This window comes from Symphodus melops, assembly GCF_947650265.1.
Source record: "Symphodus melops genome assembly, chromosome: 1".
In the NCBI taxonomy this organism is placed as follows: domain Eukaryota; kingdom Metazoa; phylum Chordata; class Actinopteri; order Labriformes; family Labridae; genus Symphodus; species Symphodus melops.
The window spans coordinates 41,617,148-41,761,326 of NC_136691.1; the positions used below are offsets into that span (position 1 = coordinate 41,617,148).

General features: G+C 39.3%; 6 protein-coding genes and 1 long non-coding RNA gene across 12 annotated transcripts in view; 3 read left to right on the top strand and 4 right to left on the bottom strand.

The window, feature by feature from the left end:
* The window catches only part of lzts1 (leucine zipper, putative tumor suppressor 1), an 18,153-nt gene extending 10,247 nt beyond the window's left edge, over window positions 1–7,906 (bottom strand). For 2 of the 3 annotated variants that reach the window (XR_013780004.1, XM_079354435.1), the window contains exon 1: window positions 7,665–7,906. The gene's annotated coding sequence lies outside the window, so the exon portion shown is untranslated. Of the gene's footprint in view, window positions 1–1,228; window positions 1,426–7,664 lie in introns of those variants that run through there. The other variant, XM_079354436.1, reaches the window with a different exon arrangement.
* Window positions 7,907–29,259: 21,353 nt separating this feature from the next.
* Window positions 29,260–73,042, bottom strand: LOC306838166 (GDNF family receptor alpha-2-like). 2 transcript variants are annotated; one of them, XM_079366181.1, is made up of 8 exons: window positions 72,399–73,042; window positions 70,896–71,252; window positions 60,643–60,729; window positions 50,429–50,807; window positions 40,022–40,134; window positions 38,999–39,139; window positions 35,992–36,134; window positions 29,260–31,249 (listed from the first exon to the last, which is right to left on the bottom strand). In XM_079366181.1, the coding sequence occupies exons 1-8, from the start codon at window positions 72,448–72,450 to the stop codon at window positions 31,112–31,114; spliced, it is 1,410 nt and encodes a 469-aa protein (XP_079222307.1). In that variant the 5' UTR covers window positions 72,451–73,042; the 3' UTR covers window positions 29,260–31,111. The 2 variants fall into 2 exon arrangements, with proteins under 2 accessions (XP_079222307.1, XP_079222308.1); XM_079366182.1 differs by having other exon boundaries at window positions 29,261–31,216.
* Window positions 73,043–76,837: 3,795 nt separating this feature from the next.
* On the bottom strand, window positions 76,838–85,144 carry bco2l (beta-carotene 15, 15-dioxygenase 2, like; the record flags this gene model as incomplete). The annotated part of the gene is made up of 12 exons (XM_079355958.1): window positions 76,838–77,093; window positions 77,310–77,420; window positions 77,589–77,771; window positions 78,550–78,687; window positions 79,109–79,279; window positions 79,666–79,826; window positions 81,003–81,146; window positions 81,234–81,336; window positions 81,487–81,602; window positions 82,073–82,284; window positions 83,238–83,415; window positions 85,111–85,144. 12 exons carry the CDS (start codon window positions 85,142–85,144, stop codon window positions 76,977–76,979), a joined length of 1,668 nt encoding a protein of 555 aa, XP_079212084.1. The 3' UTR covers window positions 76,838–76,976.
* Window positions 85,145–87,725: 2,581 nt separating this feature from the next.
* ela3l (elastase 3 like) lies at window positions 87,726–92,538 on the top strand. 3 transcript variants are annotated; one of them, XM_079366491.1, is made up of 9 exons: window positions 88,776–88,834; window positions 89,627–89,683; window positions 89,919–90,007; window positions 90,215–90,312; window positions 90,609–90,737; window positions 91,155–91,291; window positions 91,642–91,787; window positions 92,108–92,260; window positions 92,340–92,538. In XM_079366491.1, the coding sequence occupies exons 1-9, from the start codon at window positions 88,804–88,806 to the stop codon at window positions 92,355–92,357; spliced, it is 858 nt and encodes a 285-aa protein (XP_079222617.1). In that variant the 5' UTR covers window positions 88,776–88,803; the 3' UTR covers window positions 92,358–92,538. The 3 variants fall into 3 exon arrangements, with proteins under 3 accessions (XP_079222618.1, XP_079222617.1, XP_079222616.1); XM_079366492.1 differs by lacking the exons at window positions 88,776–88,834; window positions 92,340–92,538 and adding an exon at window positions 87,726–87,743 and having other exon boundaries at window positions 92,108–92,309; XM_079366490.1 differs by lacking the exon at window positions 92,340–92,538 and having other exon boundaries at window positions 92,108–92,309.
* A 2,560-nt stretch (window positions 92,539–95,098) lies between these two features.
* On the top strand, window positions 95,099–99,456 carry LOC306834414. Its single transcript, XR_013780489.1, has 2 exons — window positions 95,099–95,424; window positions 98,041–99,456. It is a non-coding gene; the product is annotated as an uncharacterized lncRNA (long non-coding RNA).
* A 10,926-nt stretch (window positions 99,457–110,382) lies between these two features.
* Window positions 110,383–113,745, bottom strand: LOC306829504 (arrestin domain-containing protein 3-like). Its single transcript, XM_079352561.1, has 6 exons — window positions 113,370–113,745; window positions 113,207–113,276; window positions 112,456–112,603; window positions 112,211–112,313; window positions 111,835–112,100; window positions 110,383–111,622 (listed from the first exon to the last, which is right to left on the bottom strand). Exons 1-6 carry the CDS (start codon window positions 113,635–113,637, stop codon window positions 111,521–111,523), a joined length of 957 nt encoding a protein of 318 aa, XP_079208687.1. The 5' UTR covers window positions 113,638–113,745; the 3' UTR covers window positions 110,383–111,520.
* Window positions 113,746–128,879: 15,134 nt separating this feature from the next.
* ssbp2a (single stranded DNA binding protein 2a) overlaps window positions 128,880–144,179 on the top strand; it is a 49,516-nt gene continuing 34,216 nt past the window's right edge. Inside the window, exon 1 of the mRNA XM_079354457.1 lies at window positions 128,880–129,030. Coding sequence (XP_079210583.1) covers window positions 128,975–129,030 — 56 coding nt within the window. The 5' untranslated portion in view covers window positions 128,880–128,974. The remainder of the gene's footprint in view (window positions 129,031–144,179) is intronic.

The following is a 144,179-nucleotide window of genomic DNA, read 5'->3' on the forward strand; positions in this document are numbered from 1 at the left end:
TGCAAAATAAACAAAGCGTAAAAGTAGCCCATCTTGGCTCCCTGCCTGGCTTTGTGTGTGTCGATTTATGGCTCAACCGTTGAATTTGACAAATAACCCTTTTGGTGCCCTCCCTCTAAACAAACCTGGCAATAAGGCTACTTACTGCCCACTCTACACTTGTCTGGAGCTGCCATTTAAATAACACTATACAGTCGTTTTGAACATGGTGGCATACACAGATATATGATGTTGTGTGTACATCGTATAAAAAACTTGCAAAACGGTGTAATTGGGTTGAAGAATATGACAAAAATTGGATTATCCAAATGGATCTTGAAGGAGTTCCATTATTTTCACTGATAATACAAGAACATTTATTTACAGAGATACCAGTAATGCTCTCTATTCATTTTCTTTACCTCATTTTATGGACAACTAGACCCCAGATGTTGCTATCCATGATCTCTTACCCACAGGGGAAATGTCCCATCAGCAGTGACTTAGGAGCAAACGCATCCATACAGACTGATCAGGCCTGTGGCTCCCCTAACCACCTGGTCCTCCGCCTTTAAGCACTTTATAACGGCCACACCAACAAAGCATTGGACTAATGGGCCATGCTAAGTCACATATTAGTGAACATTACATTGAGCTTCAACCTTATCCATAAATATTGGTAGCTCTGTGTTTTTTGCATGAAAAGCAGTGACATTTTCTTGAATTGAAGGCGGATCAAGACTGTCACTTTTCATCCAAAACAATGATAAGCACTATGAGATGAGTCCAACATAGATTTTTCAAGATGAGGAGTATAATAGGAGCATCAGCAGCAAGTGAGACAGAGTAGCATGCACACAGAAAAAAAGTTGAGTGGTTGATGTGGCAGAATACAAAACTGATGGTTATTATCAACACAGGAATTGACAATTGCTATGAAATATTTCAAACTAAAAAAAGAATCACACAGGGGGTTTTGTAACATAGTTTAAGGTTTGATTTTCTCTTTTGCTCACAATGAAATTCAAAAATATTATACAAAGTAAAAGGTTGAATTTGTACATGCAGTAGTACAAAGCACAGCAGTCCCTGATGTGAACAGTGCTCTGACATGACTGGGACTCCCTCTATTATACAATGCCTAAATGTCCACAGAAAACTCTAATTTGCAGCCTTCACTTTCATTGTCAGATATCAGCATCATCCACTGACAGGGGACTGAAGTGATGTAACAAAAGCTTTTACTTACTGCCAGGTGAAACTAAGCATCCATCTCTAGCACGTCCTCTGCAGAATTACAATTCCTGTCCTGGAGAAAGTAAGCAGGCAGTCATGTGTGTACGTCGGTCTGTGTGTACGCGCCTTGAATGCAGACCTCTCACTATCAGCCCGGCCAGGAGGGTCTGCTAACTGTTCTGTGGAGGGGGTGGGTCCTTTTACTTTCTATTCAGCCTGGACCCAGCTTTGCATTATAACTGACATGTAAATTCAACTCAATGTGTGTGTGTGTGTGTGTTTGTTTCAGGAGCTCCCCGCCTCCCCCAGGGGAGCTGGTGTACAACATGTGCTCCCATAGAACTGGCGTGTGCCGCTCAAGTGATTAACTCACAGCCTTGACAAAAGATCTGTTACACCCCCTCTGTGTACCCCCACCTCTCCCCACCGACACCCACTGACACCTTCCATTTGTGCATCGATTCACTGTGTAATAACCTTTCTCCCCCCCCTCCCAACTCCCCTCCCCTCCCTCTGTCCACCCGTCCCACTCAGTGCCCCGCACCCACCCTGAACAAACAACACTTCATCTAAAAAGAGAAAAAAAAGACGCTTGCCCTCTCTTTGGGCTCTTTGTCTGTTGAAGTGTGCCGCTCTTTGTGTGGACCCTTGATGTATCCTTCCAAAACAGCCCAGGACCATATTTGAGTGTTAAATAAATGACTAGTCCTCACAATGAGAGGGCTGGAGAGCCTCAGTTTTATAGTGATTTAACACCATCCTGCCTTTATGCTGTTTGTTCAGAGGTACACTCTCTCCCACACAAACACACACACACACACACCTTTACACACTCACACAAATAACACACACTCACACAGCAGTATTGTTGGAGTGCGAGTCTCTCTGAAGCAGTAGAGCGTTCAGCATCCCACCGAGTACACACTGTTGACAAAACACCTTGTGGATGAAATACAATCACACACCGAGACAGGAAAATATACAAGGTGCTGTGTTCCGAATGAGCAAACAACAACAGGAAAGATACGGCCCCTTAGCTGAGCTGCAGACAAAACAAGTGTAAATCTTTCAGCCGTTTTTGTCAGAAGTAGGTACTCTTTGTTAATGTGAAATAAACAGACAGCTTTACTGCATACAGTATAAACAGAACACAAATGATTCATCACACAAGAATCAACAAAGTCTGATCATCAAAATCTGTTTGTTAAGATTGAGCTTCTAAGAACTGTGGGAAGCAATGTTAATGTAACCTGTGAGGTTACGACATGTGCAGGCAGTTTTACATCATATTACATCATACTGTCTTAAACTCTACCATTATCAAATGTTTTCACAAGGTCTTTTTACCCACTAAAGAAATTATTTATAGTATCTCTATAGATCTGCCATGATCTTTTTTCAGTAGCAGCGGTAACTCATCCTCTCAGCTGACTTCAATTGTTTTTTGACAAGTCCCATTCAGCTCCTCAAGCCTCAACACTTTTACTTTTACTTTTATTTGGAGGGGAATACATTTCACTTATTTGATGCAAGTATTAAAGTCTTTCAAACATCTTTTTACTGCAAATTCTTTTTCCAGCACACATGTTCTGACCTTGCAGCTTTTGACGTTTGTGTGTGCACAGATGGGGGTTGGTGTGTATGGGGTGGGTTTTTGTCCTAGCATCCGAGCCCCAGCTGACCTGTCTGACACAAAGCCCCAGCCTGCACAAGACCAGCTGACAATACACCCCTTCAAAACCCTATCAAATACACACACACAAGCAGATACACACACCGAGAGAGCGTAGCCAATCTATTAGCACAGCCAGTGGAAAGCAGCAGTGTGCTATAAAGGTCCAGGATTTATACCTGTCTCACAATGACCATGAAACTCTCCTCTGTTCACACTGTACCTCCACACTGCCACTGTGCCAGATGGCATCGCTTTAATTCTCACTGTCTGTATGGTAATTTCTAACAGATGCATGTGTAATCTATCTAGTTCAGTGTGTCTGTTTTTTTAGGTCAGACTTAGACAGCTTATTGTTCTTTGTTTTTATGTTGCCTTAAGCACACACCACATTTTCTACCCTGCAACACTAAATGCTGAAGCACTTTTTTTTTTTTAATCTCTGGCATACTTTTAAAATGTTTAAGGATTATTCCAGTGTTTTTGAAAGTTTTCCCACATTATGGATCATAATTGAATTACTGCCATATGATCATAATATTGGACTTACAAGCAGAAAAGACTGAAACATCCTGACTAACACTAAAATTCCCTCTAGGCTCTGTAACTGCTCGTGTATTTTAAACGTCAAACTTCAGTCTAAACCCAAAGTCTCAAAAGCCAAGTTAACCTTAATGACATCACCATGGTATTACCTGTAATGACTGAAATGGCATTGCTCCCACCCATTTAAAGAAATCATTTTTTCCAACAATTACTTCTTCAAAATGTAAAACACGGTTTCCATGTCTCACTGGCATTTAATTCATTTGACTAATGTCAGTGTAGGATCTTTCATATTTATAACTGATTGGAGGCAGGAAATCTCAGCTGAAATCTAGTCTCTTTTTTCCAAGGTTAGGATATCATTGTGATCTCATGGAGATGAAAGCACAGTTTGTTTCCTGTGTGAGGTGGTCAAATGCCGGCAGGCCTGTCTGACATCAAATACATACAGCTGCATGGAGCTGATCACTGAATAGCAACCTTTCCAAAACGCTTTTAATTTGATCTTTTTCACCATAATCCACATTTGCTTATCAACAGGAGTTGCAAAATATCAGAGTGTAACTACACTGGCACAACTTCCTAGTGAAATTTCTCTATCTGTTAGTTAGATAGTGAGTAACATGTCTGTCTGTCTGTCTGTCTGTCTGTCTGTCTGTCTGTCTGTCTGTCTGCTTGCCTGCCTGCCTGCCTGCCTGCCTGCCTGCCTGCCTGCCTGCCTGCCTGCCTGCCTGCCTGCCTGCCTGTCTGTCTATCTGTCTGTCTGTGTGTGACTAATATATGTTGGATAACTGCAATCAGTCTGTAATTATTCACACAAACTAACAGATGATTTAAACGCTATGAATAAGGCTTTCCAATTATCCCTGCCATGACATGGTGCAAATTAAAGTCACAAATTAAAGACAAGAGAAGAAGAAAAAATGCTCATGTGACATGGCATGCCTCGGCAGAGAGTACATTTTTCAGAGAATGATAGGCTGACGGGTTGAATTATTGAGTAATACTCTGTAATACTCAGTCTTAGTCTCTGTCATCCTCAGTGGGACACAACACACACACACACACACACACACACACACACACACACACACACACACTTGTCATGATGTGTCTCACTCACTGGGACTGAGTTGCTGGGATGAGTAATGTGGCCTCCAGCAGAACATCAACTGGGAATGAAGTGTGTGGGACAAACAGCCATCTATCTTTCACTTTCAATGCAAAATCATCTATCTACTGACCAGCACACACACACACACACACACACACACACACACACACACACACACACACACACACACACACACACACACACACACACACACACACACACAAACTCAATGGCATCCAATAGTAACTAATTGGGTAATCCTTTTAGTACATTGTAAAGGAGATTGAGCATGAATTGGGCTTGAATGGTGAAGGGCAGAATACCAGACACTCATTACAGCCCCAGAGTGAGGAGATGGAATACCAGGCACGGAGAGGGAGGCAAGTGTGTGTGTGTGTGTGTGTGTGTGTGAGGGTGAGATTTCTATTCTGTGCAGCAAACATTGCATTATACATTGATGACTGTTGTATTGTCCAGACAGAAGTGAATGTCTCTTCTGTTGAAAGTTTGAGTAATTTGAATGCGTTTAAAACCTAAAGACTGCATTTGAATCATGTGTGTTAAACATTTGCTACTTGTTAATTCAATCTCAGTATCCTTTATTGGCAGCTACGTGGCAGCATCTTTAGCTAGAGGCTGGCATTTAGTGAAGAACCCCCTGTTGAAATTAGATTGGGTTCAAATGGTTTTATGTGCATCCAAATGAGCCATTAGGTCAACCTAGCAATCAACCTCATGCGTTTTAATAGATAAGAAGGTTGTCTGCACTGCTAACATAGTTTAAATGACTGGCCAACTAGTGTAATCCAGATATTAGCATAACCTTGGCAGCTGGAGTATAAAGGAAAATGTTTTTTTAATGGAGTCTAAGTGGGAGCCTTTAGAGCTGCTACAAAGATGGGAATTGACGCTCATGAATTTAAGGAGTCCTAAAATTAAATACCAGATATTGCCTTTTCCTTGTTGTTATTGAACTGCAGCAGTTAAAAACATTAATTACTGTCCAAGTGCTTTTCTTTGAAGCTTAAAACTTCAGCAAACTTCAGCACTGGCCTGGAATCAGTCCAGACATTTTTTCAAAAAGGGATGTACAGTGTGTGTCTTCAGTTGCATATAGTAGCTCACTGGCTCGCTTCTTAGTCATGAAATATTTAGATCGGAGGCTTTTATCTCACTCTATAAACAGACAGAGGAAATGCATTGTAACAAGTTGAAGTATTTTTAGACATCTTATATTACTGCCTCTCCAATACCCACAAATATTTCTCTTTTCCATTAGCCATTGCTTGTTTTGAACAGGAATTGCCATTAACACAGGATATGAAAGCATCATAAATATGAAATTTGAATTGATCGTCATAAAAGCTTTGCTTGTTTTTATTATTCGTAAAATAATTGAGCTTTCAGGGAGGCGGTTTGTTGTCAAGATGTTGTTGTTGTTGTTCTGTTGGTTGCTTTGGAATAAAAGAGGCTGCAGATCATAAAGTCAAAATCTGGAGAAAAATCTTGAATTTAGCAGTGTCAGTGAACTACAAATTGAACACAAACTCATTTTAGACAGTCACTCATAATCCTTCCACACCATTGCCGAAGACTGTCCTCCATATTTCTGTTTTATACGGTATCATGGTGGGATGACATTCATATGTAGGTGGAGAAGAATGAGGCCTTTCCTGGCAAGGGGGCCCATTGACCCTGCAAGCTGAAGACTTAGCGATAAGGCTGTCATTCTGGAGCATAACCATCCTCCCATCCTCGTAATCTGCTGTGCCTGTGTGTATGTGTGGACAGTGTAATGTGGGAGTAAGAGAAGATACAATGAGCTCACTTTCAGGGGCCTGTATCATTCTGAAAGCAGCTGAAAATCTGTTCTGCAGGCGATACCTGTGCTCTGCTCCAAAAACCCAGACTTTGTAATGCTGGATTGTTCATTGTAGGGAAAACTCTTTCAATGCCATAACTTCACAGCTTATACTTACCTGCTCTTTTTGTAACTAAAGTCATACACAATTGCATTACTGAAAAGTTGAAATGCAATGTCACCATGAGCCGAGACTCTCCGAGATGTTGGGATGCTTCTCTTCTCTGACACAGTCTTCATTCATGCAAGGAAACTGCATTTGGCTATCTGGGACAGTTATTTTAGGAAACATTTTCTTTAGCAGGTCATGACAGCTCCAATGGTTTGTCACACGCAAACGGTTGAACAAAGCTGATGCAACCACACAAGAAGCAAATTAAAGAATATATCAACTGATGTATCAAGTCAAATATTTACACCCACAAAAACAGATAACTGCATTTTTACTGAGAAAAAAGCCCCACAATACTGCACCTTTCTCTCCCCTTGTATTTTCTCTGTACAATAAGTTACAGTGCAAAGCAAAGCTGAACCTGCCTGTGCAGGTATTCTTTATTTACCCATACACCATGTCACCTGCATAATGGACAACAATTCCTTATCCCAACAGGTCTCAACACATCTTCCACAGGTGTGAGACTGCTACAACTAGGAAGTTTTGCAAAGGGGCAAATTATTTCCCACACAATGCTGTTATTTACACTGCAGAATTATGGGAGTGTTCAAGAGCAAAGAATGGTAGAGTGGAAGTATATATAACATACTTAACTCATGCTTCAAACACTTCCAATAACCAACTCTCCATTCTGCGCATTTAGTTGAATTGCTGTGTATCGTCTATCTTTATTTTCTTCCCTAGTTTCAAAACAATACTTAATCCAGTAATAATCTATTTGGAAAGAAAAGAAAAGAAAACAGTTGAAAGCAAAAGTTTCATTTGAAGCTGGCAATTCCTCAAGCACAGAAATGCTCTTACTTAAAAATCTAGTTTGAATAAAACTTGGACTGTTCAGAATGTTTTACTAAGTAAACAGACATAATTCAGTCCTTTCTTACTTAGTAAAAAAAAATACAACACAGGACAGCTCAATATAACAAATCACTTTCCAATCTTTGGCATCCACCAGTGCCACCCATGACATACTCCTGCACAAAGTTGTAACTATGTGACTGCAGAGTCTGGGCCATCATTTGTCCCCGTCACATTAAGTCAAACAACTATTGTGTTGCTGTAAATCTGGCAGGAGGTGACTTACCTCCGTTAAAGTCTGCCTGCGTGCCCCCACAGTCCCAGTCAATGCTTCTCCATGTCCCAAAGCTGAGAGGATCACTGTAGACAAACCACTTAGCTGTCACTGCTAGAGTTGTCTCTGTTCTCCTGTCACCCCTCTTCAACACCTGGTACTGTTGCAATCAGTCCATCCCATATACTATACACTGAGCAATGTCCCAGTCCTCCATAAACACGCTCTTCCTCACTCTCCTCCCTCTCTTTACAGTGTTGCCTCCCATCTGAACTCCCTCCCACTGACTCTTTTCTTCACTCTGAACATCCAACACTCCCTCCTTCCAACCTCTGCTGCATGCCTCCTCCACCTCTTACATAGATTTTGTTGTACTTTTGTACTGTTTTTTTTTTAGTCTTTTCACCCTTTAATCCCTTGTTTCTTACATGCAGCTCTCTTTACCTGTCTATTTTCACCTTCAACCTTTCTTCTTGCTGTCTTTTTCTCTTTTCCTGGCATGACTCCAGCGGCTTTGCTATTCACTTCATAGCCTCTGTAAGCAGCACATCATCCTTGCCCACACTTCCACTGTAAGCCTCGCATAATATATCCGTAAGTGCTTTAAATAGCTATGTGTTCAAGAGTGGGTGGTTTCAAAACATTCTTTTATCATGTCGCCATTTGTGCAACAAATTTCATGTGGAACCTTTATGTATGCATGTGTTTGCACTTGCATGAAAAGGTAGTAAGTGCTTGCTGTATTGATGACGGATGCACCCGGTTACCCACCATGCTCTCTTGCTGTAGATTTAACCTGCCTGCCTGCTCTTACTGACTCCACTGGCTCACTCACACATACATAGGAGCCAGGGGCAGATCTGCTGTGTTTTGGTTTATTTATGTAACAGATGAGCTGAATAAATGATCAGGCTATAACCCCACAGCTTATTATTGGCAGCACACCAATCTCTCCCCCCTAGCACTCTGTTGTGCTTTTCTGTGTCCATCAATTTTCTGTGTGCCTGTCTGTGTGTCTCTGTAGTTCTTGTTGTCTTCTTTCTTTCTCTCCACTTTTACAGCTTACCTTGCTTTTGCTTCTAAACTCTCTGCAGCTACCGCGTCAAAATTACACATGAAACTTGCAGCGTCGTTTGCAGTTAGACAAAATTATGTATTTGAAGTTACTTCTCTGTGAGAAAAGATATCCATATTCTTCTTTGCTGTCTCGGTTTGTTTATTGAAGATTTAATAACATGCAAATCTTCTTCAGTGTTCCTGTTCTGCTAATTTGTCCTGACATGATATTTGTCTTGTAATGAGCAGCCAGAAACACAGTCGGGGTGATCGTCTCTACACTCAGTGGGTGCCAGAGACGTATCTCTGTGTGTAATTTGGATTTTTGGCACTTCTATTCTACCATTGTGAACATTTTGATACTTCATAACATCATTTCCCCATTATTTATGCTGCTATAGCTGACCACGTCCAGGTTTTAAATGTGTGGTAATTGCAATGTGTTGATATCTGCTGTCATGACAAAGTACACCATGCAGTCACCATCTCTGCTCAAAATTTGGAAGCTGAAAGCTGACTGATCTCATTCACACAAAAGCATCTGCTTGTGTGTGTGTGAGTGAATGTGTGGGCAGGAGTGTGTACCTGGGACTGTGTGTATGCATGAACATAATTTCATCTTTATCTTTAAAGCCGGTGTGCTTCAAAAGTGTCTGTTTATATACATCGGTACACAGGTATCACTGATGGTGTGCAGGGGTGTCAGAAACATTTATTATTCATGTACCTCAGCACCATGTTTGTGCGCAGGGCTATATCATTCTCTGTATTTACACTCAATGTCATATAAGTCTTCTAAAAAGTCTCTAAAGATTGCATCACAGAAAAAAAACCAATTAGGAGATGTTTGTGAATGGAGCTGTGCGATGAGTTATGTGAGTTTTATGTGTACTTCTTTTAGTACTTGAAGGAGCAGCTCAGGCCATCAGACTGGGAACAGGCTGCAGCAGCAATTGATTGGATTTGATGTCAAATTTGCTCTTCCAGAACGTGAATCCTTTTCTTGGCCGGGCCCCATGTCCCTGCTTATCTTCACTAACCCCCACAGACACACACACACACACACACACACACCTACACACACACACACACACACACACACACACACACACACACACACACACACACACACACACACACACACACACACACAAATAAACACATGGAGAGGGATCAATACTTTGTTGAATAAAAAGACCAGCATAATTATGTTGACCCAGCTGGCCCAAGAAACTGACCCTTGGCAATGTCCAGAAGGCTTGGGCTGGACAAAGCTGGGTAATTCAACACATGTACACACACACACACACACACACACACACACACACACACACACACACACACACACACACAGTTCCTTCATGCACACATTAATACAACATTTACACCCATGAATAAAGTAATGTATGCAGGTGCATTAAGACCCCTAAGAATTTTGTAACACAAACGTACACGTACACGCACACACACTTACATATTTGAATAAAGCTGTGCTATAACATGGAGACAGACAAAAACATACCCAAAGACTCAAGATACAGACAACCTATACTTACACGCTCCTAAACAAACATATATGTGAAAAAACCCCTTGAAACATGTAGTCAAGTATGCAGGCATTTATTTTCTTTCGATTTTGTGAATCTGCACTTTTAAATTTAGAAAAACACACACTTACACTCACACACCTACACACACACACACACACACACACACAGTCCAATTTCCAAATCCAATTTATTATGTAAGCCTGCACTGCTTGCACATATGCCTTTTGTTGGTCGACTGCTGGATGTAGGCAGCTGAACGTGGCTCTGATATGAAACCACATTACACTAGGGATTAAATAGATATCTGTTAAGTCACAATAGCATCACACAAAGAGCAAACATGTACAGAAGCAGTTTGATTTTGATAAATAAGAAATTTTACATATTGAAACTCCAGCCAAATTTTTTTTTGTCCAAATTGTCTGTCTAAGTTTAGGTTGGATCTTTTAGGACTGGATTTTTGTAGTTGAAGTACGGAGCCCCTGCAGTCCCAAAAAGTAAACAAAAAAAGATATAATAGCAGTAAGTTGTTTTGTGTAGAAAAAATGTATGTTCCTGTGCGCACAAGATAGATTATATCTTGTGCAAAAGATATAACAATGTGTCCCAAGAATAAAACTATCGAGTACCACAACACACACTTATTTATTTTTATTTTTTGTGGAAACAAGTTACTGTTTTTGAAAACACTTTTTGGGACTTCAGGGACACAGTAGAAGGGAAGAATAAGTGCAGGTATTAAAATATTCCTTAGCAAATGATTACAGGGTTGATTACTGACAGTTTAAGATTTTAAGCCCTTTATTTGCGCTGCACCACTTAAAAAACATGAATCGATGGGAAGATATTTCCAAGAGAAAAATAACACCATCTCCCAAGATAAAACTCAAGTCCTTTGGGAGAGTACTTCATAATGGTAATCGGCAGTAATAAATGAAAGCCAAACCTCTACACCACAGGAAACTGCTTCACGTTTGGGTCGTAAACAGGTAGCAGTGACATTGACTCTCCAGTTTAATTACCATGAACTACTCCCCAGTGCTTCTTCTATCTCTCTAATAGCATTTCCACTGCTGTCTGAAATGGTTTGTGGGTACTACAGAAGGTCCTCAATCATTTAAACTGTCTGTTTGGGGAACATTCATACCTCCTAAGCTTGGATCACTCAGGCCCTCTGAAAAAAATTAAATATGCACTTGTCTGATGTCTGTAGGTGCTGCTGCACTAACAAGCTGAATGGCCTTCGGTAATCCTCGAGCCTTGGTCTTTTTCTTTCTTCCTGAAAGTGCTTCTGTCTCCTTTTTTCAGCTTCTGTCAAGGCTGACAGCTCCACTGTGTATATCAACATGTTCACCTGGGGCAGAGCAGAAGGGCAGATGGAGATAATATTGACAGAAGCTGTAGCCAGACGCAGATAAATAATGTCGCCCGGGAAAAAGACAGAAGAAGAAGGGGGAATGTTCGAGAAATGTAAGGCAGAGAAAAAGGGTTGAATTTGAGTAAGAAAAGAGGCCAAAGCGAGGGCTGAGTGCACAGAGCTCAGGCTTTATTGATTCTGTTGGCTTTTTCTGTCACCACCTCAGAGGACACAGTTGGTTCGTGATGTATGGCTGCTTCATCCTATGCTGCTATAGCGAGGGACATGGGAGAGTTCGGGCACTACAAGGACCTCATCTTACGCTGCTGCTGCTGGTACGGCACGGGCAGGACAGACCTTTCCCCCTGCTTACATCACAATTCCCCTGAGGGCTGGTGTAGACCACGATAAACAAAAGAAATGTTTGCCTGCTTATTGACCTCACAGAGTGTGACTTTGTGCTGAACTTCACCAGACAACAGACAACATAAACTTGTCATCAATTAATCAAATCCAAACACAGATTTGAATCCTCCCCTGGCATGAATACATTCATTTTGTTCGGACTGTTGCAAGAGCTGAGGTGAGGATATGCACACATACACTCAAGCGTACACACAGATGCTCAAACTTCAAAGCAGTGATGGCTTTCTCTCTCTCTCTGTGCAAGGCAATTTGCTCTCCCCAAGATCTCTCTCACCGGCAGCATATAAATAAGGCTGACACTGAGCGGTCAGGGCGCACAGTAACAGCCTGCCTGTCAGGTTACATGAGGGCAATGAAGTTGTCTAACTGTCCCACACACCTGATGAATGGCACAAGTGTAGAGTGTGATATGCATTACACTCCCAGAGACTGAAGTTGTCACTGAGACTTGCACCCAAACACAAAGAAGGGGTTATTAGTATTGATTTAATGCCCAAAGCTCAACTCCGCCAAGCCCCGGTTTGATGAATCTGGAATTCATCAGCATACTCATCCTGTTGAGGGCGTTGGGCACAGATTCAGGGCAAGCATTGTCTTTACTGATAACAAAGGGGTACAAGGATTCAGGTAAAAGTACAAGACCAAACACATCTGCTCATCAATATGTCCATGTGAAGATGTGAGAGGTCAATGACAGGACATGGATGCTTTCCCTGTTTGGAGCATCTAGCTGCTGGTTCTCCCACATTTTACCTCACAGACTAGATTTTCACATAATCCCTTTAAATCATGGGGTTAATAGAGAAACTGTTTTAACTGATTTAAGTTTTTGATGCAGGGGCGTAAGTGCACAGAAGGACTCTGCCCGAATACAGATGGTTCACAGCCAAAGTCACCCTGATCCAACCTCCCCCCCAGGTGTTACTTGCATGGTATAAATTTCATAAATTAAGTCATCCATCTCCCTCTCTGGTTAACACTTTTCTGGCTAACAACAGTTAACTGCTTTCAGAAGTCTTAAGCATCTGCTAATAAGGATTATATGGAGTGTAACTGAGCTATAAATTGTTGAAAGGTGCACTGCCGTGTAGTGTGAGCAGAATAGCAGAACACGCCTGACACTGCCTCCCTTCAGAATGTGTTTACTCCATAAAACAGAGACAGATTACTTTAGTAAGAGAGCATTTTTGACCTTTTTTCTTCACATAGATGGTGTAGTTATGTAAATTCAGATAATGGCTAACCTATAGCTGACTTTCAGGCTTTGTGCCAGCTCAACGAGTGCCTCAATTGAGTCATGAAAAAAGCGTTCTGTAAGCCAGTGGTTATTACTTTACAAAGAGGCAAGGCTGGTGAAAAATGGCCCTCACTATCATGATTAAGTCTCTGTGAACACTAGCACAGCACTAAACAAATGTGCTAATACTTGCTACACTAATTAAAACTGAGACCCTGCTGTGCTAATGCACTTGTAAAAATCCTGCTCTAGACATAATACTCGTGTGTGATTGTACTTATTTCATTCTGTTACTTTATCTGTCCTTTATTCAGTGCCACAAAGTGTTCATGAGCTGGTACCTTAAAATAACCCAACTTCACATAACCTATATTTTCTCAGCCTTTTTGTCAGTCTTGATCTTTCCTCGTCACTTAATCCATTTTAGCATGGCAAAAGTAACTAAGGTGTGTTGACAGTGTGAGGCTGAACCACAAAAATCAGATTCTTAATGAAAGAAAAGAAAAATGTGGAGCCTTCCTCAATCCTTAGCTGTTGTGTGGAGAGAAGTTGCTAATGTGCTTCACAAGGGGGCACTGTTGCCATTCACTTCATAAAACAAGGTCTTCTGACACGCTATTTTACATTTTTCTTCCTTTAAGAGGACATCATATGAAATAAAATATTGTTATTTCTTATAAGCAGGAGAGAGTAGCAACAGCTTCCTCATTCTCTCTTTGGTTAAAATCAGCTGAGTGATCCAGAGGCAGTCCCTGCATTGTACTTGCAGCACACTGGGTCCCTGTTAATTTCCTATCTCTGTGGCAAGGCAGTCATTATCTGAGGATGGGCATCTACAATGCATAATTATCCAGGGAAAAGGATTTCAAACTGTGGAGAAAATACTGCTTTCAGCACAGGGGCCTGAATAGACAAAACACTGGCGAGCAGCTAGTCACTGCTATTACGTCTTTCTATTTGTCGTTTTTTCACAGGCCCAGTTGTTATTTGGACCAACCATTAACAAAACAATTTAAAAATCGCTGCCTTCTGGCTATTTACCCCATATAATTCTATATTTATTGCTGTTTTAAATCTCATTTCCAAATGAGCTTGCTGGCTGGAGAGACTCGATAATAGGGTGTGTAATTTGAGTGGACACCAGGCAGAACAGGAGAGTGGACACACACAAACACTTGGACACCAGAGAGCACAGGTGCATGAACACAAACACACAAATACACACACATAAATAGAGAAAAGAAAAGTTGAAACAGTGCTGGAGCGCGGCATGTTTCACTCACTGTTCAGTTGATATCAGTAATTACTTTCTATTGTTTCAAAGGCAGCTTTTCGGGGGTAGGTGGGTTATTTCGAAATCGTCTCTTCCTTCATGAAACAGTCAGTTAAGTCTGACATCAAACACTGTGAGAGAGACCATATTATCAGCAGAGACACACTTACTTTCATGCACTGACTTATGACTTTGATGAATACGATGGCTACTCCACGCTGATAAGAGTCCTCTTTTACTGTCAATCATTTAATCACAAGTCGAAACTTAAATTACTCAACATAATGTCATGTCAATGTTATCTCTGCCTCTAACATAGAGATCAATACTGCGGTCAATATCTCTTCATTGTAATGGTTAAAAACTAAAGCTAGCTGTCAAAAGTTTAAACAGCTCCTGAATGAGAAGCAGTTTGACCCCACAGTGCTGAGAGAAGTTCAGCTCCCTCCCCAAACCTATGAACTGGAGTGCTCTTTTATTTCTCTGCTGACTTCCTATCTTCTTGTATGAATCCTGCAGAGACTGAATTGATGCCCAGCTGTTCTGTGCTGAAAACTCAAATAAACTCAATCATATCAAACCAAAAAGAACATTATTAATGACTTGGAGCGGCTTCACCACATGGACACAAACACACACACACACACACACACACACACACACACACACACACACACACACACACACACACACACACACACTATTCCCTCTTCCCTGTTGCAGTGGTGATTGACCCTAGCGAGCAAGTGAGGAAGAAGCCAGATTTCGAAAAATACATTACACCCTAATAAGGTTATCCTCTCTAAGCGGATAAAGGTTAAATAAAATAACAGAAATTCTCTCTGGATCAGGAATAAGCGGATGACAACACTGTGCTCTGATTTGTTTCTGGTGTGCTGGTTTAGCTCGATATAATAGGCCATACGGTCTGTAGGACATAGGTGATTGGCAGATAAGTGGGTCTGCATGGGGCCTGGTTCAAGCTAATGCATAGCCACTAACGTCAGCAGTTGGTCTCTTTTTGGTTTAAACATATTAGACCTGAGTGCTGCAGGAGGGGAGATGTAGACCTGCTACTAGATACTGTCCTTCAAGTCTATCTATAATATCTAAAATTATATGATTGTAATCTTAACTTTTTTATGTGGGAAAGTAAAAATTGAGAGAAGACAGTGAGAATAAATATCATGATACATTTTAAGCTCTGACACACCCAACCTGTCCCTGTCACTTGAATAGTTCCGGATTTCCCACATCTCTGCCTCCCCACTGTTTCAATCCCTTTCCCAAAAATGTTTCATTATTCCTGTTCCAGAGGATTGGATGTCTTTGCTGGCTGAAGATTAAAGCAAAGATACCAATGGGGGAGACAATTCCATCCATCCATGCATTATACAGTTTGCATCAAAACATTTACAGTCTCAGTGTAAGAGTCCTGATCTTCAAAATACCAAAGCTGTAGTTTCTTTGCTTTTCTTCTTTAATTTATTCACCCACATTTCTAAAGGCTATTTAGTCACTCAAATGAATCATTTAGATCAGAAGGTCAGCAAGAAGTTAGAAATGAGTTGTTGAATGCCATGGCCTTGTATGCTAAAGGCTGCAGTGTATTAGCTCTGAAAATGTTTGGATGTTAAACAGAAGGAGTCGTAATGCTGCCGGCTAAATCTGCCTTTAAAATTTGAGAAGAAATACAAGCATAACAGCACTTCTGAACCACTTTGGCTATGAGAACAAATCATCAGCTTTGTGTTAGTCCATTATTGTCTTATTGTCTGCCCCCCCCCCCCCCCCCCCCCCCCCCCCCCCCCCCCCCCCCCCCCATTAGCTGTAAGCATCAACAAGCAGCCGTCGTCTCTTTCAGTGTACTTGACCCCCTCAATTAATCTCCCTCCTCCCTCTCCATGTAATGTTTGCCGTCCTCCTCTCTCTTCAGCTCTTCAGCTCTGCATCTCTTAATCATTTCCTTCCATCTTATGGAGTCTCCAGTGATATCTTTGTTAAAGTAGCAGCCATCATGTCGGTGATAGAGAGCGTTGATACGCTTATTATAAAGGCATGTACATTTCATGGATAAGAATCACATTAATTGACCTATTTATCCATCAATCTCCCAGCCTTTCTGCGTTAACTGGGAAGGAGTTGTTCAATTTTGCAGGAAATGCTCCTACTCATTGCCTTGCTGAAAACTATTGGATGATCAATAGTAATCTCAAACCTTACCTTTAATTGTGAGACTTCATCTAGCCGCTCGGTACAAGGACTGATACGGGGAAGAAACGGCTAGTAATTGGCTTAGTCCGAAAGTCACACATAATCTAAGCTCTTCAAAAACTTACTAGCAAGCTCAAACATCATAAAAAGTTTTTGAATACAAAGAAAATAAAGTATTAAAAATGAGATTTTCACTGTGCAAGCGGTTAACATTGCTCTATTGTTGAGAGCATAGATTCCATTAATATTCAACATATCTACCATGACATCAACCATTGGTCTGTTTGGCTGCTGACTGAAAGCTTGAGTTCAGCAATTTGGCCATCGCCATCTTTGATTTTGGAGAGAGGTGACCATAATTAGGAAAGGGTCTGTGCTGGCGAGGAAAAGAGGGGGTTGACTAACGCCAAGTTATAAGCTATGCAGTCTGTGCTGGTGGCTAATTCATTAGCTGGCTGATCAGAAAGTTGACCATCATGCTTCCTATAGCATGAGAGTCTGTCTGTGAAAGTTTCTGACGGGGGTTTTTTAATTTCTTAGAAACAATTAGCTAAGAGGCTGAAAACATGTTTTTCTCTATGGTTGAGCTTTTTAATTTTGAGCCTGATCAGCCTCAAGTTGCCCTCGCCGTTTTTGACGCTTTGCACTGGCTTCATTTTGGAGCACTGAGGTTGCTGCTCATTTAAGAAAAGGAAGTTTTTATGAGCTCATGAGTTTAATTCAATCAATTCAGCATGAACCAGAAATGTGCATTTTAATTCATTTGTCTTACTCACAAGAAAGTGCAAAGGAAAGTAATGCATCATATTGGGAAGTTTGCCTATTTTACCCCTGGGTTAAGGTTACATTATGATAATTTTGATACTATTCATATAGTCGGGTAGATATTAAGCTACAGCCAGCAGGTAGTTTGCATGGCTTGGCCCAGAGACTGGGATCAGTCAGACCACTGGCCTAGCTCTAATAACAGGTAACAACATTTTCCTGCATAGAAAGAAACAACTCTTTTGCCAAGCTAAGCTAAATAAGCTGTTCTGGCGTTTCCTAGAATGTGTGTACAATTTCTTTAATGTGTCCTAGTCCATCTGCAGACAAAAATAGAATTCCTGTGAACTCTTGCAGATTTCAGTTATATATTTGATTTTTGCTTTCACGTCCTTCTGTCCCTCTTTGCAGTTTCAAATATTTTTCTCCAATAACAGTAATCATGACTTATTATTTAGGCCCATCTTCAGACCTTTATTGTCAGTTGTAGCCATAAAGTGCAGCACTTGATATTTCTCTGTGCTGCATCAGTATTCATCTTGAAATGGCTGAAGTGGGAAAAAGAGAACATGGAAAACAGTTTCAGCCAGGTTTCTGATTTCTCACTTTTTTTCTCTTGGTCTCTGCTCCTCTTTTCATATCTATCTCCCCTTTGCTCTTTTCTTTCCAATACATACACACACACACACACACACACACACACATCCATATTGCGTATCCAAGCCTCCCCCTTCTCATCGCTATCTGAAAGGCATCACCCCTCCCCTCCTTTCATTTTTCTTCTGTTTCCTGACTCTCTTGTTATTTCTCACTGTCCACATCTCTTCCTCCCAGGACTCCCTCCTCTTTTCACTCGTTTTTCTGTTTCAGTATCTCAGCCCAGCCTGATGTGTGGTTGTAAGAGGAGGTGTGTTGACCTGACATTGGGTTTGTTCAGCACGTCGATCCACAGCTGCTGGAGGCCGTGTGGGGGTCCTCTTGGGTCGGGGTTGTTGGTTGTGGAATGCTGTTCTTCAGCTGATACACTCGTTCAGAATACAAACCTGCAGCTCACCTCTGAATGGAGGGAGAAGTTAGGGACAGAGGTGAAGGGGGGTTCAACACCACCTCTTCTTTTCTCCATTCATCCCTCCCTCCTGTCCTCGTTGTCCCCCCCCCCCCTTTCTTCTCTGCAACCCCCCCTTCTCTCGCTCAATCCTTCTCTATGCCTCAATGCATACATAAAGCAGACTCAGGGTAGTACAACGGCCCTGGGCAAAGACCTAAAAATACAAGCTTCAACACACCCTTACGTGATGTTACATACACACACACACACACACACACACACACACACACACACACACACACACACAATATATGATATCTCACTGAGATTCCCAGAGCTGCTCTTTACCTTTGCACTGAGCTTTCTGTGATATTCACCTTTACTCAGACTTTCTTTCCACTAAATAAATCTCTGTCCGCGACTTCACTGCAGTTTTTGATCCAAGCTTAATGCTATTGCTTTTATAGCTGAACTACAAATCAGACTTTAAGGTGAATGTTGTTCCCTATTCTTACTTAAGTTCATTTGGGCAAAACTTAAAACATTCCATTACTAATTGGAATTTGTAATTAAATAGATTGGGATACCAACAAATCTAATTTTCATTATTATAATGCATTCTTATCAACTCTAAACTCTTTGATTGCTGACATGCCTTCTCAGAATGAAATAAGTAATGCACAATAAGGGCCCCTTTATTCCAACACGAGGTCCAAAATTGTACGTTTTTCCCTTTATGATTGTGCAGCACATTTAAGAGTAATTAATTAATATTATTTGCAGTTGGTTTTGGATGTGACTCCAGGTCACCAGGAAATAATGAATAAAACCCACCATCGCCATCGTTGCAGCAGATTTGCTGGAGCAGCAAAATACTCTGTTTTACAGTAATTGATAGAGCACTTGTGCATAGTATTTCATATGCCGAGTAATTTTCTAATTGGTGAAGGGGTAGCAGGTTGTTGTGCAGCCCTGCAGCACCCAGAGCAAAGGGAACTACTGCTCATTAGAGAGAAAGAAAAGTGGAGGAAAGAAATCGGATGAATTTTGATATACAGTACTGTATTCAGCCAGAACTGAGCATCTGAATTTTCAATGGAAAAAAAAATATATATCTTTTTTTCTGATTACTGCTTGCTGTGCCTCTTTTTTTGCTTTATAATGGTGATATTTTACTGAGGTTGGCCTTCAAAATCCTTCCCCAGTGATTTGGTTTCATGAAGCACTCCTGCTGGAATATGTAGAGTTCACGTAAATACAAATACAAGTCTTGTAAGACACACAGTTATATGCAGTGTCTGTATGTCCATAGAGAATGCACAGAGCAGCTTCTCGTTGGTCCCTTCAAGATTGAAGCATGTATTCAATAGTTTCTTCATAATGGACATAATGGACCTTACAGAGACTTTTATGAATTCAGTCTTGTGTTTAACATGGTTGAAGTGGTCAGATTAGTAATTGAATTTGTGGAAACGTTATATCATTTTAAAAAAAAATGTCAAAAGGTTGATATATATATATATATGTATATATTTATAACTTTAAAAGAGTATAATAAATGCAACGAGAAAAGTCCCAAAAACACTATCACTATAATAAAAATCCCCAAAAACAGATTGCAAACATCAAACAAAAGGCACAATATTTGATGTGAAGCTGTTGTTTTGTTTTATTTCCAGGAGGTGTCTTGATGGGTCATCTGCCTTGAATTCAAATCTTCTCGTCGTGAGAAAAAAACAGGGCTTATTTTTTTTTTTTTAAAAGAGCGCCTGTAATCCGAAAATCCACCCATACCATTTTAAATCACCACAGGCAGCAGGAATAATGACTCTTTCGCTATGTGTGTACGTCATAAACATGTAAACGCACTGGGCCGGGAGGTGCAAGAGTAATGAGAGGCAGTCTAAACAGTCTGTCATCATCTGTGCCTTTGGAGTGACTCCTCTGCCCGGGCCCCTGCAAAGTATATTGGTAGCATTATAGCATAGCGGTCCTCAATTTATCAATAAAAGAACCAATGTGTCACTCCGGCAAACACACAGCCGGCATTTGCATCCCAGATAACGAGACCTGTCATGTGAATTTTATACTCTGTCTCCTCGCTCTGTTTGTGCCGTCCCTCTTTTCTTCCTCTCTCTTGCCTTCCATTTTTCTTCCCTTTGGAAATTTGGATGAAAGCTTCTCCTGTGGCCACTGCGCTTCTTCATGGACCACAGTCCTCTATAATTAAGATTCCATCCTAGTGCAACACAGATAAATTATTAATAATTTTGCTTTACATTATATCATTTCTTTTGCTCTTTTCAAATCTATTCTCTATTTTATTCTATTCCTGTTCTCCTCCCTGAATGCCACTGAGTGCAACTTCCCCACCAACCATCCATTGTTGCAGGCTGCCTGCAGCAGCTGCTGAATCCAACTTTGCCTCTAGTTTCCACTCCTTTTTTTATTCTTGAGGAGCCAGTGTCCATTATGTTTGCTTTCTGCCTTCTGCTTTTGCAAGAATAATAATACATTTCTGAAAGCGTAAACTAAATTTAACTCCTGATTGAATTGTTGACATTCTTCTGAGAATGAAAAACAGTATTAGAATACAGCTCTGTTGACAGACCAATCCACAGAGGTAAACAATAGCTACAGTATTGAGCCACTATCTAATCCCTGCGTGCAGAACTCCATACAGTTCTGTGTATTGTGCGTTTACAGTTTATATGCCTGCTGCCGTACAACAAAGGACAGAATACAGCTGTGAGAGAGACAGAGATCCCATCACCAAATCCAATAAGAGTAGTAGAATTTCATTACAGATGTTCAGCCTGGATATGACGGCTCCATCAATAACAACCCCACATGTGAGAGGCAGAGGGATGAGCATGACGCAGTCAAAGTCGTACAGCCATGGCAGAATCCATATCGGATTGTTTCACAGTTCCACAAGCTTGATTCCCCTCTTTCCCTCCTTACTGCTTTTTCTCTGACGCCTCTTTGTTCCTGCTCATGTCTCTCTTTTATTCTTTCTGTCCCCCTCTCTTGCCTTTACCTTCACTTTTTTTTTTTAGTCTTGACAATAGCAATGTCCAGTCTTTCTTCAATGGAGCAAGGAATTACATCTCAAGTGGTCTGGCTCAATACTGCCATCCACTTCTCTTGCCAGACAACGAAGATGTTTGCTTAAAAAGATATATGGCCCTTGTTTTGATTTCCAATTACAGGCTCCCTCTCTGTCTCCCTTCCTCCCTGAAACAATTTTCACTTGTCAAAAGGGATGTCATAAGTAACACCATTTCCTTGGCAATAACAGTCAGTGAAACAATTAAATTGAAAGAAAAGCATGATTACAGAGGATAAAGAATGTCTATTTTGTTCCTTTTAGATAGATACATAAAAGGAGAGACCACCCTAATTGGCTCTTTTCCAATCACATGGATTTTTTTTGGATTATAAACTGACATTCACTGGCAAACAAATGACACTTTTTTTTTTTTTGTAAGCATACTATAACAACGGCGTCATCTGGAGATGCTTGAGCTCAAGTGCTCAAAGGTCTTATGAAGGTCAAACTAACTTCATTGGACCCTGAATAGACCGTGAGGACAGCAGTGTCTGGATGAGCTGTCATCCCTTTAGAAAGTTCTTCTTTCGTAAGTCAGATAAAGTAATAGAAATGTCTGTAGACCTCTTACAATTTTTCCAACCATGTAACTTATTTTTTAAAGCCTCAGAAATGTTCTTTTATTGTTAGATGAAAATGTCCAAAGGATTCTAGCCTTTTCTTTCCTAAAACTGTCTGTCGTCACTAAAGCATTTTCTGTAAAGGATGCACTTATTGTTACATTCGTTATCATAAATTGCCTTAATTTCTTAGACTGAATGAATTTGTCTCGTTCATGACACGGACAAAACTGGAAGGTCACATAACTGTTGATTCATTTATTAAAGTTCTCTCATGGTGATACAATAATAAAATGTTACAATCACATTTCATGAGGCCATACAATGTGCTCATAGACTATAAGCTGTTAATGTTACCACTGTAATGTCCCCATTAGTTTCTCAACTGTGGAAATATGAAGCCTCTAGTTTACCATTAAGCTGCTGCCATGTTAGTTTTCTGGAGCCTTGGGACCATATGTAATAATAATTGTAATGGTACTTAAGTAAGCTTTAAAATAAATCTGTACTTAAGTTTTTCTTTTTTTAATTTAGCAAATTGTACTTTGCAACATTTTATCTTTTATTCCACTTCATTAATATTGGACACCTCGTTACTTAAAAATCTAAATGAATTTGTCAGTCTCTAATCATCAGTTTTGTTTATCTCGACCATGTATATTTCCGTAATAACTTAATGTAATTACATTTTGGGCTTAGCATTTTATTACATTATCTACCAGTTATTACATTTTGGGTTTTGTAAAAAAATGTTGATAGTATTTCAGGTAGTTGTTACATTTCGGGCTCTATATGCTTGAGGGTTAAAGATGGTTTAAAATTGTATAATACACAGTTGTTTATTTGATAAAATAGTGTTCAGAATAACACAATGTCCTAATTGAATATATGACTAGGTTAATCGATTTCACTGACAGATTTTGTGAGGATGTAACTGGGAACTAGATCAACCACACCTCCAGACAAGATAAAAGTTTCTGTTATTTCTTTACTCGGAGTTGCTCTGAGACAGTTCCTGAATCACTCCTAAACTAGGACTTCTTGTGAGAACATTTCATGCTAAGGTAGGAGCTCTCTGAGAGAAATTTCAGAATGCTTGTGGATACATGCCCTGTTGTTTAAGACTTACCATTTAGCATGGTAGCTCTGGTTTTCAATTGTACGAATTTTGTTCAATTTTGAACCTGGCTATTTTTCTTAGTTTATTATGCTGGACAGCTACTATACAGTAATGTGCTCACTTTCAGGTTATGTTCCAGATAAAACCCAGCACATGTAGTCCCCATCTGCTAACCAATACGTTCTCTTAATTCCAAATCCTGGGAGCCTTTTGGTTGAATGCTCAGAAGCGAGCTCAATACTTTCCTGAAATGTACTTCAGTACAAGTGTACAGTAATTATTGTGATTTTTCTTTCTACTAACCGCTTTACTGCTGAGGTTGATAAGATGCCATGGGATGCTGCAAATACAAAAGTAATAAGATCTTATAATCAAAACTTAACAATTATATTTTTAGAGTAAAATATGGTACAATATACAACGTAAAAAACATATATACAATATAATAATGTGAAAGTGATGATAATGATGATAATGATACTGAAGATGATGATGTTTAGGATGGTGTTGATCCTGATCTCATTAGAAGCTGTTGATTTTATTGATGAAATCTTTAATAAAGATAAAAATGATAAATCCAAGCCTGTGTTTTGCCTCTGTGCATTGTGTGTGCAGTACCTGTGTGTCTGGCTGAACCTCAAGCTATTTTTTTTTAGCATTTAGTGACATTGTTTTCTCCTCTCTGGATCCTTGCTCCTGTTGTTCTTACTCTCTGATTTACATTGCTTTGGACAAAAGTGTCTGTTAAATTGTAGAATTGTTTGGTAGAACCTGGTATTATACAAAAAACAATCAAATAAGAAACAAAAACAACACGATAAACTACGACACAACACGATATGTACGATATACAGTGTATGAGTCCAGCTTGCAAGGTGAGCACTTTCACCAGAGAAACTGAAAATGCAAAATGTGCCTTTTTATTCCAATATTGCCAGAAGTCAACTGGAGAGGCAGAAATATTTGTGCACAGCTATCATTTGAGTCGCATGAATGCAAGGTTTGAAGTTCACCTTTTTCAATTACCCCTCTCTGCCATGTGGAACTGCTACCACTAGGGCACTGCTATGGCCAAACTTTGTTTTATTCAGTGTGGATCTACAAAAGTATACTTCAATCGAAGCACCTGCTAGGATGTCCAAATTGCAACCCAAACGTTATAGGCAAGATATTGTCATTGAAATAACCCATGTCAAACACTGAGAAGGCATGACTCTGATTTGCTCTTTTTCATTTTCTGTGACAGTGTTATCACTTAAAGGTCACATATTATCCTTCTTTTCAACAACTTTAAATAACTCTCAGAGGTCCCCAAAACATGTTTTGCCTGAAATTCACTCTGAGCATGTATTTTGACATGCCTACAAACCCCTCTATTTCAGCCCTGCCCAGAATAGGCTGTTGATGTGTCTGTAGCTTTAAATGCAAAGTAGCTATGTCTAACCACACCACCCTGGAAGGGGATGTGGCTCAGTCAATCTGTTTTCCCATTATTATTATTACTCTGTACAATTTAAACACTTTATAATGCTAACTAAAAAGAAGACTGAAACAAGCTACTTTGACCTGGAATTGTTCTGCTTCTATCTTTATCTTCTCTGATTAATCACATTTCTCCGAAACAACAAACTCCTACGCACTGCAACCCAATGCAGAGAAAGCTGCACTCACTGCTATGTCATCTGTCTCTCTCACACCACTTTTAAGTCCCTACAACTGTAAATATAATCTTACTGCAAACCGATCAACCAGGAGGATTTATAGCAATAAAACACATTAATACCTTAAGTCAAACAAATGAAAACAATCTGGCTTACTGCTCTTAAGATTGTGTAATACACACACCACTATGAGTAATACATTTCTTTGAATGTGTTTGACTACTGCTCTTGCCTCTCTCATCTTTTTTTCCTATGTGATTTATCTTCACAGTGTATAACAGTGCTGAGGAAACATGCTGTGGCTGCACCAGCATTGACAGAACTATCATTCTCAGCTCATATCGCTGAGGTTTGGCGAGCCATTAGTGGATACTATACATATTTATCAAGAATCATCACATCTCGGCTGCGAATCTAACTTGATAAACAGGAGTTAATATCAAACATCCAGCTCTGTCAAGCGTGAAAGTGATATATTTTCAGACACATCTGTAACTATTACAAGATGCTTTACTTGGGGATCTTCTTGGGCTGTCAGAATGCCGCTTGCTGTACTTTTATTTTGCATGAAGCCACTTTAACAACTCATTACAAGGGTTTACATCACTTCCATGTGGTAATCTCATAACAAAGACCACGATACGCACTGTGAACCTGGCAGTAGCAGATGTATCTCAGACAAAACTCATTGGCACCTAACTTTGTACAGGGTAAAGAGTTGATATTGCATCAGCTTCAAACTGCTGTGGGAAAGAGAAGAAGAGAGCACCCTGCACAAAAACAGGTGGGTGAGCACAGAAAGGAATGATGGGACGGCAACAGGAGCCTTCTGTGATTGGAGCATTCCTAGCCTCAGTAAACCTTTCTTCTCTCTCTGCCATGTGCAGAGTGTTGATAAGAGACATCATCCCACTGACTCATTAATCAACTGTGAAATGTACAGCTACCTGCCGCTTTCTTATTCCCCGTACCCCAAAAAACCCCTCTGCTTTTCCTCTCCTACCCGTCTGTGCAGAGACGAAAACAAACTGGACTCCACTAGGATTTCTTTTGAAATAAAAATGCTCTGGTTGCAAAATTTCACTCCTTTCTAATCAAATCCACATGCACACAGCCTTGTGTACACATTCACTCACAGAGACAAGCGTGAAAACAAAGTCAGTTTGGAAAAAAAACCAAACAAATACTGGAAGGCAAAAAAAAGCGACAAACTACTCATAAGTTGCCTTAAGTTGAGCAGCTGAACACATTGTTCAACATCCAAGTCACCGCACTTACGCCTTTCGTTCTCTGTAGCTTGAATTATGATCAGGCACAGATCACTGTGTCATTTTGACTTTGCATCAAACATCCAAACCCAGCTGTCACTGTTCACTTTCCTGCTATATTATGCAACTTCTCAAGCTGTGCCATAGCTTCTGCAACAGTAAATATCAACCATAAAATCCCTAAAACATTTCCGATTTGTGTTGTATTTGTTTATAGATCTCCCGCATGAAGACTTACTTCCGTTCCAGTCGAATGGTAAGAGTAAGAACTGCTGAGCTTTTCTTCCAAAAACTCAGAGGTCCTACACCAGGGAGGCAAAACTGAAGGAAGGAGAAGGTAAGAATGTTGATGAGTTTATTTGCATTTCCTACTTGTCGAAAAGCTTAAATTATCTGCCAGTCTTGATCGCCTTTATGGGAAACTGACTATGTAATCACTCAGCGTGCATCATCATTTTTTCTGAATAGTAAGCAACAAACTGACCAAATCCAATCTTGATTAATAGGCAGGGCGGTATAGAATGCATTGTTCTGTTGACAGTTGCACACACAGGAACCCCCAGAGAGCTTTTAGCTGTTCATTTTCTCATTAAGCAGATTGTGAAATAAACTCGACAGGGCAGAAGTTCACTTTATTGTTGCATTTATGGAGTTCAATAGACTGCTAACAGGTAAAGGTTTGGATTCATGGCACGCTGCAGAGGCACATAGAACTCCAGACAAAGAGCGATAACCAAAGCCAAAAAACTTTTGAAGATGTCAGAAGGGTTGAACATGAAGTGTCAGCTTTTGACTTCTCTAAGTACATAACCCAGAAACATCACCAATTTCTTGTTATCATCCAGCCACAAATGCTGCAGTCAGTTTGCATTTTACCTTCTCCCAGTAATAATCCTGCTGTACACTCTACTGAGCTCTAAATTATTCAGGCACAATGTAAAATACATAAAGGTGTTAGTAACTGCAGGTAAAAGAGAGCCAGAGTGTTAAAGTGGACACAAAAATTCTAATATAAGCTGAAATACAGGGTTTTTGGTTTTTTTATATTACATATGAAAATACAAGTATATAAGTAATAACGGTCTCATGCTTCAAAGAGGTAACCAAGTCTGTGTGGGAGACTTGTGCTCTGGTTTGTGTTTGAGATGGGTCTGCACTCTATTATTGCTCTATTGTATTATGGATCGCTGAGCCTGTTCTTGCCTTAGCTCTGCTTCATCTAGGATTTATTTCTGACTCTGAAATTGTTTAATGTTGTTGTGAGTTCCTGTTTGATTCTCAAACACAGAGTCTGACTTTTACTGTTAGTTACTTTGATGTTTTTGTTGATAGATGAAAGTTTGTCAAAGCCTCAACCTTTCTTTCCATACTAAGCCAACTTAATCTCTAACTATGTATTCTTTACTTTCAGAGGAATGTAGAGCACCTTGTAAAGATTGTTGCAGTGATATTCAAAAGGATTGCAGAAAGGCCAGGAATCTGATAGAAAAAAGAGATGTTAGGACGTTTGTGAGTGTTTGTGTGTTCAAAACAGCAAGCACACATTACTGATATATTCGGAATCCTTTTATCTTTCAAATACTTTGGTGTTGTGAAGCGATGACTGATGTTAGAAATTTATGATAATTTGTTCGGCGACTGTTGGAATTTTCCCCAAACGACAACTGTTGGTATTTACCTCATAAAGTCACTATATCTTTTGACATACAAAATGATAACAAAGCTGAGTCAAAACATCAAATCAAAATGTCACTGTTCAACCTTGGAGCTCACATCAAAGGTTATACATAATGCAAGTGTTAAAGATTGTTTATCCTCAGAGGCCCAGAGCTGTAAACTTACCAGTTTTGAAACTCCTGTAATTTCTACCAGACCTGACCACGATCCACACTTAACAAGAACAAGCTGAACAGAGCTTAATTTGACATCTGCTCCTGTGACAGGCTGTAAATCCTTTCTATTCCAACTGTAACATAAGGCTGTTTGGTTCAGTAGCAAGCAGTTATGTAGCACAACACTTTTATTTGATCTTCTGCCGGAAGACATAAACATTAAGGTGGAAACACTATTTCACTGTTAGGGAAACAAATCTGTGTGCATAACCATACCAAATTACATCTTTAATTTTCAAACATGCCCAGGAAGTATGACCGCTTTATTTTTCAGATGATAGACAGTATGTTTAAGAAGAAAAGCAATTAAGTTTGGGAAAATATTGATCATATTCTATAAATATAGTAATGCAATTTAAAGGTTTTCATTGTGCTCTTGCTTTCCAGTATAATATATTGCAGAATAAATATGAAAGATATTTGATGTATAAAAGAGGAAACCAGGGTTAGCTTGATAAAATAGAGAACGTTTTCTACTACTTTTTTTTCTAGTAATGTTTCGATCTATTCGTCTGTGTGAAATGATTCCCAGCCAGAGGGTCTTTAATAGACAAGTCAAAATTCTGAATATTAAACTCTCATGCATATTTGTTTTCTGTTGCTGTCTGTGAGGAGAATTCTTCGAGCATAACTACAACATAGGGGACAAAAGCCACAGTCCATGATTCTGTGCCAAAATATGTTTTATAGCCTTCAACATTTCACTTTATAGGATACAACTGCATCTATGTGCCTTTCTATAAAGAGGGACTAAGTCTTAAAGATAACTAAGTGGCCTAACTTGTACTCTTGAAGTTCCTGCATATTTCGAGTTAATCTCAATCAGGAATTGACCAAGGAAAAGTTCCCCTTCATTTCTTACAATGGACCTTAGAAAGGAAAAACAAGATGGTCAGTGTGGACAGGAGGAAGGATTAGGGCACATATCTTTATCAATATTCATACTGGGCTTTAAACTATTAAAAGTTCAACATAAAACTCCAATATAATCCTAAAGAAGTGTGTTTTTATCCAAAGTACGCATTCACTGGCTGCTTTCTATTTCAGATATAAATAGACTTTTGTGAATGCACACTAAATATGAAGCTTATGCTGCTAATTTCTTAAGCGGGAGTTCTGACCCAAAGTTATTCGGCCCCTCCTGAAATGACAGTGGTTAAGGTTTATATTTCCTCTTTGTCAAAATATAAACAAATTAACAAAGACACGTCTATTAACAAGATTTATAGTTTGCTTAATGGCATTTTAAGTTACTTTTAGATTGAGACATGCAAGCTGTTCTCTTTTTCCAGTCTTTATCCCCTGCCACCTTCATAAGATGATGGAAATTGCATGAAGAATATTTTCCTTTAACTAGTTCGTAAATACACTTTTGGCAGCTATTTTGCAAACATTGGACAAAAATATGACTTCTTACAGGACACGTTAAAAGGAAATATTATAGTTTCTTGAATATAGAAATGGTAATGTGTATATGTGTGAGTGAAGAACATTTTTGCACTCCTGCAGTTTTGGTACTTTGAAATATTCAATGGAAAGAGGAACAGTAGTGCTTAAAGTCTAGGTCACAACAAGCCCTCTGTAAAAGCCTTGCAGTTAATTACACGATGCATCATAACCTCTGCTCTCCAAGGAGGCAACTTCCACTCTCACAATTTCAGCTTATTAGCTACTTTTCTCCTGCTTGTAAACACGGACTCACGAACATCGTAATAACTGACCAGACACAGTATGATACACGCACACACATACACACGCACGCACACACACACACACACACACACACACACACACACACACACACACACACACACACAGAAAGGTTATGGCTTTCCAAGCAGTTTAAGCTTGTTTAATGTCATCCCTGTATACATTCTTTGTGATCAAACCTTTATAGACAAATAATATAAACGCAGATAATGAAGGCCTTCCATTAGTACCAGTACAGATCCATCTTAGTATACAGTAAAGTCCATTAAAGGTACTGATGATATTTTTTGGTTTAAATGAAAGAAAACAGAGTTATATACAGTACATACAGACATAAAAATACACATGTGCAGTTTGAAGTTCATCCACAGATGTCAACGACAACATCTCATATGACCAAAGAACCATAAACTTGTAATTTCTTTAGTTCTTTTCTCCACCTGCTAACGGGAGCTTACTATAGTACCCAAATGAAAGAGCTGTATGGTAGATTGATTATGGTCACAGATACTATACCAACACTTAGAACACTGAGTAGGCTTTACAGTTTAGAGTTTACACTTGGGTTGAACAGAAAGAACGTAATCAGCCGCCCCCCCCCCCCCCCCCCCCCCCCATCTCACACACCTAAATTTGCTGTCCATTCATTCAAGAGGAGATTGAGTCGAGAACATATTTAAGACAAAAAAAAGTGTGACTGATCACAGAAATATGTCTCTTTTCACACTCTTCACATTTACCTTCCTCTCAATCCCTTTCTCTCTAAAACAATTTCAATCCTGTCAACGCTGTCTTCATTTAATTATGTTGTTCGTTCTCTCTCTCCCTCTGTCGGTGAGAAAAGTGCTGAAGTCCCTGACATGAACAGCTTTAGTCCTCCATATTTTTGGTTCTCAATCAGAGGTGAAGTTTTTTTCCAAAATGTGGTCCTCATGGCGTCTCGTAGCAAGGGTCCTTTTTTGAAGCTGTGAGTAATCACAGTTGTGGTCCACCCTAACATACACAAAATGAACAACAAATTCACATTTTACAAGTATTTTCCACCTTTTTCCATTTCCTTTGTTTTATTTTTTTTCTCTCTTTCGCAAATGCCTTCAATTTCAACTGCGCAGAGAGTCAGCCTTCTTAATATCTGTCTCAGAAATAACATCTTCTGCTTTTGGGATCGGCTTGTGGGTGGATGACCTCTTTTTTTCTTCTCCTGGCGCTTCTATAAGGCATGCTGGGCCAGGACCAGAGCCAAAGTCAGGCCGAGAAGCAGAGCCCAGACGTTGGCACACAGACAAGCGGAGTGATCGTTTGACAGGCCCCCGGTCTCGCCCAGGCCACCGTCTATCGGTTTAGGATACTGGACAGAGAGAGGGACACACAGTGGGAGAGAGAGAGAGAGAGAGAGAGAGAGAGAGAGAGAGAGAGATGTGTAAAGGTTAGACATGACTCAGTCACTCGTGCTGCTTTCTTCTGCTGGCATTTGATGAGTAAAGGAGGGAAATGAGGCAACACAGGATCATAGCTGAGAAAAACAAGAGAAATCAGGAGTCAAAAAGTCAGAATGAAAAAATTACATGTATCCATGGCAGAGACATTTTGGCAATAACATGAAGTGTTTGATCCACCAAATGTTTTGATATGTGAAGTATAATTCAAGCCCCTTCTGCTCTGTATGCTCTCTGCTTCTTAAACAAGTTGGCAACAAAGGAAAGCTTCTTGTGAGGACTTTTTCTTTTTTCTCCAACCCTTTAAGGTTGTGCCAGCAAGTCTCTAAACAGTTTTTAAAGCTATCATTACAGACTTTATTTACAAGAAAAACATGCTACCAAGCCAAAAGCACACTACAGAAGTCAGCAGCAGCTGTGGTTTCTCTCAATATTTCATAGGGCATAAATTAAATCAAGTGAAGGAGAACAAAACACTCCCAAGACCTCTTGTATGCAGTTTGACTGTGCCTTTAAACACATTACAAAGTGCATGATTATGCAGAACAAAAATCATCATATGTGTAGTTTACTTTAATGTTCCCATACTGCATACATGAGTGAGAACACGTCAGACCAGATATTAAACTCTGTGGCCTCCAGACTTTCTCTGTCATATCTAAACCACAATGGCCTTATTACATGCTTTCCCCCTAAAATAGTTAGCATTTTGAATACTTTTTCAATTTTCTCTGATTCTTGTAACACAAAGCAGAACCATTTGCCTCCAAGTTAAAGTAGTCTTGCTCAATTTGCACAGGCTCCATTTTCAGTCCAGCACAGCAATACAGAAGAACATCATAAGAAACATGAAACACTCTCTCCTCCTCCTCCTCCTCCCGCTCCACCATCCCCTCAACTCATCTTTACCAATGTAACCTTTGCAGAGATTGCACTTTGGTCCATTTCCCTGTACACAGAAAAAAAAACACCTACTAAGATGTTATCTACCAGCACCTCATCTTTCAACAGAACAAGTAAACATATAACCGAGAAACATAAGAATATAAAATGAAACAAGGAAATGATGTAAACGACAGTAACATGAAAATACTTTTTTCTTCTTGGAAAGGAAAGGGAGGGATTCAAGAGCGTGGTAGAAAAAGGACGGGGTTCAAATAGATGCAGTTATCTAGCACATAGGTGTGAGTATTTCTGCTCTAAATGGTACAACGAAATGGTTAAATGACAGATGCCGAAAAAAAATGGGGTGGGGGGTGGGGGGGGGGTGGGGGGGGGGGGGGGGGGTGGGGGGGGGGGGGGGGGGGGAGCAATGGGTAGCTTGACAATGCACCAAACACACCCACGACTAAAAGCCAATTAATTAGCAAGGGCAGTGATGTGTGGTAGCAGCCTGTTGACATGAGTCCAGATCTCTGGTTGCAGCCAATATCCACACATACAATCAGACTTGTGAGAAGGTACACACACTCACACATACAGTACACATACTCTCACACACACACACACACACACACACACACACACACACACACACACACACACATGCCCACAGTCTTGCGCACACACAGACATCGACACATGGGACAAACACACTCGCATGCAGCCTGACGGAATACAGACCATGTGAAAAAACAGAGGTAGAGAAAGGACACTGAAAAGCATTTAACAACACTGAAAATTAAAGCATATAGAATTTGTCATTTAACATGGCACTAAATATGTGGAGAGCAAACATTTTCATTATCAATCAGGTTATTGTCAAATTTACAGTGCAGTAGGGATGTCTTCCCCAAGGCTAAAGTTATCGATTAACCCTGAGCTACGTACTGTAGTTTCTGTCCATAATCAATTGTATCCAATTGAGCTGAAAATCAACACACAACAGTGTTACATGGGAACACAGGCAACACTAGTTTCCCAATGATTATGCTGTTGGATGAAAGAGGACTAACAGGGTTTGTTTTATATAACAATGGAAATGAAACTCGATATTGCAATAAAAATAAACTGTTGAAGTTCAAGAATTCTTTGCACAAGAACCTTATGTCTGAGGTCATTAAAATGCAAACCAGGATTACAATTGTCAGATACACAAAATCCATGTTCTCTGTGGGATCCACACCAACACTGGGAAAGTAGCAAACACAGCATTGTGAGCCTAAAACACACCAATACAAAATCAGCAAGTATATGTGGTAAAGCTTAATTGCAGTGAGCAGGGTCAGTGGGTGTGGTGCAACCCTTAGATATAGTGAATTTACAGGCCTTTTTTATTGGAATATAAAATTGACATTTTTTAATATTTGATTCAAATGAATATTTTAGACCTTTATTTAACCAAGGAGTTGACATTGAGACCAGAACAGCACACCAGTAACAGATTAGAATATAAATAAATACACAGAAAATGTTGATTATATCTGATCTGATTTCCCAAGAAGTCACTGGAATAATCACGTATAATACTTAAATACAATGAAGTAATTACTTAAAAATAATAATTTATAATTTATTGATTACTGCAGCTCTACTTTGGAATTTCAATTTTCTTTTTCAGTCCCTATAGAACATGTAATTATATGAGGAAATTCTCCACCTAAACAGTGCCTGACTTGTGATGACTACCAGTCTGAGTACAGGGTTCAGAGTACCAAGCTTCAGCCCACATGTTTACCCACTGAATATGGAATAAAACCCACAACCACTGGCAGTGACATTTAGAATGATTAAGCATCTAAATGAGCTGAATATGTCTAAACAGTACACAAAAGCTGTTTAACTGACATGAGCTGGTTTAGACACAGCTGTTCTTTAACTGTGCTTCATATCAGGTTATCCTAAGGGGTCATGGCTACTCATCATCCTTCGTAGACAATCTGTCAAAATGTGTGCCAGCATGTGTTGGTTTGATTCTGCAGGGCCCAAACTGACCATCATGAGATTTACAGCTTGGACAGTCAATCTGTTGCCAAGAGGACTCATACCAAAACAACACTCTCCCAATTTATCTGCCATGGAAGTTTGACAACTTTTAATTGCAAGCCGTACTTGTCTGAGAATGCAGGGCCACCCAAAATGTCCCTACCAGCTCCCTCTCTAATTATAAACTTCCTGCTTGAGTAATCACACGTCTTATTGTTTCCTAATTACCATTTTTACAATAAATTAAACACTACACTGCAGTGAGACAGACGCAGAGCAGTGCATCAATACTGACGTACACACAGAAGTGATTCCATGATCCATTCCCTCGCTCTCTTGCTCTATCTCTCCAACACCTTTCCAAAACATACACACTGTTATTGTTATCAGTGCTTCTTGTCCATTAATTCTCCTTGTTGCCACATTTTTTAAGGTTTTAATTTGCTGTCATCACAACAATGAGGGGTTCTGCATAACAGGACAATGCTGCATGTTTCGGCGGCAGTGTGGCCATTAAATGGCCGTGAAAGCCCCTGGCATTACTCAAAAATAGACATCTTAATGGAAGTCATTCATTCAGCATGCAAATTTGCATTCATAAACACTGCATGCTACTTGGACTTGTATATACCTGTCACAGAAAAATGACATAAATACTAACATCGACAGAGGCAGTATTGGTGGGCAGAAGGTTTTAACAAAGCACAATTTAATACAGCAAAGTTTAGTAACTAGGTCTCCTTCAGAGGTGAATGACATCATTAGTCTTACACCAGAAGGTGGCACAGCACATCTAAAATACATCTAAAGCACAACAATATTTGTGAAAACTAATCAAACTCAACAGCTAGATAAAAAAAAGAATAGAAAAAAAAACACACTCCTACTGGCCCAATGTGCTGGAAAATATTTCAGACATGTTCACAAGAGGCAGAGAGAAGGGGAGTGTTTCACTTACAATTTGCTTTTAGTCATTTTCACATTTAATTAGAGGAGAAAATAAAGTATATTCCTATTTTTAAAATACACACACACATGGATTTTTGCAGCATAGCAGAGTTGTATATTGTTCTGCTTCAGACAGTGAACTAGGTTGGAACCTAGTTGACTGCAGTCTTCAGAGTAGACTGCATTCAGCAGAGAACAGGCCCTGGGCCAGTATTTTAGAACCTCTAATCCAGATTAAAACCCCCACCTCCCATTTCTTTCACTATTTCATTGTAGGAGAGAGAAATATGATATTTCAACCAAATGTCATCATCTTGGGTGTAGCATAAACTGTCTTATCATAAAGCGTCTGTTCTGATGTGCCAATTGCTTTAACAAGCATAAAGATTGAATGTGATGTGACTGTGAATGGTGCAGCCTGTTTGGCTTCATTATTTCGCTTATACGTACAAAATCCTCTTTTCACAGAGGCATAGTGGGGAAGTGGTTTTGTGCGCTCTTCTTGTAATAGGTCCATTTTAACAAATTTATGCAAAGAATTTGCAGGAGCCTGCTGAACATTAATGGATATATTTGGGCTGAATCAACATGAAAAAAACCTTTCTGCATACATGTAACACAATGGTGTGACCTATATATGATAAAATAAACTCCAGGATTAATACCTATGATTCATTAAGCCAACCTGATTAACAAGCAGACTGCAAATAATAAGTCTGAATTACATTTGCACACATGATTATCATCCAAAACTGTGAAACAATCAATGCAAACCCATTACCTTTGGGATAGTGACAAAGGGAGTTTCTGAGGTGCTTGCTGACCAATCCGACTCCGTCTTTGTCGCCACTGAGGACCCCGGGACGGACACATTTTTGTTCTGCATATTGTCTATTCCATAACCGAAGGCCTGGATGGCATTTCCTGCAGGGACAGAAATATAAAGCCATTTGTTTTTTTGCTGCGATCCCAGCAAGAAGCCAGCTAGCAGACAGACAGCTCTAAGTCAGCTTCTTGGTCACCTGCCCAATCTTTGGCAACCCAGGGAAAAAGGGTGGGCGGAGGGAAGGAAGGAAGGAGTAAAAGGAGCACAGAGAGCCAGTCTCTTTGCTTCGTCAGTAAGCTTGAGAGTTGTTTGTCAAATTAATCAAAGAGAGCAATCGGTGGTTTGACTTTCGCAGGGTTAATTTTACAAAAACTTTACAAAACACCAAAGCTGTTTTAAAACCATAGCTCTGACTTATTTTTAAATTCCTGACATGTTTGTTTTTATGTGTCCAGCAAATATCTTCCAATGATGAATCCAGCTTAGACACAATGAACACATTAATCACAAACAACTTGGGTTCATGTCCTCAGCTCATTAGAAAAAACTCGTTTACAGATGCTCTCCATTTGCACAGAGCTGACCAAATAGTGGCATAATGTCTGCACTTGAGTTGATGAATGCCAAGTTGTTTTCCGGCAGTTCCACACTCAAGAAATGGAATCTTTTAAAAGAAGCAAATCAATCAGCTCAAACAGAGGACAGTCTGTGCATGCATACGAATGCTTGTGTGTAGACGCCTGCACATTCCCAGTAAACGTGTGTAATGTCTGAGTGCATGTGCGAGTCTGAAAAAATGTGATAAATCCTTGTTCAGTCAGCTTTCCAGCCAGATATGGTAAAATCGGGGCTGAGTACCTTTTCACCGCTCATCCATTTAAAACACTGGGCTTGTTTCTCTTTGTTCAACCAGAGAGAAGGCAAGGCATGTAATTGCTTGGCAACCACCTCCATTATAAGGTCAGCATGCAGGGATGACTTTGAATAGATTTGTGTCACTGATCAAATTCAAAACATTCCCAAACAAAAGATAAATAGCATCCCCCCCCCCCCCCAACACAAAACATAAATTGGACACTTGTGTTGCACACATGCATAATCATATGGACACATGCATGGTCTTTAGTCCTTCTGATGCATGGCCCCATAGATTTGTCTGTCACATCCTCTGTCCACCTAAACAGTGCTGCACACACCCACGCAATACACTACTGTACAGCAGACACACATACACTTGCACACTTTACACTTACAAAAGCAGCCTTCATGTTCCTCATGCTCTTAAACACAGGTAATATGGGCCGCTGCTGGAAAATAAAAGCCCAGAAAGGGAAAGAGCTCTCCAGTGAAGCCTAACAACTCTAATGCTAGCAGTGAAGAGCTACTGAAGTACTGCTGAGACATGTAATGTTACGCATCTGTTTGTTAGGGTCGGCTATCGCTAGCTCTACTCCAGCAGATGCTGTAAGATCGGGGAATAGTCATAAATCAAAGCAGTTGGCTTGAAGGCCTCCACGCTGGATGTTTTACTGCACCCAAATGTTCCACTGAGTGATTAAGCTCATTGCCAATAGCAATTCAATTTTTTAATGACTCTAGATACGTTTTACTATAACCCCTAGTCATAGCTTACCTGCAGGGACAGATGGAGTAGAGATACAGGAGGAGAGAACAAGAGGAGCAGGCACAGAGGGAGAATCAAGGTTCTGAAAAGATTCATCCCTTCTTTCTTGTTAGGAGAGTGTGGGTAATGCATGTTTGACTAGTTTTCAGTTAAAACAAAAACGCTTTGGTTTATCCATCAATGTAAAAAAAAAAGTATTCTGCTGACCAAAAACTGTGAAAAGAGAAAGATAGGGGTGAGATTGTAGGATTTATAGGGGCCATGGGGAGCTATGGGGAAGATGAATTGTTTAAAAGTATATGTATGCATTGTTCTGTATGGTGGGAGTGAATTTGTGTATATTCTTTGCTTTAGTGTGAGGAAGTTTATCGTTTGTTCCCCTTGACTGCAGAGTGGAGATGCTGCATTTTGTGTTATTTTTCAAGACGCCTCCTCAGCTCCCAGCTTCATCCCTCATCCTGCACACTCAGCTAAAATGGTACCCCAGCAATCTATTGAAATGGTCTGAAAGCATTACGCACACAATGGAACATGTTAAAGGCAATGGTGTCTTGTAGCACTGTTGACACTGCTCGCTCTGCCACAGCAAGGAAGGCTCTCTCTGTATTTTACTTTTCAGTGAAAAAATCCAGAGGATGTTTGAGGCAACCGCTCACTGTCATGCTGCACCTTCTGTGTTACGCATGAGATGTGTAGATGATGTCTATTATGACTTTTCTTATTATTTCATTCGTGTTAGATCTGTTCCTTCATGACATTTTTCTCCCACAAGGGATAAGCCCTTTAACTTTTTCAGATTGAATGTGGAAATGACATGCAAATGGTTTCTTTTGTATTAAAGTCTGGGCCGATATTGCCCAAAGGAGGGATGAGAAGTGATAAGAAATGACTACTTTCTGAGAAACTAAGACAATTTAAATCAGACTAAATCAGCTGGGCGAGTGTACATGGATAAATTGTATCAAACTGTGTAGCAGCCAAGTTTTCATTTGGGCATTATGGACGTTTATCCATGCACATATTTGTTCATCCGCTGATCTATATATTAAAAAAAAATCTCATCATTCAGCCCCGTTGACCACCATCATCGTCTTCTCAACAAAAACACATCCATAGTCATCTCACTGGGGAGCTCTAGGACATTAGAAAACAGGAACTGACATGAAACCATTAAAGTTGCATTCAGTCTAAGTTCATGGCTCACTGTGCTGTTACATGGCAGTATGAAGAGTAACTACCACATCACACGCCTGAACCCTTATCAATATTATATGACTGTTGGAGCTCTATCAGTTACAGGAGCATGCAGAGTATCCTTGTTGTGTCGGGATGGCTTACTTAGACAAGTGTTGTCGGTGAAGAGGTGCAGGAAGTTCAAACACTCCTCCTCTTGGTTTCCACTGCCCTTACAGGTGCACCAGGGGGAGATGGTCCAGTTAGAGAAGCTGCTGTCGACATAGTTAGGAGTCATTTCTGTCCCTGTGAGGGCATAAACACGAGCACAGGCACAACATAAGCATACACACATTAGGACAAACAGTTATGGGTCACTAATGGACAATAATGGACCACATTTATAGACAATAGTATATAAAACGGACAACAAGATGTTAGTCATAGGAATGGGTTTGCACTGTTTGAGTTAATGGCAAGGTGAAGCATTCTGTAATGCTTTATTTTAGATGTAAAGAGGCCATTATGTTATGAATATTTCGCAAAGTAGGTGCTTTAGGAAGTGTGTGTGCTGTGTGAATATAGCACTGCTCTACAAAAACATTTTACTTTTCAAATGTATCTGTGTGGCGATGCTTTCAGCTGGAGTCAGAGGCGTTAGATGCACTTTGTGCAGCATTTTCCAGAGAAATCCCGGAAGCACCGTGGCATATTATCACTTCATACTGCTCAATTTATGAAACACGGTGGGGAAGCAGGGACTGATGCTAAAACGTGGACACTTCAGTAACCATACTGGAAAAAGAGAAGGTTATTTCTTGAAAATATGCATTTCAGTTGAAGTTTTGTGAAGCTCTTGGATTGAAAAATACTCCACTGCGAGTCCAAACAAACTTGTTTAAACAACATTTACTATGAGCAAACAGGTGGCCATCAGGTGTTTTAATGAAGTAAACGAACCTGCTCACAACTCCCTAATTACTTCCAGTAGTGAACTGATGTCCAGTGTGCTTAGGGAGATTTGTGGCCAGGAGGGAAAAAGTCTCAGCTCCTACTGATAAATTGTACAGTAGAGAATGCTGATGTCACACTGTCAGACTAACTATCAGACTGTATCTCACCATAAAGCTGGAAAATTAGAAACATGTTGTGGAATGTGGTGCTAAATGGAGCCATGGCTTTACTGACCTATGAGCCTTGCATAGGAGGCCAGGCAGGCCTGATGATTGTCTTGGTTGGGACAGGTGCTCACTGTGTGTGGAGTCATCAAGCAGTTCACCGTGTAGTCAGCCAGCCTCGACCTAAACAGCAAACGTGAAGCACAGCACAAAAAGAGGTGAGAGGCATCTGACATACATACACATTCACAAATTCAAAGCACATGTCCAACATTTTGACACCATTAGTCCCTTACAGCAGCTGCCAATTGTGACCAACATCAAACTGGGAAAGTATATTCAACATCTGTTCCCGGGCCATTACAACAGGTGGCTGGAATAGCAACCAGGTCTCACTAGCCCCTCTGAGCCAACAAGCTATTTACTACATTCACAGCAAGCAACATGGAGCCAGTGGCTGTGCATTTGTGTAAAGATGAGAAAGCTATGATATGACTCTTTTGGCTGTTAATTCCATATTTAACCTGGACATCTATTTTGTTTTCCAAAGTAGCTTTCCACCACAAACCAAGGGGACCTTATAAAAATAGTAAGTTTGGTTTCGGTGTGTGTTTGTGATAAGAGCTCTAAGTCTGTGAAGGGCCCCAGGGTGGCATTGCTAATCCACTTAAGTAGTTTTATTGGGAGTAGCGTGTGCAAAGTTGCTCTGTCTGTACTGTTCACATCACAACTGCCCACTTAGTGAATCACAAACCACTGCATATTTCCCTCTCTCCCTCTCTTTAACTCTCTTTCTCTGCCAGCCATGACTCATGTTCACTGACCTAGTGTGACCACTTTTTGCAGCCTTAAGTTCAAAGGTACTCTGATGTCCCTCAGGCTGTTTAGTCCTTAGTCCATACACACATGCACGCATACGCGCAGACACATGCACGCAAGCACACGCAAACACACACACACACACACACACACACACTCGCACAAACAAAGAGACAGTTCTAGTTACGACCATGGACTGGATTTGTTATTTGGCTGGTCTGTAGTTGGTTGCTAATTCTTGGGCCACTTACTGCCTTATAAACAACAACGTATACATTGACTCATGATAGCTGCTCTGATAGCCTCCACTGTTGATCACTGTCACAGTCAGGAATTTGCAGATTTTTTTTTTAATACATGTTTTCATTATATTGAAAAGGTTACAAAAAGATTGATGGTTGGATGCAGGCCATGGTTAGCTTAGCTTAGCGTGAAGAGAGGAAACATTATGAAAAACTTGCCTCATTTAAATGTGTTTGCTAAAAACACGTGTTTTTCCCACAGTTGGTCAGTTTCAGGCTCGCTGTTTACCACTATTTCAGGTCTGTGTTTGAGCTTTGATTCAAACTAACTGCAGTAGTAGGAAAGGTGTGTGGCAACATGGTGTATGAGGCAGGTGAATAACTTCATGGATAAGAGTGGAGTGAGGCCATTGCAACAATGAGTGTGAGCAAGCTAACAATCGCTTAGCCAGCAGTGAGTAAGAAATTCTACATCACAATATAACAAACGTTATTCGTTTGAAGGTTCCCTTCATATCTGAAAAAAGCTGTGTGAGGTAAGATCTTTTGTTCTTCTTTCTACGACACATGCAACAGGATGGTTGCAAAATTTGTTGACGTATTCTATGCTTAAATCAAAGCTTCAATGTGTGTAATGCATATTTTGGCTGTAGATATTTCAGGGTGTTCATGTGTTCATGAGCTTTATAAAAAGCTAATCCTAATACAGAGTACAGTACCCCGAGATGTACTGGAGTACAAACGTAAATACCATACAATCTAAAAACAAGAGCTATTTATAAGTGCTAAGTCTTTAAATTGAACATTTTAATCATCTCCATTATTGCAGTAAATTTACTTTAGTCCATCATACTTAATCCTACATACTCTTTGGATCCACATTTTGTCACCAAATAACAGTATTTTATAGCAGGTTTTTTGCATTAAAATTCACTAATCAAAGATAATTAAATATGGAAGGGATTTGTTAACTCATTGCCTATTTATACACCTGCTGAATTAGATTATAGTTAATGAGAAACTCTGACAAATGCATCCACAGCTTTGATAAACTGATGAAGAGATTCATATTTTAAAAAAAACAACAAAGTGCTGAGGCTGCACGCCACTGCATGCAACAGCAGCCTAAACAGGTAGAATATTAATGTCACACACATTTACATACTGCCTCTTCTTAAAATGTGCATGGCAGCTATATCACTTATCATACATTCTACAGTGATGACACTTGATCCCTTATTCATCATTTTGGGCCTTTTTCATGAGATTCTGGAGTAATTGGATTCAATGTGATGCATTGTAATGAAACAGAGGCTCTACCTGCATGTTTATCTGCAAACTGTAAATCTGTTGGGTTTTCTTTTTTCAGGGAGAAAAAGGTAGGGACACTGACATCCACGAAACTCTGAAGGGTTCATGCAGCCATAACACAATGTGCAAGACACATAGTCCTTCTTTTGTTGCAGTGAGTTCTGCTTACTGTTACGCTCCATCTCAACTCTGAGAATACGAAGGGCGCAGACAAGCAGCTTTGGCTGAAGGGGGAATATGGGGTGATGGGGTTACAATCCCTCTGTCTGTCTGCCTGCCTATCTGTGTGTGTGTGTGTGCCTTTCACCACAGCATAGATGCAGTCAGTGTTGTGTGATGGGCTCAGGCCTCCAGCTGCTAACCCTACTCAGACTCACTTCATTACTCTATCTCCATCCGCCCTCCTATCAAATCACCCGGAGAGCCTCTTGATGTGACATGCTGCTAACATCACATCTACAGCCACGCTTCAGAAAACTGGACGTACGGCTGCTCTAGCGATCTCTGGACATGGAAAGACTCATGTGGATCCACACACACAGACACAGACACACACACACACACACACCCACACACCCACACGCACACAAACACAATCAAAATGACGATACACATTACAAAATGTTAAATCTCAGAGGAAAGAACCACATACACAAATCCATCCCTCTCCGCACCTGTCCTCCTCACTCAAAGCCATCCATTCCTGTTCCCTCTTCAAAGAAGCCACTTGTGCCCACAATCACAGCATGGATGATAAAAAAGACACACCAAACAGTGGGGAGAGAGAGAACAACTCTATTGTGCCTGCACAGAGCAACCTGTGGACCCACATTTGTCTATTTTCATGAGCAAAGGTTTTTTGCTAACAAAGACTGTGGATGTCAGATTTCTGTAGAAAAGGCAAAGAGCCCTAAAGATTAAGGAAAGCGAACAAGCAGTGTGTTTCTTTCAGATGCAGAGCTCTTTCAGACAATGACGGCTTAAAAACAGTAATTTAAAGTTTAGAGAGGTGTCAGGGTGTTCAGACAATGGCGTTCCAACACCGGGATGCAGCAAATTTCATGACTTCCACGGCTTTCCATTATACCTCAGCAAAGCGCCACTCGCTGCTGAAATTACAGGCTGTCTAGCTCAACAGAGTTTTATGGTCATTTCAGCCACTCAGCCCCCAGGGAAGTGGCAGGGGAGCCCCCACTGAGGTAGACTTCTTTCAACCAACCTGACACTTTAAACACAGTTATTCGGCTGAGCGCTGAGTGCCTGTCCATCCAGCTTGGCAGTAATAGAAAACTAATGGTTTTTTATATGGATTCTTATATCTATCACTTGATGCCAGTGACAAACAATGTGACTCAAATCAGATGAGTGTCAGTTTTGGAAACCATTTCCTCATGAAGGAGGAGGGCTGGGAAGAAAAACACCTATCAGGCTGCAGAGTCCTCTAATATAGCTTCCTCTCTACATTCAAAAACAACAGTCTATTGAGAGTCCTATCTGGTTTAGAGACTTCCCCTCCCTGCTCCTTCTGCAAATATGAGTTCTTCTATGGCAGATAATTTCTGTTTAATGGGAAATTACAGCGCTTAACTCTTATCAGTCATTCCCCCAGTCTTCAGCCTGGAGAGGCTTTAGAAATCATATCTCAGAAAGCAACAATAACCATGACACAATAGCTGCCAACAAAATAGAAATTACAAGAAGCAAATGAAAGAAACAAAAGATGTTTCTCCCAGCTTTGTCTCATTTTCCTCTCCTTTCTTTTGTGCTCCACTGACCTTATCTTTCCCCCCTTCTTCTCTCTCATTAAAGTCGTGATGTCACTGTCGTATGAGCTGATTGTCACGGCAGCCTCCAGTGCTCGTGTGCAAACTCTCAGTAAGGTAACTTGACCCTGGTTCAATCAATAGGACTCCACAGCGCTGTGTCCTTTTTGTCATTGTATGTAAAATGCAGAAAAGCAAACAAACATGGGCAAACTAATAGTTGACGTAAACCTTTTTAACAACGTTTTCTGCATGGTGCGGCAGAGCTCATTATGTCTAATGACTTATTATAGAAGCTGTAGAAAAGAGCACTGACCTTGTAGGTTGAGTTCTATGAATATATTTTCATTAAGAGGGTATGACATCCGTCAAAGTTGTACTTTTCTTTCCACTGAAAGAAAAGCGACTTAGGGTTGACTTGCTACCATGGCAAGCAGTCTTCTCCAGTATTCCCCCCCAAACCTGAGCCTAAGAATGTGTCCTTGTTGCTCTGTTCTGAGGTGATTGCCTGTTTCAGCCTAACTTTGGTTTTAATGGATGGAAAAATGGAAAATTGTCAGTTTCAGCTAAACTCTCACCAATTGTTACCATTTCCCCTTAAATGTGCCTTGACAAAGAACAACCGTTTATTCTAGCAGCACTGTACTCATTGGGGATTCCCGGTCAATACTCAAAAAGGGCAATGTGGACAGATGGCATTCAGTCAAAACATAAGGCAGTTTAGCTTATCTGTCACATGACACAACCTTTCGCCCTCTTACTCAGCAGAGACGTGAAACAAGCAAAAACTGTCTGGTGTCATCTCCTCTACATGATAAAGCAGAAAAGTAAAACAGAAAAAAAAAGACTTTCATTATCCAACTTTTTTCAATTTTGACACTCACTTATGAGTGATTGCATTATTGCTCAGAAAATAGTTTTGTGATTTGGTGAACCTTTATTTCCCCCCCCCCCCCATGGTTTTAGTTTCTAATCGTTCTACACCACCCCCAGCAGATGTCTTACAACCCTCTACTGAGTGTTATGTCATTGAGATGAATGCTAAATCAAGTGTGCAACACACAAAACCCAGAACTGTCAATTTGGTGCGGGATGAGTAGATTATTCAAGGTTATCTGAACTCCCTAAATACTCTCTCCGAACAAGGCAAACAGCCATCCCACAGATAGAGTGTACACACCAAACAAATGGATGAACCGCCCTTGAAAAGTGACAGAATTAGCAGTAAGCTACAGAGCAGATATTTCCAGTCATTCAATCTATCAGTTGTGTCAAAGTGTTCAGAAGAAAGAAACATACATGCTGCATCGATCAGAGAGACTCTTTAAGTACAGGGAGCAGTTCAAGTAAGAGTGATAAAAGTGAAAGCGCTCGTCCTAATTGACACATTGAAAACCACACATAGACCATGTTGTAGATAAGTTTGAGGTCTTATTGATAATGTTTGCATTAATAATAAATACTGTGCGGTTAGAGGAAGCGATGTAACGGAAGGATGAGGCCTATAGTCAGTAATGACTGCAGTTTTCCACAATACCATGTTCCCTAAGAGATTACGGTTAGGAAAGTAAATGGTCATATACTAATCCATGTATCGGAATTGAATGCACAACTCTTTCTTTCCAGCTTCTGCCCCATCCCTCTCATTACCTATCTTCCTCTCCTCCCTCTCACTCTCTCTCTCTGTCTCTCTCTCTTCCCTCTTGCCCTGTTTTTTCCGCTCTCATGTGTAGCAGGGAAGCTGAGCACGTCTCCGCCTTAGCTGAGGTCTGATTAAAAGCTGCAGGATGCAGCAAACTGTACTATGTATGAGGAAAAGGTCACCAATTGACACATGCTTTGCTTGCAAAACCAGAGCTTTACAATATCAGAAAAGACATTTCTTCTTTATTGTGTGTATTGAGAGTAAGGGGAAAAGAGTGGAGAGAAATCTGCATTTGTGCTTTTACACTGCTATCCTTGTGAAGACCCTGGAGAGTGAGGACAAACTGCAGGAATGAGGACATTTTTTATTCATTTCTCGATTCGTCAATAGGGTTTTTTGAGAGTTGACGTTTTTTCCCTGTCAAATATCAAAATAAATGTTTTAAACCTGCTTTAATCGGTCAGTATGTATTCACAATTGATTACACCATGTATTACATGTAGACATGTATAAGCATGTCCACATAGCAGGCATTTCAGCAGCATTTCTTTATTGTCAATTTCATGTCAATCTAAATGTATATGCTTCAATTTCACTCAAGACAGCTGTCTATACAAGCCAAGACATATGTGCTGCATATCTTTTCTTCTATTTCATTTCATACTCTACAAAAAGTGTTGGTACCTCGCAAAAGTTAGCAACCAGCTGTGAACACATAGGAGCATTTAAAAGTTAGAGGTAAAGAATGGTTAGTGGACAGGGAATGCATTGCACATCCTCTCTAGTACGAGAGCCAAAAGTGCATTTTTGTGTGAGACAGAGTGAGAGTGATGATAAAAGTGCCAACACATTTGGATTTCTTTGGAGTTTGTCTCTGACGGATACATGGTAATGCCATATGGGCCAGTGATTCTCCCAACACAGTTTCCCCTCAGTGGAGGCTTGAGTTGTCAGATACAGCAGAGTGGACTGTAGATTTAGGCCAGTGTGTGCGTGTATGTGTGCGTTTCTGTAGAGAAAATGCAGTATCCTCTGAGTTTTCTGCAAGGAAAGGAGGCCTGGTAAAGTATATCTCCAAAAGTGGGTCAGGTTACCTGTACAGTGATCGATTGTCTCTCAGCTTCCCACTTTTATAACCAGTGGCCAAAGAACTCAATCAAAGAGCACCCAGAGAGCTTGGAGACCATGGGATATTAATCAAAGATAGAAGTGTTGCATTGATCCTTAAAGACAATCAATATTGTACACATATACAGTATGACTCAATGCTCTCTGGGTTATAGGCTTCACTGGACTTGTGTTGCGTGGACTGACATGGAAATGGATTGGGAGTTTCTCTGCCTGCATACATGCATGCATGCACACACACACACACACACACACACACACACACACACACACACACACACACAGACACACACACACACACACACACACACACAGACACACACACACACACACACACACACACACACATTCACATGCAAACACTACACCGCCCAAAACAGCACAACCAAATATAGCCTATTGTCACTCTGTGGACTCAGTATTCCCATATGAATAGATGTTGGATCCATCGGAAGGATGGTGAGAACACAAGGTGGAGAAGCTGAAAAGAAAAAAGGAGCGGTGACAAACACACAAGCGCCTGTTTGTGTCAGTCAGTGCGAAAATATGGAAGAAAATAATGTACTAACTGCGGCAAAAGAACAACCAGGCGTAAGAAATAAGAGCTCCATTAAGTGCTTGTTCTGTGTCCATTTACAGTCCCAACATCTCCAGAGTATTTCAACAGTTTTCTCCACAGAGACCAGGCGGAGAATGAAATCTTTCTGTGCAATATGGCACCGAAGCCCAAGCCAAAATTGTACATTTCAAAAGCCTTTCAAACAATTATTTTTTGTTTGATTGAGCTCTGGGCTCCACCTGGAAAAATCTGAATGGTCTCCAAAGGCACTTTCACAGCCAGTCTGGCAACCAACGTTTAAGGTAAAGTTAGAAAATGTGTTTTTTGAAGGCCTTTTCCATACTGTAAAGCAAGGAACTGCTGGTCTCTCCAAGCTGAAAATGAATCATAAAATTTACAGGTATACTTTTGTTTTGTACACCTATTTTGACTTGGAGTTTTTTTTGCTCTATGTCATTTTCTTCTTAACTGTGGTTTGGGGGGTGTTAAGCTGATGTTTTCAATGGCCTGCAGGGTCTGCTGCAAACATCCATAGCTGTGTGACCAAACAACTGACCTCCAACCCACTGCAGTAGCTTTACAGCCCACATCGATTCTGCAACCCTCCCTTCCTCCCTCTCATTATCTAACCCTTACTCTCTTCCTCCTCCCATTGTATTATCCCCTCTAGGTCCCCCTTGTGTTAAATGAAAAAGGCCTAGAATACCTGTACTTGTGTTTTCCCTCCATTTGGACTTGGACAGGGAGTCCCAGGAAAGACAAGGCCTGTTGTTCAAGGATTGCCTCTCACTTTTATCAACACATCTCTTAGAAGAGAGAACAGGATGATGGAAAGTTTTTCTAGTGGTGTGTTAAGAGTGCTAGAATTTCTATGAATACAAAGTTTTGGTAATGCGTTTTCTAGTGTTGGTAAATTGCCTTCCTACCAGAGGTCTGTGGATTAAGTCACCATCAGCATAACGAAAAGGTATTAAGTTGAATTTGCTCATAAAATGTACTGAAAATTCATAAAAAATGAAGGATATCTTGCCTGAATATTTTCAAAGTCCTTCAGGGTCTAGGACTTTCAAGGATTCACAGATGAAGGTCATTGAGACAGACAGAGAACGCATGGAGTGTCTCTCACAGGATGATGGTGACTTTGGACACCTTTAGGTAGGATATAATGACCAATCAGAGACTATTGTCAGCTTGACACTGACCAACGACTTCTCAGTTTAATTGAAACGTTTAGAAATTCTCTTGCGTGGCAGCACTTAACCACTGCAGGAGAAAGCAGCAGCCGAAAGCCGAAGTCGAGCTCAAAGTGATTGTGTGCTGAATGGTTTGTCGGTGCAGGCCAGCATGTGTCCATAATGTATGTGTGTTTGTGCTCATCGAGCTCTTGACCTCAGTGGGGCACAACGCAGCCACAGATAATGAGCTTTAATGTTCTATTTCATCTTTCTCAATAAGGTGGTGCACAGCAGACACCTGCAGGCCCAAAGGTCAAAGAAAGCAACTCAGCTTGAAAACAGATTACACAATGCAGGCGAGCAGGTAATTATTAAGACAATCATAAATCGGAGAGGAGGTGATAGGGTTTCTCTACTTAGTGGCATGGCTATTGTATTTAGTGTCAGAGGAGAGGAATTGGGTTTTCCCCATTAACTTTCAGCCTCCGAGGCTCTATGGAAAGTGGATAAATGTGACATCAATAAACTTCTAAGAAGGAAAATGTCTGCATGTTTAGAATTTCATGTGACTGTAAATCCTTCTCATTTCTTACAGCAACAATTAAGTCAGAAAGGTTATCCAAAAGACAGCAAAAACAAATTCAACAGAGAAGTAGCACAACTTTTCCCACCCTTGTATCAATACTTTCATTGTTATTTTCACTGTGCAAAATATCCAATGTTGTGGGTATAGAATATGCTTCAAGTAATTTTCTCTAATATGTTTGTTGTTGTGGTCACAGCCAAAACGTATTAAGCGCATTCCAAACCTGCCCTATTAAAGCAATAGCCAACAATCACTGTAAGTGGTTTTCTGAAGAAGCAGCCTCTGTCTCATTTCCTTGCAATTAACTGCAAGTAAAAGAAAAAAAAACAAAAAACAGTTAAAATGCTGTCATGTTCCTCGACTATCAAAGTCAGACAGCCTCTTGCTTGTCACTGAATTGTTACAGTTGCCTAATAATCTGTCACCCTGGGAGTTGAAAAAGTTTCCCTGTCTGATAACTCATGAGTATTAATTTTAAGAGTAAAACTGCTTTGGTCAAACTCCATTACGCTCATAAATGAGCTTTTAAATGCTTCACATTATTGCTCTGACCCAAATTTCTTGCTGCAGACTAATGATCTCACAGCATACCTTCTTGTCTTCGCCAGATGTAACATAGTTCAGGGTGGTTTAAAAGATCTTGACAGCTGATTGGGCTGAAAGTACAACCGCTGTGTCTGCTCTCAGCAGCAGCACTAACACAAGGAAACATGTCACGGCTGGGTAGGTGTGAATTGAATCCGGCCGCTTGAATCCAATAGTGGCCTCATACTGGCAACGTGATCCACTAATGTTTTGTTCAGCTTAATTGAGCGTTGTCCCTTCAACTTAGACTCACATCTTCATCCTGCATCTAATAGCTGCAACTTCCCTGGAAGTCTAATTACTTTGCTCGCAAACTCACAGAATGGAAATATACAACTTAAGGATGTCACAGGGACGTAGCAGGGCAGGCTGTCAAACACGAGCTCCCTCTTTTGCACGGATTCAATTTTCTTTTATCATATTTTACAAGAATATAAGATGATGATAACTCCTTCAAAGACACAGTATTTTCAACTGCCCATCAAAGGAAGGAAACAGAAATGCACATGCATAGGCACACAAATAATTTCTGCCATATACATCCTAACCACATACACAAAAGAAAGCTTTTTACTTTTCTGTATCCCCCCCCCCCCCCCACACACACACACACACACACACACACACACCACCAGCACCACCAAATCCCTTGTGTCTACTGTACCTGCACAGGGAGTCCTGGCGACAGACCCTCCGTAGCTCCAGACAGTTGGGTTTTTCCTTATCTTTATACGAGCAATCAGGAACGATCGTCTGCCTGCGACGCTCTGCGCAGCCCTCACTCTGGCAAGGGCAGAAAAGCAGCCGGTGGCTGAACTCGGTGGGCACGCGGTCCAGGAACAACCTCAGTGCTTTGTGGCAGCGCTTCTTACTGCAGGTCTCGCCCTTGTTGGTGTCCTCCTTGCTGCAGGTAGCAATGTAGGCTGAGCGTTGCCTCTTACAGCTGCCATTGAGGTTGCAGGCTTTGGCTGCATCAAGACAAGGGTTGCAGTTTTTCTCTGTGTCGAGACAGTGGAAACCTTTTGGGGCCACAGTGAGCATCCCTGACATAGGAAACAAAGAGAGCATTTAGTGACTTTAGTGGTGCTTAAGGAGAAAGAGTTCATGTTTGAAGCACTTGTCAGTATTTTTTTTTTACCATTTTCTGTACGTTTGCAGAAAAGGGATCAAAACTGCTCTCTGAATGCACATAAGACATATAGTCTATAGTCAGCAGAAGGTTTTGTTATGATCAATTAATAAAACAATAATCCCTAAACATCTGAAAGTTGTGGAGTTTATTGCAAATATTAGATTTGAGGTCTTACAGATTCTTCAAGACCACTGTGAAGCTAGGAAAACGATGAGGAAGCAAAAACATTGAACACATTTATACCAGAGACAGAGCAAGTTTGATGAAGGTGTAGGTTGCAGGTACTGAACGTTAAAGGAGTCACTAGAGAAGGCAGTTCATGGCCTTATAAAGAAACATCTATGATGGTAATTTACACTTCCAAGTTCGTACAAATCAACAGTAAACCACTGGAGGGATGCCTGTAGCACACCTCCACTATAACTGCATTATTGATTCAGTCTGTTTCAAACCTTGAGTGAATAGGAATGAATTATGCTATGATTCCAAATTGGATGTTAATACATTATTCATTTTCAGGTAGGCCTACAGCTATCATCATCATACAAAATGTATTTGATTTAACACAAATGATACCATTTTTCATTTGTCTTGCAATTCATACAGAAGTAGTTTTATAGAAATAACATTAAGGAACAGGAACTATTAGAACATGTTGACAAGAAGCGTATTCATTTGATTTCTAATCATAGGGCAACAACCCGAAAAACTGATATAGTGGCTCAAAAAATGGTAAGTTCAAGGACTTGGCAGAAATCGCAACACTTACTTACTATGTTGGATGGTCCAAGCACAAGACAATCTTTTTTCAGGGTGATCAAACACAAAAACATTGCAATTACCCCTAAGGGTGTACATCATGTTTGTGGGAAACAGATTATGCCTTTAGAAGATAGTGCATATACCGCAGTCGTACAAAAACACGACTAGTTCTGACATAGAGCACTAATAAAGCTGGATGGTGTTCAGTTGTGACCCCCCTCTCTTGTATTCAGGGTATATTAGAGACGTTAACCTCCCTCCCCTGGAGATAATGATATTTCAGAGGTCGTAGCAGCATGGTGACACCCAGAGAGATTCATCTCTTATTCAACAGAACCAATCTCACTCTGTGTCTATCAGACAGCCCGGAGCAGGAAGAAGGAGTTTTATTTAAGAAGGGTGGGTGGTGAAGATGCTATATTTTTTCCAAGTCGTGCATTGCATGTTATCAATCTGAGATATGGGATGATGTGGAACACAACAATTGAAAAAAAGGGAAAAATAAGCAAGTTAATGATTTGGTGGTTTTAAATGATCTAAGGTAAAACACTGTCACTGGGAAAAAAACAGAAACAGAATATTATCAAAGGAAGAATAAAGCACTCTTAAACTAGGTTTAACCCACACTTTCAATTAGATATGTCAAGGTTAAATGTTTCAGGCATTTTGATAAACATGCCCTGTGTTAAGAGACTTTTAAAAGATAGGTGTTGGAAATAATGCTTTCTTCTTCAGCATTTGTCACAGAGCCAACAGGGGGTGGCTTTCTCTCTTTATTCGAATGATAAGACCATTAACTTTAATGACACTTATTAAAATAAGACTTCATTATAGCATCAAATGCAGTGAGTTTATCCTTGCTCTCTCTGAGGGGAGAGGATAAAATGTCCACAGCAGATGTCTGGCAGCATCAAAAACTTGTTAGTGTAGCAGACTGAAGAGTCAGACAGATTTGTGCTCAAATAATTTCCTTATGTAAAAGCTATAGACTTTAAATCTTGCAGACAGAGAAGGGGATAATTAACTGAGCTAGAAGCAGCTTGGTTGATCTGTGATTACAACGGGAATCCAACGAGGGATGACTTTTTGCACTGGGCATGAAGGGGCCGAAGCAGGGCCAAAGTTTTACTTAAGTGGGCCAAGCTTAGCTGAGGCGTGCCTAAAGGGGGGTAGTATGGTCCAGCTGGAAGGAGAAGTTAGCGGAGCAGGCTGTCCAGTGGTTCAGGAAAAATCACATTGATGGATTGCAACTACTAAATCTCCCCTGGCCATCTGCAGGCTCTAATGTGGGCCACTGAGGGGGTCCGGAATGAAAAGAGAATAGGGGAAGGAAGAGCTACGAAGATTTATCTGACCAAGCAAGGCTGAATCCACTTCTGAGGCTGCAGCGATTGACGAGATTTTACTACCTCTGATTGGAAAGCTGAGATTGAATCTGTTGCTCAACCCCAAAAAGATGTCCTGGGGCGAACATAAGAAACAAAGTCCATCTGATGCCTCTGACGTGCTTACACACAAACAGGATGATACGATAAGAGCAGGGATGAGGAGGAGGAGGAGGAGGAGGCAGGAAGTTAAGAAGAGGGGCTGGGAGTGGAAATGTGCAGTATTGTGTTACAGAGTTATAATTGATTTTCCAAGTGCATTACAATGAAGGTTTTGAGCAAACATATTGTGCTGTAATGAGAGGAGAAAGGGGTTGATAAGCTAATGACACAAGACATATAAAAATGGAAAAAGCTTTAGGGGGGGGGGATTGAAGACTGGAGGTTGATTACAGAAGCTGATCATGACAGAGAGAAAGAGAGGGAGATAGACAGACAAGAAAATGAGAGGATGCTGACTAACAGATTAGACAGACACTTAGAGAGACATGCTGGGGAGCTTTCAATTAATCCAGCCTATAATTCAGGAAAGATGTGAAACTCGGGCTCAGAATAATTAACCCAGTCCATCACCGTGCACTCAACAATTTTCAGCATCACAATAGTTCCACGATAGTATACACTGTTCTATTAAGCTACCCTTTCTGGATGTTGTACTATACATTACTGAGAGGCGCTGAATGACTGGAGAGAATGAAGGGTGGATGGGTTCATTGATTGACTAAATTGATGTAGTAAACACAGAACAGTAAGTGTCATTGAGTGCAAGTCTTAAGTAATGTTTTTTTTGCATGATGCATTGGTACCTGTTGGCTGCAGGATAGGAACGCAGAGAAGTTTTAAATGGGTAAAAATGACTGAGGAGTTTGAATTTGTCTTTTGTTGCTTACTCACGGTTGCTTCGTGTTCCTTAGCTTCCTAATGTTTATTTGAAGTCAACTACAGTTAAAGCACCATCAATGCTTTCCGTGATCCTTGCCGTTTGACTGTAAATAGGCTTTTAATAGGGCACACTCCACTCTATGGGCATCATAAATTAGACTCCACTGATGGTAATGTGGTGGAAATAACAATCTATTCTTTCCTCACATGCATTACAGCACACTGAGGGCAAGGAAGAAAAGGAAACATGTGAGAAAGCAGAGAGGTAAGATGTGAGATAGGGGACACCTATAAGAGGACAGATGGAGAGAAACAGAAAATTACCTTAAACCTATGCTCCAGTGGGAAATAAAAAACAGAGGATAATAAAGAAAAGCATAAAGGTGTGGAAGGTGGCCGAAGTACATATGAATGAGAGGGAGCAAATAAAACATTCACGTACTCTGTATCTGGATTTGTATGCTTTTTTTCCCAGAGTGTAAGGGATCTTCTTTCCACAGTAATTGCTCTCCGTCAGCCTAATTTGAATTCTGCATTTCATATATCATCCCATACTCAGGGGACGCTGCGCTGCAGAGGGGAGTTCAGTCCAGGTTAGAAAGAGGCTCTTGGCTCTGGGTTTGTTCTCAGTAATTAGGAAAGGTGCCAAAGTTTGGATTTAATACGACCCTGGGTGAGCATGTGAGAGCTTGTTAGGGAAGTCTTTAGTCCAGACCCTGAGGAGCATGTCAAGCATCTCTGTGTCAAAGGCCTCTTCAGTCATTAGCTCCTTACTCTGTGTTTGCAGCAGGGTCTCCAGAGGGTAGAAAGGGGAGCACTGGATCTACAACATCATCTCCCTAAGCCTTACTGAGGAACTTAGAAGCAAAGACGTCATCAGAGAGGGAGAAAGACAGAGAGCTGAAGAGTTCTTGAAATCTTTTGTTCTCAGGGATCAACCGAATTTTTACATCTGAGCAAGAAATGATCACTGGATAGAGAGGTAGCGTGCAGATGAGAGAGGGAGCGATGGGAGATGGAAATGATGTAAAAAGAAGACTAAATATTTGTATTTGAGGATAAGTCTGTGTGTGTGTGTGTGTGTGTGTGTGTGTGTGTGTGTGTGTGTGTGCGTGCATGTGCGTGTGTGTGTGTCTGTGGGAAATGCATGTCTAAAGGAATTTTAAATCATTGTAAACACACTTTTAAATAGTTGAGCTGTTTATTAGAACCTGCATTCAAGTTCCTCTGGTGAAATTCAAAGTCTGAGCGTCCTCAGAGGCCCCCTCAGTCTTAATATGCATGTTGTTTTGCTCTCTTAAGCGTCTCGGGAAATAATACAAAATGAATTCAAATAATCTGACAAGATGCGTTGTTAGGGAAAAGCTACCTAATATCATGTCAATAATCTGCTTCATTCTTCTATACCATTATGCAGGTAGGGAATAACTAAAGCAACACTGACTACTATAAAGGGTCTCTGATAAGAGAGCTTTGTGCAACAGCTCTCATTACTGACCCACAGAGAGACATGCTAATGCTGGGCTAAGGGTAAACTGATTAAAAAGTTCAAAAAGAATTTATGAAGCATATAAGCAAAGTAAAATGAACACACACATACACACACACACACACACACACAGACAGACAGACAGACAGACAGACGGACGGACGGACGGACGGACGGACGGACGGACGGACGGACAGACAGACAGACAGACAGACAGACAGACAGACAGACAGACAGACAGACAGACAGAAAAACTAAAGCCAATGTTGCAGAACAAACATTTGCTCAAATACACTTAGACCCCTGCGGAAAGAGATCTTAGTGTTTGCTTAAGTAATAGTTATTGTTTTGTGGACAATGTGAAAATGTCAAACATTTTAAAAGGATGCTGAGCACGGCTGTTGTACCGGTACCTCTCACATTCCTCCCCACCGGCTGCAGAAACAACTGCATTTAATTGGATGGAGGGCACAGTGAATGGAGAGGTGAGAGGCTCACTGCTCTGAGTTAGAAGGTCGAAACTAAAAGATGTTAAACTTAATTCCTGGAGGGGATGCAGGATTGGTGCTGCCCTCTGCTCCTTATATGTTAATTAGCTCAGTGCTGGGTCAAGAGGACAGAGTACATTTCATATGGAGCATATTAACAAACGCAGGCAATGATATCTTTGCATGCTGTGCGTAACATGGCATTCATTTGGGCTTTGATAGGCTACTGCTGCATTGTGGAAGGACTCTCTGCAACATCCTTTGTACATAATGTCCTATTGATTCAAGTGGAGGGGTTACTGTTTCATACACCAACTGTGCTTTAAGCCATCAAAAATGCATTGTACTGCATATGTAGAGTCTTCGACAGGAGTTCTGCATGCAAGTGAAAGCCAAACATCTTCTGGGGCTAGCTTTAGCTGGTGAATTGGATTAATAAATGAATTTGCAGCTTTTTCAGAATATTTTGCGAACTACTGACATAAATATCTCAGAATTTGGGCTGTACGTCAGAAACAAACGACACATTTTACTATACAGTCTTGGTGATTTGAAAGATAATTTTTTACTATTTTACTATTCCTACTATTTTATATACGATTCCAACTTTGTTTAGTCAAAGTCGATTGAAACTGGTCAAATATGTCTTTCAACTAAAGAGGTTTGATGCAGAGCCCGTATTATCAATTCCTTCCCTGATCACTCAGCACCTTATTATTCTTTTTTTGTGAGCAATTATTTATTTTGTACTTTATACACATATGCAAAGAAAAGTTTACAAGGAAAAAAAAGGCAATAACAATAAAAAAAAATAAAAGATTAAAAAAAAGCACCGAATTATTCTTAAAAATTAACAGTGACAAAAGAAGTTAGAAAAACATTTATTTTTTCAAGGCTGAATGTCCTCCTTAGCTTTCCATTGAAGCAAATACTTACTGAGATTGTGTTGCAAGTGACATTTAAGTTTGCTATGTTTAGCTCAATGAATGCAGTGCTCCTGATAATGCTTTTGTATACTATTGAATTGGACATGTTGCAGGCCAAATAGGTTTTATAGTTAATATTATTGGGCTAAGATGCTTAGGTTTTATCATGTATTAATTTCCTGCTGCACATATACACCTGTGAAATGCATTTCATTCATGCATTGTTGTCTGCTTCTGTCAATGTGAAGTACCACAAGTAAGACTCATGTGATCATATGATCATAAGGACCAAAAGTCTCTGCTTTTGTTTTTGATCATGTGTTCAGCAACTCTTAAATATGTTATCAAATCTCTACATTTCTGCTGTATTGTATTCTATGGAGTGCCATCTGTGTGTAATGCAAAACAGAGATTTCAAATTAAGCATCTATTTCTCCATGTTTCACTCAGTATTAAACACATGTATGTTACAGACATTTTTAAATGACAGGAAAGTGTGAACATTATGTGTTCAGCACATTATGCGGGTCATAGTGGGGTTTTTGTAGCTTTAAGTTTTTAAGAGAGGGACTTGATTCAAAGCCGTGCAATTGTGTTAAAAAACAGATTCAAAACATATTTCCAACATCAACTTCAGACAGGAGCTTAGTGTTTTTAGTTGTAGGCTGTGACAATATTGTGGGCCCTTAAGTTGTCAAGAACACTCCTGAAGGAGAGAGAGACCAACAACAATTTAAACTGCATTCCCACTTGCTTGTAACAGGGTGTAACACCCTCCTTCAGGCAGCGGTCGGTTTTGTCCCCTCCACATGTTTACTACTCTGCTCTCTTTCCAACTATCATCTCCCTCATGAGATGACCATACCCTCTGACCTTACACTGACAGCATGATGTAACAACCTGTTTAGTGTCACAGGAGTGAACAACAGCAATAAGCAGCCTGGTGAGCATGTGTGCAATGTCACACAATGTCAAACATATGACACTGCGAGGACACACTGATAGAGCTCCCCTCATCCATCCAACCCTCTGACAGTCAGTATATTGTAAACTATCTGCAAGTAAAATCTTTTTAATTCTGCTTTGTTATAAGCATTGTAGATACTTTTACTTGAAGTTAGTGAAGCCAAAGACATACTTCTAAGGTAAATCTAATCTAACCTGCTTCTTCAGAGAGGTACTTCAAAGTCTTTCACAAAGTTTCATTGCTTGTTGCATATTTTTTGTAATTTTATTTTTTATTTTTTTTTAGAAACTCTATTTATCCCCGAGGGGCAATTAGCGCACCAAGCGTTTGACCACAGGAGCAGTGAATTGCATACACCCTGACAGAGCAGGGGGAGCAATTCAGGGTTAAGTGTCTCGCCCAAGGACAACAGGAACTGGATTCTTTTGTGACACTAAGACCAGTCCACTATGTCACAACACAAACTACATCTGCTTTCACTCTCTCTATAGTGATAGGCCTGGCAGTGAGCAGCAGATGATCTATCCTGTGCCTCACTGCCAACATAGCAAAGAGATCAGCAGAAAAATGCCTAGCAGTGTAGATGAGGGCACTCTTGCTCTGGATGCCACTGTACTGGAAACATTGATGATATAGGTTCACAAAGTAGGAGCTGGTTTCAGTATCGTATTTCTTATTAATAAACCCAACGCATTTTAAGGACTCCACAGGGTTAAATGTGTTCATTGTCTTGTTGCCTGTGCTCATTCAGTGTATGCAAATCGTCCGTTCCTACAGCAGATGTGGAAAAGACTACATGGTTCCATTAGTAGGAGAAGTCAGTGTGAAATAGTTTTGCAGGTATCACCCAGGGCAATACAGAAACTCTCCGTCTCCATAGTTCTGTTTAATTTTACCCTCAAAGTGTGAGTAGGTACAGTAGTATAGAATTTCATTTCTATTACAACTCCTGCCCCTTATCTTCGTCCCAGACAAAAAAAGTTTCAAAATAGCAGAGATTATTTTTCAATTTCCTCTCGGAGAGTATACATTCCCCTGTCCTTATCAACTAAGCTGATATCAAACTCTCCCTGGGTCTCTGTGCAGTTTAACATTTATAGATGTGATAAGGAAATTTTTTTTTTGTGGTTAAGTAATCGAAGTGAGAAGTATTGCCATAAAACAAGCGTGTAATTACTTATCTGTTTGCCTGTGGTTTTCTCTCAGCACCACGATCAATTACTCTGTCCTCAGAAATGATAAATAATGAGGAAAGCTTGAGGCTAAACAGGTTTCATAGAGCAAATCCAATATTTCACCTCCGAGAGAATTGAGGAAACAGCTGAAGCAAACTGGATATGGTAATAAGTCCCAGTTGTATCTTAATAGGTCTATGTACTGTATTGCACTCTTTGTTTCATCACAGCTCTTGTTATCGTATGACTGTGAGCTGAACAGCATCTGCTATTTGTTATTATCCTGCTTGATAGTTTGGTGTCATAGAACTACTGATCATAAGTCAATGAACTTTAAGAATTTTGTCCACTTGCTCAACTGTTGTTGATGCAGCTTGTGTCAAAGGCTCACTTTGAACTACATTCTATCCATGTTTAAACAAACACTGATTCTTTCAAATTTCAAAGTCTGTCATTTTTACACACCTTTTTTCCCAAACACCATACAGCCTTTTAAAAATTAGGATCATGGAATATGAGAAAGGACATTTGTTTATAGTTCCTTTTACATAGTATATATAGTATTTGATAGAATTACATGTGGGGCTACATAATCAGGATACGTTGAAAGGCTTCAATGTATCCTAGTTGTGACACGTCCCACTCACTTGAAAGTTTGTCCTGGTACAAAGTCCTGACACATGAATATTAAATCAGTGAAGTTGTTTATGACTGTAAACATCTGGGCATTTCCAAACACTCAAAGAACATGTTTTAGGATTCTGCACTTTCTGAATGCTTTCTAAATGAATATGCACTTAAATCAAGGAAGGCAGTTTGCCATAATTTCCAAACCAAAAAGTAATCAAAGCCTGCACTTTTCCAGATGTATTCTGCTCTCTCTTCTTCTTTCAAAAAACAAACACGCACATGTTCAAAAATAAATGATATACTGATGATTTCAAGCTGAGGAGATTACGCAAGAAGCGTATCTTGTATCTCCTAACCAAAGCTGATACATCAGCTGCACCAAAAGGACATTTTCTGTATTCTGTGTTTGTAAATTGCTTTTGGCAAGAAAAGGCAAAACAAATGTGAAAAGAACATCCTCCGGAAATTTCTGTCAGATGTGGATGAAAGAAAAGTATTGAATTATCAGGAGACTGTTGCCTGCAGCTCTGGCAATGGATAGGTGTGACCCCTGTGTCCAATCACACCTATTGTACAACTTGCCTCTCTGCTCTGCATTAAGAAAGAAAAAAACTCTAACTGTGTCTTATAATAAGATCTGCATTGATTAGTGTAACCATGACAGTAATAACCAGTAAATTAAAAGCAGGCTATAGCTCCCCTGCTGAGTGCTTGGCTGTTTAATTAGAAGACCAAAGAGGAAATCAAACTGAAACCAAATCAATAGATGGGGAAAATGTGGGCTATTATAATGACAGTATATGGCTACCTCGCAAGTGTACAACAGCTGTCGTATGTCACTAGATCAACTGAACGACAAGCTAGCACCCAGTTATTCAGAGGCCAAGGACAGTGACTGGTGGAATGCCAGAGAAGAAAAACACTATCATCTCACATAATCTAAACCAAATGAAAAAACATTCCTCCCTCGCTGGAACACATATTTACATTTCCCTCAAATGATTAATCACCAAGTGTTCACTTGAGATCAAACCTGTGATACCTGAAGAGATGGAGGCCAAGCGGAACACGTCAGGCTGCCTATTTGGAGCAACAGGCTCATACGGAGAGGAGTCATCCATGTCTCCACCTGAAACAACAAAAAAGATGAGAAAGATTCATTATCATTCACATGGGCCTGCGCTGCACTTCACCTTTCCAGCAGATAAATTAATCTTAAAACACGTTTCTATTAATAATCACATGGAAATGTTGTGTAGAATGTATTTTATCTCTAATAACATCTGTTTTTTTTTTTTTATTGAAATTCAGTCTGTGATTTGTGTTTTGCATTGAAAAGCACATTTTTGGAAATGCGTCAGTAAGGCCTTTTTCAATTTCCCCTGTGATGGACAGAATGTGTGTTTTGGATTCAAATGCAACATTATAGTGTAATGATATCATTTCCTAGAATCAGATTGGCTGACCATGTTCAAGGAAAGTATGAACGGTTCGTTATTTTGTCCAGGAAAACTGTTCATCTTGTACAAATCATTTATTTTTTGAGAAACTGTTTGTTTCTGCTGTGGTTTAAGCAGCTGAGGGACTACAGCCCAAACAATACACATTTCCCCTGCTAACAATGAGTAGCACAAGCTGTTTGTAAATAATAAAATTTAAAAAATCAAATTAGCACTTAACGGGCTGAGTCTCTCCCATGTGCTGGATTCTCTGTAGGCCCTAATCCCTCATTTAAAATTCATAGCCATTCGGTGTGATTGAGACAAACCCTCCAGTGTGTAATAGCTTGGCATTCTGATCCCAACAGAAACCCGGTGAGGGTGTTTTGAGGAGGGCTGTGAGGTCCCGTCTGCAGCAATTGAGAAAATATGAAACCTGTTGGTACACGACTATGCGATCAAAACAACCATCAGCAGATCCAATCGGCAGATAGAGAACATTGTGTTTATCCTTCCCAAATGCTTTCATAAAGAGGATGCTAGCTGATAACATGTAGTATACTGATAACAGGTAAAGAAAGCAATTGTGGGATGTGTATCTCACATGTGTCTTTGTGTGTGTGTGTGTGTGTGTGTGTGTGTGTGTGTGTGTGTGTGTGTGTCTGTGTGTGTGTGTGTGGTTGTGTGTGTGCGCGCGTGTTTGCATGTGCGTATTTACCAGCATATAAAGCACAGAGTGTCTTATGTCTCTAGTGAACATAATCTTCAAATAAGAGTTAGAAATGAACACTGTGATAATATCTGCTATGTGTTTATACGTCACCACTGAAATCAAAGTCTTTCAATTTGAATTTATACATACATTAGAAAATGCATATGTATGTAAAGTGGCACACAATAAAATGGAAGGGCTCAGAAATGTAATAGACAAGTGAACGACGTGAATGTTCTATCATAATTTGTCCACATACTGTAGTAAAGGAAAAGTAACCACTGTGAATCTTTAGAGTCCTCCATCAATATTGACAATAATAACAAGCTGTAGCAGATCAACCAGCCATTCTCTGAGCACATATAGCTTATTGACATCTAGCACAGTTGAGGATTGTAAGCGTGTTTCAGTGAGAGAAAAGGAGGAGGAGAGTGTGGCCACAGGCACAAAGGAGAGAAAAGAAAAGACAGAGAAAATTGTCGGAAAAAACTCAAATGGGGTGACAGGAAGACTTAGAGATAATTACCTAAATCCTCCAAGTTTTAAGTGCATTTGGTTTGACTTTCTCTTTTGTATTGAACGATATGCATGCACATTCATTTGAACGTTTTTCTGTCTCTATTTTTATCCAGAAGACTTTGCATCAATCATATTCAAATGTATTTTCTACTCTGTATTCCTATCTAATGATAGTATGTGAAAGGATGGTGGAATCGAGATTTCTATAATGACAACAAATATCTTCTAGAGCTACAGTGCTTTAGAAGCATATGGAGACTTCAAGACATCAACTTAACTCCTCAAACATTCGAACATCCATGTTAGCACTAGCAAAAGGCTTTTTTGAGTGTGCAACTAAGAACGTTTTGTGCTGTGCAGCGAAACATGAACTAAGGATATCCCTTTATTTTGCCAAAAGCAAAATATCTTGTAATGAGGTTTCTAACCATTTTGTTCAGGCAGCTTCTTACAGAGAAGGGACGCTTCACTGCACGATCAGCCAGGAATCAAACAGTGTCATCCACACTTAATGTGTCCAAAGAAGAAACGCACAGTGTGTGCTGTGGTGTGCCGATGAATCAATAATGCTCAATCCAAACCTCAGCTGTTGTTAATAAAATTTAAAAACGTATTATAAATGTGCTGTGGAAATAAAATTGCAAAGCATGCTATAACACATGCCCTTAGGAGGTACAGAAAAACAACACCACAGGAGGCCTTGTACTTACACAACAAATAACGGCTCTTTGACAGTAACCATATTAACCATTATACGTTTTTAATACAGAATTCTTCCCAGCTGTTTAGTGATAAGATGTTTTTAGCCACAGAGTAACAACTTATCACTGTAATTAAGCCTTTGTTTGACTTAATTTGCACTGATAGTAGGGAGCATGACCGGCACAGCTCCTACAGACTATCAGGCCTTTCCTACAGCTCAAGCATGAGAGGAATGCTGCCGTTAAGTGGATTCAGTCCTCTTCGGGGTTTATGAAGCCGTTAGGCACCATCACTCATCCTTTTCATATGCATTATCGATGAAACTAAACTCCTGAGGTGATGGAAACTGTCCTATGGATTTTTTTGTGACATTCTTGGCAAACTATTTATGGCTGGAAGCAAAGTCAATTTAAATATCTGTCATTCACCTTGTTTTGTTTTTTAAAGGTGCCCTGTACTGATTGTGATCCTGTTTCGTATTGATTTTATATTGCTATAAAATGCTATACCTGTTTTCGCTGCAGGCAATGCTGACAGAAGACTCACCTCCAGCTTCATACAATATTTCTTCTTATTCATATGATAACAATATATTGCAACATTGCTTCATACTCTTATATTAATCACAACACATAGAAAGCTTAGCACAGACTGAGCAGCCTGGAGCACAGCCGGAGGTCTTCTACAAAGCCCTGCTGCTTGTTGCACGAACTTTGCTGCAACAATATGTGAGCGTCAGAGCTCCGAAAGTTTACAAATGAGCTGTCAGTAGAGATAAGGTTGGCAAGAACACTTTCCCTTTCCAAATACGACTAAAAACACACTTGCATTTCAAAGAAATGTATCAGAGAAAATGCTGGAATCCTATTTCATATCATTTAAAATATATGCTCTTATCTTTCCCCTGACTTCCTCCCATAATGTGCTTGTCCCAACACAGAAAAGATAAAGTAAAGAGATACCACAGTTGGATCTTTCATCAAATTGTTTAGGCGAGAAAACAAGTCAAGGCATAAATCCAGTTAACGGCTCTGCTTTTGAAGTAATATTGACATTTTAAACTCAATTTAAAACCTTACAAATAGAATATTGGATTACCTCAGTATAATAATTCAAATCACAATTCCAATCCAGCGTGGCGTGGTGGGCAAACACAGCTGAGGAAATGAGTGCTGAAATTTCCCCCCTTGCCTGCAGCTATGCAACTGAAATGTTAATATGAGTAGTTACACACTCACTAACCTAAATCAACGTTTTAGTACCTGGTGTCAGGTGCTTAATGTTGAATGTGGTGTAAATCCTACAAAAATTGAAGTATCATCTTTAGGCCATCATATTAGGGAGGAAATTAAAAATGTGGAGCCGAATATATCAGCCTCTTCTCATGGTTGTATTAAAAACAAACAAAAAAAACCAGGAAACTCTTATTTTTATAAATTAAAGTCATTATAGCTGATATTAAGTCACTTAAATATTAACTGTAAACAGGATTAGTGCTGCTTCACTGGTAACCTAGTGATGACGGCCCAAATGCTTAAGCCGACTTTATAAATTGTGTTTGACTCAGTTGTGCTTTGAGTTTCTCCATCTGGAAAAAGGAAACTTGGCGGACTTGTTTCAACAAGCAGCTATTTCAATTAATGATGCGTAGAGTGAAGCAGAGTGACAGAGAGGGAGACGGAGAGAGAGAGAGAAATAACCATGCTGTGATGACAGCCGCCAGGGCTGCTCGTTGACTTCCGTGCTGCACATTCATTGAGCTTCGCTGTGAACCTTTCTGCCAGGAGTCAGTCTTAATGCTCACATCATGACAGTATTCACTGAGCAGAATGACCCGTCACTCACTTTCCCCTCTGATAGAGAGTCTGAGAACTCACTCTGCAATAAAAGACCAATCTAAACCCTGCTACCTGCCCCTCATTTCTGCCAAACTGACACACTCTATACCGCCTCATAGTGAATGGGAGTCATCTCAGGCAGTTCACCTTACAGTGAAAAATCATTACACTGATTTATGAGGACAAACAGCACCTGTTTTGTCATCATATTTCAATGATCCTTTTCACATTTTGGGATGAAAGATGAAAGCAGAGACGGAGGTAGAGAAAGGACAAAGTGGGGGAAAGCTCTAAAAGACCTTATTGATCACATCCAGGAGCTATTGACATGTCCCTTCCTCTGATGATGAAGTAGCCACCTAGCGTGTACTGACTGGGTTTCCAGCACATGCAGGGAATGAGGGAGAGAGAAAAGAGAGCATATTCAGCATGCGAGGGCCTGATTCCCCTTTCCCCTGACACGTGGGGCAGCAAGGAAAAATGTTCTGCTTATGACAGTGGATGACTAAGGTAATGGCCGGTGACTGCTACCATTGCTCATAGTAATGATGGTTTCACACAGGAATACTGTGTACCTTTGTACCCCCACCTCCTCTTTCTGTATGGTTTCCCTCCTCTTTCTTCCTCTCCCTCTTTCTCACTTTGGTTTTCTCTTACATTTTCTCCCACTTCATCATCTGTTCACGGTCCCATCTTCACATCTCGCCATCACCTTCTGTCGTCTCCCTTGCCCTCGCCGTTTCTCCTCCTTCCCTCCTAAATCCATCATGATGTGCTCCGCATTCATTGCTCCATCTGTTTCATGTAACTTCCCGCAGTATTAGGGGCCAACTTGTGAAATTAGCATGATGTTGTGACATATTCAGAGAGTGACCTTTGCAGCACTGACATTCATGAAAATGGGGGGAATAAATCATTCCAAAAAATGAAAGGTATTCTGGTCATTTTAGGCAAAACATCCTGAAGTGGAGCAGAATAGTGTGGAGACTAGTAGGGGAAATATTGCTCTGCTAATTTAAGTACCATGAAAGGTCCTTTAAAAAGAAGATTTTCAATTCCTTATTTAGACCAATGCCGTGGTTTCAACTGAGGCTGTGAAACAATGTGCGTTGTAGGTTGTGAAACTTATCGTTTAAATTACTGGTTTTACTCCACACCTACAAGGCTTTATCCACATGAGGCCCAGAGCAGAATTGAAAGAGAACCGCAGTCACCTATACAATATCCCCTCTGTGTAGCAGCCAATGTTTCTTTCTTAGTAATTACTTCTTTTATAGATTCAAACTGCTAGACCTCATTGCCTCGCACCAACTCACGCCCATTCAAAGCAGAAACCACCCATTATCCATCAGGGCTGGCTGCATTGACACATTGAATTTAGCTGCCATTTGCCGTTAGAAAGGACAATTAACAGGTCACCATTAGCACTATTACGGACGACTCAAAGACCAGTATTAGAAAGCTCTCACAGGGCAGAAAGGAAATCTGACCCCGTATCACACCTGAGTCCTGTTCCTCAAACAGATCCACATCAGCAAATATTGTCCTCCTAAATTCATCATGGCAGTAGCTGTCACCAGCTGATAAAAATGCTTTTTTTGGCATTTAAAGAAGCAAAACTTGATGATAGCATTGAGTCATGATGATGTCACACAGACAATGGTGATTTTAGAGTCTGATGGGGCCCTCCAACCAACATGCATCATCATTATATCTGCCCTGTCTTGACAATTACTCCTCTTCTTCTTGATTTCCTGTTGTTGTTTTTTTCTACGACATAAATTCGTCGAAGTGAATAATTTGCGTCGACGTGTCATCTCCAATAACAGTCCAGGGGTGGTGGTAATGCACCAGAAAGCTGGTGGCCAAAGACACTATAGTTTAAAACGGAGGAAAGAGATTTACACAAGAACAATAGCGGTGACATGCGATAACGGCAGCGTGAGCACAAGTAACAGACATCTGTGTAAGGAGCTCTGTGTCAGGATGGCAGCAAAACATACTGTATTGTGTGAATAGTTACATTGATCGAGTAATGTAAAATAATCACTAACTGAAAACTTAATTAATCATTAGATTAGTCAATAAATCAAAAAAATAATTGCCAGATTAATCGTTTAAAATATAATCCTTTAGGACAGCTCTACTCTAAAATAAATAGGTAATTCCTGCTTTTTTTTTCTTTATTGACTTGAATTGACAAATGTCACACTCATAATGCAGGACAATGAGAGTGAGTGTTTTCAGATGGGGCCCCTTAGGGAGGCTTTTTTTTTTTTTTTTTTAACTGTTATTGGAACATTTGCTCATTTTGGGTCACTGCTAACGCTATTACATTTGTGAGGCCTCACAGGCCCTATACTGGTCTAGGGCCCCAAGCAATTGTCTGCCTTGCCTGTTGACAAGCAGCACCTCTGCGCACTGAGACACCCCGTGTTGTGAAGTGTTTTCTGAGTTTCATCAAACAATTGTTGATTTTTAAATGGCCTTTTTCGAAGATTCAGAAATGGAGTGGAGAGACCAGTTCCTTAAAGTGCCTGGACCATGTTCCAGACAAATGCTGCATCTGTTCCCTTCTAACAGACAAAGGACACCCTGTAGCCTGGACAGAACTGACCCACCTGGGATTTCATGGAGTTTGACATGGCTGAAGATTGAATGCTTAACTTTTCAGTCTTGGGATAGGCTCTTTGGTCTGTTTCAAGTAGCCTATACAACAATTTACTTACTTATGTCGGACTGACGGAGCAGTGAACTCTCACAGAAAGGAGAGGTAAGAGAAGAAGGGCATGCGCCTCTTTTTTACCCAATGGGTTACAATTTAAATATGTCAAACGTGTTAAATATGTCAACCTTTCTATTTAATTGTCGACTGGCTGCAGATGCCAGGAAATGACACAACAAACAGAAAGATTGATCTAAAAACATAAAGTCACGAGTTATCATTTCTTTAGCTTACTGGCAGCTGATGGAATGATGGATAATGGATGAATTTGCTGCTCAATGATATAAATCTCAGTAAAGCCTGAAAAGAAGCAGCATGCAGAAGCAGATTCATCCAAGGTTGTTTTGAACCTTTGAATGAACAATACTCTGAATCACTTAAGGTACAGCCTCTGAAGTCATTCATAAGTTGAGCACTTATGGTCTTTGAGTTGGCCGTGTCTCCTTGATCAAGAAAATATAGCACTTCTTGGGAGTGTGCATATTTCTGAGAACCATAGACACGTCTCTAAGAAAACAATATGCATGCTTGACCTTTGGTAGCTTAAACTGTGATCCTTACTTCATTATTTTCTCTGTTTTAAACTACGGGTTAACAGGTGCTGGGTTCCCATGAATAAGACACAAGCTGCTCTAAAAGCCTGCTGGCAGACTTTTTTTGGGTTTTTTTTTAGGGGGGGGGGTGCTTATAGGAAAATTGGTCTCCCCTGAAAGCCACAGTGTAATCACAGTCTGATTTAATATACTAACTTTTACTATAGCCATTACATTGTAATGTTAAATGTCTCTACAGTGTTCATTTAAAAAAAAGAAAACAAACATTCAAAAACAGAATTGTGTCCTATATCTCAAGAAAATAGAACAACATCATCATTGTAAAATCTAATAATAATATAGGTTGTTGATATGAATTGTGTAATGTTGTACAAACATTTACATATACATTCTTGCATTTCTCATTTGTGCCTACAGCCTAACAAGAACCATTAGATCAGATCCTATTCCAAAGGACATACCAATTGTTGATATCTTAAAATAAAAGGTATTGTGTTCCTGTTTTCAGTTTGTTATGTATGTTCTCATAACAAATTTCCACTTGAACCAGTAACTTTAATCTCTTGGGACCATATTGGAAATACAGAATTTTTGTACACATGCTAAATAAGGAAGTGTGATAACCTTGCCCTGGCGTATCTGTGTTGTCTTTGAATACAGAGCTGTTCTTGGAGAAGAGCATTTATTTTCTCCAAGTCCATCACTGGTTGACATCAGTTTCCTCATGACAGATACAATGGTTTAGCCCTGAAGCTTGCAGGCTGGATTCTTCTCCCTGGTCAGCATTGGTTATAAGATTCTCAATAACTTACAGCAGCACCCTGATTTCTATGGCTTTCCACACTTTAGGGTGGCCTAAGGCTGAAATATGTGCAAAGTGGCTAAATAAGTTTTTCCTCAAGCTACCACATTCTTCTTTTCATGTAAAATGTCTCACATCAGCTGCCCTCTTCTTTCTGTCAGTTTGACATCCTGTTCCTTTCACCAGCTCTACTCTCCTTTAATCCCTAGTTTGCTGTCTTTTTCTCTTTGCATACTTTTCAATATCCTTTACTTCAACACATTTACATGAGTGTGTTAAAAAGTTTCTTACAGACATAATCAAACATAACACCTTACATCAAAACCTTCAAAAGCCTTTTATCCATAAATGATTTTTGGTGCTGCAGAAGTGAGTTTTAGCACCATTTCAAGTAGGTCTGTTGGGATTCAGCCCCTTGTGTTGGTTTACAGAGATGGATGTTGTACATATATTGTTTCCAGTTAACAAAAGCTTGCTTGACTGCACGATGGATCGTGATTAGATTAAAGCTGCACTGTAAGAGCTTTTCGTTTGTGTAAAAGCAGGTTTTATCTCTGAGGGTGACATGGGCCAGAATGGGGCACTGCTGAGAGGCATTTATTCGAAGGGGAAACACAAGTGTGTTGTGAAGGGCATTACGGCAGACACAGGCCATCTCTGCCCATCACATATAGACAACCGTCACGATCTTTTGAAACCCAAACACTTTGACTAAACTAGATATTTGTCTGGGAAAGTAGAAAGAGCGTGAGAAAGAGGAGGAGTCGGAGATAAGAAAGATCATTGCAAGACAGGAAAGGAGCAAAAGAGAGGGAGACCGAAGGCCTGGGGAGCATCCATGTCATTACATTTCCCTTGAACTCATGTCAGGGACCCTCTGTTGCCATCAGTCTGATGAAGTGTAGCTGGTGCTATGAGCAGTCAGCCCAGCGAATCACTTCATGGATCACAACACAAAAGCCCAGAACGCTCGAAGCATGGAGACTTTTCCACCATTAGCCCATGTGTCAAACAGACGACCACATAATGTCCTCCGTGTTTACGTGGCACGGCAGCGCATGTACTCTCATGGAGAAATGTCACTCTTGGGTTAAGGCCTCCCTTAAGCCTGATCCCCAGGGCATGGCATCTCTAGCAGCTCTGATTCACTCAGTCTTGTCTTAATATGAGACACTGTGTGCATTTGACCCTCAGGGTGGACCAAGAGTGATGTCAGTCCAAGAGGCTGCATGGTGCTCTCTAAATGTTAAAACAAAAAGGTTTGACTGTTACAATAAGAGTGCTTTTTTTTTTTTTTTTTATGTCCAGTGTAAGTGGACACACAAGGGCCACTGCGCTTTAAGACTGCAACCTAATTACACAGTAATATGGAACACTTTAGGTGGAAACCAATAAGTCCACCATAACAGGTCTACATAATGTAATTCCATTATAGATCCATTACCTTTGAGAGGGTGAGGAAAGTAGGAAAGCATATATTTTTCATCAAGGGCTTCTGGGTATCACTGTAAGGGGGCATCGGGGAATTGGGCATCAACAAAGGGTGTGGTGAATATCCTTCTTGTGTTTGCCCTGGAAGTGCACTTGTACTTGAGAGTGGAGGATTCATTTTGAATAAATGTAATAATGCTGCTATAGAATGTGCTAAGTCATACAGACTCATATCCATAGAAGTGAGTAGCACAGGCATGGAAACAGAGGTTTTTCGTAGAGGTTCAAATGCACCTATTGTATGCATTACACAAAAACACTAAATATGTTCTAAACGTGTGAATCAGAGCCAATGGGGGAATACAGAAGGGAACATATTACTGAGATCAAGCTGACTAAGTGGCAAGTGAAAAAATAAACAAATTACAAATTTCTATTTTGTTTTGGAAAGAAACAGCATGTTTTCGAGGTGGTAAACAGCCAGATGGTATGCCATTTAATCTCCTGAAATAACCAAACTGTTAAATATAATGTGAATTTTGAGGCAGAGATATAAAACCACCTCTGTCCTACCTTCAGTGAGTCCCATGTGGATGGTCCAGTAGTTCTGCAGACACTGCAGCTCCTTCTTCATGCCCCTCTTACAGCGGCAGTCATACAGAGGACTATCCAGCAGCACCTCCAAAGCGGCTTGGCACTCCCTGTTGTTGTCCAGCATGGCTTCCTTCTCTTTGCCTACAAGGCACTGGCGCATCACCCGGTACCTGGAGCTGCAGTACGGGTTCTGGTTACACATGTCACTCGCCTGGATGCAATCCACCCACTCTGGCGGTGCTCCAGGCCCGGACCCAGTGCCTGGAGATCCTGGAGAACCGTTGGCCAAGGACATGGACAGAGCAGAGGGACCACCCAAAGAACTGGATGCTTCATCTATGGGACCAGCAGACAGTTGGAGAAAGTGGGAATAGAATTGTAATAAAAGTTTTTTGTGTGTGAATGCAGCTGTCATACACTGGATTTTGATCTTGTTGTTTTCCTCAAATGTGGGACTTAAACTGGTTTTATGCTATTACAAGCTCTTACATGCAGAGGCATTTTTTGTAAGACAGTCACATTCTTGTCCTGTAATCACCTACAATCATCCAAAGCATAAAAAAAAATTGTTAGTCTTCAGCTTTCAGTTGACTATTAAACCTTATTAAGGGGCGGCTTGATCATTGAAGATTGTCTAATTATCTCATATCAAAGAAGCACCGACAGGACCTGAACTACGCTTCAGTTCCATCCAGATAAGCAGAAAATTAGTTTGAAATGAGTTAACAGTGATCCACAGATCAGAGGCTCAGGTGCTGCGGTTTGACAGGAGTCAAGATTCAAACGTATTTTCACGCAAACCGAAGTCCAAACAGATAAATGACAAGAGCGACCCCTTGTGGTAATATTTAGCATTTACTTCACAGAGGTGAAACTGCATCGGTGCAAGAGAGCAACGGGTGAGGAAGAGTCAGCTGAAGAGAGAAACAAATAGTCTGTGAGCAAGCGAATTTGACACAAGTAGTGGCCTGTGATGAAACTTCTGATGATAATTGTGCCAACGATGACAATGACGATGATGTTTACAATTAATGTTCTCATAATCAGCTTCACATGTGAGTAACTAGACATGTCTTCTGACAAAGCCTATTTAAGTTTGTCCGAATGAAATCGAGATTGTGCTGCTGCAGTTGTGAGCCTTTATTGAAGTTATATTTTAACACAACCAACTCCACGGTTAATGGATCCAGATGTGATTTATATACTTCTAAGTTCGGTGTATGCACCTCGGGTTGACACTTTAGCTACATGTAATTAAATCAACGCATCCGACTGCAAAATGACGCCCTTCATCATATCGAACAAATCATTAAAGAGAATTATCGTTCGCCCTAAAACAATTCCTGCAAGAAAAAGTGTAAAAAGACAAGATCATTTCCCAGATGAATTATTAAGGATTTAAGAACTTCCCTACATGCAAGTTCGAGGGGTGATTCATTTTGCAGATCATTGCATACGCTGTTTTCATATTTCACTTCTCACCTAGGAGCAGAAGGAAGCTGTAGGCGCATGTCCACACAGTGACAGACTTCATGTTGGAACAAGCGGCAGTAGAGATGAGTTCGTGTCCAAGACTAATAATATTTCCACCTGATAAAAGGTTAATTCCCTCTCTCACGATCCGTGACCCAGGCGCAGGCTAACTGTAAAAAAAAGAAAAATCTATATCCTCATTAAAGTCGCACGTTCGAAAATATCCTCAAAATAATCCACGTTTTTTAGGCTTTAACTAATCACGAACCGGAAAAATCCCCTGATTGCGGAAAAAAAAAATCAAAAAAAAAAAAATCAAGTGCCAATCAATCACTCAAACTGTCAATCCATGAAAGCAGTTTCTCAGGGTCCGTGTGTGCTGCGTTCATACCGACAAACTACAGAGACTTGATCTCTCCGCATTATAGGGCTCAGGCAGCGCGCTCCAAATGCCCCTTGAAGATAATTTGTTCCTATAACATTCCTCAAACTGGCATGAAAACGATCTGTCGGCTACAGAAATATCTGTAACGTACTAGAAGAAGTCCTCTATAAGTGCCTCAAAACGCTGCTTGCTGGATTTTTCCTTTTCCCCACCACTGGGTCCTTCACAATCTGTGCGCTCCTGTGGAAGCAGTGAACGCTTCTTTTGCAATGACTGCATGTGTGTGTGTCGAGGCATCGCAGCACTTTATAAAGAGGAGTTTGTGTGCTCCAGCAGAGGGCGCTGTGAGCAGTGGGTGCCCTCATTGGAAAACGTTGGAGAGGCCAATAATAAATGTTACCCTAGAAGAATCAGCAGAACATTGCACCTGTGAAGTTCAGGAATATATATTATTGTGACTTTACCTAGCCTTTATAGTATGTCGTTGATCTCCTCCAGCAATGCAAAATGACTACTTGTTTAGCATACACACATTATGGAAAACAATTTCTGTGGTCAATATGCAATATCTGTCGTGCACCATGAATATCTTTGTCATAGGTGGTCTAGAGTCTTGCTAAAAAAAATAATACAACTGAAGCCAAAAGGAAATTGTGAAGCTGTTTGCACAGGAAATCCGGTAATAAAGCACATAAGGAATCCTTTATTCCGAGGGGCCCATTTCATTTGTGGCTGACATCAGCCCTTTAGTCCCACAATTCACTGAAATCTGCAAATGAGTTTTTGGGACAGAGTTCAAGGGTGGTGACTCAACAATCCTGGTTAAAATGCCACCACTTATTCACCCATACCCCAATACTGTACATCACATCTGGGTTTTCTCTGATTGAAATAAAGATAAAAACAAAGGAGCACAGTGCTTCGTATTATGCATACTCAGAGGAAATAGGCCCACATTCTGAAGAATCTTGCCATTTTTCAAAGCAGCTTCACATTAAACAAAATGACTTTGTTGCGCATCACTGCTTAAATAGTGCCTGGAATGTCATAAATCTTTGTAAATCTTGAAAACAAAGTCTCTATTTAGTGGCTGTGACAGTGACAAACTGCAAGGCCACTGGCTCATAATGATGTTTGACTGTCAGCCCAGGCTGCCATCCAAGAGGGAAAAGAGCTTGAAGTTATAATGGCAAAATCAGCCTCATTCTGCCTATATTGGCCTGGGCTTATTCTCATCTCCCCCAAGAATTTGAAGCCTCTGTCATTATGAGGGCGCTGAAAAGCCTCAGCCAACACCATGAATGTATCCTGCTTCTGTCCTGCATTAGAGCTGCAGTGGATGAAACAGCCTTTTCTCTCATAGTTTTTTAAGCAGATATGCATTTATAAAAAAGATTCTCCTTTGAGGCAACAGTTTCCAAAGCCATAACCAATTTTCTTCTTTTATTTTCGATAATAACATAGAAGACATTTAGTTATTCAAGTAATTTCTCTCTGAAGAGCAGTTGCATAAACGGTATAAAGTTTACAGTTGCTCGAACAGGAGGCTGAGGATGAAGATGTTTCGAATAACCCAATAAGACATGAAGAAAAATTAACTGCAAACACAATGAATAAAACAGCTACATTTGCATTGTTGTTTTGTTTTCAGGCATTGCATTATTTCCATCTATGATATGGATAAATCCTCTCCTCACATTTTCTTCTTGAGCCACACTGTCAGGTCCATGGTGGGAGCTTATTCTTGTTGACAGTGCACGATTCACCCCCTCTGTGGGTATTTAATTGCTCTGTTCTGACTTCATAAAGCTTCTGGGGTTTTTTTATGTACAATTAGAGCGAGAGCCCACAGAGAAGTACTATCACACACGGACGCACGTATCGCTCTATAAAAATGCTTTCATAAATAAGAATATACTTATGTGCACTGAAGAAAGGGCTTGCAGACAGTCACATGCAGATGCACATAATGTGTATGTCAGATAAGCGTGCTCACACAAGACCGTGAAGATACAGAGTGACAAATCTGGATCTGGAAGACATTGTTGTCACTATTTAGGGAAATTTCTTCTTCTAAGAAGTGTGTCTAATGTGGTGAATGTAGATGATGTCATTCTGAATTTGCAGGATACAAAATAATGATATAGATAAAAGCCAGAGTAAACACTCTATGCAGTAACTTGTGCTCGGAGAGACAGCAGCAGGAGGTGGGGGGGGGGGGGGGGGGGGGGGGGGGGGGGGTTTAGAGTGAGATCATGCTTACTCTGGGGGGGTCAAATAAGAACGTAGACAGTCTGAAACTGTCACCTTGAAAGCAGGACACCCAAACTTGCATACAAATGCTGTGGGTGTGAGTTTAATGATGTTACTGAGTGTACAGGTGCTTAAGTTTTCAGACTGACTGAAGCTTTTAGTGTGCTTAGACATCATTCAAACTCGACCCAGGTGATCCCAACTCGTCCAGCCATCAATGCGCTAACTATCTAGACTAACACACTGAATTCATTATTGATCCTCATGCTTAATGTCTCATCCAATAATACTTCAAATTAAAAGGCTGTTGGGTTGCATTGATAAGGGTTTGCTTTGCCTTGCAGTTTGCAAACACATTATTTAGCAGCTGATTTATCTCGGGTCAAAGGTTACTGTATCTCTGTTTCCTGGTCACGCTGGAGCTCGTTGCAGTATGTGCACGTGCAGATGTGCACACACGCGCCCACATACACACTCACACACACACACACGCACACACACACACACACCTAAGCACAGGGGTTGCACATGACTGATTACATTTGGAATTATGAGCTAATTAATGTGTATCTTGGGAGACCTGTGCAGCATGCTTATTAAGAGAAACAGCCTGAGTTTAGCAGAGAACATGACAAAAACACAAGTGTTGTTAATACCCAGAACTAATTTAACAGAAACAGCTCTCTATGCTCGATTCCCTCCTGTTTAAGTCACTTCAGTGTAATACGAGAAGCTGCAGATGAAGCCCGTGTGTAATGTACAACCATAAATTATTGAAGAATGGAACTTGCGTTTGCAAAAAATACATTTAAAACTTCTCCCCTTTTCCACTGTAACTTATGGCTAAAATTCAGTAATAAAATATTAAGAAAATGATGAAATATTTGGTTCATATTATAATTGAGACCTCTTAGCCTTCACAGAGCCATGTCTGTACTGGGTGCAGAGTTTGTTCAGATCAATCTGTTTGGATCAATGTGAGAAAAAAGCAGATGAAGGATACATCAGGAAAGTCAAACACTGAGACATTTGAGTGACAAGTGTAACTGTAGGCTGCTTTAAATTTTTCTTTTTAGACCACAGTTTAATACAATGAAACAACAAACTGCTCCTTTTCACAACCAGGCTCCTGTATGCCTCTGTGTGTGTGTGTGTGTGTGTGTGTGTGTGTGTGTGTGTGTGTGTGTGTTTGTGTGTGTGTGTGTGTGTGTGTCAACTTTGTTTTGGGATGTTTTGAGCTGATAAAACAGTTTTACGTTTGGGATGTGACCTCTACTAGACTCTCTGGAGGCTATCGACCAGTTAGATCCATTTGTTTTCCAGGCATTTCAGACATTGTCCATTTCTATCACATTACTTTGACAGAAATTGAATTTCCTCTGATGCATTTATATGTATCCTAAGTGCTGCTGGGTTCTCACTGGGAGTATAGCGTTTCCAGTGGTGTGATGGTGCTAAAACACAGTGGGTTTACAGAAAAATAGGGGAAATTGATTTTTATTTTTAAAGTGTGTATTGACTTTCAAGTTTCGTTTGGTTGTTTTTTGTCCCCAAATGTAAAGTAAAGTCCTTCTCAGTTTCCTCCATCTAGGCACCATCTGCATACCTTCAGGTATTCATCTGAAGCCTGTTTCATTAAAACCTTTAAAGAGGACATAAGCACACACAGAGGACAAACATAATCAGTGTGCAGATGCGGGGCTGTCTGTCTCCAAAAGATTGCCATCTATCTGACTGTAAATGCAGCACACACAGGGCAGATCTATCTTTTCTTATCAAAGGAGGATATACAAATAGCACGAATCTGCAGTTTTTGTTCTCTCCTTTGTCTTTATTTTACTTTTAACAGTTCAGGAATTTTTACAGACATTGACTTACACAGATATTTTCAATTGTGTGGATGGTTGCTGGTTCAATTTTCAGTGATTTTCCCTTGGGCAGTGACACATCTAGCCCATCTCATTAAATACTCCGTGGGTCCCATATGGGACGTTGACAGGGACCTCTGCTCTGCCCAGCTCAGTAAAAGTTTTGGCATCCAGAACCAGCAGGAATGTGCTTTTTTCCTAGAAAAACAAAAATGAAAGGAGATAAAGAAATAGACTCACATATACCATAATTATGCCAATGAATATATCCAACCATCTGTTTTTCTCTGAAAAGAAGAAGTGTGTGAAAACACAACTTTATGATACCTGATTGCAAAAGCAACCAGACTAAATTGACAAAAAACAGTCATTTGTCTTCACTATTTGTCTTCTTTTATACATTGGTTGACTTACTTCTCTGGGTGTGATGATTACAGACAACACCACTCCATCATCTTCATCAACAGCGTTGGGAGACGCCACGAAGACTGGCTCTGAGGGGAACAATCCGGGATAACGCCACACCTAGGAAGGGGGAGATTACAAAAACCATCGCTTTTATACAATGAACTCTTTCATGTCAGAAAACCATCTCCCTGTCCTCAGTGATCGGGAAAGACCAAAAGAAATAACTTTGATGTGGTTATATCCTTCCTAGTTAATAAAGAGGTTTTCTCTTCAGGAGGTAGACACCTTAAGCTCCTTGGTGTGGACATCCATCTTGAGCAGGGAGTCACTGAAGACGTGTCCGAAGCCACAGGAGTAGAAGTAGCGGTAAGGTTTGCCGTTGTACTTGTCATAGTTGATCTGAGGGAACTCAAGGCCGCCGTATTGTAGCAGCTCATCATCGTGGAGTTCCTCGTGGGTCATGTAAACCTGTAGGGTCATAGGAAGTTGAAATATTTTTTTGCTGAGTGAAGTTTTTACATTTCAGTTAAAAAATGTGCCTAGTGTATCGTTTACTGCACCTTTCTGTGCTTAAAGGGCTGGAATCAATAATGCATTACTCCCTAAAACAGGTAAATGGATACCTACATAAGAGCACTGACATTCATTTGAAAGTCGAGATAAGAACAGGCCAATTTAATATAATTTTTCTTTGAAATGTATGTACCATTCTATGCAGTTCTCTCTGCCTAAAGTGACTTGAGTATACCCACAGCAGTCACATATGGGTTTTTTTTAACTGTAACATGTACAAATCACCACTCTCAGTGAACACTTACAGTGAAGACAGTGTCAATTAGTAGTCATGACAACTTAAACATTACCCTTTGTCACCACAATGCAACATTTCAGCTTTTTTTTCCTAGGTTAAGAAAATGTTGGACAGTGTGTATGTGTGTGTCTGTTCCATGCTTAAGCTGTAAATGGCAAATGTTCCACCACATGGTGGATTCATTTTGACATCATATTTAGGCACTGAAATTACCGCTGTAAGTCATGAAATTACTATCTTGCAGAAAGCACCTTGAGTGTGTCACAACGCTGGATAATTGTGCAGTGTGTGTGGGAGTGAATTGGTTGTATTCATCATAATTATTTAGGCCTTATTATGTGCTTTATTTCACTAAAACTGGAGTTTGTGTAATGTATATTTAACATATAAACGTGTATAATGAATGAGAGCATTCTGCCCTCCATTTAATCCTACCTGTCCTGGTTTTGTCTGCTTCGCTGTGGCTTTGCAATAATGCAGAGTGACAAGGTTTTGGTCCAAAGGAGTCTTTTCATCCACATTCAGGGGCAGCACGTATCTCCGTGGGAGGTTTCTGCACAATGAGTTGTAAAACTGCCAAACAAATTTAGACAGACATTAGAAAAAATTAAGTTTGGCAATAAGACCATAACTGTTTAAAGTTAAGTAAATGAAGAAAATAAGATACAATTGAAGAGACAAAGGGCTCAAGAAGAGCCTGAGAGACAGACAGACTTCAACAGATTGCAACAGAGTTTACAGTATGTTTGTGGACATTGTTGAAGTGGTAGCAATGGAGGGATAGTTGGATGGACTTGTGGAAAAGAATGCAATTTTGCTGAATAGAAAAAAAAGCATTATGGGACACACCATTTTTGCTGATCTAGTAGCAGTGAAAGCAAGCTTCGCATTTTGAATTTCACACTGATGAGGAACTTATGAAATGTTATTGATTTGTACATTTCTGATTCTGCTTTTGCAAAGGATTTCAAGTGTACACTGTACAGTATGTCACCTTGTCCATTTCCTTCCCTGAGTCTCTGCGAAGGTTCTCCAGTGTGAAGTCTCCAATGACTTCACCATCGTCCCCACAACACATGTCCATCACCAAGCACCCATTGTCCTCATAAGCATTGATCTGATGCAGCGTGAACATGGGTGCTGCACGATACTTCACTTTACTCTCCTGTTGGATCAGTCATGTTGAAACATCAGAAAATACATTATCAAAATAATAATGTTTTTAAAAAGGCTTTTGGACAAACAAGCTGGATTTTTCTGTTTTTGTTTTTAAGGTTTGTGGACTAAAGCTGTGGTTGTAGCTGCTATTATTGTGTTATACCTTCACATTAGGAAAGTTTGATATGGTATGCTTAATGGGTGTGCTGTGTAATGAGATGAGAAAATTGAGAGTATCAGTGTATGAGAAACGACTGCTCTATCAGAGTGTGACTCCATCCAAATAAATAAAGGAAAATCTCCATCATGCGTGAAGAGATTAGCTTGCATTTTTTTTCACACTTTATTTTTGAAGTAAATCTATTGCAGTGTAGATTACTAACAATAACCCACCTTTCCTGTGTGCCTGTTGACCAGGTGGAAGACGGTTTCGTACTGAGGCTCCCAGGTCATGACTTTGTGAAAGCTCTTCCCCTGGATTCTGTACAGCATGAATTTCAACAGGTCCAGCTTGATTGGCTGCTCGATGAACACAATGTAGTTCTCCGACATGACTGGAGAGGGAAGACACAATGGAGGAGGTAATGTTTGCATCAAACTGTCACAAGTTTCAGCATATTTCTAAAAATTTTGAAGGCTTCTCAATTCACCAAAAAAACCCCTGCAAAGCCCCAGTGGAATGCTTAAAAACCAAATTAACACTAATACAATGAGTTAAAACTGATCATTGCAAGGCCAGATGGTCCCTTTGCATTATTTCTTTCATGACCTAGGTGTAAACCATATTTCTATTTTTCCTTGTGAGATGGGTGAGATGGGGTGTAAACAAAATAATAATAATAATAATAATAATAATAATAATAATAATAATAATAATAATAATAATAATAATGATCTACTGTAACTGTACAGCTGTTATTATGTGATGTTTGAATAACCAAGCAGTGTTTCATCAGTTATAAGATTTCTTGGTGCCTGGTGGCAGAGCTTCAGTGGTCTGCTGGAAATATAACGTAAACAGTAAGTAAAACAATGTGGTAGCAGCACATTTTATCTGTGCTGTAATGTGATTATTTACTTCTTAAATGTGGGTAATATCACCTTAACTTTTCTTTCTTTACTCTGCAGACACACAAACGTCAGCACTCTCGTGGCTTTCCAAAAATATATCTTATGTTGGTGTTTGTTTATTGGGGGGATAAGTTCCCTGCTTCAAAATCTGTCTTCCTGCTGTGTATCTCTAAGATCTCCCTCATAAAGCAACACCAAATCTAACTGCATAGCTATTTTCTATGTTACAACAAAATCAGCATCATTATGCAAACAATGTGTATTCTCTCCACAACGCTCTCAGAGCATGATGGAAGAGCGGAGAAGAAAGTAGGGCAAAACGTTGATTGTGTGTCTTTTTAATGGGTTTTATATATTTTATGAAGCCCTGAGTGAAGGAGAAAGTATGTGTTTCAGGATGTGAGTCAGAGGCACAGTTATAAACTGAGACAGATAATGAAAGCCAAGCAGAAAGACAAAGGAGCTGTGATTGACAAAAAGAGGGACGAGTGGAGAATTCAAATTAGTCATTAATAAAAGCACAAAAAGTGAAGTAGACTCACTTTGTCAGTTCAGGCAACAAAAAAATCCAAATCCCTCATAAATTACTTGTCAGTATATACATGCAGACCTCGCAGAGAGGCTGCAGCCTGTTTGTAAAACTGCTTTGTGTATCTTACCAAAGCTGTGATAATAGGAAGGCTTCCTGGGTTCAGCTGCACGGATGGAACAGATCACTTTGGCTCCATTCAGGCCTGCAGAGTCTTGCGCTACTACTGTTTCCTCTGCAGGCGCAGGCACACGGATGATGTTGTAGAAGAAACCTGAGGAGGCCCCAGAAATGATCAGTTTTGGTGGAGCACAGAAGGACATCAGCCATGAATAGCATGAATTGGTAGACATTTGGTTACCTCCTTTGCCGTAGGAGTTGCCCATGTTGTATGTTGCCCCTTCACGGTCGTAATGTGGGTGAGCGGTGGCTGAGTTCACAGCAATGTATTGACTCCAGTCCACCTTAAATGGACAGCATCATCATGTTTCTTGTCATCATCACTACAATCAACAGTCATCCAAAGTTCCTTGCTGTTACCAATTTGACTTTTTATTTTATTTTATCAGCATTAGAATTCAAAAGACATTTATAAGTCTTTAACAGTGACTCACCTTCTCTTTGGTCTCCAGGCTCTGAGGATCCACTCGTCTCATGTAGTTGGTTTCAGTGCTCACATAATAGTCTCCATTGTACTTGACAAAGTTAACACTGGCATTATCCGTAGCCTCTGTTCACATACATCAAAAAATGTTTTAAATGTAGTGCTTCAGCCCAACAAAAAAAAATCACCAATAACATAGGAATCAATTTCTTTCCATTTGTTCCTGCATTGTTTTTGTTAGGTTTATATTATGCTACAGATAGATTTTTACTCCATAGACAAGACAGTCCTGCAACCATTGACTTATGTATCTTTAATAATGTGATGAAACTCTGCATTACTACCTTTCACTCGGCTGAATAAGACGCAGTTCAGCTTACAGTCAAGGATACAAGTCGTGAAGAAAAAGGTTGTATAGGACTGTATTTTTCTCTGGCGATTTGTTCCTTTTTACTTTAATTCCAGTAATCAGGCACAGAGGCCTTGTTATATACACAAATGAATTCATTATTTTAATAATGCATCTGGCTGTGCTGGTTGTACATTAAGCTGATTTACACATGGGAATTTGCACTATGCAAAGAATCCAAACATACTGGGGATCTGGAAGCGTGAAAAAAAGCGTGCAAAGATGTTCTTGCAGGGATCAGGCATGGCCAAGGTCCCAAACTCTGACACCACGATACGGTTCTTCTCTGAGTTTTGAACGTATGAGTCACTTCGCAGGAACCGGCTGCTGTAGGTGACGTTTCCCTCACAGATGTGGAAGCGATGCATCATGGCCATGCCGTCAAACCAGTGGGTGTATCTGATCAAGACAGTTGTTTCAACAGAGAAAGAGATATTGTCACAAAACTCTTATTTGGTCATTTTATCTTTTAGTTGTTATTGACAAAGAAACATTTTTTTTCCATCCTGGATTCTATATAAACAGAAAAAAATATTTTAATTGCCAAGTATGTCACAACTTAAACAACACAAGCTCTGTTGTCTCTCCAGCTATTTAAAGGATGTTTTCACACCCTGAACACTTATTTTACAATAAAGTATTCTGACCTTTTTGTATTGTCTTTACATTTTTATATATCTGTATTTTTATCCTTTATATTTTGTATAATTTTTCAAATCTTTTTAGTTAGTTTACACGGTGGTTCAGAGAGAAACGTTTTTTCTTCTTTTTTTCTGATTCTTCTGTATAAGCACACAAACATTTAAATTGTGATGACTTTGACTTTGACAAGAATACAAACACAGAACTGCAGAGAACTTTCACCTGATACTGGCTGAGTAAAAGAAACATGTTTGTTTCTCTGCTATGTCACTGTTGAGTTAACTATATAGCTATTTTCACTCTATACAACTACCTAAAATTTACATCTGTTGTATGTGTATAAAAAGAACATTATTCAATTTGGCAGTGATAGCTGATGTTAAATACAGCTGGTTTAATAGAGGTGATGTATTGAATAAGTGTTGGTTCCAGTAGTTGTAAACAAGGGCTCATGAGGAAATGTATTAAATCAAGTAAGGTGTGAGATAAGGCAGTCTCAATTTATAGAAAACTTCTTTTTCAACCAATGCAGTTGCCTCCTGCTAGCTGCTTCTAATACATGTAAACAGAATATGGTATTGAACATTTTCTTGGTATACTTTAAATTGGTGATAAGTGTCAATGATGTGTTTTATAACTGCAACTGTATTTCCAGTAAAGCTCCAATTATTTAAATAAATAACATTTTGTAAAACTTTCTTCTCATTTACCTGTCGTCCCCAAATTCAAACTTCCCAGGACCATTTCTCAAAAAGCTCCCATTGATCCAGGTTGGAATAGTCCCCTTGATTGAGGTGGGGATGGGATCAGGTGTTTCTTCCACAGAACAAACCAGAGGAGCCACGCTCACCAGCCCATTAGCCTGTGGACATCTCTGCCTGCTAGATACTAGGTGAGGAGAGGTAACAACAGAGGAGAGAATCATTGAGTGTCTGTTTTTTGATTAAGGTACCCCGTATAATCTATAATCTATGGAGATAAAGCAGAAAGGGAACATTATAGATAAACATATGAAAGCACTTGGTATACGTGAGAAACTGCTGAACTTTTGCTGAACACTCTTAACACCTTGAACTCACACATCACCCCAGATATATATACAGAATAGGTGTGGTGCTGTTTATAGCTTTGGAACTTTTAACAGGTGAAAATGAGGACGTGATATAAAAGGCCACAAAATGAAATTTGATCCTGGATTTTTCATAATAATTCACCTCGGTTTTAATCAAGACAATCATTAAGAAAAGCATTACCTTTTTAAACAGATTGAATCTGAAGAGGATTGTGTGCAACCAAACATTGGGTGCACATTTTCACACCTTATATATCCTTAGTCATTTCTCGCACTCAGCAGCTGCTTTAATGAACACAAGAGTCAAATGGCACAATCTGGTGTGATTAAATGTTTTTAGTAAGAAATCATTATCACCTGTAAGGTGGAAGACATAATGTACTGTAACAGCTCCTAAAAGAGACAGCTTATGACTGTGTGGGGTCATGCACTGTGAATGACACCTGCTCTATCTGCTGTCTTATCTGTTAGCCAATAGTCAATTCCCTTTCATTACCTCATCTGCAGACAAAATGGAGATTGCAAAACATATAAGCGAGTATGTGATTAGCAGAAGGAAAGCATAGCAGTTCAATACGCTGCCTCATGCTGACTTTATAGGTTACATATCAGAGTTTTGACTGTGTGAATGGTTATTACATCCAATAATAAAGGTTGGAATTCGGTTCATTCCCATGACACCAGTGTAACAGGCAATAAAAAAAAGAATGTGCAATAGAGAGATAACCACTGTGGACTTTAACAGTCTCCAACAATGTTGACTTGCTGTATTTTGATAGTGATCACTGCAGCATCGCAAACGATGCTTGAACATGAGTTGGTTTTTTTCAGGGACAATTTCATGTTACTCCCAACTGCTGCAACTGGTGCAAAAACAGCAACACACACGAGCCCAGAGCTGCTGTGGTTAATTACTTCAGGTATTTTTTTCCAACATTCATTGTAGGTATAATCAAAATTGCATTACTATAGATTATTTGTGACATTTCTCTAATGAAGTGTTTTCTTCACGTCACCAGCAGTACATGTCAGTATTCAAGTAAATGACCTTGTAGGAATTAACTGTCATACTTCTGCACATCTTTTTAATTTCTGCTCCTTTTGTTTTTTCCTGTGCAGGGACCTGTCAGACAGTTATTTTTGTTCTTTGAGTTATCAGCTGTGAAAGACTAAAAGCTCTTAATGAGACATTGTGCATGTTCTTTCACAAGCTCTGATTCAACAGGAGACATAAGAGCAGGAACAAAAGTGACATTATAGAGCTGAGGAGCTGAGTTTGACATGCAACAAAACAGCATAATGACTAAACCTGGCTCTGTGAGCATGTGTGTTTCTCTGTTGGACACTGAAGACGTTTTTTTTTTCTTCTCATGATGTAAATATACATACAATTTTATTTGCAAATTCTTTATTCTACATATAGAAAACAACATCCTGACTTGGACTTCTTCGAAAGCTTAGTTCTACTTCTTTATTTATTTTCTTTTCTTTAATAAAGGTTTTCTACTTACTGGTGTGTGTCGATGGCTCTGTGGTCTTGGACATGGCTGCTGGTTGTTCTGTGGATGTTGCCAGACAAACGTGACTGTTTTATAGACGCACTGAGAAAAACCTTTGAACCCTTGGTCGCTGGCCAATTTAATCTCAGGCTCTAAAAAGTACTTCAAACATAGTCAACTGTGTCATTAAATCTGTCATAAAAGTAACAACAAAAAAAAGGGGGCAGTGCTATAAGGCATGTCATTGTTTTCACATAATGCTACATAGTCAATGCTGTAGATTCCTTCAAGAAACAAAACTGAACTAAAATGTATATTGTATTTTTTTTCTACAACTGTCCCAAGATAATAGATAAAGGGCAAAACACAAAAAAACGCAATTAAATAATGGGTTAATTTGATTTAATTTAATGTTTATCTCTTATTGTCATGTTGACATGTATGTAAATGACCTTTTGATGACCTCTAAGTACACGTCAGTGCATGTTTGCTGCTTTTGTCTTATCTCATTATATGTTCTGTATCTTCTTTAAGATTAAGATACTAGGGATATTAACAAGTCCTATGAGCTTAAACAAACTGTGTGAAATTGCAGCAATGGATCCTAAAAGTTCATGCTGAATGCATTTTTATAACCTTTTCTATAAATAAAATGATCGCAAAGTCCTTGAGCCAGATATAACAACATTTTCAGCAACTGCAGTGTGGAAATCTTTTGTTCACATCAAGGGATCAAAAGAAAGTTTGTAATGGACTTAACTGTTGTACATGTGTTTATAGTTATTCACACACACACACACACACACACACACACACACACACACACACACACACACACACACACACACACACACACACACACAAAGGAAGTATGTTTTTGTTTCCACAGACCACACACTTTTAGATGCTTATAAAACAGTGAATAAGGTGGAAATATTCTGGTTCAGTTACACAGTTTTGCATGCTTTACAAGAAACCCTGCACATAGGGAAAACAAGCCTCCCACTTCTATAATAGTTGTGGTGGTTCCATAAACAAGTAATTATGAATAACTCTGTTGATGGGTGTGTACCACTGATGACAAGATAATCCTCAAGAACAAAACTCAAATTGAGAAGAATTTTAATTACAATACAAACTTTATTTGTACACCACCTTTAGGTTTATGCAGTGCTTTGACATACTGTTCAAGCATTCATTTGAACAAAACATAAGAACCCAAAATCAATCAACACCAGAAAAACCAAGACAAGACAAGAACCAAAGAACAGCCATTGAAAAGTCATTAAACCCATACAACAACATACCCAACCAACATAAGTAACCTATAACAAAGACAAGAAAAGTTACAAGAACCCAGGAAAAAGACTGCAAAGAAGGTTGCAATAAATAAATACAAACTGAAGCAATAAAGAACGCTCTGTTGAGAACATAGTTAGACAAAACAGTTCACCAATTACACGAAACAAAGATGTACGAGTCAAGTGTAAAGCATTAAAGGCAGAGTAAAGCTGCACAATAAACAAGGGTAAAACATAAGAAAGTGTATCCTTATTAAAGAAATGTGTAGTTTGTATATATGTCACAGAAAAAGGCACACTAGACATCCAATTAAATGAGAAACACAACTTCCAAAGACAAATGCTAACTCAGATAAATAAAGCACTCCATTGTAGGTGGTTAAAGACACTGCAGCTCAGTTCTGTGTCTTGAGACAGGCTGCACCCAGTCCCCCTGCTTCCCGGTTGTCTCCCACTCAGCATGGAAGAAGTGAAAAACCTTGCAAGTATGTACACGATCTGTCGAAAGACCAGTTGGGTCATGATGCGCTTATGAGATTTAATTACATCCGTAGTTCCCAACCTGGGAGTTTCTCAGAGATGATGTGCCAAAAAAATGCTGGGAATCTCTGAATTGAAATAAAAGTAAACAAATACATGAAAAGGAAATGAATCAAGCACAGCAGAAAATGTAAAAGGGAAAGCGAAGGCAGGGAGAGCCCTCTGTTAGTAACATCAGAAGGAAGGAAATGATAAAAGCAAATCAGCAGCAGACAGCCGATATTTGGATTTACTTCAGCCTGGCAGCTTGAAACACACTGCCTGTGGCAAATAAGACAGCAACTGGAGAAAAACATCTGTATATTTAAAAAATCTAACAGTGTGGATGTTCATGGGCTTAGCAAAATGCAAAAAAAACAATAAACTCCTACAAACTAAGAGATCCAGCATATAGAAATTGTGCACACCAGTTGGTGGTAATGTTGGATAAAAGAATGTATGCAAAGGAAATAACATCTAAACAATACAGCCAGCTGCAGCCAATAGCACTAATCTGCTTCAATAATATTTATACTTTATTACTAGATCCTTCTTCCTTACTATACACAAGGAATGGCAGAAGCTGCTGTGTGTTTACTACCCCAAAGTGATGTAAACCCACCTCAGTGCTCCCACATGGTGTCACTCAGGGTTCAGGAGCTTCTCTGATAGCATGAAGGCAATCAGAAAACAGGCTAAAGTACAGTATACCTGTTACAAACCCCACCAAGGAAGGGCTATGATGACACAATCTGCTTTTTTTTTCAGCCATGAAACATCATGCAACATGACAGCCTGTCTGCACTCTGCATACATGTCTCTGTGGTAAGCAGTAGATTTTTGAGACCAGTAATAATTGCCCAAATTTCCTGTCTGTTCAATATGTTAAAACTAGAAATCAAGGAATCTACAGTATTTTGGAAACACATGCCTGTAATAAGTTTGAAACTGGTTTTACAAATTAATCCATTTACCTTTCAGAAACTGTGTATTAAAGGTATAGAATGAAGGTTAGACAAAACAGAAGCCAATCTACACACACACACACACACACACACACACACACACACACACACACACACACACACACACACACACACACACACACACATACACACACACACACACACACACACACACACACATGCATGCATACTGACACTAGAACAGTTTAAGCATTTTTTGTTGCCATGGTTGCCTTTCAAGTCTCTTTTCATTCAAGTATTTTCTGCAGGCTATGAACTGGAGATGGGTTGCTTGACACATCTTTATGCTTTAAAAAAAACAATGTTCCAGTGCTATTGTTGTCATTAGTTGAAGGTCTTAGTGTAAAACTTTTTTGCCCTCTTTAAGAAGCTGCAACCCATAAGAATAATTGATTTTGAAAATCTGTCACAAAGCTTGAATGTTGCCATTCTCTGTGAACAGCCACAAAGTATAGCATTGACTAGTTATTTTGTGTTAAGACTATCACCTTGGCGTCTAAACAGATAAATTGTCCCATCTAGTGGTGAACTGGGACACTAAAATTTGTTTAAAAAAAAAAATAAAGAGTTCATTCTTCTTTCTGAATTAGTCTGATGGATTTCTTTTGTTTTACTTCAACAGTACTACGTATATAAAAAGGACAATGAGAGGTCATAGATAAAGCTCCTTAATATTAAAGCTGCTACTACTGTAAAGCATAAACAAGTGTGTTCTAGGTGACTCAATTCTGGATAATCTGATGCATGTTTTCGTGAAGGACAGTACACAGAAACCATTCTGTGTTCATACACAAACTTTTCCTCACCTGACTCTACTTGTTTATTGAACCGTAACAACCAATCTTCTTTGTGCCACGTATTATTACCACAGCAGTCTCTGACAGATTTATAACGTCTGCATGCCGAGTCACCTCAGGCCTGCATACTCTGGTATTTATACACCTCAGGATCTGTTTCTATGTCTTCCAGGCCTCATAACAAATTCATTCAAGTAATTTTAAAAAACATCATGCTACACTGGATCAGTGTTTGATACCAAATACACTGCATAGAATAACACTGGAAAGAACGTTGAATGACAAACGGGTTGAGTGATGTGTTTTCAGGCCCACACTCCTGGCTCTGCAGAATTCGCTACACAACTGTCTTTCTTGTAAGATGTCAGGAAGATTGTAATGTAACTTGTCAATATTTTCTGCACCAGCGGTGCCATCTGCTTCCCATTGTCCTGGTTATTTGTCATTTGTCAAAGTAATGCCTCTGAGTTTGTGTTTCTTTGTTTTTAAAAACAGGCAAGTAGTGATCCAGATGTGATGCTTCCCATGCTGTTATGCAAGTGTTTGAAAGCAGGTTTCATAGAGGAAGATTTGTTTTGGAAGTTGGGGTGGGTGTACAACATTTGGATTACAATATAGATAGGGGAATATGGATGAGGAAATTACAGTATCTCCTGTAGGACAATGATACATATTTGTTAACATCCTAACTCCTACAAACACTCATATTGTGCAGACACTACCTGAAGGTCATGAGAAATGTTCCAGAAAGAAACACCTGTGCGATTTGTCTGCCACCCAGTTTAACTTGACCCTCATTTCCATTGGTCTGTCCTTGACTCTGGTCAAAATGACAAACCAATAGGAAAGTGTGTTGCTGCGATTAGAGCGGGTGTTGCCTGTGGTGAAACATTTAAAAGAGAGTGTGTGTCCTGCTGTCCCTCAGCAGAAGCATCCATCAACATGATCCCCATTGTGCTGGCCTCAGTGCTCATTGCTGGCGGTAAGAACATCTGGCGTTCTCTAAATCTGGGGGTAATTGTTGGAAAGTTTGTGTGAGAGTTTGTATGTGCTTGCTTGATAAAACACCATGACCTGGCAAGGTGCTACACTTCATCGTAAGAAAAAAAGAAAAAAAAAGGATTCAATTAGCGCATGATGTCAGGGGAAAAAGTACCCTTATGGCTCACCTGCGTTATGAACAATCTTCATCTTATGTTAATCTCTGACTCGTCCAGCCCTTGGGTGCGGCACCCCACCCATTGAGCCCCTAACTTCTCGTGTGGTCAACGGAGAAGATGCCACGCCCCACAGCTGGCCCTGGCAGGTATGCAAATATGTGCACATCTGTCCATGTTTTTATATTAACTGGCAAACCGCACGTGTCCAGCAGCTTCCTAATAGATTCTAGACCCAATTCTGTCATTAAATGGTTGCTTTTCAATTAAATTAGTAAACTCTGCAATCTACCTGCAAATCTACAAAAGTATTTTATGTAATCTTATTTGTATGTGCTCCTCTTGTTTGTGACTAGATCTCTCTGCAGTATGAGAGGGACGGTGAATGGAGACATACTTGTGGGGGATCTCTGATTGCTGCCAATTGGGTCATGACCGCTGCTCACTGCATCAAGTACGGGCAGCAGAGGAAAATAAATGGATAAACAGAAAAACACAACCACCCCCGCTAAAAACTTACACGTCACACACATACACACACCTGTACTGTACTAATCTTACACGACAATAATTAGTCTAATTGGGATCCTAAATAATACGTTACCACCGTTAATATAATGATTGGTCCAGTTATGACCTCCTACAAAAAAAATAGACCGAAGACCCTCTACCAGAAACCCTATATGACACATTTTACCTGAGCTTCTATTTGGTTTGATATGGACCTGATAAGTGTACTCTCCCCCACAGCTCCAAGCTGTCCTACAGGGTGTTTGTTGGCAAACATAACCTGGTGGAGGAGGAGGCTGGCTCCAAGGCTATCCTGCCTGAGAAGATGATCGTGCATGAGAAATGGAACCCCATCTTTGTGGCCTTCGGGTAAGTCCAGCACCACCTAAAAGTACAAAGTAAACAGTTGAAACATACAGTATCACAATGTCACCTGTTCTAGTTTAAAGGGGAAAAGTGAGCTAAAGCCTAAATTCTTCAATTTGTTTACTTCTGCCCAGCACATATTTTACATTCACTAGTTCTCTATCTTTATAGATCTTGCATTTCTCCACAGCCAATAAAAATACAACATAAATCATGATATATACTGTACTGGTCCTTGTTACATATGCAGCTAGACTTTTTCCACAGAGTAAAGTTAGATAAAATTGCAAAACTACCTATTCCCCGTTATCTAATTATCTAGCTTTTACTCTCTCTCCTTTCTGGCTCTGAAAGAAGGTTTTAAATTGCTTGTCAGTCTCCCCTTCAGTCTCATTCTCTCTCTTCGTGCTTGTCTTGCAGTAATGATATTGCCATGATCAAGCTGTCAGAGCCTGTGACTTTGAGTGACCAGGTGCAGTTGGCATGTATCCCTGCTGCTGGCACTCTGCTGTCCAACCTCTACCCCTGCTACATCACTGGTTGGGGCAGACTCTACAGTGAGTACGTCTTTGTAGAATGCTGAAATGTGTTGATTTCCTTTTTTTCCGTAAGATTGGCTTCTTTGAATAGTCAACATGATCCTCTCCTTTAGGGTTTTCCGCTGGTTTGTTGTGTTAGAACCAGCTGTGTGTGAGTAGGGATAACCCATGGGAACATCCTTAGTTTGGATGAAAATCTAAAGCATGAGGTTTCAGCTAAAACTTTTTTTAAAGGCGAGGATTACTCCTAAATTAAACATTTTGAGCTGGACTTTGAACTTGATGCTGGTAGGGGAATCTGTGGAGCAGATTTGATGGACTGCTTGTGTATCTGCGTGATGGTAATGGACTCTGCCTGTCTGTTTTAGCCGGGGGCCCCATAGCTGATAAGCTGCAGCAGGCTTTGATGCCTGTGGCTGACCACGCCACCTGCTCCAAGCCTGACTGGTGGGGCGTTGCTCTCAGGACCACCATGGTGTGTGCCGGTGGGGATGGAATCGTAGGTGGATGCAATGTAAGTTTTTACTTTGTGTTTGTTTGTACATGAGGTGTTTTCTCTGGAGAAAAAAAACCTTACATACTGAGATAGTCAATGCATTTAATCTTTGGAAAGAAAATCACGTTTGAAATTGAATCTAGTGGGTGCATTGAAATAAAAATGCCCAATGAGTCAGACGGTCACAGACCTGTGTTATTTAGCTACTTGTGTCACATTATACTTAGTCAAACAAAGATCATGATTGTCATTCTCAAAGTTGTACCCTGCCAGGCTACCGGTATCTCCACTAAATGAATAAAACATAATCCCTCCACCTCCTCTCTTTCTGTGTCCAGGGTGACTCTGGCGGCCCTCTGAACTGTAAGAACACAGAGGGAGCCTGGGAGGTCCATGGTATTGCCAGCTTTGTCTCTGGCCTCGGCTGCAACTTTGTGAAGAAACCAACCGTCTTCACCAGAGTGTCCGCCTTCAACGACTGGATCGACCAGGTAATGAAGTCCTCTTTAGAGTAAACATAAGTTCCTTGTTTCATTCTGTGGTTAATGGCTGAATATGTTGTGTCTTCAGGTTATGATGAACAACTAAAGAAGACGACACACCAATAAAGAATACAAAGACAACTGCATTAGTCTTTTCATGTTGTGAGTGCTTGGATAAGCTTGATTCTGGATAAGTACAGAGACATTTTTGGCCATTATAACGCTATGTTCATTCCTTCTTCACACTTCAGTGACGCTGTCTTGAAAATAAAACAATGTCAAATATGTCCAGCAGGTGTCCTCCTATACTTAAAATAGGAAAATGGTCTTGTCAGTTCTCCACGACAGAATGTTGTGCAGAATGACCATAGTGTCTTTTTGGAAAACAACAAACTAATAATAGTTCAAGGATAGTACAAAAAAAAGTGTCCATTTACATTTGGTGCATATTAGGTGGTAAGAGGGAAGTGTGTCCCTATGAAATAGACCCTTTATATAAACTATCAATCTCTACCCCTGCTTGAAACTGACCAGCTTTGTCCCCCTGCAGGCCTTTATGAGCACCATAATATTCATCAGGGGAGTCTGTCTGTGTTCCCGATAACAGCCTTCTGGAAATGAGTATGGGCTACAATGGCAAAATCGAGATTAACACTTGAGTCTTTTTTCATTTGCTTGGATAAAAATGAGGATGAGAGTGGGGAAGGACGGTGTGTGTGTGTGTGTGTGTGTGTGTGTGTGTGTGTGCTGGGGGGGGGGGCTGAATTAAAAAAGAAATTAAATTGCCTCTTACTTCTCTCTATTTTATCTTCCTCTCTCCCCTTTTCTCCCTGTCACATTTGTACAGCTCACACACTGAGACACACTCTGATTAGCTTTGACAGGCTAATAGAGGTGTATGAGCGTCTTCAGTGACATCAGAGGCAGAGATCAGACATGACCCGTCCTGCAAATACAAGTAATAATGACTGTGTGTGTGTATGTGTGTGTGTGTGTGTGTGTGTGTGTGTGTGTGTGTGTGTGTGTGTGTGTGTGTGTGTGTGTGTGTGTGTGTGTGTGTGTGTGTGTGTGTATGAAAGAGAGAGGGAGGCAGGGACACCTGCTATTTGAGTTCATTTCTCTGATATAATGAATTACACTTGTGAAGCAGCTTCCTCTTGAGAATCAGTCTGTGATCAATGATCACTATCTCATCAAGCTCTCATGCAGGCTGCAGCTCAAATGCTGCTCTCCCTCTAATCCAGTCCTATCCATGTTCTGGATGAAAAATTACAGTTCCACAAAAACTATTGAAGAGTGTCCATAAGAATATATCATTCAATGTTATTCCCAAAGCACTTTGTTTTATAACATTGAAAATAACTGATAATCTCAAGCTCATAATGGATTATTTGAAAATGAGTGCTATAATTACAATAAATACAATTACAACATATATTAAACAATTAAACAAAAAATTGAAATGTGCTTGATTATGTCATAGCATTATCATTAAACTGTAATATACAGTCATAAATAAATAAATCAAACAACATGCTTTGTATATTGTGATGTTTCAGCATTATATGTTCATGGCATATTCAATACTGCTATTCATTACATTTCACCAAAGTTATTGGATGATTATTAAATTGATTATTAAATCACCATTTACTTTAGCCATGTTTTATTTAGACACTGTACAGTACTTCTTGAAGTATTGCTAAAGTGCACCAGTGTTGCACCTACAATAAACCACTCCTCTCTAGATCTCAGCTTCTTTTTTTTCTGAAGCGAGAGAACAATGATGTCTAAAAAGAATGCTTTGTCCATGCCTGAACTCTGTGGGTCAGGGTACCCCATGCGCACACCCACCACCAACACAAACAAAGAGAGGGAGAAAGAGAGCTGAGCCCCCAGAGACACTCTACTGCTGGGCTGAATATCAATGAGGAGGCAACAAGTTTGTCAGTTGGTGCAGCTGCTTTTCAGCTTCATGCAAGTTGTTTCAAGCATACTTCAATCAAAAGACGGTGGAGTAAATCACTTAAACTCTTTCTGCATTAAGGCAAGTATTTGAAGTTTCTCAGATGACGTGTGAAGAAATCTCTGTTGACACTGACTTGCTTGCAGAATAAATTTATTTACAAGTAATATAATCATCAAATAGACTTGTGATGGACAGTCTGGAGAGAAAGGAGGCCAGCATCATCTCCCTGAACAAAGGAAATGATATTTATATCAAAATCTTTAAAACAAGCTACCCTCTTACTCTGAGAACTTCCTGAACATCCTTTTTGGCTCCAACACAACATTCCCATGTCAAGATATCTCTCTCAGATTTATTAATCTATGTAACATAAAGGGCAACAGATACTTTCAGATATGAATATGTCCTGTATCAGCCCTTTTCCTTATCAACCCATGAACTCAGACACAATGAAACCAAATTTAAACATGCAGCTGCACGCCCAAAGGCAGGACATTTTGTTTCAGTAAATTCAGATACCTCATATTCTTATCATTTAGTAATTGATTTCATCATTGTAACATAACTCGTAGCCTAGTCATATGATTCATCTTTATTTTATATTTAATGTTTTTTTTCTCCTTAGTATTTCCTAATTCTTCCTTTATCGATTTGTAATTGTACTTTCTGTGTCTGAGACAATGACCGTTTGCACCATGGCAAAAATGTTCACCATGTTATCATCATGATACCATAAGATCTTCACAGAGGCATGAAAAGTTTAAGCTCTGTACCAAGAGCGTCTTAGTATAAATAGCTTGGTAGTAGAGAGAGAGAGAGAGAGAGAGAGAGAGAGAGAGAGAGAGAGAGAGAGAGAGAGAGAGAGAGAGAGAGAGAGAGAGAGTCGTAGGGGAGGAGGGACTGTGGGGATGATAAGCGGCCTCCCTGACAGCAGCATCTCCGCTCTGTCGCTCTGAGCCTGTCAGCAGTGACTCTGAACCGGTCAGCCTGTCGACACTCACAGTCTGCGCTCAAAACGAGAAAGAGTCGTAGGCCACAGTCTTCGTTGACCTACTTCGACACAAAAGTGACAACTTTGTGATTTTACGTAACTTGATCGCGCTTTTCACTTTCAGAAATTGTGATCTACGAGTTGCAATGGTGCGACACCGGCGGAGGAGAGTAAACACATGCGTGGACTTCAGACGCCAGACGTAACAAGTAGGTAAGCTGTTGGATGAGGCGTTCAAATGCTTGGGCAAGAAAAAGCCATCAAAGAAGTGAAATGTGCTAACAACCGGGCGGTCGTATTGGAAGTTATTCTCGGCAAGAAAAGGTGTTACATGGTTGAGTTGGTTTTAAATCGTACACAAATGTGCACTTCAATTTTAGAGTTGGCTGGTTTCAGTTAGCTATAAACAATGTAAAGGTATACATTTACATTTGATGCAATATAATGTCTGTTAATTAAACGCAGTTTAAAAAGCAATATAAAGTACAATACTTTTTCCAAAAGTTGTCCCAAAAGTATACATAAATTTGTGAATGTTCCCAACAATGACAACTAACAATTCACCAACCATCTGGTTTAGTTCATGTGTTGCATTAAGTGTCAGCTCTTTAATTACCCAACAGTAAGGTTGTGTCTATGCAGCTGGTCCTGTCCAGAGTCCTGTGGAGGTTCAGTCATTTGAGACTGTGACCTTTCGTTGATGCATTATGCAAAAGTGAGTTTGCCTGTTTTTCATGTTGTCAGTACAGGCACAATAAGTCCATGTGTAATGTGTTTGAACATCTGCATGTAAAGCTTGTTTAGAAAGCATTCTTGGGTACATGTAGGCCTGTATTTGCATCCATTTGCATTCGATTATTTGCACGTGTACAACAAAAGGGCTTTGTAGTGGTCAATCAAACCACACATACTGATACTGAATTGTTTCATGAGTCAGCTCTCAAACGAAAAAAAAAAGCAAAACGATTTCCTGCAACCGTTACATAACTTGAACACACTACGCTACAGTACATAGTTATAGTTATCTGTGTATTGACTGTTGTTTAGTGTCTGCATGTTCTTGAATGTTTGTGTGTGGTGTGTCGGTCATGCTGTTCTGATCTTTGAGCCTCTGCGAACAGAAATACTTAAACTTCTGAAAAAGTTAAGAGACCTATTGAAACAGCACATTATGAATGTCTGGGTCTGTTCTGTTGTGTGATTGAGCCTCTTCAAATTCATAGCTATTCATATTTGCTAATTATTTCATACATAAAGAGAAACATGCATCAACTCTTTCCTTGAGTCCAAAGAAAGGCAGAGAAAGTTTCTTTTTAAGTATTAAGAACCCTGGAAATGTAACCCTACATCTATAAATAATCCCAGATGAAAGTTGTATCCTAATTTTCAATCAGCCTTTGACTTTTTTGACTAAAGATTCATTTTCTGTCTTCCTTTATAGCCACTGTGCTGTTGAGCCATCTCTTAAAATGCATTAATCTTGTACATGATGACATAATGTAACCCTTTCAGTTGTTAAACTATAGGAATCCATTCAGATCTACTTCAGGAAGTATGGTCTATGAAAAACTGTTATCAATAATAAATCATAAAGAACGAGTGTGACTGCTGTGTGTTTCCCAGTTATATGGAGGCTCTCTTTTATTTGGATCCATTGTTTCCACTCATTTGATTACTCTCTCCTGCACACACTGTTTTCCTTGTCACATCTCTGTGACAACATAAAACCTACTCGTTCCTCTTCTTTCTCTAATTAGAGGTTGTACGATACGCTACATGTCACCTGACCTCTAGAAAAAGTTTCCCAGTATTTTTTGGAAATGTTTGGTATTGCAGGTTCATCGACAGTAATCCCAGTTGGGGAGTATGAGGGTAATACTCCCCACAGTGATGCCACCAGCAGCCTCAGAGGGACTCATGCTCTGCTACAGACAGACAGACTTCATGAGAATGAGAACTAATCAAATGCATCACTGCATCTGACTTCAACTTTGAGCTATCCATCTGTAATCGTCTTGGTTATAGGAAAGGGTAACTTTCGAATGAGTTCTCAGTAGCAAGATTTAGCTGTTGTGTTATTGCTCTCAGCTGGAGAGAGAAGGAAATATGCAGTCTCATTAGAAATGAATTACAGTTCTGTGAGAGTGAGTAGAGAGAGAGAGGAAGAAGTGAGGAGATGAGCTCCAGTTTTTATAGGTTATCTCTTAAAAGGGAAAATAATCACAGTCTGAGCTGACTTTTCAACTCCACATACACAAACAGAGCATCTTAGTGACCCATTAGCTTTAATATCAGCCACAAAATTGACAACAATATTAGCACGTACTACCGCTGAGAACGCATTGGGGTTGAAACTCATTCAAAATATTTGAGCTCGAAAAAGTGCTTACTCACACCTTCTTTATTATTGTAACAAATTTATCTCTGTTTGACTGTGTGAAGAAAAAAGAAGAACCGTCGTTAAAAGGCCCACTCTCGTCTCGAAATGATCAAACAGTACATTGCTTATGGTGGATTTTTCTCTGCTGCCATCTGACAGTTTTCATGGTCATGAAAAGGGCTGAGATACATGGATAACAGCTGATTGTTTACGATACACAGATGAACAGATACTGGACATACATAGGTTGTTCCATGTATAGCGGCTGCATGAATAAAGCCACTTAAGCTCAGTGGCTATAGCGTGTCAGAGAAAGTAATCTTTTCTGAGCTGACCTCACTAGTGGACTAAGGAGGCCCCTGGGACAGGCAGGCTAACTCTGGACAACGTTTGTGTACTCTGGACATGTAGGCAAGTGTTCTATTGACCAATTTTCTATTTTGTTTCAGGGGGATCTTTGGATTTGAAGTGACCGGGCAGCTTCTCGCAAGTTTCAGGACCTCAGATTCTCCTCTGAGATTTAATGAGTCTGGAGGGTTTTTTTTCCAGTCAAGCATGGAGCATGAGCTGAGGATGGGCCTATCCATCTGGGCCATTATCGCAATTGTTTGTAACTCTGTGGTTGGCATCCTCATCCTCATCCTCTTTGTCATACTCTACAAAGCTTGTAAGGTGCCTTCACATCCAGAGAAAACTCCAGTTTTTACTGCACAGCCGCAACAGAAGAAGGCTGAACAAAAGTATCTGCTGACTACAGCATGACGGTGGATGTGTTCAACAAATTCAACCCTTTTTTATTCAGCAGACATCAAAACGCTTATTAGTGAGGAGAAGAATATTTTCTGGACTATCAACGTTGGAATGGTCAGGATTTGTCTTCCTCTGTCGCCACTGGTGACATTATTTCTTCTCAGAAACTCCTCATCTCTGCCATTTGAAGGACCTCAGAGTGAGCTAACTGCATTAAGAGTTATGGCAAAACCCACAACAACAACAAGCAGCAGGCTCAATCCTCTTATCTCTCCTGTGCGTCTATGGGACTGCCCATCTGTCAGTATGTTTGCTTTGCAAAACACAGGCAGACTATGATCTCATCCTCTCAAGTTCTTCTCCCTCCTCCTGGTGAGAAAACTAAGAGGATGTGGGGGACAAAAAGCAAGCTAGCCAGTGATTGCCTTGGGAGAGTTTGTGGAGATGGGGTAGGCTGAATGGCAGGTTGACCTGTCAGAGGTGAAGTGTATCCCTATAGCTTACAAGGCTTCGGCACTAATGATGGCACTAACAGAGCTGCAAAAAGGGCAACAGGTGGAAACAAAGAGCCTGGAAGAGGCCGGAAGAAGAAAAAGTAGGCCCATGACAGTCAAGAAGATAGCCTCAGAAAGAGACAGATGGACACAAGGGGCACATATTTTGTTGGGTGATAAAGTGCAGGGTTAAAAAACAGAGGAAATTCAGTTTTTTTTCCAGCTCGCCTGAGTCCTCTGACAGTGTCCCTATTTCATGCCTCTGCTTCCCTTGCGATTAAAGCAAAACTAAAAATGTTACTGGTGTCCTTGTGTGCCTCTCCGCCATTTCAATGAGGCTGAATGAGATATTTATAGAATGATTTCACTAGAAGTGACTCAGTGAGTATCAGTCTCACTGTGAGTTAATTGAGGGAGTATTCTGCAACTAACATGCTAACAAAGGCAGCTAACATGCTAACAAAAAATTTTGTTGTGATTTGATTTCCTATGCAGTACTTTCTCTTCAACATATTTTTGGCATATTTGTGTGAAACTTAAATGTAATAATAAACTGTTACCTGCACTGAAATTGCTGGTTGATGAGTTAACTATAAGGTCAAATAAAATCAGTTAAAGACAGGTTTGGTTTTTTTTTATCAATTATTCATTGTATCTTCAAATGCATAGCTTAATTTAGTTCAACTTTCTCTTACAAGCTAATGTCAAAGGTCACATATTGTCCTGCTTTTGAACTAGATTAAATAAGGTCTAGAGCTCCACAAAACATGTCTGTGAATTATGTTGTTAAAAATCCACTCTCACCTCTGCCCAATCATAAATGTATGATTGGATGAAATTAATTCCCTAATGCTCACTAATTCATGTCACCAGTTAGCATACATTAATGAGACATATTTTGTCATGTCTTTAAACCCCTCTATTTCAGCCCTGCTCAGAACAGGCTGTGTCTTTAGATGATACTAAGCTATGTCTGACTACGCTCTCTGGAAAGGGATGTGCCTTGGACTTTCTCCCTAAATGCCCGATTGTATATGTTGAGCAGGTAGACTCAGGGGTCAAAACAAACGCCTAGTTGTGTGTGTGTGTGTGTGTGTGTGTGTGTGTGTGTGTGTGTGTGTGTCACCCACCTTGGGGAGGGTTTGCTTTCTTTTTAGGAGGTCATTAAGGGAAGCTCTCTAAATGGCCCGTTGAACTCACATTTTCTGAAAAGCAGAGGAGGCAAAAGATGGAGAGGATGGACTTTTTTTCATAATTGAGGGTTTTGTAGATTGGACACATTATTTTAGAAAAAAACAAGGTATGTTTTGCATATGCAAGCTTTCTTTGAAAAACTTTCTTTAAAAACTGTTTATCAGTCTATGACTGAAATAAACCTCTTTAATGCATCTTCTGGACTCTTCCATTGGTCATTCGTCCAGTCATTTTTGTATCTCATGGTGAAGAATATAACTGATCTTGAAAATAACAATTTCACTTCATGTTTCACTTTCAATTTCCACTGGCCATTATGCCTTCTGTTACTGATGATAGTTTCTTTTCTAAGTGTATTCTCTTCTACCCAAATAAAATGACCTTGGTTATGACTATATAGAGGTCCAATATCAATGTAGCCATTTCCATTACTATTCACCGCATGGGCCTTATATTCTGACCTCAAGAGAAGATACTAAATGGACATCTTTCTTCAGTTTCCTACAAAAGATATCAATATGCAGCATATTGACATGAACAGTGACCCACAGCTTACTGTAAGTCGACTGAAATCATGCTATCCTGACAGTAAAGCCACAAGAGAGTATCTTCGTAAAGAGGACCTTCTAAATGTTAACTGTTGCAATCATTTCTTTTGAGTGGCACTGTGGCTGTAAGCACATTGACTGAACAGTTTCCTTTATTTCAGACTATTTCTCTACATCTGTCTTCTGCAAATGATTGCTTTGTCACAGCCTAACTATATGTTTGATCATTATTACCCAAATTCTGATTTGATAGTTTTAGCAATATGTAGGCCAATGTGTAAACCCCCTTCTCTGCTTTGTTTCCCTTCTCATTGATTGTTTAATCTTTGTATTGATTTCTTTGTTTTGCTTTGTTGTTGTTCTTTGTTAAGCATCTTTGAACAATTAACTAAATCAACCAAAATACTTTTTTCTTTATATCTTAAAGATAAAAGTGTTATTCTTCATTGTTACATTTGTTTTCGGGTCCTCAAGCTTATGTAAGCTGTCCAAGTATCACAGATCTTAAGGGATGTGATATAGTACTGTGCAGTATCTGTCGTGACTGAAAGACATACTGGCTGCATATGTGTGTGTTGTCAACCAAAGTGTCAATATGTGTTTGAGCAATAAGCTGGTTTTTAGCACAAATGAGACAGATGGTTCGGCCTTTTGTGGGCTGTTGATTTTGGACTTATGGTCTGAAAGGCAGCACTACAGCTGTCTTCTCCTGTTTATGAGCTTCTCTTTTTTTAATCTGACCCTAACCCTTCTTTCTCTTCCTCTATATCTCTTTGACTGTCTCATATTTGTTTCTCTGTTTTTACTATACAATACAAACAGGTGAGCACATTTGAGGAGAAGTGATGTCATCATACATCAACACTTTACTCAAGGCAGAGTTTATTCATGGATCTTTTTTGGTACAAGTGAGCGAAAATATTAAATGTGTCTCATCTTTTATCGATCCTTTCATCTCTGGTTTGACTTTTTACTGTGAGTTCAAGTTGAGAACAGAAATAAAAACTGCACTCAGCATCAGTCCCGACATCAATCTATCTCTGAAAGTGCATTACAAATTTAGCAAAGTAGTAGTATCAGAGCTCACTGAGCTCAACATGTTGTTATATAACAATAATGACAAATAGACACAGGACACAGAGATTACCAATAAACATATGAGAGGCCAGTAATCTGCAGCTCTATCTACACTGTGAGAGGGGTTGCATAACCTCCATCAGATCCAACTGAATCATGGGAAGGGTTTGTGTCTCTGTGGCGTCAATGTTTTTTTGTGTGTGTGTGTGTGTGTGTGTGTGTGTGTGTGTGTGTGTGTGTGTGTGTGTGTGTGTGTGTGTGTGTGTGTGTGTGTGTGTGTGTGTGTGTGTGTGTGTGTGTGTGTGTGCAGGTATGAAGGGATTAGGTTAATCTTTCATTGGGACACTAGATGCTTGACAAAAAAGTGGTATTTTTATTTATTTGATTGTTATGTCATAGTTATTCATTTTGTTTTATGTATGCTTGTGTATGTGTGCAAACCTATGTGTGCATCATGTGTGTGTAAAAAAAAAAGTCAGGTTAATATACACTTTCTTTTGTGTATGTCTTAGTTTTAATTTATGTAGTTAGGAAGCGGTTGCATGAATGTGTGGGTATGTAATCCCTGTTTCGTAGTGTCTGATTGTCCTTTGTGTTGCCAATAAATAATGAATGACAAAGTTGTAATCACATTCAATTAAGTCTTTATAAACGGACCCTGCCTAGAGTCCCAAACACTAAACATATTACATACACATTCAACCTTTGAAAACACGGCAACTCTGATGACATTATTATTTGGCATCATGAAGAGTGTATGAATGTTTATTCTGTCAACAGAGGTAGCATGAAACCAAGCTGAAAAATGTATTTGTAAAAGCGTCTGGTTTACATGTCAGACAAAAACAATGAAAATAGTGTGTATGAGGGACATTTAAAGTACAATAAGCTGAAACAAAAATAAAAATCAATGTTTTATTAATCATTTTCTATTGTTAAAAAAGAAAAATTTGGGCACATCCAAAAGAATTATATCATGACCTATAGCTGCTGTTGCAGTCATCTGAATTTAATGTGCATGAAAAGATCTCTAAATGGACTTCAGATTGTGTGCTCCCAGCAAACTTCAACCCAATGAACTAGTTGACCCTGCACACGTCTCATATTTATCCTCTGTCCACTCTGCGACTCTACTCACCTGTAGGATTAGACTGCCTCCTGCTGGTTAAAACTTGCATTTCTAATGTCACGAGGAGTAACTCTTTGGTTTGGGCTGCAGCAGTTTGTCTGATTGCTCCAAGTACTGTCCTCCATTATTGTGCAGCAAAGTGTGTAATTGCTGCTCTCTGCTGGCGTTTGCAGGTAAGGACCACACCCGTCGCTATCGACGGGCCATAGGGGGCCGGGCCCGCCCGCATAAATGCTTGTGCCCCCCCACTTGAAGCACAGATTTTTTAATATTATATTGTCATAGATGCAAATGATGTTGCATTCTTTAACAGTAAACCATTAATATAAAGAAACAATGGAGTGATTGTTTGATGGGAATTTCCACTGCAACAGTCTATCACAGACTGACTAAAAAGAAAGTTAAACTACGTACGTGATACAGTCTACGTCACTGTAGCCACTAAATCCAGGCTATGCCGACTGTTCTCACAGCACACACCTTTGCCCTAACTTTAGGAGCTTCTACAGTCATGTGTGAAAACTCATTTTTCAAGCTCCAAAGCGTCTTCTCAGGGCATCGGCGCAGAATGCTTCTCGGAAGCAAGGCCCAGCTTATTCAGCTTGCTTTTAAAAAAGAACCGGAAAGAGTCCGGATGGAAGGATGAGAAGGTTCTCTGACGCTGCATCCAGCTGTACTGACAGGAGGACTGGCAAGAGGACAGCGCTGCGCTGCTGCCACTCAAAGTACCGGTAGTTTCAAAGTCTGTGTGTGTGTGTGTGTGTGTGTGTGTTTATGTGTGTGTCACACAAGTCAATGCATATCTCTGTTGACTGCTTTAAAATGCAATGTTTGAGAGATGCTTCTGGTGATACATCTAATGTGTTGTATAGTCCAGTGTGTTATGGATATTCATCATAACATTGCTTATGTGGTGTAGGCTATAGGCTACACTGTAAAAAGAGATACACGGTAACTTCTCAATAAAATTGAGGCAGCAGATTGCACACATCATTATTAATTACATCTAGCCTTGTTAAAAGTTGAGCTAGTACAACTCAAATCAGTTGCTAAAGAATAACCTAAGAGATGACTGTCTATCACTTGTCACTGTTCCTCTCTGCAGCATTATTCCAGTGTCACTCTGTCAAACATCAAATAACGAGATATTCATAATCAATCAGAAATAATCAATATATACTCAAAAGCACTGCTTATTCAGATAATAAAACCAATAAAAGAGAGCCGACTGACCTGTATGAAGTCCCATTCAGAGTCAGAAGGTTTCTTCAGTAGCATGGCTGTGGGAGACTTCTTCTGGACAATAACATCTGTCAACATGAAGGCTGCTACTGTCAAATTGAAACAACAACAAACTGTAAGGTGACCCAAAGATTCCATTTTAAACAACTGAACCTTACCAAACATTAAAACATCTGGGACAATGGAGACGGACTAGCTTCGTCGCTGTCAATATCAGAACATATGGGCGAATATAAACAATCTTTGCAATAATAATGCAAAATTAGTTATTTAAAATATAGATGTAATAAAGGCAGATATTTTTCATTCTAATATTACATTTTTAAATGTGTAGTAGGTCCATTGTCACTGCGAGCTAAACTTCATTAGACCTTTTTAAAAAGTCCTGTGTTGCCATGTGTTTCACTTCAGGAAAAAGAAGACACTTTTTTAGTTCTTAGCTCCTGTGAGAACTACTAGAGTCTGTGTGTGTGGAGGAGAGATGACTGTCGTTTGGCTTGTCACTGTTCCTCTCTGCAGCATTATTCCAGTGTCGCTCCGTCAAACAAAAAACGACATATTCATAATCAATCAGAAAAATACAATATATCATAAAAAGCAATGCTTATACAGATAATACCAATTCTCATGACTTAATGTTGCAAAGTCAGACAATCAGACAACACACGGAGAGAGATATGAAAAAGAAAAGACACATTCACATTCAGAGTCAGGGGTTTTTTTCAGTAGCATGGAGACATGATGACTGCAGGAGACTTCTTCTGGACGATAACACCTGTCTTATTGGAAAACCTTTGAACCAAATCAACAAGATATGTAAGTTCAGATGCAACAGCCAAAGTTTGAGAGGACAAGGATGACACTTGAGTTTTTGTAAAACTCCAACAGCAATCTGGCAAAATGTTAAAATTTAAATTAAGTGTATTTGTATACATTCTCCTGTGCCACTATTGTGACACTTATTAAAACAGATGAGTCTGACATTTTCACACGACCTCCGCTAAACCCGTCTGCCTCACGCACACACGACGGAGTAGGGAGGTCGGAGGTCGTGGTGACCTTGGTCAGAGGTAGCGGTGAATGGCTGCTTTAAACTATGTAAGTATGCAATAAATGTAATTTTATACCATTACATTTGGTATAAAATTCAAAGGTATATAATATAGTATATATAGTATATATAAATATAGTATAATTTCAGGTAGTTGAAAAAAATAAGTCCTTTCATTGAATAGCAAAATGCCATGGTATGCATTGTAAGCAGGTTAATGTTAGCTGATAGCTTCACATTGACACAGAACGATCGATATCTAAACACACTTGCATAACATCTGAATAAGCAGCAAGTATGTTATTCTTATTTTCTCCAGTCCTTGACTAAAACAATGTTATACGCAAGACCGTTTCAAGACTGCGACAACAGTACAGCTGGCGCTTCTCACTCATTGTAGACATTTAAAGAGAATTGATTTCTGCTGTTTATGTAAAATGTTGCACTAGCTCCATTATCAAAAAAAGAAACCTTTGTTATTTTACTTTCAGCTGTCATACACATTTTTGTTTACATATGTTAATTTGAGGAATATATAATTAGTATATATTTATCAGAGACGATCACTTTAAGAAGATATCCTTTATTAATCCATACGCTAGCCTTCTGCTTCCTCCTATTCTTCAGTTATGCTCAAAATTAGCTACAATAGTCACTACCGAAACATATGGTAGCTTTCAGCAGTGACATGATCATTCTAAATAGCGACAAAGTGGAAAGGTGAGTTAAATCCCATCATTTTAAAATAAATGTGTTTGAAATGACGAATCTTAAAGAAACTCACTGAGTATATGACTTTATCCATTTATAGCAAATAAGCAATTGATAAGTAATATTTGTACATAAATGATCATGGATTAACATTTTTTCTTCAAAAACAATTTATTTTATTGACCAAAAAGCACACGTGTTTGTAATATTACCAACATCAGCCATGTTCTGAGTTAATATTAAGCAATAAGGTTGAGTGAATATGATAAAACACTGTAAAGAAGTGTCATGCATTTTAGGAAGAAGATTGCACATCGATTTTGAAGAATTGTAATAATTGAAATTTGTTTAAAAAAATTCATGTATTAATTTTGTGAAAACCTTCAATAAAAAAAATTGTGAAAATAATGTTAACACCGGGAATGTAAACATTAACATAATATTTGTTTCTAATAGTTTAATACTAGGTTTCGGTAGTGACAGATTTGGTGAGAGGAAACATAGTCTGAAAATACAATAATACAATTTGTTTCATAGTCTGTTTGTCCACTGTGTGTTAGAGAATCAGCATCCCCTAGACGCCATTCATTCTCGTAACACTGTTGAGACACAGGAGTAAGTTTAAAGAAAAGATGGGTTTTAGTTGATCTAAAAATACAAACTAATTTAAAAACCAAATTCTAAAAACTAGGCATATAAAAGATGTCCATTTAATATAACTTTGAAACAAGATGATGAAATGAATTAGGGTACCTGAAATCAGTGCAGAACCTCATGCCTCCATCCTTTGGTATGGGTAGAACTGGGTTACAACACTCGCTCTTTAAAACCTCGAACCCGAGGGACAGCATCAGGTCAACCTCCCTCCCCAGTGAGGCCAGCAGCCGCTCAGGGATCCTTTACACCTCTCATCTTTGCATCTTCTCTCACAACAATGTCATGCTCAACAATATTTGTTCCAGGGATTTTCGTGGAAAAATTTTGAATTATAGCTAGATCTTACCTTACCTGAAATAAAAAAGGAGTAGTAAGACGTATAAACTTATTTATTACTACCCCTTCTCCAATCTCAATCTTAATCACATATTACTGCCATTTCAATGTATTGCATAAAGTGTAGACAGTTTCCGAGTTTTTTTGTTTGTTTTTTTCTTACAGTACATCTTTATGGTCTGTTCTTGTGGGCTTCTTTCTTCCTCTCTGTACTTTCTGAAAATCGCTTGTTTATACCTATATTTGAACAGAGTCAGGCTCGTATTGCCTCAGCTCCACACTCACAGTGTTCCACAGTCTTACCCCCTGGATTAAAATACAAAGACTTTTCATGGTGGTACGCATAAAAACAGTTTTAAAATTTCTGTCCCCTCCTTTATATTATACCCCCCTTCTCCATTGAAGAATAATAATAAGAATCTTTGTAAATTACCAGGTAATATATATTTTTTCTTTAAACATTATTTTTGCCATTTTTAATTCTACAATATCGATGAATTTTATTGCTTTTGATTTAAAAAATGATGGATTTGTGTGGTCTCAATATCCAGCTTTGTGAACTATTTGTATGGCTCTTTTTGGCAGTATGATTAGTGATTGTAATGTATACTCAACAAAAATATAAACGCAACACTTTTGTTTTTGCTCCCATTTGTCATGAGATGGACTCAAAGATCTAAAATTCATTCCAGATACACAATATTACCATTTCTCTCAAACATTGTTCATAAATCTGTCTAAATGTGTGATAGTGAGCACTTTTGCTTTGCTGAGACAATCCATCCCACCTCACAGGTGTGCCACATCAAGATGCTCATCAGACACCATGATTAGTGCATAGGTGTACAGCACACAATCTTGTCCTTCCCGTGCTTACATTTTTGAAGATTGCAGACATCATCAATTACTTTAATAATTATTCGACCCTTAATGGAGTTCATCATAATCCTTTATTATTGCCCAGCACATTTACAAATACAAGGAAATTGACCTGGGGTTTCCGAGCAAAACAATCATCAAAAAGGTTGGGCAGGTGATTTAGATCTCACAGTGTAAATTTGCCATTTGCCAAAAGTTTACAGTTCTATCATACCTCAAGTGTTTTTATGACATGTTGGGTCTATGAGAGTTTTTTTTTTTTATCATGTCTGTGCTAGTTATCAAAATGGATTTTAAGACATTGTGACACAATGTCTTAAAATCCCTGTCAGTTTTTTGTTAAAGGTTTATTATACACTGCATCTCTTTTGTGTGTATTATTTTTTCAATGTGACGAATGAAGCCAAAGGACATTAAAACTGCCTTTTAGAGTCAAGCTGCCTCTCAGTTTTCAGAATATGTGCATATGTGTGTTTAAGTGTATTAATGAGTTATCATTTAATGAATATCTATTTTGTGTATTCTGCATACTCAACAGACATTTGAATGTTATGTTGTTTGAATGTGCTCAATATTAACGTTTCTTTCTGAAATATAAATATTGATGTTCTGTAAATGTGTTAAAAAAATAATCTGGGATGAATTAAAATTCTTATACATTTAGCATAGCCCTTTTTTTCATCCCCATCATTATCGCCTAATAAAAAATACATGTTTGCGATATACTGCTTTCTGAGCTTGAGAGTATAATTTTGACATGATGAGAAGTTTGATGACAATGAAGACACAACACAGCTAAATATTATGAACCACAGTTCTGTTTCTCCCTTCAGGAGACAAAATACAAATTCAATTGACCCAATAGTCTTGTGTATAGTGCGCATAAGTCTAGGGAAATGCATGAATATACACTCAACAAAAATATAAACGCAACACTTTTGTTTTTGCTCCCATTTGTCATGAGATGGACTCAAAGATCTAAAATTCATTCCAGATACACAATATTACCATTTCTCTCAAACATTGTTCATAAATCTGTCTAAATGTGTGATAGTGAGCACTTTTGCTTTGCTGAGACAATCCATCCCACCTCACAGGTGTGCCACATCAAGATGCTCATCAGACACCATGATTAGTGCATAGGTGTACCTTAGACTGTCCACAATAAAAGGCCACTCTGAAATGTGCAGTTTTGTCTCACAGCAAAATGCCACAGATGGCGCAAGCATTGAGGGAGCGTGCAATTGGCATGCTGACAGCAGGAATGTCAACCAGATCTGTTGCTCGGGCATTGAATGTTCATTTCTCCACCATAAGCCGTCTCCAAAGGCGTTTCAGAGAATATGGCAGTACATCCAACCGGCCTCACAACCGCAGACCACGTGTAACCACACCAGCCCAGGACCTCCACATCCAGCAGGTTCACCTCCAAGATCGTCTGAGACCAGCTACTCAGACAGCTGCTGAAACAATTGGTTTGCATAACCAAAGAATTTCTGCACAAACTGTCAGAAACCGTCTCAGGGAAGCTCAACTGCATGCTCGTCGTCCTCATCGGGGTCTTAACCTGACTCCAGATCGTCGCCGTAACAGACTTGAGTGGGCAAATGCTCACATTCGATGGCGTCTGGCACGTTGGAGAGGTGTTCTCTTCACGGATGAATCTCGGTTTACATTGTTCAGGGCAGATGGCAGACAGCGTGTGTGGCGTCGTGTGGGTGAGCGCTTTGCTGATGTCAATGTTGTGGATCGAGTGGCCCATGGTGGTGGTGGGGTTATGGTATGGGCAGGCATCTGTTATGGACGAAGAACACAGGTGCATTTTATTGATGGCATTTTGAATGCACAGAGATACCGTGATGAGATCCTGAGGCCCATTGTTGTGCCATACATCCATGAACATCACCTCATGTTTCAGCAAGATAATGCACGGCCCCATGTTGCAAGGATCTGTACACAATTCTTGGAAGCTGAAAATGTCCCAGTTCTTGCATGGCCAGCATACTCACCGGACATGTCACCCATTGAGCATGTTTGGGATGTGCTTGACCGGCGTATACGACAGCGCGTACCAGTTCCCACTAATATCCAGCAACTTCGCACAGCCATTGAAGAGGAGTGGACCAACATTCCACAGGCCACAATTGACAATCTGATAAACTCTATGCGAAGAAGATGTGTTGCACTGCATGAGGCAAATGGTGGTCACACCAGATACTGACTGGTTCTGAGTCCCCAGACCCTCAATAAAGCAAAAACTGCACATTTCAGGGTGGCCTTTTATTGTGGACAGTCTAAGGTACACCTATGCACTAATCATGGTGTCTGATGAGCATCTTGATGTGGCACACCTGTGAGGTGGGATGGATTGTCTCAGCAAAGCAAAAGTGCTCACTATCACACATTTAGACAGATTTATGAACAATGTTTGAGAGAAATGGTAATATTGTGTATCTGGAATGAATGTTAGATCTTTGAGTCCATCTCATGACAAATGGGAGCAAAAACAAAAGTGTTGCGTTTATATTTTTGTTGAGTGTATATTCATGCATTTCCCTAGACTTATGCGCACTATACACAAGACTATTGGGTCAATTGAATTTGTATTTTGTCTCCTGAAGGGAGAAACAGAACTGTGGTTCATAATATTTAGCTGTGTTGTGTCTTCATTGTCATCAAACTTCTCATCATGTCAAAATTATACTCTCAAGCTCAGAAAGCAGTATATCGCAAAAATGTATTTTTTATTAGGCGATAATGATGGGGATGAAAAAAAGGGCTATGCTAAATGTATAAGAATTTTAATTCATCCCAGATTATTTTTTTAACACATTTACAGAACATCAATATTTATATTTCAGAAAGAAACGTTAATATTGAGCACATTCAAACAACATAACATTCAAATGTCTGTTGAGTATGCAGAATACACAAAATAGATATTCATTAAATGATAACTCATTAATACACTTAAACACACATATGCACATATTCTGAAAACTGAGAGGCAGCTTGACTCTAAAAGGCAGTTTTAATGTCCTTTGGCTTCATTCGTCACATTGAAAAAATAATACACACAAAAGAGATGCAGTGTATAATAAACCTTTAACAAAAAACTGACAGGGATTTTAAGACATTGTGTCACAATGTCTTAAAATCCATTTTGATAACTAGCACAGACATGATAAAAAAAAAAAACTCTCATAGACCCAACATGTCATAAAAACACTTGAGGTATGATAGAACTGTAAACTTTTGGCAAATGGCAAATTTACACTGTGAGATCTAAATCACCTGCCCAACCTTTTTGATGATTGTTTTGCTCGGAAACCCCAGGTCAATTTCCTTGTATTTGTAAATGTGCTGGGCAATAATAAAGGATTATGATGAACTCCATTAAGGGTCGAATAATTATTAAAGTAATTGATGATGTCTGCAATCTTCAAAAATGTAAGCACGGGAAGGACAAGATTGTGTGCTGTTCCTGCCTAATACTTTCCACGTAAGCATGTGGAAGGGCAGTGAGATCCCTCACAGAGCCGACAAACAGAATTAATTGCGCCAGAGTATCCATTTTGACAAAGTGGTCCAAACTTAAATGTAAGTAAAAATGTTGAGGTATAAGTAACCATTTTTAACAGTATAAAACTATTAGAAGCTGAAGATTGAAAAACAGAGAAGACCTCTTTAAAAATCTTAAAAATACATTTGTTTACCTCAAAGTATCTCTACAACAGAACTTCATATGTTTTATTTTTCCTGAGTGGCAATGATCCTTTTAACAAATAATTAAAAATAAAGCTCTCCCAGTTAGAAGTTAGACTGAAAGGGTAAGTCTGTCAAACAGAAGGTTTTCCACGTTTATACAGAGTTAAGATTGTGTTGAGCTTCAATAACGGAGTCAAAAATGACGATGGGAACCAGCACAACGAGGTCAGGAGAAAACATCAACGTCAGGCTCACCTAAAAAAAAACACACAGAAAAAACTGTCTTAAAAATAGTTATGGGGCTGTAATAACTACCAATGTAATAAACAAAAAATCCTTCAGACAAAATAAGGGATATTATGTTTTTATGTATTTCAAGTACCAATAATTAAACAAAAGAAAAATTCATTTGAAACTGGATCACACACAAATGGAACATTTTCTTTTCCACAAAATCAGTTACCAACCTGAATGAAGTGTTCAACTTCCAGGATACGGCAGTTGGAGATGGAGGGTGACGCAACAGAGGGGACGGTGAGCGTGAATTCATCATGCACGAAAGACGTATGAGCATTGATGGGATGTGCATTTAAAAACGCCAACCTTTTGAATCGTATTATGAGGCTGGACTTGTTGATGGTGGAGAAAGTATGTTTCTGTAGCATTTTGACCTTTGGAGTCACTGTACGAGATGAAGCGTTGCTAAAGTCACAAATTATTTTCACAGTTTCCCCTGAAACAAAAAGAGACACAAGATAGGATATTTGTTAATTCAATAAAAAATAATAGATAATGGAATTGCATTTCATTTTATATCACCCAGCCCCTTGATGGATGGAGTACCTGGGCTGAAAGCTTTTTTCTCTGTGCTGACTTTCATGGTGATGGGACCTGAGGTACAACAGAAGCAACACGCTGTCATACTGTTGGAGCCTGACATAGGAGCCTGCAGACAGAGATGTGCAGGAGAACATGTGAGGGAAATAAAATTATAAAATGATGAATCCTTTACGTGTTCTATGACGTGGTCCTGAATTGATATATCCAATCAGAATACCATAATCTACTGCCAAGTAAGAAACACTCACCCACAGCACTGGCTGGTTGGTATCAATTCGGTTTACAAAGTTCAGCTGAGCTTGTCTGTCTCTGGACAAGTGCCAGGGCCTGTTGATGCTCACTGTCAAAGTGTATGAGATTTGTCCATTAGGCTCTCGGAAGCTGGCTGGGAAGTCTCTGCATTGAAGCAAAAATATTTATTTTCCATAAAGATACAACTTTTGTCAGAAATGGGGATACAGTTTCAACAAGCACAGTTGTTCGAGACAATTATCTTGGCACATTCTAAGAGCCTTTGGTCACATTGATGTGACATTGTCTAGCTTGCCTTGAATAAGTATTTTATTTACCTAAATATATAACAATAGTCAGTGAACATTCTGCAACTTCGTTGAATGTGAACTTCACATGTCAAGTTTATGAATAAAGCACATTTCCTGATAATTTTTTTTTTTTTTTAAAAACACTCATTGTGCTTAAACAATTAAAGAACACAATTAAAAATAGTATTCATAAATACGTATTTAAGTAGAAATAGCCTGGAAAAGTGCAATAGGCTATAGACCTATTCCAATAATTATGATTTAGCTTTTAAAAGAAGACACACTTTAAGCAGACATTTGCTCACGTGGTAATGACTTCCAGAGAGGGGCCATAACAGCACCATGAGCTGATCTGGAATTTTTCCAACTTGTCATGGTGAGTTCAGTTGCCTCTGGATGGAGCGCCGATTTACTGTCGGATAGGCTATAAACATATTAAGCGCCCATTCATACACACCCCTGTGGTAGCTGACATGTAAACGGATACATGTGCGTGCCAGGCTGTAGTTTTGTTGACGTCCCAGAAACTACAAGAAGAAAGTAGAAATAGCGACTTTAACCATGGCTTATATTATTTATTTATTTTTGCGAAGCTGTCATGCATTTAAATGTGTGTTTACCAGCTCTGTCTTGCAAGATGACTCCTTTCAAGTCAAAGAAATCCAGTTTAGCCGATATATGTCGACTGCGTCTCCGTTTTCCACCCGATCCCGTCGACCAATGGACATGAGCCATTCCTTTCATCGACATCGTAATCGAAGTCACATTTGTCTTCTTTGTGAGCTCGAATGAGATGTATCCTGTTACCAGGTCCCCACTGGAAAAGATGTTCCGCTCATTTAAAGGGTTTACATGGATGTTGAAGTTCTGTATCGTCTGCTTTAACATCGTTGAGATCCGCGTTAAATTAAGTCTACAGCCGAGAGGTTAAAAACAAGTTCTGTAAGAAGTCCAGCTTTAGAAGAACAAAGATTCTGCTAATAAACAACAACCCCAGTAGGCCTACTTTTAGTCCATGCAAACTCAGAATTTGTAGGAAGAAAAACTAAACAACAATTTAAGAATGTAACAATTCCGCACTGCGCAGGCGCAGAATGTACTGGCCCATCCCTGATTTAGAACTGAAGTTAGAGGCATTCAAAAATACTGTATGTGCCAAAACACTAAATGAATGTATGTGCAATATATTGTGCACATTAGGGATCATAACTGTCAGATGCTCTACTTTTTCCCATGATTGTATGATTGAAGGCCTATTGATGATAACCAATTAGAGTGCTTTAATAAATTGTAAAATAGGAACATCAAATAAATTCATTTATTCATAATTGCTGATGATACCTGCATGCTTAAGAAAACATCTTTTTTTTTTTTAAGTGTTATTTTAATACAATAGAGGTTTGAATGTTTATGTACAGTACTGAAAGAAGTAATTATTCCACGAGCTACAATATGTCCAGAAGAATGGGGACATTGTTTCAGTATTTTATTTTCATATGAGCAGAATTAGCAAATACTGTTCATTTACTTGTTCAATGGCATCCCAGGGATTTAATAAAGTCATTGAGGGAGGGGACTTTGGGGAACTGACACTGTATTCTTTTGAACACAAGATGGCACTAAATACTTAATTCTGATGTTACTGTGCATCATAAAGTATAAACCATAAACGACACAGAAGAAATACACAGAATGTCATATCCAACCCATATATATTTCATTGGGGTATAGATGCAGATCAGTTATTCAAGAAGTAACCCTTGTATCAATTCAATTAAAATACTTTATTTGTCCCCAGTAATTCAAAGGCAGACAGAGCAGTAAATAAACGACAGTGCAGGTATTCTAATATACAAAATTGCAAAGTTAAATATATCAAAAAAGAGTGGAAGTATAAGTGGACCGTGATCGGACTAAAGATATAAACAGAAATGTATACGGTAATGAACAGATATTAACAACTATTGTGCTGTAACTGGAAACAATATAAATATATATATATATAGAGCCATGTGCAAGTAAAACAACAGATTAAATACTAAAGCTATGCAAAAGGATAAATACTGATAGAATAAAGTGACCATAGTTCAATGATGGATAAGATAAGAAACTGATATCAAATATAAAGTAGAGTAGTGCATCAGACCAACTAAAGCATCCGACGGTTAAGGTGCAGCATATACATGTACTGTAGGGTTAATACAATCATGAAATGCTGATAATGTTTGATGATAAAGATTGTGCTTGTAAAAGGTATACAAGGGAAATGTGCATTGCTTGCTATATCGGCGCATGTTTTGTTAAGGAAGCCCCCTCAAAAATAAGATAGTGTAATATTTCCACGACACCAAACTTTTGTGCAGTCCATTTCATATTTAATAAAGGTCTATCAGGGTTTTTTTTTTTTAACAGACATAAATGTTTGACGAGATGATTTGTAATATTTGGGGCAGAATCTTGATGAAGAGCTTCTACAACATTTTGAAATAGGAAGAGCTCAAAAGTAGAGGTCTCTTTAATCAGCAAACTTTAATCACTATCATCTGTTTTCCAATCTAACAGTCCATTAGCGGCTCAAAGGCTTAACATTCAGGCTTATAAACAGTGGAAAGAATTTATTGTTGTAATGATACTTAGATAACAAGGTAGTTACATTCACATGGAGTCAACAGCTGGTTTGCAGCAGAGCCTCTTTGATTTTGAGAACACAGTAAGATTGAAAGAAAAAAAAACACATTTTGTGATAACATTACATGGTTGATTTTCTGTTCAATAACAGGTCCTGTAAATTCCTTTCTATTTGGGTATACGTCTAGAATGCTAGAAATAACCCTTGTTAATATCAGATCTACATACTTTCTTATCCATCAAACATTTGTATCCTTAAGCTCCCAACATATACTGTACTTGGCTCCTATCCACATAAAGATCTATTCAGACCTACAAGAAGAACAGAAGAACGGGGGGGTTCCCATACAAAAGAATTCCTGCAGCAAAACAGGAAGGTACAGAGGGAGCAGTTGGCAACCCTTATCTTGTGCTGATCCTCTGATAGCTTTATTTCTTCACAAGCAATGCCAGCCAGGGCTATAGAGGGACGTCGATAGAACCCACAACCAGGCTGAGCAGTATTCTTTGTCACCTTCTGCCTGATCAACAATCACATATAGTAATGACAGTCAGGACAAAATCATCTGCTCATCCCATGCCTGTGTTTCAAATTCTTTTATTTTGATTTGCCACTTTACGTAGAACTTAATTTAAATTGTCTTCTTTCTGTATCTCCTCTGTCATGTGTTTTAGGCAGAATATTGTTGTCTGTGTTGCAGGAAAATCTCAATGTAATCAAGAGTCTCAGAAACAAAAGTTAAATACAAGTCAAACAGTAGGAGAAAATCTCCTTGGAGTTACCTGAGAAGTTAACCACACAAAGACGTCTCAGTGGAAAAATCCTTTTTGTAAAGACTATTTAAGTTCACAGACTCTGCGGTCAGACTTAACAGCTAACAATGCTGCCATGATGTCATTACCACAGAGCTGGTGCCAAAGCTCATGAATTAGGAACAGCATGGAGTCTTAAAATGTAATATACATGTACAAATCTGTCTGTCTGTCTGTCTGTGGATAACACCCTGACACACACTCAATAAAATCCCATGTCTTAAATTCATGTCTAAAATTGGGCCCCTTCTCAGAGTATGAGTTACAACTGTTGAACAAAAGAGGTGCTTTGTTCCATCATAAGGCTAAATCCTCCGTCAGCAATTATCATTCACCTTCCAGAGACCTCGGCTAGGAAAAGAGCAACACTCTTTTAAAGTAGGCTGTGGAGCATGAAGACACGTGTTTTACTGGCAAAGTCCAATCACTCTTCTTCTTCTTCTTCTTCTTCTTCTTCTTCTTCTTCTTCTTCTTCAGCCACAAGCTCTCGCCAAACTTTGCACCTCTGGTTCAGCCTGTACGTGACATCTGTGATTGTTGGGCATCAATTGCTATGTTCGATTTGGAATTTTTTCTGATACAATTTATATTATGTTGCAAATCTGTATTTCATTATGACTCTTGATTATTAAATATTAAGCTATCAGTAATAAATAGTTTGACGTTAAAATTGAATACATCAATATGAGCTTTTTGTGAAATATAAGGCTAGTGTATGATATCCAATAGTTAACCAATACAATCTGAGTTTTTTAGCTAATTGTGAACTTAAATAAATGAGTAATAATGAAACTCTTCTTTTGTTGCATACATATGTGTTGCAAATGCCTTGAACTAATTGTCAGTGATAGCACGCTATCACTCTCGTGCTGACAAAGTTAGCAGGTGATATCAATATGCAAGAACAACTGTGGCTTAATGGGATCATTAGCAGTTTTGACATATACAGCCATTTAAAATAAAAAGACGTACATTGATCACAGAAAAGTTGGAACCTTCCTTTTTTATTCATTCCACACCGGAGTAACTATGACCTGTTTTAGATCCTAGAATTGCGATCTGCTTCAGAATAGGTACCATGGTGGTGTAAATGCTGACAGAAAAAAGTTCCTGTGTAATACTCAGGAAACTCTCAGGTGTATAGTTCGTCCTCACAAAGTCCCCAGAACAGTTTCGTCAGAAAACAGCTGATGTCAAAACTTTGTCATCTTCCTGATGGCACCATTCTGAAGAATACACTCTGTTTTCGATGTTTTGCTGGGAGATGTTAGAAGAAGTGTACAATTAAGCTGTTTTTGTTATTCAAATGATATGCTTGTCCATGGCACAAACATTTCCAAAACTTTGAAGGCATATATGTATGTGTTTTATCCTAAAAATAAATAATCTGACCTATGACAAAGATCCTAAGAATCAAATCCAGTTAATCTTCCCTCTAAACTCCATGTAATGGCTCAGTGAAAAAAAGAGACACAGGCCATCTCACAAACCAATGCTGACTCAACTGGTTTTAATTTCCTGTATAAGTGGAATGTAACGTGGCAGCATTATGACGCAATGGAACGCTGTAAAAGACAGTTTGTAATAAAAAATGCCCCTTTTCCAACAAACTATCCTGGTGAAATATGATTAATTTACACAGAGTGTGTTAGCGTCTGCTCTCCTCTCTTGTCCTGCAGCACACAGCTGCTTGTGCTGCAGTTGTTTACATCAGGGCCAGTGGGAGGTTTCCAGACACAGAGGATCTGACAGTCTATCAGTAGGAGAGGGTAGTTAATATGGGCACACAACCTTTGTCCTAACCTTGATGCAAGACAATCCATCATCTAGGCTTAGGGAACAGAAGAGGGTGAGAGGGTACCTACTTGGAGGACACTTTAACACATGGTAAGAGGGTGGGAGCAAGAATAAGGAAGAAAGACTGCTGTTGTTATCGTATGATGCAATAAAAAGATTTTCTTAAAAACATGCATATTTCAAATTTAGATGTCATTTTAGTTGTATTAATTGAAATTCTGTCTGTCTGTCTGTCTGTCTGTCTGTCTGTCTGTCTGTCTGTCTGTCTGTCTGTCTGTCTGTCTGTGTCTGTCTGTCTGTCTGTCTGTCTGTCTGTGTCTGTCTGTCTGTCTGTCTGTCTGTCTGTCTGTCTGTCTGTCTGTCTGTGATGTCTGTCTATGATCTATGATCCAAGTCTTGCTAAGAGGCTTATTTGTAGCTGCCTGATATAAAGTGTTTAACAGATTTTTTTCATTTCAAAAAGCTCCCTGTCCAAGAAACGAACAGTGGTCCAGGACAGTAAGGCTGTACGTCAAAGTCCCAAAAGCCAGACTGGTGATATTTGTACATGATTTTATCAACTTCAAACGATTTTCCTAATAATGTTAACTCTAAACTACTAGTGAGATGTCAGAGATTAGTTTTAAATGGTAAAAGCAAATCTACAATGAAGAGTAAAGAGGAGCAAATGATTGTGATTTTGGATGCGGACATGCAGGACAAACATACCCGCTTGATGTCTTTTAATCTATCTTTTCATTAAATCAACAACAATTGCATCACAATTTCATCAACTTTTTGGTTTTCATTTGTGTGTAGTGATCTCTGTATTTCAGTGGTCTTTTTCTTGCTGGAAGTGTTGTCTTATTTTTCCCTCAAACACATGCACGCCCATGCGCACGCTTTCAATCCATTCTTTCCCATTTCGTTTTTGGATAGCACTCATCTACAGCCTTATTACCCAGAGTCCTCTGCGGCTGCCCGACTGCTGCTCTGCTGCTAGAGTGTTCTCTTAGTCACATCAGCACCCAGCACACGCTCACCACAGCTCAGATCATCAGTAAATTCACAGATGGAAATCCTGCTCAGAATTCAGAAAAGGGCAATACATCTAATTGTGATGGAGTTTTCCAGTAAGGCTTTATGACTCTTTCCCCTGCCTAATTCCTGGATGAAATATTGTTTCATCACACCAGTGCAATTAACCGAAGAAATAAAAATATACTTGATATCAGTCTTACAATACATAGAAAGATTTTTTTTTTGCATATTTAAATCAAGATGGTTGCTTTTTCTGTCCCCTTAGGTATAGTTCAATTATCATGGCAACTGTTTGTAATTTAGTGATGATTACAATTGCTACAATTGTTTTTGTGTATGTTTCCATCTGTAATATATGATTTATGAATATATGGTGAGCAGAAACGTCTAAGACCCTATTAGTATTAACTATTAAACTGTCTGCTTAATTGCTGAATATAACAGAATCATAGTCTATAAATGGGTCCAGCAGATGTGACCTTATGCTCTCTCTTCATCTCTCTCTCTTAGGCAGAAGTCTGCATGCATATGTCTAGCTATTAATCTAAGGGAAGTTTTTAATAGGCCCCGTATTTTTATGGCCAAAATGCTAAATATTTGTGTGCCAAATTTGAAAGAAATGTTCCTGAGCCACATGTACAAAACTTTTTGGACTCTTGTGGCTCCTTTCAAAAGTTGCCCATAGGAAATCCCAGGTTAACCATTAGAGAAACGCCTTTATGGTTTTGTATTCCATTAAACAAACTCTGTGATTCTCTGTTAAAAACGGACAAACTAATTCAGGTACAGGCAATGATCCTTTCAGTTAACCACTCAGGACATAAAAGTAGATATACAGTAGGCTAACAGGGTCTATTTGCAGGATCAATACACATAATTTGTATGTAAATGCTGTTAGATTTGTATTTTACAAGAAATGCTTACTGGAGTAGTTTCACATCTTGCTTAACCTTTGCATCAGCTGTTGAGTGCAAACATACTGTATTTGTCTTAAATGCCAAGTTAAGTTCTCAGACCATTCTGGATAAACTTTAGGCTGCAGCAAAGGCGTGTCTACTGTGCAACTAATGTACTGCCCATATTCATACTGGTGACTTGTATTCAGAATATATTGGAAGTGTTGCTTTGCTTGTGAAGTGTGGTTAGCCAGTTGTGCAGTTGGATGGGAAACTTTTTCCACCATTATGGTAACAAAGCCCTTGTTTTTTGTCATCATGAGGAGGAAGGAACAGCAGCGAATGTTGTTTGGAAGTTCCAGGGTGTCCATGAGTACTACTAGTGATTTTTTTATCCTTTTTGTGTTAACACATGTTAATCTAGATGCACACATTTGTAAATGATTCCTTCCTGCCTGTCTGTTTTGAACAGTCATTGAATAATGAGTTTTCTCTGTTTGTGTGTGTGACCGGTGTATTTGTTATAATGTCCTTGTGAACTGTATCTATGTGTCTGGAACTATTATCAGAGCTGACAAGACTGTGACACAGCTTTGGTCTTTTTTTCTGAGAAAACACACCAGGGAGAACTCATTTCACTTGAGGATGAATATTATGGATGGTGAGGTGGTGTGAACATCCCACGGTTGCAGATGATACTGTCCCTGCATGATCTTTATGTGGCTCAAAGATAACACCTGTTCAGTTTATGCTGATGATTATACTGAACCTGTTGTCTTAAGACTGACATCAAAAAATAAGAAAAGAATATAAAGTTAAAATAAGAACAAAAGAAATATCACCATACTGCTATCATGTATTATAACAACAAAAACAAAGTATGACCACGTTCACAATTGTTCTTGCTAAGTTCTTTACCAAGCTATTGTAAACTTCAGCGCAAATAATCTCACAAAGCTCTTTTGATTAAGAGCTTATATGTTTGCTAATTAGTTTCTTTACCAACAGACCGAGAGTAGTGGAACCATTATGTAGTCCATCACCAGGCTCAGCAAACAAAGTTTGTTTGCCAAAACGCCAAAGCAGTTTCTGTTAAACTGAAGAGCAGTCAATCTGTGTTTTGTTTGCATGTAGTTGTTTGTGTTTCTTTGAAGCTATACTGCAGGTGTGTGTGTGTGTGCCTGTATTTCTGTGTAAAAAAGTGTCAAAAGGAACACAGAATGTGAGACACAGGAGAGAAAGTGTTAATAAGAAAAGTGAGAGTGTGATAGCTGGTTGTATTTTGACACTATTCAGACACTTTTCCAGCAAATTATTTACTCCCCTAATATAAAACTACTTTCTTGTGCACGTTTTCGTTTGGTTAAATTTAAACTCCCTGTACAGCACATAAAAACACACACACAAAAAAAATAACAAAAAGGTGGTGCATCCCTGGCCTCCAGCCATCTTCAAAAATGGTATAACCCTGAAACACAGCCCATGGATACAAACATTTGGGAGTCACTATAGTAGAGACTCCCAAATGCAGTAGGTGCAGATATTTGCCAATCTTCCTTCTCACCCCTCCACTGCATAGGTTCTGAGGTTTGAACAAAATAACGACTTGAAGATCTTTGCTTTTTCCCCATGAAGAAGACTCCAGAGTGTTCTTAATGTCTACCATCTTGTGGGATTGAAAAGAAATGAAAAGAAAACAGGGTGTAACAACATTCAAGATTCAAGATTTTTATTTGTCACATGTTCATAAGACTCAGTAAGTGTACTAAAGTACATCCTTAACCAAGTATATACTTAATAACAGCATACCTATTTAAATTAATACTTCATCGGGTACATACTGAATCAAACACACTTATCAGTTGTAAATACATAATGCAGATTACTCATGATTAGAGTACTGACTCCAGTCTTCTAAATCTACCTCTATGATGTGACTACTCTCTCACTCACTAATTCACTCACTCTTTAGTATTTAAGCCAACAAAAAACAACAACTAAAGGGTCGAGAAAAAGATGTTATTCTGTACCACCAGCAGTGATAGGAGACTGGGTGCACTGTAAAAGGTCTGACACTTAATACTTAATAAAATTAAGGCAACAAAGTGACACATAAATTTATTAAGTAGATTTAAAGTTCTTCAACTTTAAAGGGATACTTCACCCATTTACATGAAGCTTTGTATCATTAGAAAAAAGCGTCATATTGCATCACATGAAGAAAACTTCCAGGCAAAGAAAAACATATTTTTCTCGTCTCAGGGCAAAATGAGGGTTGGATTCACGACCATTCAACACTACTACCATGTTTCTAATGATACACAGCTTCATGTAAATGGGTGAAGTATCCCTTTAATTAAAAAGTACTGAATTATTTAACCAAATTAAAATAAAACAAATGAGTACATTCTTTTTTAAAAATGTGTTTAAATGTATTGTATTTAGTAATGTGATGGCAAAAGATGAGTTATGTAGCAAAAAAATGTAAGTAAATCAAACACAATTTCTCAAGAAAAGTTGTTTATATTTATGCAGAAAATTTAACTTTTTTTAATTATGTATTTGGTGAAAATAAATTAAAATCTACTGAAAATACAGAGGAAACTTATTAATATGTACTTAATATTTGGTAGAAATTTATTTTAATCTACTCAATATTTCCTAATTACGTTTACCTAAGATAATTGATCAAATGTATACTTCATTAAGTATCCCAATGCTTTAAATCTATTCAATACATTTGATTGTCACTTTGTTGCCATACATTTTCTTCGCACAATCTACTCAATTTTTTGTAGTAAGCTTTACTTAACACCACAACAACATCATAGTGCATTAAAGGACAGTAAACACACATGTAATAGTGCAAGCTTCTGTAAACAAGCTTATAAAACATTTTTAATACATTATTATGCAAATGTAAAATATAGGAAGGAGCAACAAAAAAGGCTGCAAAACATGCATTTCAGGCAAAGAACATTCACTCGACTTATGGTGTATAATGTTGGTAAACAATGCTTAACACAGGATCTTGTTCACAAATTGACTAGGCTCCCATCAGTGTATAAAGATCCATTATTACTGAAAGATTCTGCATTTATTTTTGAGGAAGTCAGGAGAGTTCTGCTCTTCTTGAATTCTTCTGTTGCTCTTGCAATGTACATTTCAGTTTCATAAGCCAACTTGGGAATGGGAAATGTTTTTGGCCATGGCTGAGATGGTTCTGTGTTACTGTGCCTCAGAGTGTCCTGTGATGAAGACGATCCAGTATATGACTGTGATGCAGAGTCACAGTCAGTAGTCGTCTGGCCAAATGAACTGCTTAAACTTTCATCCACTGGAAATAAGTTCAGAATGACCGAAGGCGAGGTGACAACCCTTATTGAGTCCTTGTGTTTGATTTGGTCTGTTTCTTGAGTGTAAAGAAATCGTTGAATTCTGGGTCAAGATATTGAAGACTGAACTCGTCAAATATACTTAAAGTCTCCTTCACGACAGTTTGCAGCTCCTCCACGGTGGAGGGATGTCGAAGGATCACCTTCTCAATTTGGTCATCAATCAATATTCAGAGTTTGGCCACCATCTCTGTGTTCCTCACAAGACTGTGAAAAGACAAGTTCAACAGCATCACAGACAGAGGAGATAAAATATGAATATAAATATGAAATTGTAAAGAGGTTATTTTGCTGTTACCATAAAAAAGTATTATTAGTAGTAACTGAAATAAACTATAAAACAGATTGAAATAGTAAAGGATAAGTGAGGATTCAGTGACCAATGTTTGTTTTTATTGTCAACAACACAATAACTTGAAACAAAAAATCTATGAATTTGCTGACAAAAGATGGTCATTCTCAGGAGCCATCGGTGTGTGTGTTTGTATGTATGTATGTGAGTATGTATGCATGCATGTTTTTGTATGAACGTAAGTATGCATGTATGTATGTTTTTATGCATGTATGTATGTTTTTATGCATGTATGCATGCATGTATCTTTGTTTGTATACATGTATGTGTATGTGCATGTATGTATGGAACATTAGTATAATTGATTGAATTAAAAGGAAAAGCAGATGTGACGTTTGAGTGTGACCAAGTGTTTTCCTCCCACAATGTATGTGGGCAAGGAGTACACATCCCCAAGTTTCTGATGCTCCAACAGAGCTTTTTTCTCTGATAAACTGCACACAGTTGACCAAAATTACTATCTTTTTTTATATTGTATAGGTCTGAATTACATACTCTAAGTGAAATTTGGTGTTATAAAATACTGTATAATCTGTTAATAGACAGAGTTCCTCATCAAGGGGATATTTCTCTGTGAGATAAAAGGAGAACATTAACTTAGACCAGACACAAACTCAGCTGGATAACAAGACAAGTTTAGACATCAGACACTTTCATAACTGATATCAAATTATGGCACAAAAAAAGTGCATAATCTTTGAATTCAAAGTTTTGTCAAATCAAATATTGTTACCCTTTGTCATTAACAGTATTCAAAGATTAATTGTCATCAGTTTTAGAAGCAGGAGACAGTCTGTGGGAAAGCATCATCAGCCTTTTTGTCTTTGTACAAGCTCCAGCATCTTGCTCACAATGAGTAGTTAACTTTTTCCCAGGATACAGACAGTTCAGCTCATGTTATCATTGTGGCCAGATAAAGCCTTCAATGTATGAAAAGTATGAAACTAAATGCTTGTGTGTGTGTGTGTGTGTGTGTGTGTGTGTATATATATATATATGTTTCATACTTATGTGTTTTGTTTTTTTTGTACTTAATGTCAGTTGAGACAACATAATGTTGGCTTAATGTATCTAACTCACCACAGACTGCTGTCCTTTTTCAGCCATGAGCTATGAAGAAGGCGGTTTAAAACATGTTCCCTGGTTCGTGTCTGTCGGTTAGTGTGTGCGCGCGGTGGGGGGAGGGAACAAGTAAGTATTGGAAAAAGAGTTAAAAAATAGCCTTTCGGGACTATGGTAATATTTGCGCATTTAAATTTTAACTAAATTCAGCGATAACTGTCACAGTCTTTATTGTGTAGGAGTGCATGAACCTATGGAGACATATGCAGAGACGATGGTAGTTTGTTAGCTCCATAGCTCCCGAAAGTTGAGCTGCTCACGCTCAAATTCAGAAAAATAGTCTTATTGTGACTAAACAGGTAATTAAAAGTTGGAGGCTACTATTTAAAAATGTTCAACTTCTACAAGCACTTGGTACCAAACGGTTGACTAACATCAGTAAAGCAGGTCTTACCTTTGGAAAAAGTCGAGTCCTCAAAGTGTGGCAGCTGATGATGAACGTTAAAGAGAAAATGTGTGGGTGGAAGACTATTGAGAAAAAATAATTACATTTTACATACATTTTCAAAGTTGTTTTTACACACAAGAACACACACTCAATCGCTGTAAAATTTTACTAAGAATGTCTTGATATTTGTTTAATTTAACAAACTATTCGTCAAAACAGTCCATAGTTTTTTTTATTATGTATATTTTACTTGAATGTATCTGGTAAATATTAATTAACCCTAATCTCAGTTTTTACAGTGTGACTGTAACATAAATTCTTTATCAAAAATAGAATTAAAGTCAAAAAGTTAGGATGGACAGCTGGTGTGTCTCCAGGTTGTCACTTGTGTAGAATGAGAGAGAGAGAGTAAATGATCTGCAGCCTCCATAACTCACTAACTATCTCACTCACTAACTTCCCTAGTGAGGAATCTGGTCCTCATCTTCAAGGGGACTTTCTGGGGTTTCAAAATAAAACAGTTTTTAATAGTCTGTACTGTTTGAGTAGGTTCATAGATAGGCCTAAGTACTGATCAGCTTTCTTCTTCTTAAGGTATTATTTTCTCACACAGAAAAGTGAGATTCAACTGCAAAGCATTACATGTGCACCCCTGACAATTGCCACATACATATGTACAGGCAGGCTTCCTCTTTAAATGGTACTGTTCTGCTTGTGCACTCATACACCATATTGTAAAGTTGTGACAACCTGTAGTTGTGCATGGTTTGATCAGGTCTTGTATTCTCCATGTGGCCTGTAGGTGGAGTACAGGAAAGGGTCATCAGGCTGACTCAGCACATCAAGCGCACCTGTTTACAAAGGCTGCAGACAACACACTCTCGCTCTCGTTCTCAACAAGTGACAACCTGGAGACACACAAGCTGTCCATCCTTCCTTTTTGAATTATATTCTTACTTTTGATATACACTTATGTTACAGTCACCCACACTGTTGGTGATATAGACTAACATATTATTCTTGACCCTTTGGCTGTTGTTGTTGTTGTTGTTTGTGTTTGTTTGTTTGTTTTGCAAACTTGTAACCAATAGGAATAAAGATACAAAAAAGCAGGAGGATGCATGCTGGTGGGCTGTGCACGTTTGCTTTACAGTTAGAAGGCTCAGAGTTCAGATCCCCTTGGAGCATAAAAAAAGAATAGATATATGGCAAATAAATGTGTTCAAAAAAATGTAAGTGTGGCAGGGTTGTGTAGTGGTAAGTTTAGTTTTTCAGTTTAGGTGTCAGGTCTATGTACAAAAACATCATTTCTCTAACAGAGAAAAGATGCTTTGTACCAGATTATGCAGTTTGCAAATATGCAGTCATCTGCAGTCCCTGGGCAGGTCAACACAGACAATACAATAAAACAAATAAATTCACATCATATCACAATACACTTATGCTAAGAACACAAAGGCTCTACACATACGCTAAGCATTGTTACCTCTCAGCAAGATATTCTGAGTTTATATATGTTGGTTTGCTGGGTATCACTGTGGAACTTTGTTGTACGGGTACATTCAGAGGGGCTTCCCTCACATGTGGTGTGGTACAGTAAATCTATTAATTCAGGAGTGGTTCATTAGATCTGCAAGGATTGGAGCAAAATGTTTCTAAAGGAGATGATACACTCTTAGAAAACATGCTACTACTGTACATTCAAGATTCAAACAACTTTGTTTATGCCAGAAAGGCAATTGAGTTTACAGCCTGCAAATAAAAACAACAATAAACAAGCACAGCTTATAATGGCTATCATTGATCTTTACCTGCTGCATGCTTTTTGATTCCTTGTAATTTATCTGGCAGTCTACCCTGTTTCATTTCACTTCCTGTCATTAATGCTAAAAGCACATCCTTTGTAATTTTAGAGCATGCCTTCATTCTCAGTTGTAGCAATAAAAATCATGACATAATATTGAATCCATGCACACATGTATATGATTGGGTTGAATATTGTTAGCCTAATAGCATAATTGCCTAAGTCATTTTTTTGGCCAAATTGTGATATCTGCCTAACTTTACCACTGCTGCATCACCCTGCCTTATTGCTTATATCCTCAGCCTACCAGAATGCTTGCTAGAGTCTAAAACCACTGTCTGCCTAAGTCCTCTCTTTGACTTAGGCATGTTTGCCTCTACATACAAAGATGACGTACTGCATGAGTAAATATCACTTAAGCAAATATGCTATTAGGCTAACGATAAGATAATTTAACATAAAACATCTTGGTACCAAACATGTGACCTGGTATGATTCTGATTCATCTAAATGAGCTTATCCTCTCTCTTCGTTCTGCAACTTCTTCTTTTCTTCCTTCTCCTCCTCTTGCCTCTACCCTCTAAAACACATGGTTATCCCCTTCAAGCGGTTGTCATGGTGATGGCCTCCTAGGGACTTATCCCAAAACCAAAAGTTCTGCTCTCAAATAGAACCACTGCCTCTCTTTAAGGTAGGAGAAGAAGGTTAATTTGGCATATGGGGGGCAGTAAGTGGGTGAGGGAGTATGTAGAAATAAGATGAGAGAGGGAGAGGTTTTACTCAAGGAGAGAGAGTTAGAGAGAGAATGAAACAGGCACAATGCATCCATGCCAACTGGGTCATATCACAGGAGCATTGTGTAATGTTAACACTGCTGCCCCTGTTCTATGCCCACCGACGGCACACACACAGACACACACACACAGACACACACACACACATCTGGGTTTTCAGATGTGTGTGTTTCAGACACAAGTTGTCATTAACATTACAGTGTAAAATAACTTTCCTTGCCTTTGTCAACCAAATAAAATTGTTGAGTTAAATCATCTGCACTTTCTTTATGTCTTGTGACCAGACAGTACACTGTAAAATAAATTATTCTGTATTCATTTACATCTAACTTAATAATATATAATAAAAAGCATTCAATATAAATGTGTCATATTTTGTGGCAATTATTTAAGTATCTTTCAAACAAAAATGTTTGAGATAGTATCTTCTTATTTTGGTTGCATGAAATATAATCTTTATGTTAATAATAAACTAGGAGAATTTTTAATGAATCCAACTTTTTCTTCTTTGGAATTCAGCAGCTATCGTCTGGTCATAAGACAAAGAAAGTGCGGATGTAGTGTATACAGGAAGGATTCTCATGTGTTCACATCTTCCCACACAGTCCTTAATAGTGTTGGATTGGTTGTTTACCGTACCAGTCCTCACTTGTGTCTCTCTGTGCATGGTCTGCTCTACACGTTTGGATTTCTTAGTACCATTTTAAATAATCACCAATGCAATTGTATTTGCAAAAATTGTTAACGCCATGCGCTGTGAGTCACTAGAGGGTGTGATTGTCTGCAAAAGGAACAGTCAGAACCAGTTATTAAAAATCCGAGTTTGACAGTTTCACCCCCCCTCTCTCTTTGTATGTGCGAATGTGTGCGCGCGCGTGTGTTTGTTTGTGTGTGTTTATCAGTCTATTTGAATGTCAGGAGATTCTCTCCAATCAGGCAGGGGATGGAAGAGACACTAACAGACAGACTCGAGACAGACAAGCTGGTAAAGCACAGGCTAAAACAGTGGCTGGGGGGGACTGGGGGCGGAGTTGAATACGCGGGGCGTGGCCAAGCAGCTGTCACTTACTGGCGGTTGCCAGGGTGAGCGGGCGGTCCCGAACAGCGGGACATCCAATGAGAGACCACGCTGCTTGTGTCACCATGGTGACGAGGCTGTGCCCAGGGAGGTTGTGATGGGTTGACAGGTGCGTGACAATCGGAGCTCTCTGCAAGCATGTACGCCAAAGGCAAGAGCAGCAACGTGCCGTCCGACAGCCAAGCCAGAGAAAAGTAAGTTTTATTTATGGGGGAGGAAACTGCAGCTGTAAGGGAAGTTCACGAGCGACCGGGGGCAGTCACACACAGCAAGCTGCGCGCGGGGAGGGCACGCGGCGCTACACTCACTGGCACGGAGCTTTCTGCCCTGCGAGGCTGGGAAAGTTGACTGCTTCGTTTATTTATCGGAAAGAAAGACAATTTAAAGACAAAGTTTGTATGGAATTTAGAGAGCGCAGTGTTGGTTTATGTCATGCTTAACAAGGATTTATCCTGAAAACGTCTTTTCTTGCGATGAGTTCTTGCTGTCTGTTTATTTTTTTATACGGAGCTATTTATTTTGATTGCAAATTTGTCTAAATTCACTTAGCCTACGTGTTGGCTTATTTGGCACCTTAATATGTGTTTTACATGTGTGAGTTATTGTATACTTAGTAAAAATAAAGCAGTTTTGAAAACGCGGAGTAAACGTTGAAGGTGGCGGTAACAAAGTAGGCATATAGGATCATGACAACCGTGTTTGGAGGATTTGCTTTTCAAAATAGACTGCGTTGTCTTAAAAGTCATGCTCATTGTTGAGTCACCGCTACAATCGCCGACATGAGATTCGTGACAGCAGCCTCTCGACATAGTGATTGATATTTTGGTGAAATCTTCAGTAGCCTGAATTTGCCCTGGTATTTCTGTCTAAAGCGCACAAAAATATCTGTTTTCATGGAAATCCGTGTCAAAGTGGTGCTGCGTTTGACCCATTGATTGGGATAATCAGGATAGGCCAAATTATTTTTTTCTCCGTGTAAAAAAGTATAGTATAGTATATATATATATATATATATATATATATATATATATATATACTTGATCAATCAAGTTGTGTGCTTTTATATATATATATATATATATATATATATATATATAAAAGAGATGTCATAAAATCATAAGCAAAGACTAAAATTACCAAATACCAAACATTTTAAGTCATATACATTTATTTAAATTAACTCTTACTGTCATACAATGTCTTTCAGATTAAACTAAAGTCAGGAAAGGCTCGTTGGTAGACCTGTCTTAAGAAGGGACTTAAACCAGATGACTGACTCAGCTGGCCTGATCTTCACAGCCAGATCTTTCCACAGTTTAGGAGCCCACGTAGAACATGCTCCCCTTTAGCTTTCTGTCTGGTATTTGAAACAAACAAGAAGACCTCTGCCTGGCGAGAGGTCCTGGCTAACAACATGTTAAGCTGGTGGTGATTTCAAATCAAGCAGGCTGTTTGAATGGAGTGTCTCCTCGGTCTGCTGAGACAGCTTGACCTTCACCTGGGTGTCATGTGTTTGTGTGTTCTCTGACAACTTTTAGAAAGCACGTTGTTTGGCAAAGCACTTTGTGAGAATTTCTTTCTTTCTTTCTTTCTCTCTTTCTTTCTTTCTTTCTTTCTTTCTTTCTCTCTTTCTTTCTTTCTTTCTTTCTTTCTTTCTTTTTTCTTTCTTTCTCTCTTTCTTTCTTTCTCTCTCTTTCTTTCTTTCTTTCTTTTGACTCCCAACACTGATTATTGAGAATCAAGCTCATACGGATTACTCAGCTGGTACATTTATTTTCTGAAAAACAAAAATGTAAATGTTTTCTCACTGTATAAATCCTGGTAGAAATTGTCCCTAGTCATTTGGTTGTTCCTGTTCATTTGGAGCTGCACATCTGGGAATGTGCAGCAAGAAAGTTTAATAATGTGCTTTACTATAATTCTTTTTCTAAATAAATGAATTGTGCAGAATGTGTTCTTGACTTCACTCATGCATTGTTAAAAATACAGTGTTTTGAGGTTGTTGTTTTTTTAAACGTAGTTTGAATACATACACATTTTGGAAAGTAAGTACTGCAGTATTTTAACCAAGAGTAAACATTTTTATTTTTGTTGGACTATTTGAACAGGATATACTTTGATCAATCAAGTTGTGTGCTTTTAGACCCAGCAATATGTTCATTGAAGAGATGTAGTTTCAACTCCCATCTATTTTCAGCTGCTGCTATCTATTTATTGTTTTGTTAAAGTTAACTGTTGTTGGGGAAGTGTGGCTTTCAAACCGCTTTATACTGTTGCATGTACTGACAGAGGCGAACATGGAAATCTTCTTCCTGACATATGGATGCTCTACCTGGAAGTGTGTGTGTGTGTGTGTGTGTGTGTGTGTGTGTGTGTGTGTGTGTGTGTGTGTGTGTGTGTGTGTGTGTGTGTGTGTGTGTGTGTGTGTGTGTGTGTGTGTGTGTGTGTGTGCAAACATGGCATATATACTTGAAGAAGAGTAAAAAGTGTGTGAATATTCCAGTGAAAGAAACAAAATTAGACCACTCTACATGTTTACATCGGTCCATTTCACACAAGACAGTTCAAACAATCAATGACCAAAAAAGATAAAGGTTGAAGCCCATAGCTCATTTGTGTCACTTTTATATTTGAGTGTTGCCGGCACATTTCAGTTGGACTTCCAAGTTGGTTCATCTGTTTTTTTAGGTTGGATTGATGTTATTATATTAGCGTTAATGAAAGTGTGATAACGGCAGAAAGGACAGGTTGACAAGTAAAAATCAAGACAAAAATCAGCCAAGACAGTGTTTCATTTGTCTTTAACAAGCAGCCCTGTTTATCAGTGTTGTGTATCAGACAGGCAGAGGGGGCTCAGCATTGCAGAGGCTTCACTTGTTTCTCATTTCTGCATCACAGCAGGGGATCAGAAATGGAGGACAACAACAGATTGAGGGAACTGAAGGAGGGAAGAGCGCAGGACTGAGGGAATTTGCTGGGTCATTAGTTTACAGTGTTTTAGTATTGACCTCCGAAGGGACCCCTGTAGACACACAACACTGGCCCATAGTTCTACATGCAACTGACCTCTGTTCACAGCGTGTATGTGCGTGTGTGTGTGTGTGATACAGTAAGGATCTGATTTGTGTGCTTTGTCCTTGATAATGCATTTCGGGAATAGTCTGGCCTCATCAGGTTGATGTATTGCTGATTTCAAAATAATTATCCTTTTTCATGTCAAAATGTCTCTGCAGGAGTTTTGACAAAGTTTAACACTCTCTTAAAAACTCTACAATGAATTCTAAAAGGTCGTGCAGTATGCACAATCTGAGTAAAATAATAAACAACAAATGGAAAGTAAGAAAGCTGTAACCTGTTTGCTAGAGAAAATAAAACATTGTGTTTGCACATATATTGCACTGACAGTATATATATATTTTTTTCTTGAACACATGACAGCTAAGAGTTTGATGAGCTTTGTAATTGTTCATCAAAACTCATGAATAAAATAATTACATATATATACTACACCACGTGAGGGAAGGATTGTTTCTCTCATATAGCAAAGTCAATTTTCATTAAATGATGTTCTCAGAAATCCAGGACTGCACAAAATATTAGGCCCACATTTCACTGAAGATGTGGCTTAAGCTGTTATCACTTTTTCATTTCCTTTATTTAATCTGTGTCAAAAACAAAGGATATGCATATAATGAGGAACAGATGAGTTACAAAACAAAGGAGTTTTTTCCAAGATCCCTTTATCCAAAACTTAAAAGTAAACAAAAACTGGTTTATCCCAAGCACAATCATGAACTGCAGATAGTTTGATGTGCAACAGTTGTGCAATAATCTCTTCAAAAATGCATTTATCAGCAAACTATTTCATCAAGCTTGATCAAGAAAAACCTACATTTCAAACACATAAGCGTGTCATACAATATCCCTGATTATAGGTGTCATGATTGACAGCAATGTTAAGAAATACGGCTCCTATACAGCCTTCTTTACGGGGTTACCGGAGTAGAGGAGGATCAGTGAGAGGAAATGTGTAAAGGCTGCATGTCTCACAATCTGAACTGTAACTGAACTGAACACAAACATGTACGGACGATTGAACAACTGCACTACATTTTAACAATGCAACTTCTTCAAAATGACTTGTGTAACCCTCTCAGCAATTCAAGATGTAAAAAGCATATTTTTGATTAATGTAATCAAAATATTGATATATGGTGGCCATGAATCAATATATTATTGCCTCGCAAAATAGCGATATTGTGGTTTTTCCCCACCTCTTATATAAAGTCAGTGGTTTGAACTGACCCTTTCAAGTTTTAAAGAAGCAAGGCACCAACATTAGTATTAGTTTATTTAAAAGGGGACAGTGCAATTTCATAAAACACATCATTATCCATGGTTAAAAAAAAGCCAGAATTAGCCAGAAGGCTAGTTTTCATCTGTAGTCCCCTGGTCATGATGGGAAAAGGCAATAAAAATGTTCTTGATTGTAGTAAAACATGACATGTTTAAAATATGAAGTCGTGAAAGTCTACACATACTTTTGTCTACACATACTTTTTAAATTTTACCTCTCATATGTGCATGTGTGTGTCAGGGTAAGGCCTGTTAGAGAGCAGACACTCATATTACATGGCTGTATGGTGAATGCTCTTTCTGGCTCACGCAGGTATCTTTTCTATCTCTTGCTGTACCTGCGTTACGGTCTGCACTTGAGTTTAACTCGGAGTGACAGGACACGACCACTGACTGTGTACTGCAGTTTGTTCAGCAAGCGTAGGTTTCAGTCCCTGGCAGTTAGAGGACACATTCCACATAGTTTTGGGACTGTGGTCTTGAATGAGTTGCATTGCAATTACTACACATTCCTCTTTTTTTCCCCTCTTCTGTTTCTGAAGTGGATCATCATCAAAATACACACTGTTTTAAAAGTGTGCATGTGCTTGCAAAGGTTTTCACTTCTCACTGTTTCTGTTGGTCTCCCAGATAAACAACAAGCACACAACCTGTGTATTAATTGCTCGGTTTACTCATTGAATAGATTTGATTTGAAAAGAAACTGTAAATGTACAGTACAGTTTTCTTAAGTCAGAATATTATGCTTGCATCTGCTGCTCAGTCTGTAGCTCAGGTGCCAGCCGGAAATCTGGTGCAGACTTAAGCATTTCTGGGGTTGTAAGGATCGTCATTCTGCACACATACATAGTTGTACACACACACACACAAACACACACACACACACACACACACACACACACACACACACACACACACACACACACACACACAGCTACTACTGAACTGAGACACCTCAGAATCCTGCCAGGAGGCTGCCAATGCAGCATTGCGCAGACTGAGGCAAAGCAGTGCATGCTGGGAGTGTTTATCCGACAAAAGCAATTCAGGCTGCCACTCTAGCTCTGACCGAGAGTCGCATTACAGGAGAACTACTATAAAAGATAGAGCATTATATCCCTTACAACATACTGTAATTTCACAATGCCTTGCAAGGGATGTGCAGGGAAGCTGATTTGTTTGTGTCATCTGCCACTTGATGAATGAGAATAATTAGGGGTTTTTTTCTTGGGGGGTGGGGGGGTTGTTTATCACTTCTCCCTGTCCTTGAGAACTGACAGAGTGCAGTCATTAGAGGAAAGAGAGAGGAAGATCATTTGTTAAAGCATGGAAAGAAGAATACAGCCAGAGGGTAAACATATGTCATCGGTCAACTTGGTGGGCGAAATGAGTGGCTGAGTATGGAAAATGAGCTACTTACTTGAATGGAGTATTTAACATTAGACATGGGTTCAACCGGTAATGTAAATACAATGGTGAATAGGACTGAATAAAAGAAAAAAGAGTGAGTTTTTGTGTCCAGGTCAGACGAGGTCAGGAGATATCCGGCAGGACCTCATGGTCTAATGCTCCATAATGGCTGTGTGTCAGACCCATGCACTCTACAAGCCTCTTGCTCTCTCTGTGGATCACTTACACTGGTAAGTGGCCACACCTGGTTCTGCTGGCTTTAGTCCAAGAACAAAGTAAAAAACCCCAGTGAGAAGCCCCCTTACCCTGTACATGAGAGCAACATGTTGTGCTTCAGCTTTAAAGCTCTGTCCCTAACTTTGTAAAGTAGACACACAACAAAGTGTTTGATGATAATCCACTACGATGCTGCTTTGGGTCAGTGGAGAGCATTCAGCGTGTGCGAGTATGTAAGCCCATCTGAGCTGTCTGCTTACAGCACTTTCCCCATATGTTTCATCCCTTAAAATCAACCTCCATCTGTCTGTCACGCTGCCTGTGTGAACTACAACATCCAGCGATTATCACACAGCTAATATTCTCTCAGGCTCTCATGGGAAGCTTGTGAACAACACAGAGAACACACACAACTGTCACCACTCTCCATTGTTGTCTTAACACTGACAGTCAGAGAAAGATATCGATTTACAACAGCTGCCAATGTATTTAATCCTCAAAGCGTTTTAGATTAGCATCAATCTGAAATTACAAGCAAACCAGAGATGAAAATATAGCTTTGATATGTTGTTACAGAGCTGTCTTCAAATGAAAGTGATGATGACAGTTTGACAAGGCACTGATAGAAGACACTTTTTAACCTGCTGAACACATAGAGACTTTTATAAGTCCTCTTTTATCTGCTGGCATCCCTCCTAGTCGCTCTCTTATCCTCACTGTCAGAGATGTCACTTGCCACAGAACTGTTATCAAAGCGGCCTCTTATTGAGCTGCGTGAGGCAAGGAGGTGGTTGTGGTGTTTTTTGTTTTTTTTTGCGGGGGGGGTCAGTGTGAAAAAAGTGGTGACATGTCAATCAATAGAGAGCACCACACATAGGCTAACCTCACGGGACGCCTTGGGAAAGATCGTCACGACAGACGGTCCTTGTCAGCATCAGATAGTATGGAGGGAAGAGGAGGCAAACCATCCTGAAGGTTTTTTTTTTTTTTATCCCTCCCCTCAAAAGATGGAGGAAATGGGTGAGTGAGTTTATCAATCTCCACTGGTCTCTTAGGACCCTTTAGGTGTCCCTGGATGCTCCTGTTTTAATTAGAAACATAACGTCTCTTTTACTTGACTTCTCTTCTCTTTCCAACAGTAACGCTGAGTTTTTAGGTTAATCTTTTGGATTAAGAGACAGACATTTAGTGAAGTGGAGGATTCAGACCAGCGCACCATGGATGGGTGTGAGACATGGAGCAGAGAGGGAGGCATTTGGTAGTACGCTTTGTTTTTATCATCATCAGAAATTTATGTGGTTAGGCTTTCTGTGAAGCTGTTTGTGGTGGTAGAGGTGGTTTTGCAGGAAGTTTTGTTTAGTCGCTTTCAGTGAAACGAAATGTGCAGTTATTCCAAACCACAGCATGGTTAGAAGTGGGATGCCCTTTCTAAGAGCTTCCTGAGAGTGTCTGCCACAAGTAACTGCTGTTGGTGCAAGCAATACCAACTATAGGCATAGTCAAGAAAAACTGCAAGGTTGTTGTTTTTACTGATTTGTGATCTAAAATTTCAGTTGTGGAAATCCCTTTAACTGTCACATACACTGTAAAAGAACAATCTTTTCCCTTAATGCTGTCACAGTAAAACTATTATTTCGCCCACCAGCTTTAATTATTGTGCATTTCTTTTTATAGTGCGACTGTAGATGCTGCTTTGCCTCCCCTCCCTGCTTAGTGTAGTGGAGGTTGGTTTGAGGCCTCTCTGCTGATATTCCTCCATCATTGATATGCAAGCTGCATCGCACAGGCGCTAGCGCAAGGTTAAGCATGCGTGACGGCCGGGCTTAGGAGCTGCTTCAGACTTTCTCTCTCCCTCTCCTGTCTCTCTCCTGCACACGCAAACATACATATTCTTTAACGGTGCCTTCTCTTTTGCACAGCACTCACTTCTTCCTCATGTTGGCCTCAATTGTCCCTTGTCTGTTTTGTGAAGTTAAGCTACAGAGTTCTTCACTTTCTTTCTCCTTCAGTGTGTCATCCTTGTGTGACCATATCTGCACTGTCTGTCTCCTGATCCCTTTAAAGTCCTTCATGACATTTTTTTTTGCCTTTGAATGCAATTTTGATAAATTTTCTCGCTTTGGATTAGATCTTTGACTTTGAGTCCTTACCCTTTTGAGGTCCATGAAATGCCTTATATCAACAAAATAGTAAGAAGCAGGAGAGTCTTATGGTTCACACAATGTGCACAGCAGGGCAACACCAGCGTTGTTTATTCAGTGTTGGTAATCCACTTGGAACATTTCTATATCTTTTTTTAAACAAATTTTGAAGTTATTAATATACAGACATATTGGTATAAGTTTTTTATTAACAGCTACAACCTCATGTTGCAGCAAGATTTATTTGTTTATTTGTGTTTCCTCTGGGGGCTCTGGGCAGTCCTTAATAGCCTCACATTATTCCCCAAACACTCTAGATTGATCTAATCTGTGTCAGTTTTTTTAATATCAAATCTTGAGTTTTGTCCCTTAAAACAATAAAGACCCATTAAAGCCTGCAGAAAGGAATTTTAATCCTGTAAGATTAGAGCATTTTCTTTCCAACAGTCGTCTCCTTCAGTCCTCTGATTTTGTTGGAGTGGCTGCTGACTGTGGAATGTTGCATTGTGTGAGCTGAACAATGACGGTGCATTGCTGGACAGCGAATGGAGCATGCACGAAAGGAAGGAGGCATTTCAGGTCCTGTATATAATAACCATACTCAGTAAAGGATGACAACTATAAATGCTTCAACCCCACTGTTTGTAAAAGTAACATGAAAAAAGACAAGAGCTGTATTTGAAAAGGGAGATTGTCAAAAGTAAAACAAGAAAAAGATGTGCCAAACATGGAGGTCAAGCTTCAAAAGGTACCGTTGACTGTTCAATGAAAACCTGATTCCATACAGAGAGAAAGTATTATTGTGGAGGAATTCTGTTCTTTAGTCTTTTATGCATCATCAACTGGTGTCTCCTGCTTTTTTATCTGGGACATGCAGCTACAATGTCATGCAACCCAGCATGTTTAGCCTCAGAGCACATATTGAATATTGCTATATGAGTCAGCTTGAAATAAACACAATTTAATTTTATTTGTTTGGCACATTTCATACAAACATACTGTAAACTCAATGTGCTTTACAGAAGAGAAAAATAAATAAACTCAAAAAAATGAACAAATTCATTCACATGCACATTTTACATGCACCATCTCATACAACACTGCTGTAAACATAGATTTTTTTCCTCCTGGATTGCACACAGGGACAACACAACAACCATACATTATTAATTATGTACGCACACCAGATTTAGTTTTGACTTTTTGGTACATTTCACAGACCCATACCTGCTGACCTGAGAGATCTGTAGTGAGCTGGTCACAAAGATTTTGAGGTGCAAGTCCATTGGATGCTTCATAAAAAAGAAGTACTATTTTAACAATCTGGCTGCAGTGTTTTGGATGAGTTGGGATTAATTTTTAGGAAGACCCTAACGAGCCAAGCAGAAATTTAAGTTGACTTGTGAAATTACAAGAGTGTTTTTTTTTTTTAGCTAGCTTGCTACAGGTAATACAATTAGCTGTTGGAAAAACCGACAGCCAAACAAATTAGGCTGCCCACTGTTTCTACAATTAATTAAGCATTTCAGTGGTATCTAAGCTGGTAAGATAAAAGCAGCTAATGAGCAAGTATGAGGCTAAGCAAATAGTCAATCACTTGTCTTTTTGTTTTAATAGCGCTAACAATCTCAGTGGCCAAGCTAATGCTATGTACCTTACCTAAGCTAGCTTAATGCATCAGCACTTCTAAAACTCTTAAAGTAAATAATGTTAGCGTCTTTCTTGTGTAAAAATATTGATTCAATTCTTTCATTTAAATAGTTCTACAATTCATTTATCTAAAGGGCCCTTTTCAGTTATTTCTGACAGTTTATACATACAGTACAAAGAAGTGTTTCTCTAGTTGTGGCTGTTGTTGTTTTCTTTTTCAAAACATTATTTAATCTGTTTAACTTCCCTCCTACTTAGAACCACTGAAAAAAATGTTTTTATAAAGAACAGTTATTCCCCCGGTATGATCACTAAGTGTTGCCATCAAACTTGAAGTTCTTTCTGTAAACAGCACTTTAATATTCAGGACTTAATGGCTGTGTTGCATTTAAGATTAACTGTAATAGCTTTTAGAGAAAGTTGAACACGAAAACGCTCCTAAAAATCATTGGTGTTCTTTCAGCTGTGAAATTAAACAAACTCCCTATGAGAGGTAACTCAATCTAAACAAATCAAAGCCAATGAAATGGAACTCAAATTAAGAAAGTGATGGATTTGCCTCAGCATTTATTTGATTTATTTACTTCTTCCAAATAAATGTCATTTATGTTAAAGTGACTCCAACATTTATATTTGAGAGTTTTTCATAGAAAGGACATGACTGGATTCATGCTCATTTAATATGTTGGTAAACATTAAGCATAGCCATCACGCTCTCTCAGCCTCTCTCTCTGTTTCTTCCCCGCTCTGATAAGCTGGCATTTCCTGTTATCTCAGCCCTGGGCATTGTTGTCTGCTCTGTGAGACAGTCGAGTCTCTGCACTGCTGACAGAACAAGAACTGTTTCATTTTCTCTGATTGTGTCTGTGTTTCCTTCAAATTGTATCTGCTGTTAAAGTCTTAATTGCAGCTGCTCTCATTAGTTCTTCGTTTTGATATACTGTATATATATGTTTGTTTTTTTTTAGATGAATGTGATGGAGTGTATCCTGCCAGAGGGCCAGAGTCAGTCAGTATAGTCTGGTACAAACTGAAACCAAAGTCACAGTCAGGCACAAGGCAAACAGATAAATTAATTAATTGTATAAAACCATAATCTGGGTTAATGCTTTGGTTTTATTTGCCATTGAAGTGACATGAAGCATGCAGGAGTATAAACAAGAGGAACAGAAAAAAAACATGTTTTTTGTTGTTGTTTTTTTTTAGTTTTTTATGACTCTTGTCCCATAAAACTTAATGCAATGATTAGAAATAAAAGGTTGGAAACAATTAGGTTTTATAACAGCTATTTAAGTCTTTAATGTCATATGTGATAGTCATCTTAATATATTGATGTTCTGGTACGTCTGTTAGACAAAATAAGACCCATGGTAAAGTTGCTCCAGGCAGCTATCACTTTTACTACTTGTTTAAGTTTCTGTAGAACTGACCATCTTCATATTAAACAATATTCAAGTTAGCTGCCTTCAAAATGTGTTAACGCCTAAAGAAAGTTTTCTCATTTATTTCTTAACATCTAGATACAGCCATGTATGGTTGCAATAAACAACCATACATGGCTGGGTAATGGGTAACAGTGTTTATTCAAAATATTGAAGATTTTGGGTGCAACAAAAGCAAGAAAAAAACATGGCCCAAGAAATGTAATCCTTTGTTTCTCTTTTGGCTTAATTTGAGAGTTAATAATTCGAGACTACTACTAACTTTGGATATCAAAGGAGGAAGACATCTACATGTAAACACCCCCCCCCCCCCCCCCCCAAAAAAAAAAAAAGAAAGTCATCAAGATGGACACAGTTCATAACTCTTTTGTAGTAAGGTCCAAAGACATTTTGTGCATTAACAGTGGATGTGTTTCACACCTCCTTTAGTTAACTCTCCGTTGGGTCTGTCTACTATCATTCAGTCAATGATAACACAGTTTGGGTGTGATCTTTTGAAGACAGTCTGTTCTGTCTATGAAAGCACTGGGTGGAGGTTGTCATCTTCAGTTGGACTTGTGGTCAGAGTATCTTGTTAAGCTGGCTGTTATCAGCCTCTCAACTGCTCACACTGTACCCTGGGTTAAACTGTACTGACATGAGCTGCCATTTTTCTTGTTTACATGTTCTCTTCTTAAAAATGAAAAAAAGACTATCAAGTCATTGTGTTTAACTGACTCAAAATAAATCATGTACAATTTTGTTTGTATTTTTTCTATGCTGGATATTTTATCCTTAACAAATATATAGAAAAATTATCGGTTATTATCGGTTTTTCTTCTTGGCTCTTATTCAAGCTTTAACCTTTTGTATTTTTAAAAGTTTTTCCTTTCTTGTGACTGATGAGGAGACTTTATTTTCACTATGCATCAGACTGTCCTGAGGGTAGGGTGGAGGAGGAGAGGATTCTGGGATCTCTAGTTAATGAAAGATAAACATGATCTACACTGAGGTGAGCCAAAGAACTCAGGGGTATTCCTCTCGGTCAGGATATGAGCATCATTTTCTTGACTTAAACTGCTAGGCAAGACATTTCCCCTTTCTTCTGGCAAATTCCACTCTTTGCATGGGGAACATTTTTCCTGAGAGTTACTCCACTGTTTATAGCTACACGTGCTTTTTCATTATGTGCAATATAAAAAATGAATGCAGGAAACAGAGTTTGCTACTGCAAGCTCTCAGCCAGCTTTGTTTCGAGCCAGCACATGCTACACCAATCTTTGCCAAGCTGGTGTTGGAACATTCAGGCCTGTCATCCAGCCAGAGCTCCACTGAGGACTTTAGTACGCGTTGTGGAAGTGAGAGGGATAAAGGCTACAACAAACATTTGCTCAGTTAAGCAGCATGAGAGACCTACTCAGTGGAGACAAAGCAGAGAACATAAGCAGACGAAGCAAAGTTGATCTAAAAATTTACGTCTCTCCTGTGTTTCTGTTGCAGGATTATGACACGTGTTTTGTGAATCTTCAAAGCTGAAGTGAACTTTTTTAACTCTCTACCTAAGCACCAGACCTGTAGCTGAAGTCTAAGCAGTAGCCAGTCAGCCTCAGAGAGAAGAAACTTTGTATGGACATCTCAATACAAGTGCTCTCCTTTAGCAGTAGCCATTAGAGAGACCCAGAGGATGCTGTGGACGGGTAATGGAGAATATAGATTTAACTTGTGACCATCAGCAAAAATAACAATTAGAAATGCATCAGCCAGCTAGAAGCCAGCGATAGAGCAGCCATGGGGATGAAATGAAGTCATGTACAGTATTTGATTTAGATGTTGCCAGAAGAGAAATACGCCTAATCTGTAGTCTTTGTAAAGTAAAGTGTGGTCTTCAATAATCATGTCAATGCACACAGTTGTTATCCTCTACTTAATTTTACAAACTTAAACATGAGTAACTTCAGTTCAACTTTCAAAAATCTCATCTCAAAGTGTTGTTAGACCCATGAGAAAAGTGTGTGACAGAAAAGGGACATTCATAAATACTTTTTTTCCCCCCTTCACTTCACCTGGTTGGCTACAGCATCACTCCTGCACTCAGTCATGACCTCCCCTCAACGTACTTCTTTGCTCCTTTCGTTAATCATTGACTCTCTCTTCTTCCCCTCCGTTCTCATCTTCACCTCATTTTTGCTCTCTCTCTTCCTCGCTACCTTCTGGCTGTCTTGTTGATACTAAACCTTATCTCTTGATCTTACTCTCCATTGTGACATTTTTAGCTCTGTGGAGTACGGTTCATTACCCCTTTTTGTCCTTTTCATTCGTACTGTTGTTGCTGTCGCAGAGCATACTCTTCCTCTTTAAAGCTTTTCAAACTGTCTATTTATTTGCTGAATGCATTGAACTTTGTGTGTGTGTTGTGTGCTTGATGTAGAAAAATTAAAGAGTCTACTGCATGGCCCTAACCCCACCATAGTTAATCCACTCACATCTAGCTACTACGGCACAAATTCATTAAGCCGTACGTACTTTGGCCTGTAATGAAAATGCATCAGGGATTATTCTGCTGGAACGCGATTTTCCACATCAATTGATTTGACCATGATCCTGTCGCCTTTCACAGACAAGGTGTGTGCATAAATACCCCGATTTTAAAGATGCTCTTCAATGAAGGCCCTATTATACCAAAAGCTGTTTGGTATGATGTTGTTTTTTTTCCCTCCTGTTGTTTTCTGAAGGCCTGCGCACTATATGAATTATTCAGCATCGTAATGGGTCTATATTTGTCGTTATTTATTTTGCCTCACTGCCCCTGCCACCCCTCATTGCTGGCCCTACCACCAACTCTCTCCCAGCTTTTACATGTCTGTGTGTCTAGAGATCACATCCTACTCCACCAATGGAGGATGCTCCATTTTAATGAATGAATTGACGTCATTTAGTAAGGCTCTTAATGGCACATAGAGCCTCTGCTGCTCAGCTTGATTAATCAGAGAAAGTGTTTGGCTGTCAAACACAGGGTCATCCTCAGCAGACACCACAGCTCTTTTACGACAGGATCCCTCTCTATTCTCGCCAACGCTTTCTTCCTCCACAGGTGGCATCTCTTCTGTGGTGGGCGTTTGGAGGCTTGATTTCAGGGCGAGAGGCTGCTGAGTCAAAGATGGGTGTCCTTGATTTGCATATCTTTTGTAGGACATAATGACAGATCAGGACAGTCAGGGGGCAAGGACACAAAGGTGCACTGTCTGATGAGAGACAGACTTCTAGTTAAACAATCTTTAATAGAAAAATATTTCTGATATTTAAAAAGAAGTGATTGGTACAGGAACGCAGTCGTATGCACATGACTGTCATAATCTTTTTTCACGTACTAAAACGTAGCCATTATGTTGTCTGTTGGCCAGCGTGTTCTTTTCCGCTCTTTTGTTGAGCATTGATTCAAAGGCAAATTTCCTTGTTTAAACGTCGTAGCAGACCTTTGTTTCATCTGCCACTTCTGTCTTGTGCTTTTTAAAGCCATGTCTTAATCAGGGTACCCCCTCTGACCCCTCCCATCAACGGGACAGTCTCCTGCTGATAGGTGCACGTCTGAACAAACCAGATCAGGACAACTTCAGGGGCAGTCCTGACATTCTCTAAAAAATGTGCAAATGGCATTTCTGTAGCTGTCACTGTCCATATTACATCAGTCTGATGCAGCAAAGTTATGTAACATGGCAACATAAAAAAAAAACCCCATCTCCAAACAAGTAGAGTATAACAACCAGCAAGCACATCTTCAACGATAGCAGAGTGGAACATCTGATAAACATCATACATCCACAGAGTAATATTCAATCAAAGCTTTTCACCGCTGGAGAAATAACGCAGGTTAAATCTACTAAGAGGTCTAACTGCTATGTTGTGTATACTGAATATATAAAGGATACAGTATAAAGGAGTAACCTGTCTTTTCTTTATTCCTTTATTGTTACGTAAGTAACCACATTTCTGGAAAGTAAAACGTGTCAAATAAACAAAAGCTCTCAGAAGACACTACACAGTGTTACATTAGCCAGAATTATTCTTTGCTTTGAAAAAACACAAGGGATTTAAAACAGCAATTTAGTTTTTGTTTTTTTTATAGCAGGTAAGCATACCCAGGAGATAATT

Bases quoted from the DNA above. Each gene is read 5' to 3' on its own strand.
- LOC306838166 (XM_079366181.1), bottom strand. From the start codon at position 72,450: ATGAAGTCTGTCACTGTGTGGACATGCGCCTACAGCTTCCTTCTGCTC. The intron at 60,730-70,895 runs GTAGGACAGAGG...TTGTTGTTTCAG, and splicing joins CCACATGGGACTCACTGAAG to GTGGAGACATGGATGACTCC. The intron at 40,135-50,428 runs GTACAGTAGACA...TTTGCTGTTTAG, and splicing joins CGCCAGGACTCCCTGTGCAG to GTCGAGGCTGGCTGACTACA.
- LOC306829504 (XM_079352561.1), bottom strand. From the start codon at position 113,637: ATGTTAAAGCAGACGATACAGAACTTCAACATCCATGTAAACCCTTTA. The intron at 113,277-113,369 runs GTAAACACACAT...TTCTTCTTGTAG, and splicing joins CATCTTGCAAGACAGAGCTG to TTTCTGGGACGTCAACAAAA. The intron at 112,101-112,210 runs GTACTCCATCCA...TTTTTGTTTCAG, and splicing joins GAAAAAAGCTTTCAGCCCAG to GGGAAACTGTGAAAATAATT.
- ela3l (XM_079366490.1), top strand. From the start codon at position 88,804: ATGCCGAGTCACCTCAGGCCTGCATACTCTG. The intron at 90,008-90,214 runs GTATGCAAATAT...GTTTGTGACTAG, and splicing joins CCCACAGCTGGCCCTGGCAG to ATCTCTCTGCAGTATGAGAG. The intron at 90,738-91,154 runs GTAAGTCCAGCA...CTTGTCTTGCAG, and splicing joins CCCATCTTTGTGGCCTTCGG to TAATGATATTGCCATGATCA.